Raw genomic sequence first — 140,472 nt, 5'->3', positions numbered from 1 at the left:
AGATTTTTCAAGAGACCCTTAGGTTATCTCGAGGTTGGGTGGCGACACTCTGGCTTGCTTTTAGTTGTTGCACAAACATCCAAAACAAGACTTGCGCCAGTGCTCGGCAAACCTCTTCAGAGTGTTAACGCCCGGACCAGAAAGCGCTTCTCATATAAGTCTATCCAAGGCCAGTTCATCATACTACTAAAAAGTTTGCATGGGGGTTTTAAGCACTTTAGAATAAGCTTCTTCACATGCAGCTCTGAGAGGTTATCATGAAGAAACTTAAGTGGGCTATGACATAGTCTCAAAATTACCAAATAACACCTCTTGTGTATTGGTGGCACATATTATAACAATTCGTGCAACTGAGAGGTTCTTCCAGCATTGCCAGGCTGCGTTACTGAAGAACAAAGGGAGTGGTCGCAAAGTATCTGGGGTGAGCAGAGCACCCCAGGATCGTTGAAGAGAGCCCTCAAACCAGTGGTTCTCTCTTTTTTTTTTTTTTTTTTTTTTTTTCGGAGCTGGGGACCGAACCTTAGGGCCTTATGCGCTTGCTAGGCAAGCGCTCTACACTGAGCTAAATCCCCCAACCCCAAACCAGTGGTTCTCAACCTGTGGGTCATGACCCTGTTGGGGGGAGGGTCATATATCAGATATCCTGAATGTCAGATATTTACGTTGCAATTCATTTTTTAAAAGATTTATTTATTATATATGTGTACACTGTAGCTGTCTTCAGACACACCAGAGGAGGGCATCAGATCTCATTACAGATGGTTATGAGTCACCATGGGGTTGCTGGGAACTGAACTCAGGACCTCTGGAAGAGCAGTCAGTGCTCCTAACCACTGAGCCACCTCTCCAGCCCACGTTGTAATTCATAACCACAGCAAAATTACAGTTATAAAGTACCAACAAAAGCATTTATACAAAAGTTTTATGGTTGGGGGTCACCACAATACGAGCAGCCTGTATTAAAGGGTTGCAACATTAGGGAGGCCGAGAATCGCTGCCTTAAACAGGGGTCTCTGGAACAGAGCTTTGAGGAATTATCTCGGGGGCTAGAGATTCGGCTCAGCAGGCCAAAGCATGTAGTGGTCTTTGAGAGGACCTGACAGCATCTGTAACTCCAGTTCCAAGGAAACCTGTACACGCACATGGCGTGTGCACACACACGTGCACACACACTCACATACATATAATTAAAATTAATAATAATAATAATACTCAAAAGCCAGGCAAGGCGGCACACGCTCTAATTCCAGCACTCTGGAGGCAGAGTTCAGAGAGTCTCTGTGAGTTCCAGGTGGGCCTCATTTACATATCAAGTTCCAGGACAGCCAGGACATACTGACACCCTGTCTCAAAGGAAGTACTAAAATCTTTCGTATTTTTCCACTCTTTTCATTTTCCTTTATGCTTTTTAAATTTTTTCAATTTTCTGTTGTATGCAGAGGTCAGAGGGCAATTTGGTGGCGTTGGATCCCTCCCTCCAGCTTTATGTGGGTTCCACAGAGCCTTTATCTGCTGATTCAACCTTCCAGGCCTGATCCTTTAAACCTTTTTAAGTTTTGTATAAACGCTCATTTCTCTATCTTTCTCTGACGCTGTCTGAGGGACCACTCATGATTGCTTTTCTCAGTCCATCCTCTGTTGCCCATTGACCTATGGGAATGTAATCCACTGAGGACATTTAAATGATATCACGGTGGACTTCATTCCACGGGGATGGCATTTCATGGCAGATATGCGTCTGCTAGCCATCCTAAGCCCATTCAGCGTCATGAAAATGACCTCACACAGCCCGCTTCCCTGCAAGGACCACATGTTTCCCTCTGATCTGCCCCTCTTTTCCGTTCCTACACTTCCCAGTTTCTCTTGATACATATATATATTAATTACCCGGGCACCCTGATTATCTGACAAAGATGTTTTGTGGGTTTTTTCCTTTGTTTGCAGTACTGGGGTGTGGAATCTAGAGCCAGGAACAGGATCTAGAGCTCCAGGTATGTTAGGCAAGCATGCTACAACTGTGTAATTAATAGAGCTAGCCCTTTTAAATTAATGCTTACATTTTCTATTATTTTATGTGTGTAAGAGTTTTGTATATGTGTGTGTCTGTGTATACAGTGCACAGAAGCGAGAAGGGGGCATTGGATCCCCTGGAATAGGAGTTACAAACAGTTGTGAGGTACCGTGTGAGTGCTCTGGAGGAGCAGCCATTTCTCTTAACTGCTGAGCCATCTCCCCAGTCCCAGATCTAGCCTTGTTAAAAATATATTGACTGATTGATTGAGATTATAATTTACATCGTTCCCCACTCTGCCCCCTTTCCTTTCCTCCCCCCAAATCCTCCCATAATCCCCTCCTTGCTCTTTTTCAAGTTCATAACCTTTTAAAAACAATTGTTGTTGCACATATATGTATACACATATATATTACACACATACACACAGAAGTGCAACCTGCTCAGTCTGTATGATGCCACTTGTAAATGTGCTTTTCGGAGCCGACCTTTGGTATTGTATAACCAATAGGTACGCTCCTCCCTGGGGAAGACTGTTGCTGTCATTTTCAGCATTTCTTGGTTGCCTATAGCTGTTTAGGGTTAAAACCTTTTGGGTTTTTCACCTTCATCCACGTTAGCATGTGTTTTGGTATTAACCTTGTCCACCTCACGTTTGAGCAGTAGTGTTGGTGAGAGCTTTTAATATTCCTAGAAGACACTACTTACAACTAATTCTCCGATCTTCTGACCCTTACAATTCCACACACACACACACACACACACACACACACACACACACACACACACACACACACACACTTCTAAAACACTCCCTGAGCCTCAGGGTTTAGGAGTTGTTTTGTGGATGTATCCATTAGGACTCTATCCCATGGGTTGCAAAGAGGCATGGTGAGGACTACATTCCCCAGGTTAGACCTTGGAGAGAGACTCTCGTGAAGTATTTGGTTTTGAGGTGTGATCTCATTCAATTGTTCAGGCCTACCTGGAACTGGAACTGTGGAAGGCCTTGAACCCGTGCTCCTCTTGCTTTGGCCTATGGAGTAGCTGGGATGACAGGTCCGGGTAGCTCCTAGGATCAGGTTTTCATAGAGAGTTTGCTCGCTATACGGGGAGCAGGGAGCTCTTTTTAAAGAAAGGCTCTTACTAGATAGTACAAATTGGCCCCAAACTCACTGTGCCCAGAACTGGCCTCAAACTTGAGCTCCTCCTGTGGGCTAAGAGCTCAACCCTGTGCCACCATGTCTGACTTGTTTACTTGTGTATGTGTGTGTTTCTGTTTCTGCACACAATGACTCAAGGGCATTGGTTGGTTGGTTTTGTATTTGAGACAAAGTCTCAGGAAGTAGTCTTGACTAGCCTGGCATCCAGTCTGTAGACCAGGCTAGACACCAGGTCAATGAGATCAACCTGCCTCTCCCTCCAGAGTGAGGGAACTAAAGGCAGGTGCTGCCACACCCAGCCTGTCCCCTGCTTTCTGTTTCTTTTAAATTCAGACATGTGTTCGTATGCCTGTTTCCTGCAGTGTTTCTCCTCCTCCTCCCCCTCCTTCTCCTCCTCCTCCCCCTCCCCCTCTTCCTCCTCCTCCTCCCTCCCCTCCTCCTCCTCCCCCTCATCCTCTCCTCCTCCTCCTCCCCCTCCTCCTCCTCCTTCTCCTCCTCCTTCTTTGGAAATTTATGTGTTAGTGTACTTCTCTCTGTGTGTGCCTCACGGAGTTACAGGCAGTTGTGAGCTGCCCGATGTGGGGGCATGGGTGCTGAGAAGCAAACCCACATCTTCTAGAAGAGCAGGAAATGCTTTTAACCACTGAGCCCGCTCTCCAGCCCCACGCATGTCTTCGTGGAGGCCTTGCCTGAGCTTTCGTATCCTGAGAGGCATCATCATGTCTCATTAATCATGCTCATGCTCCTTTTTGGTGTGGCTTTCTGTTTTCCTCACTCCGTGACATCATGGGGTCTAGCCATGGATGTCAGCCAGGTCATCTGAGAGTTTCATGTTGGGATCAGGGGAGCATTAGAGAGGGGACCTGGTCATAGCCCCCTTGGAAACAGAGAAAGCATCATCTGAAGCCATCTGCCTCTTCTTTTTCTTAAAAAGATTTCTTAAAAAAATTATTTTATGTGAATGTTTGCCCGAATATATGTGTTTGTACCACATGCATGCCTGCTACCTATTAAGGTCAGAACAGAGAATTGGCTCCCCTGGGGCAGGGTTACAGATGGTTGTGAGCTGTCATGGAGGTGCTGGGAACCAAACTTTGGTTCCCCTGCAGGAGCAGCAAATGCTCTTAACCACTGAGCTAGCCCCCTAGGCCTCTATTTGCCTCTTTGTCAGGCTTACAGAACAGGGAAGGATGTACCCATGTCTATCTAGCTACTGAGTGGATCGACACAGCTTCCCTCTCTGTCCTGTCCTCCCCTGAGACCTCTCCATCTGTTCAACCTCACCCCACCTCCCCATTAGAGCACTGCTTGGGAAAGGAACTTGAAGCCTTTGCTGCCTAACTCCGTGTGACACCCACACCCTTGGTTTATATCAATCTGACTCCCCTTATGTCTGAGACAGGTTTTACTCATGAGTCTGGTTCCCTAGAATCCCTTATGTGTGCTAGCACAAAGAAAACAAATGACCAGCACGTTTTTAAGTTAGGTGTGGTGACACACACGACTCGAATCTCAGCACTGGGGAGGCAGAGGCAAGCAGATCTCTTGTGAGTTCAAGGCCAGCCTGATCTACATAGTGTGTTCCACTCTAACCAGGGGAGATCTTCAAACAAACAAACAAACAAACAAACAAACCCTACAGGGCGGGGCACCATTCCACCCCTTCCCATACTCTCTACCAAACAGGTGAGAAAATCAGGGGTGCCCAGAGCCGTGCCTCTCTTTCTATTACCAAGCTGTTCAGAGGAGATGGGTCAGGAAGGGCCCCTTGAATGTTAGTTTCAGAACAGGTCTGTATCTTTAAGTAGCCATCTGTGTGGTGAATGTGGGAGGGTGAGAGTTAATGATTTACCCGAGGCTCTTCCACTGTTGCCAAGGGTCAGCTTCCCGGGAACATGCCCAGGATCCTCTGGGCTCTCTACTAGACAGCTGACCAGGAAGGCCCCCCAGTGGACTGAAGCATGATCTCCATCACAGAGTGGCAGAGTGAGTGGAATGAATGGCCGGTGGGGGGAGCCTCTGGGGTTAAGGAGGGGGGGTCCCTACTACGGCGAGTGAACATGTGCTCTTCCCAACCTGGTTCTTCTGCCTACAAATGTGACCTCTGGAGCCAGCAGTTGGAAGCTGCTATGTTGGCATCCTCGGAGCAGCAGGGTCAGGGCGAGTGTGACCTCTGCCTTGTAGAGAGGGTGGGGCCAGCCCACACACTTAGGCCACCAGAGGCAAATTCACAAGGCAAGTTGAGCCCATCTGGCCTGTAGTTCTGAGAACTAGGATGCCTTTGCCCATTCAGACATCTCTGTGGCTCTGGGTCTGTATCCTCACCCCAAACATCCCTTCTTTTTCTTTAGGGGACGAGATAGGTGGCAGCCTGGGGAGAGTAGGTCGTCCACAGGGAAGGGAGGGCTGAAGGCTTCGCTGGGTGATTTGCTTAGCCTCTGGACCTATTTTCTCCTCAGCAAACCTATGGTAAGGTTTGCTTTTTGCCAAGCACTGCACCAACACAGAAGGGACTACCAAGAGGAAGGCAGGCGTGCCTTCTAGCAAGGGAAGGCAGGCCATTAACTCGTGTAGAAGGGACTGTGTAGCAGGTTAGATAGCAAGAAGACACCCCCTCCTCCTGAATGAAAGCAAGACAGAGTAAAGGGACCATGGAGTTTGAAGTATGTGCATGTGTGTGTGGGCGCTCAAATCCAGAGGACTACAGGAAGTGAGAAGGTAGGCTGTACAGCTGTCTGCAGAGAGAATGTTCCAGGAAGAGGGAGCGGACAGCACAAAGGTCCTGAGACACTGCATCCGTGGTGTGGTGTGTGAGGTCCAACGAAGAGGCTGATGTGGCTGAAACATTATAGACAGAAAGGAGAGCTTGGGTGAGGAAAGTTCCAGAAAGGGAGCCCATGCTGGACCACTGTAGTAGCCCGTGCTGGACCACTGTGTAGGTGGCAAAGTTTGGAGCATGCTGTGAGAGGTATATTGCATTTGGAAAGCTCACCCTGGCTGCTGGAGGGAAAATAGACTGTAGAGGGTGGAGCAGCAATGGAGAGACCCTGTCAAGGTGAGAGAAGGTGGGGGCAGGGCAGGATATGAGCCATGCAGACACAGGAAGTGGTCCTGTGGGCCTGTTTGGAGGAATTTTCTGGAAGACGGAGTGTGGGATCTGAAGGGATAAAAGTCAGGAATACCTCCCTGGTGCCTGCGAAGTGTCCTGGAAGGTACAGGGAAGTGGGAAAAAGGAGCCAGGTCTGACTAGGCCAGGCGTGCTTGTCTCAGACATCCAGGATAGACTTCAGGCAAGGAGTGGAGGGTAAGGGTCTGAACTCCAAGGGACTTATCTATAAAAAGAAATGTGGGAGTCAGTAACATGTAGATAACTGGTGCTTAAAACCATGAGAGTCCCTAGATCCCAGGGCAAGGCCTCTCAGCCTCCCCAACTCCCTGAGCCCCCTGGGTGCAGATGTTACTGTTAGGGAAGCTGTCCTGGACACTGACATTTCAGCAGTACCTCTCGCCACCCAGCAGGTGACAGCAGTCAACCCTCCGATACCCTGTGACAATCTAAATATCTCCATACGTACCTCACCGAAACTGCTCCCCTGCATCCCCACCATGCCACCGAGGGGTAAAAAGAAAGGACAGCAGAACCTGAGGCAGGGGCATGCTGACGGTGCTACTAAGCTCATTAGCCTTCAAGTGTGATATTACGCTCTTAGAGGCTGCGGCAAGTCCTGTGATGCTTGGTCCTGTGAGAGGGAGAAGGGACAGGCTTCCCCGAGGAGCTGGCATCTAAAGCATGAGCACAGTGTTCCACACAGGAAACCTCATATCCAAAGGTCCCGGGGCAAGAAAGCATACGAGTCAGTGGTAGTGGTGGGATGGAGGATGGGGGGTTCAAGAGAAAGTTTGATAGCCACCCCCCACCCCAGATACAGGATCTGTAAGGCATGTATAGAAAAAGGTCCCTGCTTCATTCTAAGCAGGTGGGGTGAGCAGGATCCCAGCTGGTCACTTTCAGTCCTTGAGCTCTGTGTGGAGGACTGGGGATAGGAGTGGTGGGTGACAAGCAGGAAACAAGAGGCTAACGGAGACTGTGTTGGGGAGGGGACCCAGGAGTGATGTGGCGAGAAGGAAGAAGCATGGCAGCTTTGGATGCTTCTGGAAGCAGCCGCCTGATACCAGATTAGACAGGGTGGGCGGCAGGCGCCTCAAGGGACTTGGCAGCCAGTGGCGGTGGAGATGCTGGAGGCTCAGGATAAAGAGAGAAAGGCTGATCACAGCTTGGGACCGGTGGCGTGCAGAGTGCCAGAGAGAAAGCCAAGCTGGCTGAGCAAGCAGTGGGGTCTCAAGGCATCCTGGGGCGAGAGACAAATGCCGACATTGTCAGCACACGGGCAAGCATTTAAAAACACAGGAAGGTGTGGGAAAACAGAATGCGGGAGATACGGGAGCTGGGCCCAAACTCTGAGTGAGCCAAATCGCAGAAGAAAGAAAGTGGGAGCTGGTAAAGGGGATGGGGGTGGGGAGCTACAGTTAGCTAGAAAGTCAGAAAGTATTCTGGGAGCCAAGAGAAGACATCCCCAACCAGGCAGGGGCCTGCTGCCCGCTGACTGACACCCACTTGGAGATTCCGGTTATTAATGGCCAAAACAGGAACCCTTTCTGCAGAAGCAGAACTGACTGGGTTGGTGAAGGTGACATTTCAGGGTCTCAACTGTATTTAAGACCCCGGCAGGGATCATATCCGATCAGGGTCCAGTTTTGTTTGTGAAGTGGAGTTCACCACAGCCCCTTAGCAGGGGGTTATGTCAGGTTAAGGTGTGAACTGGGAGGGCTGCTGCATGGCTAATAATTGTACGTCACTGCTGTCGCCTCCCTTCCGTCTGGAACAATTCTGTCTGAACATTTGACGGAACACAGAGGGGTACTCAGAGGGGTGTCAGAGCCCCAGCCTGTGGGCAGTGTTCCATGGGTAGCCAAGATGGGGCGTGGAGGACGTTCCTATGGGGTAGAGGAAGGACCCTTGTGATGGACATTCTTGGTTGTCACGTGACTATATCTGGAGTGACCACAATCCAAAATGGAGGGCATACACCTGTGATCCAGATCTTGAGGCTGGGAGGCTCAAGTCTTTAATCTAGACCTTGAGGCACACCTTTAATCTGGGCCATACCTTCTGCTGAAGGTCTATATAAGGACAAGGGAAGAAGGAAGGACTCGTTCACCCTCTGCTTGCACTTGCTTGCCAGCACATCTGTTGGAACCTCCTTCTTTAGGATCCCAGCTTATACAGGAGACCAGCCAAAACACCAAGCCTCGTGGGACAGAGCAAACAGTAGACTCTTGGACTTCCCATTCACACCTGCCCATTGCTGGGTTAGTCAGACCACAGCCTGCAAGCCACTCTATAGATCTAGATTCATTGCATAAGTTCTGTGGCTCCAGAGAATCCTGACTTTTACAGCCCTCATACAGAAGGGCCCAGTATGTCACCTAAAGAGTAAAGATAGCTCATTGGTGGGAGTCAGGCTAGAAGCAAGCACAGGAGGTGCACACGGTAATGTCTGTCAGACAGCTCTGCCTGTGAATTCTGACATGGGAAAGTCTTAGACACAGCAAAAGAAGTGGCCTGAATCTTCAGAAGATCAAGGTCATGTCCAGTTCCGGTTGTGGGAAGTATTCCAGTCAGGCACAGTAAAGATAGCATATGATGATGATGAACTGTGTTCTTTTCCTATAAATGATATTACTAGCACTCATGGGTAAAGTTTGAATGGGGTCTTGGCCAGACAATAGAAATATACAAATATTCGTTTTCTGTTTTGACATCTATAGCTTGCCTATCTCAAGGGTAAGGGAAGGGCAGTCTCAAAAGTTTAGGGGTGACACCCACTCTCAAGTAGATGAAGACAAAGATTCTTAATAGAGTACTTCTAACTTTTGATACGTTTGTAATTGTATAAAGAAAAAAAAAAGGCCATAGGCTGTCTCACACCTGTGCCCCAGATACTTAGAAGGCTGAGGCAGGAGGATCACATGAACTCATGAATTGGAGAAGAGGCACGAGGTACTTGAGAAAGAATTAACATATTACTCCTTACATAGGGTGAGCCAAAGAGACCAATCACATGCTCCAGGTGACAGTGCCCTGAAGCAAAGAAGACAATGGAGCTGGCTCCTCCTCAAGCATTCTGAAAAGCTCTGCACTGGTCACCTGGCTTTGGCCTCTCCCCAACCGCTGCAGGCTGAGGGCTACTTCTGGCAATAGTTTGGGAACTGCAGAACCTAGGGATAGTGGCTGGAGAGTCAGGACTCAGATGACATGCAGCATGGGGAAACCCAAAACTGGGCGTCTGAAGCCAGAGGAGGTCTCTACCCCTTGCTAGGCAGGGCCCTCCCTGGAGCTAGGCCATTCTGAAGCATTTACCTTTCACTCCTTGCTTTCTGCTTTGCAACTTGTGCAGCAGGGGGCGCTGTGACCCCTGTCTGGATCATGAGACCATTACCTACAAGCACATCGTTCCACCCCAAACCTTACAGCCTTCTCTGCCCTGGCTGCTATCCTGAAAGGAACTTCAGGTGCAGCCCCCCTCTTCCTGAATTTGACTGAGTCACGGAACTACAGTAGAAGCAACAGGAGGGGCTCGTTCCGAAGCTGTGTGAGAGAAACCCACTTCCTAATACCTGTCTACGAGCTTTTGTGTGAAACTGAATGCCGGAAGCGACTTTTTAATGTGATCTCTAAAAAGGCCGATCCTAACAGAGGAAAGTGCTGGGATTGCACCAACCTGTGGAGAAGACCACAAAACAAACTGGAAAGTGGTCGTTTAGCAAACCACTGATGTGGGGGTGGGGGCACACACCTGTAATCCTAGGACTGAGGATGCTGAGGCAGGGGGACTCTCCTGAGCTACATAATAACATTAAGTCTCAAAAACATTAAAATAATTATATGTGTGTTTATATATATATGTATATGTATGTGTACATATATAAATATGGACACAGTGATTGATTCATTGGTTTGTTGGTTGTTGGTTTAGGATTTTTGAGATGGAATCTTACTCCATAGCTCAGGCTGGCCCCAGATCTACCATAACTCTCCACCTTTGCCCCCTGAGGCTGGGATCATAGCATGCGCCACCTGGTGTTTTGTTTTGTTTTGTTTTGTTTTGTTTTGAGTCGGGGTTTTGCTCTGGTCTTGAACTCACAATCCTTCTGCCTCAGACTTCTGAGTTCTGGCCTGCAGACACAAACCACCGAGCAGGGCATGGATTCTTGTCTGGCTGTGAGTTGGAATCTTCCATGTATCAGGACCCTCTCCACAAGGAGTTTCCTCACAGTGGTTCTCAGAATCTTGATAGAGAACCAAAGTGGTCCTGGGTGCTTCTGATAACACCAGCACGCATCTTCTGGCCTGCGCAGGGGGCAGTGGGGCCACCGCTGTAGCCACTCCTGGACTCTGCTTTCATGGGGACAGCTCACTGTGTCTAAACCTGGCCTCCTGTCTCAAGTTCCTGTTTCTCTGTGAAAGCGAGCCACAGTGAATCATGGCCTGAGTGGGCGAGCTGGAGAATCACGGCTCTGCTGCCCTCCTCAGAGTGACGTGCAAGAGAATCAGAGAATCTTTGGTTCTTTGCAAAACAAACAAGCAAGCAAGTGAGCAAACAAACAAAACCAAGTCTGTTCAGGACAGGCATACAGACAAATAACAAAACGAAACAAATAGCAAAACCAAGAAAAATGTTCGCACTGTGGCCCCACGTGTAGGGAAGGGTATGTTATGAGATTGGAGCTGTGGTGTATGTTTCCAGGCAAGTGTAAGGAGGTAACAGACTTTTGCTGTTTTGTTGTTATTTTCAGACAGAGTCTCACTATGTAGCCTTGGCTGGCTGGAACTCACTATGTAGACCAGGCTAGCCTGTAACTCACAGAGATCTATCTGCCTCTGCCTCCTGAGTGTTGGAATTAAAGGCATGTGCTAGCTGATGACATATGTTGAAAACATTATATACATTGTTCTATAGTAATTACTTAAAACAGGAATGGAACAGCACACAGTCCCAGCCATGCAGAAAGCTGAAGAGAGAACATTGCAAGTTCAAGGCCAGCCTAGGCTAGAGACCACGACCTGTCTTAGGGGTGGGCGATTGGCTGTAGTACTAGCATAGAACGCTTGTCTAGCACATGGAGTAAGGTCCTCAGTTCAACTCCCACTACTGCAACAAAGCCCAAACATCTTTAACCATTGGAGTTAACTAATGTGGTATACAGTCCTCCGCAGCGCCACCTGCAGGATTCCAGGGGACAGACACCTTGTCTCCAAGGGTAGAAACACCCCTCAACGAGCAAAGCCATTCTAAGGTCCCATGGTGCTGTATTCCGCCCAGCTGTCTTGGATGCTGAGAGGTTTGCTCCAGGCCAGCACCTTTGGGAATGGAAGGAGGAAATAAGCCACGAAGACTTGTCAGAAACCTGAGATTCCACCCCCAAAAACCAAAGCGATAACTCACAGTGTGAAACTACCCCATCTGCTAGCATGGCTGTTACCAAAAACATTAAAAGGGAGACTCGAGAGATGGTTCAACAATTGAGAGTGCTCACTGCTCTTCCAGAGGACCCATGTCCCATCCCTTATGCCAAGAGGCTCATAGCTGCCCGCAGCTCCAGCTCCAGGGTATCTAACTGCCTCTTCTGGCCTCTGCCGGTGTCCACACACAAGGCACACCAATGAAGGCACACAAATACATACATACATACATACATACATACATACATACATACATACACACACACACATAAGTGAAAATGAAAATAAATAATTTTTAAAAAGATTTATTATTTTTATTTAGACCAAGTGCTCTACCTGCATGTACACTTGTGTGCCAGAAGAGGGCATCAGATCCCACTATGGATGATTGTGAGCCACCATGTGGCTGCTGGGGCTTGAATTCATGACCTCTGAAAGAGCAGCCCTCTTAATGGCTAAGCCATCTCTCCAGTCTCCTTTTCTTTTTAATTGGAAATCAAGTGTTGGCAAGAGTGTAGGAGCCTTGTGCCCTGGGGATGGGAGAGTGAAGAAAAGGAGCCAATCTGGAAAACAATACCAAGGCTTCTCAGATATCAGAGAGATCCTTTTGCCGTCCAGCAAAACCCCACTTCTGGATGTAAACTGAAAGACCCGAAAGCAGGATCCATTTGTTGGTTTGTTGCGATGGGTGCTCTGTAGCCTACAGTAGTCCAAAACAGCCAAGGATGACACAAACTCATGACTTTCCCGCCTCCACTCCCCAAGTTCCAGGATTACAGAACATGTGATGCTCACCTTTGAGAGCAAGATCTCAAAGGTTGTAACTTCAAACAGAAGTAACCTTTTAGATTTTATTTTATGTGCCTTGACATTTTTGCCTTGCATGTATGTCTGTGTGAGGGTACCAAGTTCCCTGGAACTGGGGTCGTAGACAGTTGTGAGGTGCCATGTGGATGCTGAGAATTCAACCCAGGTCTTCTGGAAGTGCTCTTGACCACGGAGCCTTCTCTTTAACCCCAGAAGAATCTTTAGAATATTGCGATAGGTGGAGCAAGAGAGCCACAAAGGGCAGATGTTATGTGACTCCATTACTATGAGGTTCCTAGAGTTGGCAAATTCAAATGAAGGGGAAGTGTAGGATGATGTCATACAGGTGAAGGCAGGTACAAGATCGAACGAGGCCTGTCACTGGACGAGAAGGAGGATGGCGGGAGAAAAGTTTTAGAAAGAGGAGGAGACTGGAGCGAGGGGAAGAAGAAGAGTAGAGGGAACATGGAGGCTGATGTTAAGATTCCTCTCTGCACATTTACAGGTTGTTATGAATATTCTTAAGGGATGGATGTATACAGGGCTTTGTATGTCTAGGTGGACAATTATCTCTTATCAGTTGGATCAGAGGTTATTTCATGTGGCGAGTTAAGTACAAGAGAGTATGTGGTGGCTGGAGACACTAGGCCACCATGGAATTAGGATGTGTGTTTCTGGCATGGTGACAACCTGCCTTGGGAACTGGATGGGTAGAGAGATTGCTGCCAGGCTCAGAGAGAAGTCATTGACAGTGTGATATGGGATGGAGTAAAGTAGGTGAGAGGTTTTGCTGACTGAGATGAAGATATCTACCATGTATCTTGGGGCACTGTGGTGCCGAACCTAGTGTGGGGTAAAAGACAATTTTTTTTTTATGATTTTACAGCAACAGGGAAGTCTATAGATTGGTAGGTAAAATCTCAGTTTCGTAAGATGAGTCGTCCTGGATGGAGAGGACGGTGATGGGAGCCCAGTAGCACCAGCACCACGAAGTTCCAGAGGAATGAGCATTAAAAGGTGCTTAGTTTCTCCTCAGGAGTCAAAGCAGGAAGATTATGAATTCAGGTCAGCCTGAGTTACATGGGAGACCCTGTCTCAAAAACACAAACCAAGAAAGGAAGTTAAGATGGTAAGGTGCACATTATATATTTCCAAAATTTGGAATGCAAAGTTTTTAGTGTATTCGTGTGTGTGTGTACGCGCAAACACACACACACACACACACACACACACACACACTCATGCATCTGAGTGTATGTATGGGTATCATGTGCATGCAGTACTTGTGGAAACCAGAAGAGGGCACAAGATTTCCCCCAGAACTGGAGTTAGAGGTGGCTCTCACCATGTGTGTGGCTGAGAATTAACCCCAGGTCCTCTGTAAGAGCAGCCAATGCTCTTAATCTCTGAGCCAACTTCCCAGCCCGGTTTTTAATATTGCTTAAAGAGTGGTCATCTGGGGTTGGGGATTTAGCTCAGTGGTAGAGCGCTTGCCTAGGAAGCGCAAGGCCCTGGGTTCAATCCCCCAGCTCGAAAAAAAGAACAAAAAAAAAAAAAAAAGAGTGGTCATCTGTTGCCTATCACAGTGGCAGAGTCTGATTCACACTTCCAGATGGGATGAGAAGGACTTCAGACTAGAGAACCCACATGTTCTGTGTGCTTTTTTTTCTGGAGGGAATTTTGATCAGAAATGCTCATCAGATGCCCAAAGTATAACCCTTGATCAAGCAAGGTGTTCTGACTGCCCCACGCTTCTGCCTGGTGATCACTGGCTTTGCTAACTCTGGTGGTCTGGATGCCTGTGGGACATTGCTGGTGGGTAGTGGCAGCCCACCCTGTGAGTGAATGACTCTTCTGAGCTGAAGTTCAAAGACACTAGGAAGGTGCCTCGGTCTCTGTTGCAGGATGGGTGAGTAATCTCCTAACCGATAGCCTCCATTTTCCCAGTCACTTATGGTAGGTCAACACTGAGAGCTGAGGAGAGAGAAGAGGGCCGGGAGCCTGTGAGCTAGGTGTGGCCCTGAAGAGCTCAGCTGTAGGAACAGAATAGGCAGGATACCGTGTTCAACAGAGCCCTGACCCTGAAAACAAGGTCCTGCAGGCAGAAGCAGAAGTTGCACTGACAGGATTTGAGGACACAGTATCATGAAGTCTTTCCAGGAGCTCAACAGCTCCTGCCCGTCTTCTGTCCCCTGGGCAGCCATCCCATGGGAGCCCACGCAGGACGCCTGACCTGTGTGGTAGGAAAGTTCAGGCTCTCCTTACCTTTTGCAGAAATTGGCGTGGGCATCACCGGCTTCGGTGTCTTCTTCATCCTCTTTGGGATACTCTTGTACTTCGATTCCGTGCTCTTGGCTTTTGGAAACGTGAGTCCCCCAACACTAGGTACCTCTCCTGGACAGCCAGGAGGGTCAGCCCCAAGTTCATTAGATAGCTGCCATTCAGGGTTAGATGAGAACTTCCGGGGCGGGGGAGGTGGTGTTGGACCAAAGAGCTTGTGGGCATTGAGAGCCCGAGATTATTATACCAAGCTTTGGGTGAGGTCCTGTGGTTCCCATGATGAAGTAGACCCTGTCCCCACCATTGGCTCCCAGCATGTAGAAACACGGACGGATGTGATGGGTACCTACATGGCAACAGGGGCTGTAGAAAGCACTTCCTCATGACACAGAGGCTGAGAGGAAGGAGTGGATAGAAGACAGTTGGGAAGGAAATGGAGGGTAAAGTGCTCACAAATAGTTGTGGAGGTGTGGGTGGGGCATGGAACATACTAGAAGAAAGCCAGAGAGTTCACTTCTACAGAAGCCTGGGCACCCATAAAGGGACCACCAATAGGAACCATGCAGAACCAGGAAGTGGGGGCTTTTGGGGAATTCTGGGTACAACTTCCTGTCTGTAAAGCGGGGGATTCCACCCTGCAGTGACCTCCCTATAACAAAAAGCTTGGAACTGAGGAACTGGGTGGAAAACTAAAGGTCTCCAAGTCCATGTCTCTGCCTCAGGGCATTTCTGTTCCATGCTAGCTAGAGTCATCCCCAGCTCTGCTGGGGGTACCCCTGCCCCCAGCCCCGGGGATGGGGTGTAACTTGTACACTCATCCTCATTTCCCTGGGCCTGCAGCTGCTGTTCCTGACTGGCCTCTCCCTCATCATCGGCCTGAGGAGAACGTTTTCCTTCTTCTTCCAACGGCACAAGCTCAAGGGAACAAGCTTCTTCCTGGGCGGTGTCGCCATTGTGCTGCTGCGCTGGCCCCTGCTGGGCATGCTCCTGGAGGCCTATGGGTTCATTAGCCTCTTCAAGTGAGTACCATTTTCCTCAGTCTCAGTGCACCACAGTTTAGGGAGAAGTAGCTCAGCAGAGGTTCAAATCTCTCCTCTCCTCACTCACCCAAGACACTGGGGTTTCACTTCCCAGTCTGGCTTCCTCCAAGCCCTGTGAAGAATCAGGTATTGATCTCCTGTCCGGCCTAGCCACTTCGAAAGGCAGAGGTAGCCTTGACATGGGGATGCTGAGGCACAAGGCCACGCCCACATGAACACAACCTCTAGCCACTATGCGTGCCAGGAGCTCAGCCATTTGAAGACATTCCCCATCCTACCTAGTAAAGAGAAGGCATCGGGCTAGGATGATGATGATGATGATGATGATGACGACGATGACGATAACAGTAAGTTACAAAATGTGCATCCTTCGAGCTTGGCTTCCTGTGAGGTCCTGTGACATAGGCACAAATACTGCTAGGCAAATTGAAAACTGGCCATGAGTTCTGAGAAGTGAGGGGTGTGTCTAGTGTGTACAGTGTTGGTAAGAGATGGTAAGATACGTGGGCTCTGGCCATGGTTCTCATCCACTTTACTCTGCTGCCCCTTTCCACAGTGCCCAGGGCCCAGTGGCTGCTTTTATAGGAGACCAAGTCTGAGCCTTTGGGTAGGAGTTACTGGACCACTCCCCTCCTAGGCCACCACTGACCCCTGTCCTCTCTTCTATTCCTAGGGGTTTTTTCCCTGTAGTCTTTGGCTTCCTGGGCAATGCATTTAACATCCCCTTCCTGAGCGCAGTAAGTAGGTGGGGCTTGGGCTTAGCAGTGCTATCTGGGGTGGGGGAGCACATGGAGCTGACTAAAGTGCTACTCTAGACGCAGTAGACCCCTCCCCTATATTCTCTGAGGCACACCCACCCCAGGGTCAATCCTCCTCTCCCTCCTCCTTCTCCATTTGATAAGATCAAAAGTCAGGGCTCCGTAGGCTGGAGTGACTGCGGCATGGGCGGAGAGGAGACAGCCATTAACAGCTCCCCAACCAAAGAAATGAAAGGCGACCCGGCCAGTATGTTCCTGAGACTTCTGGCATACCTGGTTAAGTCTGGGCTACAGGCATATATGGCAGCCGTTGACATGGAGAAAAGCAGGGAGCAGAGCCTGTTCTGAGCCCCACACCTCACATGGGCACACTGAGACACCCAGGAAGGGACTGGGGCACACAGCTCAGAGCGCTTGCCAGCTGGTCACACGCCGCCGCCCTCCACGGGTAGTGTAGCATAGGCCCACGTCTCAAGGCCAGCTGGGTAATAGCCTGGATATTGAGTCGGCTTCCCACTCTTTGTCTGGAATAATGACTCTTGTCTCTCACAGCTGTTCCAGAGGCTTCAAGGCTCCTCCAGCTCAATGGTCTGAACTGCCCACCCTGGTGAGCTCCTTGAACTCGGATTGTTGGCGAGGGGGCTGGAAGGGGAACATGGGCTATCTTCATGAGACCCCTCCCCAGCATTGACTTCCTTCCCGTCCGTCACACACGGCTGTCTCCAAGTCCAGAAGAAAGATGGAGCTGAGGGACGGATCTTAAACCCCCAAGTCACCTCAAGAGGCTGTCAGGAGCAGAGATCCCAGTCATAACACCCAGCTAGGGCTGGACGCAACATCCCCACCCTGACTTTATGCAGGAGAGTGAAGATTAAATCCCCAAGCTGTGAATGTAGCTGAGATTTGGAGTTGATGTCTGAGGCCCAGGGTATCCAGGGCAGGCTGCAACACCACCCTCAACCCCGATCCCACAAGATGTTACCAGAAGCTCTAAGCCGGACATAAGAAGTCATATGTCCTTGGTATATTGTTCATGCTGGCATTGAACCCTAAAGTGTTTGTCGTGACTCTAAGCATTAGTGAACATTAGGCAGCTATGAGAACTGGCCCCACATAGCATCAGGAGGAGTAGCCCAGACATGAGGTGGCCACTTCCCCACAGGACACAGCAGATAGAGCTGGTACAGAAACAGTCTTCTGCATGAGGATGGGGGTGGGGGTGGGGGTGGGGGTAGGGGTGGGTGCAACTCAAAGAACCCAGCCTCACAGGAGCTGGTCCTTGTTCTGGGGAAGTCCCTCATCTCATGGTAAAACGTTTTTGTTTTGCTTTGTTTTTTCTGAAACAAGGTCTTGGGTTGGCCTGGAACTCACGGCCACCCTGCCTCGTGTCCTGGATGGTAGGATTATATGTACGATGTAATATACTGGCTTAAAAGGAGTTCGTGCAGACCAAAGAAAGAACGTGGCACACACATTTAATCCCAACGCTTAGGAAGCAGAATCTTCCTCTGAGTTCAAAGCCAGTCAAGACTACATCGAGCCCCTGTCTCAAATCAAATCTAATCAAATCGAATCGAATCAAATCGAATATGAACAAACAACGACAGCAGCAACCTTGAGGGAAGAAAGGAGGGAGGGAAGGAAAGAGCAGAGTCACTGTGAGCATCCACGGAACCCCTTCTTTTTATGCCTAGCAGTGGGGTAGCTGCAGTGTCTCCATCTATACATGATGGGGAGGCCTGCCCCCGCCCTTCAAGCACTGAGAGCTGCCCCATCTCCACATCTGCTTTCCTTTCAAAGCCAGCTCAGTAATAGCAAATGCAAAATAGAAAATAGCCATGCCCTCTCTCCATCTTCCTTCTGTATAATTATAATAATACTTTATTTTTGAGAGAGGATCTCACTATGTAGAACAGCCTGTCCGTAGATCAGAGCTCTGCCTGCCTATACCTCCCAAGGGCTGCGGTTGAAGGAATGCACCGCCATGCCTGCCACTTCTTGATTTGTGGAGACAAGATCTCACTCTGTTACCCATCCCGGTCTGGAACTCTCTGGGTAACCCAGGCTGGCCTAAAGTTACCATCCTCTGTCTCAACCAGCCAGGAGGTAGAACTTCATGTGTGGGCTGCTGTGACCAGCTTTGCCCCCTTCCTAACAACTGCTTATATAACTGTCCAGCACATCTGGCCATGTCACATATCACATGCTTGTCAACCTCCGTGTCATGCAGGTGCTCAGTAATTAGTGGGAAAGGGAGGGGAGGAGAACCCTGGGCTCCACCCCCCCACCGGTCTCAGTTCACAGTCAAGGAGTCAATTCTGGTGGAGGCCAATCTGACCTGGCTTCTTTCTCTCAGAGAGGGCAGCATGTGGGCCTCAAGGATCCTCTAGGTCAGACTGTGCCTCGCTCCTCCTCCTCCAGCCTGTGTCGTCATCAAATTCACTTCAGAGTGTGAGTGTTTGTGTGAGAAAGAGTGTGTGTGTGTGTGGGAGTGTGTGTGTGTGGTGTGTGTGTGTGCGTGTGTGTGCGTGTGTCGTGTGCGTGTGTGTGTGAGTGTTTGTGTGAGAAAGAGTGTGTGTGTGAGTGTGTGTGTGTGAGTGTGTGTGTGTGTGTGAGTGTGTGTGTGTGTGTTGGCAGAGAAAGGCAAGTCATTTCACATATACTCAATATACACACTCCTCAGATACTCTCTCTGCGTTGTTTGGGGTACAATGAGTCTCCAGCTGCGAGGGAGGGGTGTCAAGAGGCTAGAGATGATGGGAGAGCCAGTGAGCTCATGAGAACAGCCTTGGATGGTTTCTGGGGGCGAGCAAGTCGCTGGCTCCAGACTTGAGAGCCCGGAGGCGGGGGCCAGAGGGAGGGAGTGGAGCCCTGAGGAGGGTCCGGGAGGGCAGAGGTGGGATTATGCTGGGAGACGTCACCCATCCAGACTTCATAAAAGGGGCTGTGATCGGGGAGCCAGACAGAGGAAGCCCAGAAGCCAGAGGCTCCCCTCAGTGTGCCCAAGTGGCTCTTCTCCCTCCGGCCCTCAAGCCAGGACCCAGCCAAGGTAGGACACTGCCCACAGGATTTGGGACTGCCCTGACCCAGGGAGGATCTGGAGGAGCAGGCCTCTAACCCAAGGCCAGTTGAAGCATCAAGGGAGAAGGAGGCAAGGAAAGCAGGGATCCAGGAATGCAGGGATGAAGACGTTGCCTTGTGTCTTGTGTGTCGCTGGGTGTTCTCAGAGCCCACTTCTGCTGCGTAAGGAGTGGATGTTGTAAAGAGACTCTTTGTGGGAACTACCTGAAGGGAGCTTGGCAAGCCCTTTGGGTTCATGGGCTCACCAGGGCTTGTCTGAGCCTTTCCTCCAATACAAAACTAACTAACTAACTAACTCACTAACTAACTAACTAACTAACTAACTAACTAAATCTAACTAACTATATATATATATATATATATATATATATATATATATATATGCTTTGAGCAACTTGCTAAGAACTGGGGGGGGGGGATACCGCTGGAAGGAGCCATCTTATGTCAAAAACCTTCTGATCACGCCTAGAATTTCTGTTGTTTACTAGATCTAAAAGCCCCTAGAGTGAAAGGAACCACCATGATTGTTCATGGCAGACCAGATAAACCTCTTCCGGTTTCTTACATACTGAAAGGGGGAGAGGGGGCGGGCATGTTCCTTTTTGTTTTCTAACATTTCAGTTCTCATGCACTGAGCGCTCTCTAGAATAGGCAACTGAGAGTTACTGGGGTCTGGGGTGTCTGTACATGTGGCATGTGTGTTACTTGTGGGATGTGTGTGGTAAGTATGTGAGGTGTTTGTGCTTCATATGTTGTGACATTTGTTTATCATTTATTTTTTCTGCGCATGTGTGTAAGCGCAGAGCACCCAGGGGAGTCAGAGGACAACTTTCGGGAGGTGGTTTTCTCCTTCCGCCATGTGGGTCCAAGGGGTTAAACTGAGATCGTCAAGCACGGTAGCTAGCAAGCACATTTATCTGCAGAGCCATCATCTCACCATGTCGGGTCATTGTATGTAGTGTGTTCATATGTGGTACGTGTGTATACGTGGGGTAAGGGTGTGTCGTGAGCAGGCACAGTTTTCCCGTGGTACACTTGAAAAGTGCTGTCCATGATAGTGCAGAGTACTAGAGGGACGAGAGGCAGAAGTCTGGATCACCTCCTCCCCACCTCCCCTCCCTTCCTCCCTCCCCACCTCCTCTCCCCTTCCTCCCTCACCACCTTCTCTGTTTAGACAAAACACGAGGCACCACTTACAGAGCACGCTGACACATTCCTGCCCTCCTCAGACCCCGTTAGGGTATAACCTGGCATGGCTTCCTCTTCCTATGAAGCGCTAACTTTGTATCCAGCACCTCTACACCCAGCCCTGCCTGCCATCCTGGACCCCCTGGCGTCATCGGTCCTGCAGATCCCCTGAGGTGGCTTCTGAGAGCCCTCTTCATCTGGTGCATGCTGGGGTGCCAGCACCAGCCCGGACCCTTCCGTCAGACTCCCCGGCTGCCATCAGCTGTTAGCATGTGCCTGGTGTCATTTTGGAATGATCTATTTACACAAGCTGCCTGTGAGTCAACTAGACATGAGATCAGGGGGTCCCTGCACCCTCAGCACCTTGAGATCAGGGGGGCCCTGCACCTTCAGCACCCCAGCACGTACACAGTACCACTAGTATTGTCAGTACTTTCCAGCAGTGGCTTCCAAACCCTGGTCCTTGTGATCAAGACTGTCTACTGATTTTGGTTTCCACTGTACTTCTATTCAAGCCTCAGGGCATCTACAGAAAGTGTCTGGCTTTTGGAATGTCGAAGAGTCATAGTCTGCTAGTCTCGGTAACCATCTCATTGAGCAGCTGGGGGCCAGGCTAACCAATGGTGCCTGGAGATGGGTGTGGTCTGCTTATGTCTCATGGGATGAGGCCAGAGCTGGAGCACTGAAACTCAGGATTCATGTGTGAGTCTGGAGTCAGGTGGCAGGGGTAGGACTGGGGACACAGTGACAAGATGCACGGTGCCGAGAGATCACGCCATCATGGCTCACAAGGATATCTGTCCTCACTCCTGTCCTTGGACAGAAGCCCTGGGTTCCGCCTGTTGTGCCTCCAGCCTCCCAGGGCACTTAATGCCATTTGTTGGACAGTTTCAAAGTGCTTGGTGACATTTTCAAAGGGAAATTGGACTTGGGAGCTGGAGACGTGGGGTGGAGTGGGGAGCAGGAGAGGAGAAAGGTGGAGTGGCCAGATGAGGGTCAGGCCACACAGCTCCTACCTCAGCAGTCAAACTGATGAGGCCAATTTAGTTCACAACCTCCCAGAGCCCACGAGAACAGAAGTGACTGACGGGCCGGAGGAGAAAGGCTTTCCCTGCCCTGAATTATAGGCAATAAGACAGTTTGATGATGGTCTCCCAGGTTGCGGAGGGCTTTTAGAATGTGCAAGATGATTGCCTCTTTCTTCCTTTTTCCCTGGAAGAGAGAATAAACTGGGTTTCTATTATATCACGGAGACACAGCTAGATTGAGGAAGGTGGGGTACCGCGTAGGAGAGCAGAGCACAGGACCCAGCACGGGGCTTGGTTCCAGACTCTCAAGAGAATAGTTGAACCTCAGAGCACACTCCTGCCTGACCTCACCAACCTCCCCCTCCCTGACTACTCCTGTGTATGACATTTATTCTTCTTCAACATCCCTGCCCTACAAACCTTCCACCCAGATCCCTACCACGGTCCAACCAAGGCTTCTCAGCACTTCCCACCAAATCATACCCTTCCCATTTTCCCTGCCTTCTTCTGTCCCTCAGTCCTGTTTCCGGTGGCCTTGTTTGGGGCTTATCCTTCTGATCATCTCTGGTCACCGGGCTTTCTCCTCTCCCCCAGGAGCTCTCTTTGACCTAGGTAGGCTCTGATGAATACTAACTCTGGTCTGGTCTTCATTGCCTCTCTCCGTCTCAGCCTCTGGACACCCTGTGGATCTGCCTCTTCCTCCCAGAATGATCTCGCTGGCTTCTTGGCAGCTGCTGCTTCTCCTCTGTGTGGCCTCTTTTGGGGAGCCACTGGCAAAAATGGCACCTGTGGTGAACCCTGAACCCACAGGTACACACCGTCCCGGAAAAGGGGGCAAGAGAGTCAGTGCGCGTGAGACTCGCTGTATTTTTTAGACTGTAGCCAAGCTACTGACACGAGTTCAGTTTCTGCACTTGAGAAATACTCAGGGCTGGCCCAGGCCCTCTGCTGTGAGCACCGGAGGCTCAGTTAGAGTCAAGGGCCTGTCAACCCTAACCCCTTTGTGATTTTTCTCCTGCCGTGCTCTGCTCTACCCCAAGCACTTGCCTTTACAGATGCTGGAAAGGAGCTTCATGTGCAAGTTACTTTTATCTGTGACCTCAGATCCCGAAAGGGGACTTGAAAACAAAACTCAAAAAACGTCAACACGGCCAGGCATGGTGGCACAGGCCTTTAACCCCAGCACTCAGAAGGTAGAAGCAGGTAGATCTCTTGAGTTCGACGTCAGCCTAGTCCAGGACATCCAGGGCTCCGTTACACAGAGAAATTGTCTCAAACAAACAAACAAACAAACAAACAAACCCAATACAGCAACAACCTCATCATCCAGACAGACCTTAATGCCCGTCAAGCTACCTCATGGATTCACGGGGGGGCTTTGAACTGGAGAAACTAAAGCCCAAAGAGGCAAAGTGCTCCCCAGAGGTGCTCGGTACTGACAAATCCCAACAGGTGCCAGGGTACTCCCAAGAGCATCGTGGTTTCTGAGTCAGGGTGTGGGTTTGAACTTTCCTCGGCTGTTCTGTTTCTGTACATATTAGAGCTTGCTTTAGCCTTTCTGGACCTCAGAGCTTAGGCATGGAATGCAGGATACATCCTGCAAATTTGACACCATCGTACATAAGCAAAGCAACGGGAACAGGGGCCCAAACACTCTCCAATAAGGTCACCATCCCCAGATAAGAATAACCCCATCACCGTGCAGAAACACTGGCCTCTGGCCCTTTCCGGCTGCACAGGTTATCCTGATCTGAGGTTCGTGTGTGGAACTGAGATCTTTTCTCCCACACCAGCTACCCAGAGAAGGTAGGAGGGGCCTCCCAGACTATTATTATTAATCTTGGACCACAGCCACACTCATCTCCAGAGTGTGCCAGGGTATGGGGGAGCCAACACCCACTCACACCACCGTTCCTTTTTACTAATCTCTGCCCATAATTGACTAGACGCATTGTGTACTCAGAGCTACTTGCCCTGTTTTACTGGAAAAAGAGAGAGAGAGAGAGACAGAATTTAATGAGCCTTGTCTGTGAAGTGTTTTCAGAGTGAGACTTCTTAGCCTCCAACAAGAAGGGGAGGCCTTGCACCTCGCCTGGGAGAGCTGTACCTGCTAAGGCAATCTAGATAGTGTCTGGCCGTCGCATTGCGTCTTCATACTGTGTATTAGCGATTGCAGTTGTCCTCAGAGACCAGGGTCAGGTCACAGGTGCATAGGGGCACAGCAGCCTTGGCTCCACTTTTTTTTTTTTATTTCTGTTACTCCAAGTTTTTCATTAGCTATTGCTTAATGAGCACACATTGAGGCCATACTATGTGCGGGGGTACTGTTTCAAGCATTCTTAGAGATGGAGAAATGAATCCCCTCTGTCCCCCCGGAGGCTGCTGGGCTGTTCCAACTCCCAACACAGACACTCAACTGAAGGATCAGGCAGAGAGCCCAGAAGAGGGCTAGAGCGAGTTCCCCCTCTATACCCTCCTTTTTTTCTCTTGCATATTGTTTGCGTCTCAGAGGAGGTAGTTTTATAAACGTATTTAGTAGAATTCTGGCGAGCACTTGAAAGTAAAGCTATGGAAGGAGGGAGGAGCAAACAGCCAAGCCACCCGGACTAAGCAGGATCCTGGCTCCACACAGAGGTCAGAGCCGTATTTCTGATCTGAGGTTGAGGACCCAGGGCCAGCATCGGAAGGGGAGGGAAGTCTGAGCTGGTGCCCAAAGCAAGCCTTGCTGTCCCAGCCTCACTCCTCTGTACTCTGTCCTAGGCCAACAGTCCGGACCCCAGGAACTCGTTAATGCCTGGCAAAAGGGCCTGCGGTATGCAGAGAGCAAGCCTGGGGCTGCAGGACTGCGCGCTCGCCGAACATCGCCATGCCCGCCGGTGGAGAACCCCACCGGGCAACAGCGGCCCCCGTGTGCCGCCCGCAGTCGCCTGATCCCTGCGCCCCGCGGATCGGTGCTGGTGCAGCGCGAGAAGGACATGTCAGCCTACAACTGGAACTCCTTTGGCCTGCGCTACGGCAGGAGGCAGGTGGCGCGGGCGGCACGGGGCTGAGTGCAGGGTTGCAGGTGGATTGCAGCCCACCCCATGGCAGAGGCCAAGGCAGGGAGCTTCTAGACTTGTGCAATAAAAGCAATGCTGTCGCCTTACCGTGTGTGAATTTTTCCCCGGAATCTGCGGGCAGTGCAGAGGGGGCAGATCCTCTTCTCCCTTAGTTGCCTCTTATCTGATTTCAAGATGTCTCTGATGCCAAAATCGGTGCTTTTTAAATTACTAGTTAAGGAAGGACCAGCTGTTGCCCCGGCTATTGCAGCTCAATGTTTTAAAATGCAAAATAAAAAATTAAGGGGCTGGAGAAATGGCTCGGCCATTAAGGGTACTCGCAGCTCTTCTAAAGTAAGAACTATCCCCAACACCCAGGGGTACACGGCTAGCTGTAACTCCAGTTCCAGGGGATCCTAAACCCTCTTCTGGATCCTTGGGCACCTACACTGATATGCACACTCCCTCAGACAGACAGACGCACATACACTGATTAAAAATAAAATCTTTACATTGATTTTAAAAAATGAATGGCTGAAAACTTTAGAGCCTAAAGAGGTACCCAAATTGGATGCCACTTGAACAAACACCTCAGCAAGATTGTCTCTTTAAAAAAAATACATATTTATTAGAATGGCAGGGGTGGGTTTTTGTTTGTTTGCTTGTTTGTTTTGAGACAGGGTTTCACTGTGTAACTCTGGCTGGCCTTGTACTAGACCAGGCTGGCTTAGACCAGGCTGGCTTTGAACTCACAGAGATCTGCCTGCCCCTGCTCCTCAAGTTCTGGGATGAAAGTCGTGTTCTGGGGCTGGAGAGATGGCTCAGTGGCTAAGAGCACTGACTGCTCTTCCAGAGGTCCTGAGTTCAAATCCCAGCACCCACAGGGTGGCTCACAACCATCTTAGTGAGATCTGATGCCCTCTTCTGTTGGGTGTGAAGACAGCTACAGTGTATTATAAAAGAAAGAAAGAAATGGTGTTCCACCATTCCCAACCCCAAGGTCAAGTTCTGAAGTGGGCCTCCTACTTCCCAGACTTCCCTCCTTTTCTGGGGGAAGTTTTACTGCACCCTTTGAATGGTAGTGGGGTAGGACACAGACTCACTAAGATCCTTCCCTTCAATCCCCACACATCAGTCAGTGGGGACAGAATGATCTGGAAGATGCTGCCAATTGCTGCCCTGTTCACAGAGAATTAACCTGATTCCTCCTTCCGTAGGGCTGCCTGGCTCCTGGGCAGGGAGGTGCAGGGAGCATCTACATACCCATCTTTCCCAGGGAAGATGGTTACTGCTTTTTGCTTGGAATCATCCCAGACCATGTCTTCTTTCCATCCTTACAGTGCAATGCCAAGGATGTGAAAGATAAATGACTCGAGGGGTTCAAGCCAATGACTGGGCTTAATGGTTCTTCACCCCCAGTCACAGCTGTGCCTTCAAGCCTCTTTAAAGATGACAGGCTTCCAGTCTGAGTCAACCCTGAGGGCCCAATGACTGGGGAGGGAGAATGTGGTAGAGAAAAAAGAAAAGGAAAGCTTGTCATTAGGTAACCCTAGGACATCTACCGTCCTGCCCACAAGATGCCTCAGCCTAAGCTGATAGCCTTAGAGTCCCCTAGTTCACCTCCCCAGGGATGACAAGGTCTCCTCGTTCCTGTGTCATGAATAATCACAGTGTTCTGCCCATCCCAGAAAACGGAGCTACCACGGGATGGAGGCAGAGCTACGTTGCTATGGCAACACAATCAGCTGTCATGGGAATGAGACAACCTGCCTCCATCTTCATCTCTATCCTTGAAGCTGCCCTCCAGGATCTGCTGCGAGCTGGTGTTATAGCACTTTGGGGCAGCAGCGTGACACTCTTGATATCGGAAAGGTCACCCCAATAGCATGCATGCATTGCGGTACCCCCTGGAAAGGAATAGACACACCACCTCCTCCCACGAGTGTCTTCTTCTCACAGATCCCAGAGCCAGTCCTTTCTCTGGTGAAGCCTGTAGGTGAGGAGAGACTATGGGTCTCTGAACGTCTGCCCTCAGCCATACTTTTACAATGCTCCCATGGCTGTTGAGGCAGAGAGGAGGATTTGCCACTTTAGGGGACGGACGCTGGGATGTGTTCTTGGCTACGAGAAGCAGCCCCTCTCTCTGTGTGAAACTGGAGTAAGTGAGAAAAACTGTAGGCAGGCACATGTGCACACACCGGTGTGACCTCGGGTGTGGGGACCACATGTGAGGCCTCACCGGTTCTCATCAGGCCTAGGACAGCACATTTCATCCTCACAATGGCATGCATATGAGATGGGGCAGCACTGCATAGAGTAGGAGACAGACTCAGAGAAGTAGGTGGATTGTGCCCACAAGCTGTTCCTGGAGAGGCGAAGAGGCAAGAGGAAGACAGTCCCACATGCCCACTTTCTACCGGTAAACAAGGTCATCTTCCTGCAGTCCCTCCTTCTCCAGCCCCCAGCCTTTGAAGCAGCGTCCCCAGGCCTCACTCCACTCCTCCACCTAAGGATTTGTCTTAGGATGCAGACCCAGGAGCCAGTGACAACACAGACCTGCCTTTGCCCTGTCTGCCTCCTCTCTCCTACAGCAGCTTGCCTGGGCCCAGCTGTGGTCCCAAGAAGGCTGAGGACATCACGTCCAAAGAGCCAGCGTATTCTTCCCTGCTGCTTCTGTTCTGTCGGATGCCTAGGGTGAGGCTGGCTTCTCTTGTGGGAGGGGAGCCGGTCACGACTAGCAGTCACACAGTCATCTTCTTAGGTTGTGCTTGCTTACGGTTTCTGTGATACAAGTCCAACGCAGTCTGCAACTGTCCCCTTAACAAGTCACCTCTCCAGAGGTGAATAGCAAGACCTTGGAGCCACTTCTGCCTGCTGGCTACTTCGTCCTCACAAAAGTCAACAAAGGAGGAAGCACGAGCCACGTTGCTTGTGCGGTGTTAACCGGTGACAGGGCACACCTGAAGCAACGAGGGTGTGTTTGGCTCATGGTTTGAGATGAGACAGTCCTCAAAGGCTAGGAAGGCACGGTGGCAAGGACATACAGCAGCTGGCCCCGGGCAGCTCACTTCTGTCTTTCAGTCTGGGACCCATGCCACTCACATTCAAAATAAGCCTTAGCTTCTCAGTTAAGACTCTCTGGAAAAGTCCTCATAGACACACAGAATTGTGTTTCCATGGTGATTCAAAATCTGGTCAAGTTGACAATAAAGATTAGTCACCATGGCTCCCAAGGACGGAGAGAAGGTTCAAGAAGAGAAACAAATAATGTGGCTGAATAAACAGAGCCAGCTCAGTGGGCAAAGGCACTCACTGCCAAGTCTAATAACCCGAGTTTGATCCCTGAGACCTACCCACATGGTAGGAAAGAGAGAGCCGACTCCCACGTGCTGACCGCTGACCTCCACAGGCAAGCCACATCATGCTCATGCCCAACCACCACCTCCCGTGACAGCAAATCTGAAAAAGAAGAGACGTGATGCCAAGATGCTGAGGATGGCACTGTGTGGGGCAGGGCAGGGAATGGCAGCACAAAGGAAGCTGCAACCGCAAAACCAACTTGAGCTCCTGACTCACCCTCAGGAGGGAAATGCTGGTCTGGATGAAACTTGGTGCCCAAACAGGAAGACTGACTGAAAACTCCATATTTAGCTGCTAGGCTTCCTGAGTGTAGTACTCTGCCTGCTTACCCCAGCCAACACACCCAGACTGTCCTGCTAGCTAGGTATCCTTCCTGGAAGAGGTGAAGCTTCCTCTCCTGAGGACTGCATGGGAGAGGGAGAAGGGAGAGGGCCTGTCTACGCAGAGATGAGGGACTGTGGAGAAGGACTGTGATGAGTCTTAGGGTGAGGTCTTTTCTTTCTCTGCTCCAGGATGCCAAGCAGGTAGCAAGGTTTCCTTCTGGGACAGGAGATGACAAGACCCGGAGAAAAGATCCTCCAATATTGGAGAGTGCTCCAGAGAAGGCTTCACAGAGCCTACAATGGACACACCCACCTGTGAGCATTGCTGGTGCAGTTTCCAGGCCCCTCTACCTGGCTCTTAACCCTGAGTAGAACAGTAAGGGAGTACGGGAAACCCAAGAAAGACCAAGACGACCAAAGCAGAGAAAATAGATGTTGCAGAAAGTGTAGAGTGTAGAGGTGTGTGTGTGTGTGTGTGTGTGTGTGTGTGTGTGTGTGTGTGTGTGTGTTTTCTGCATAACCCTGGCTTTCCTGGAACTGACTTTGTAGACCAGGTTGGCCTGGACTTGGAGATCTGCCTGTCTCTGCCTCCTGAGTACCCTGGACATTTTTAATGTATAGCTAAAACATGAAATTTACCATGATAACTGTTGGTGAGTGGGCAGCTCAGTAGTATTAAAAATATTTCCATTTCTGTGCAATGAACGTTAACATCTCAAAGACAGTATTTAAAACCATTCTATAATTAATATCTTACTGGGAAGAGATAAGAGGAAAATTTGCATCTACAAAAATATAGAAGATGTGCTAAAATAGGAAGAGGCAGATCAAAAACTTGGGAAGTTAAACACATGATAGCAAAACTAAAAAAAAATAATAAGTTCAAACATACAGTAAAGGAATACTAGACAGATGAACAAAAAGAAACCAGGAGATAAAATATAAAAATCTTAGGAAAGCAGAAGTTGCCAAATCCTTAGTTCTGGGAAGAGAAAGGACAAAGGAAAGACACAACTGACACCAGGAAGACTTCCAGAAGAGACGCTTGTAGATCATCCAGGTCAAGGGTCAGTGTGCTGTTCCAGATCTATTCCCCTTCCCTCGAGGGCATGATCCCTCAGGATCAGACCAGTAGAAGTGAGGCAGGACCTGCTGGGGTGATGGGGTCCTCAGGCAACAAACAGGTGAGTGGGAGGCAGGTTTCATGGAGCTGGAGGAAAACAAAGGCTGTTTAAAACTTTGGGGAGTGGGTATGGAATGAGAGTACATCATTGGTCCAGGCCAGCATGCTGGGGATACCTCATTTGCATAAGGAGGAATTCCAGGTGCTGCTGGACACTGCCTTATAAGGAGAGAGAAAGTTTAACTTGTCTACCGGGCTGCAAAGGTGGGGGCACAGGTCTATGTGTGCTGTGACAAGCAGGCCCAGGGCAGGGAGGGCTGGTGGTGATCCTACCCCTCCCGATCTCAGGAAGAGATTTCCAGGGTTTGGACATGCCTTGACCCCACTCTTGTTCCAAGCCTGCTTCCCACCCCTAGTCCCACAGGCAGGGGATAGCCTTGGCCAGGTGTAAGGAAGGGCAAAGAGAGTCACCAGGGGTGAAAACTATCATAACTAGGAGTCAGACTTTTCTATCAAAACAGACGAGAACATCTTCCGCTTCCAGAAAACAGGCTCCAACCTAGAATTCAGTTTGTGAACAAACTGCTTAGAGGGAGGGCAGTGTGGAGATGCTTGAACCAGGCACTCACGCATGCTCACGAGGGTTTGTCTCCTCAAAACCTGGAGGTTGGAATATGAAAGAAAACCTCTTTTGTGAGAGGTCAATTAAAAATCATGAAAATTGACATTGAGAAGGGGCAGGATGCATATAATAACGCTCAGGAGTACAGATGCTCCGTGATCAACTGGAGCAGAACAGCCAAGGAGTAGCCTGTCTTGGGGCAGCAGTGGTCCTTGGGGAGCAGGGCTGGGAATATGGATAGGACTGGGAAATGCTGGTTTTCATCATAAATGCTTTTTGTTAAAAAAAAGCTTTTTATTGATTCTTTGTGAGTTTCACACCATGCACCCCAGTCCCATTCATCTCCCTGTCCCCTCGTATCCACCCTTCACCTTTATAACCTCATCCCCCAAATAAAAAAACACACAAACCAACCAACCAACCAACCAAACAAACAAACAAACAAACAAACAAAAAAACCCAAAAAAACAAAAAGCAAAGCATAGAAAACATCTCACTGTGGAAGCTGTGGTGGGTCCCACAGTGTATCCCTCCATCCACACATCTTGCAAATGTTTTTTCTAATGAATCATTGGTCTGGTTTGAAGTCTCTGGCTTCTGGGACACTATCAATATTGGATCCTCATCGGAACTCCTCCCAGTTATTCCCGTTGCTGCCCTGTGTCATGGAGATCCCGCAGCTTTGAATTAGCAGGACCAGCCCTTTCATGCATCCCAACTGTTCACAGATGATACAGATTTTGGGATGGACCAGTTCAGAGCCCTGGATCTGGGCCTGGGTGGTAGCTGAGCCCGTCAGCATGCGGACTTTCTCTCATCTGTACCACCAGGGGGAGCTCTCCAGCACTGCTCCAGATAGGCCACCCAGTGCCTCCAGCAGCAGGAAGCGGGATTGGCTCTTCTGCTCTCACGCATCCTCAGACCAGCTCACTCGAACCCCCACCTCCAAAGACAGCTCCTCTGTGCGGCCCAGCAAAAGTGTGGGGGGCCCACTCTTCCAAAGGCTGGATAGCTTGCAAGGGGCGGGGCCAGCTCTATATCTCGCACAGCCTCGGGGCTGGCTCACCCATACCTTCGCCATCAGTGCCAGCTCCACTGTGTCGCCCACGTGAGGGGCAGGGCCTGCTCTGTGAAACGCTACAACCAGTGCCAGGGCAGGGCTAGCCTCTCTCATGTCCTTGGGACCAGCTCTCCCGACTACCTTTCTTGTTTATTCGCTTGTTTATTTTTAATTAGATCAGTCTCTTCTTTACCTAACCGTGCTCCTGCTTGGTGAAGCTCAGCTCACATCCATCCTGCATCACCCATGGCCTCTCGATAGACATTTAGGACTTTCTGTCACATCCTCCTCTGTAAACTGGTCTCCCTAGCTTCTTCAATACCAAACATCCCCAGTGGAGGTTGGGAAGGGTCTATGTTTCTGGTCTCTCAGGTATCGGAGGCAGTGTTGGGCTCCATTACACTGAATGACGCACTTTGTTCCCCCCCCACCCCTATATCTCTTGAGGCCTTTCGAGACTTACCTTCAATTTCTGCTGGTCATTACTTCAAGGTCCCAGTGATCCTTGCACTCCAAGGTCCCCACTGTGAATAGACTGGAACATCTGGTTCTCTCTACCCCCACCTCCATCCCAGCCCCAAGGTTCTGTCCCAATCACAACACCTTGCCTGGGGCTCTGAGTAATCCATCCTTATATCCACCCACACAAGGCAAAGCCCCGGTAGCTATTCAACTCCATTCTGAGCCTTTCTCTCTCAAGGCCTTTGCTCATCTCTGCTGAGTTCAGCATCCCTATATGATTAAAAAATTTCTGAAGAGCCAGCTGGGTCCTCAAAAGGATGGGCGATAGAGCAGGTGGTTGGAGGAGGGGCACAGGGAGGGAGCACAGGGAGGGGACACAGGGAGGGGGCACAAGGAGGAAGCCCTGTACATTTTCCGTCTTTCTTCTGTGTATCCATCTGCTATTTGCGAACAGAAAGAGGGCTAGCCCAGAGACATTTGACTCCCAAGGCTCACACTGTAGTAGGAGTCCCCTCTCCACTACTAACTTCCTGCCTGGGCGGGTGTCATATTACATGCTGACAGTCCAAAGTGAATCTGTGTCCCTTCGAAAACCACAAAGCAGACTTTTGATACCACTTGTCCTTCCCTCCCTGCATTCCAGTGTCTCCAGGCCACCACAGCCCCCATCCAAACATCAGTCTTATTACCACAGAGGTGGATGGGATTGGAACCAGATTAAGAGTCCTGCACTGTCTCTGGAGAGATTCCCTGGCTGTCTAAGCCCCACCCCCAGTCTCAGGCCTCCAGACACAGAGGGGAAGGCAGGGCTCAGCTAGATTTATGCTTCTCCTGCATGGTTCTCACATCCAGTCTGCCCCATGGGCAAAGAGCAGGTCAACAAAATCCTCTCCTCTGCCCCTGATCTGCGAAACTTCCTTGGCCTTGACCTTGAGGTGACGTGATTCAGCTTGGGCCTAGAAATGGCATCACGGGGAGTTTCTATGAGAAGAATTAGACCCCTGTACTAAGGGCCTGGGAGATGACCTGATGGAGTCTTGAACACTCTCTGTCCCATGACCCAGGATGCCAGAAGGTCCAAGGCAAAGAGGGCCTGACTGAACTACCCCCTCCCCGACAGTGGAAATGGCAGAGGTCAAGACAGACAGAATCAACTGGATCCCTGGAAGGCCCTGTGTCAGCTCACTCTCTCTCACCTGGGAAGGCTCCTGGGCTCTGTGCACCAGCCTCAGTGTGACCAGCGAGGGTCCCAGGGTACTCACATGGCTCCAGGCATCCATGTTCCTTCACACAGAACCAAGGCCAGGTGCCTCTCCCCCATTCTTGCCAGGCCTCCACTCTGCCTTGCTGGGCTGCACAAGACCACCTGGCCCGGCTTTCCTTGTCCAAGTCCTGCCAAGGACTTCAGATCCCCTGGAGCTTCTCCCTTGTAGCTTCTCAGGAGGTTTTGATGGTCATCTAGACTTGGTCTCAGGATCGTGTCTCATGTCACTTCTGTATCCTCAGCAGTCTGCTTACGGGTACTCCCCAGTGTCCAATCCAGACGGCGATCATGTCCAGCACTCCACTATCAGCTGCTATGTCAAGGTGGAGATAGAAGGAGCAAAAAAGACATTGTCTAGCTGGAAAGATGGCTCCGCGCTTAAGAGCAATTCCTGCTCTTGCAGAAGACCTGGGTTCAGTTCCCAGCACCCTCACGGTGGTTCGCCGGGCCTTCAGTTCCTGGAGATCCAGAAACTTCTTCGGGCCTCTGGCACTGCATGCCTGTGGCGTACATAGTCACATGCAGGCAAAACACACATACACATAAATTCACCTTTTTTTAATTTAAAAAATAAAAGACTGGCATTGCTGGGCCACTTGCCCATTTGGCAGCTGATGTTGCTCCACGGTTCTCTCTCTCTCTTCCACAGCTGGGAGTGAGCACATGTCGCCTGGCGCCTCTCTCCTGGCGAAACGACTCACACTTTCCATTCACACTCGCAGATGCTGCTGGTCCCAGGGCCGAACGGTGGAGGTGTGCCGTACACACCGGCAAGAGCAAGGCTGAGAGTTCCAGGAATGGGGCTGTGGTGGGGAGAGAGGTCTGCTGCCTGCAGTGGACCCCTGGTCCTGCCTTTACTTTAGAAGAGCCCATGTCTCACCCTAACATAGGTATGACCATTCTCTGATCAGGCTGAACCTGCTGGGAAAATCTTCACCACACATATTGTATCTAATGGCTGTGTAGGCCTGCCCCTGTGTTTCCTATTGTTAATTGCTGTGCAGACAGCACCAAGTGCTGGCAGGATATTTGCTATGGTCATTCCTATGGCCCATCACCTGCTTTCTATATGTAAGTGCATACACTGTACGGATGCCTCTGCATCTTTATTATTAAACCAAAAGCTGGGTCCCTGGAAATCCCCACAGTAGAAGCCCAGCATCCAATTCTTTTGACTCTGTTGGCTTGCCCACACATCCTAACACCCACAGCCACAGGGGACATTACAAGGTAGAACCTTCAGCTTGCCCTCCCCACCCCCCTCTCATGCCCTTCTCCCCTTACCCCTGCCCCTGGCCCTCTTTGCAGCCTCAGCATCCTCATCTGAACAGGGATGGGCTGAGCCTGCTTCATGAGGCTGCTAAGGGGTCAAAGCCTGCTATAGCCCAATCAAGGTGCCTGGTGGGGTCTGTGCCCTGTCAATCTCCAGTGTGCCCCCCCCCCCGCCATGGTCCCTTCCCATTTGTTCTCTCCTCCTCGTGCTTGCTTCCTCTCCTCTAGGGCTTGGGAAGAGCAGAGGGAGAACAAAGGCAGGTGAGCCAACCGCAGCTAACATCCGTAATGGAAAAAGATAGCGTCAGTTTTGAGTCACTGCCCTACATCAGCTATGGAGAGCGAGATTCGGGGGCAGAGCCCTGCTACCTGGGTGACTGCACCCACTGTCTGTGAGTCCGCACGCTGCTTGTCCTTCTGGGTCTTGGCTTCCTCTCATGTCCCTGGGCCACAGGTTCATTTGCCTTCCACGCTGACGTAGCAGACACCAGGAGATGACCTTGGCCTCTAGCCCTGTTTCTCTTCTTGGACCCTCTCCACTTGCTCACGGTGTTGTTCCTGAACTCGCAAGTCTTGCCTGTCATTTATCACTGACTTTGGCTCCCGACTTGCAGACTTCCCCGACCCTGTTCCTTCTGCAGTCCTCCCCAGTGACATCACTAACCACGCAGACGGTGACCTGGCTGTACCCTGGCCTCCTAAGTCTCTGAGTGGCTGATTGTGATGGCTGCAAGCCAGCAGGAAATGCTGAAGCGGCAGAGGCAAGAGAGTCCACAGGTTCAAGGCTGAAACTACACCTTTAAATGAGCGTGGATAATTCAGTGTAGAATTCTCTATCTCCTTGGGCGTCCTGTTCCCAACAGCCTCACCTCTGTTCCTCTCAGCCATCACCCACAACCAAGCCCATATTTATTAGCACCTGACACCGCTCCACCTTCAGTCTAGCCAGGCCCCCCTACCTCACCCCCTATTCTCTTATGACACAGCTGTTCCCTGCCCACCCTCCTCATCAGCCACACCCTCACTGTGCTTAGTTTACTTATCCTGTCCTGTCTCCCATAGTTCTCTTGTCAACAATATTTTGTGTTGAGTGCGGTGACCCTAGCATCGAGAAGCTAAGACAGAAAGTTCATGACTTTGAGGCCAGACTGGGCTATATACTGTGATTCAGTCTCAAACCTCTCCTTTTTTTTTTTTTTTTTTTTCTCGGAGCTGGGGACCGAACCCAGTGCAAGCGCTCTACCACTGAGCTAAATCCCCAACCCCAAACCTCTCCTTTTTAATTTCGCTAAGACCCAACATTCTTTCGTTGCTTATCACCTGGTAGAGCCAGCCATGTGTTTGCTCTGCATCTCTGTCTAAGCAGCTGGTAGCCGTTAAATGATCTTTTTCCTGGGGAGACATGAACAGACATCTGTTCACCCCATGAGATGGCTTGTGTATGCTTGGTCTTGGGAGTGGCACTATTTAGAGGTTATGGCCTTGTTGGAGTAGGTGTGTCACTGTGGGCGTGGGCTTTAAGACCCTTGTCCTAACTGCCTGGAAGTCAGTATTCTGCTAGCAGCCTTCAGGTGAAGATATAGAACTCTTAGCTCTTCCTACGTCATGCCTGCCTGGATGCTGCCATGCTCCCGCCTGGATGATAATGGACTGAACCTCTGAACCTGTAAGCCAGTCCCAGTTAAATGTTGATCTTATAAGGGTTGCCTTGGTTGTGGTGTCTGTTCACAGCAGTAAAACACCCCGGTTAAGCCGCCAACAGGCCAAAGTATGATTCTGTTAAAGCACAGTCTGGTGAACGGATGAATTTAGTAGGCTTACTTACAAACTGTGACGATGCCATCAAAAGGTCTCAACGCAGTACAGATGATGACTTCCCCAGAGCTGCATGGGCAAGCGTCCCCTTCAGTTAGCCTTCAGTGGTCTGTACCTAGCACCTCCAGAGACCTCATAACCACGCGTGGCTTGGGCAGAGTCACCCTACATCTGGGAGGGGGTGAGAGAAGGAGCAGCTGGGATCTCAGGTGAGGGTGATCCCAGGCCCCCCTTCTGTGAAGGATTGGGAACAGGCCCAATCTTGAGGGTTCTTACAAATAGCCACAGCTGCTCTGATAAGATTCTAACAGCAACTGGGATCATAGGACAGCGTTAGACATTAGGCACTAGGGGAGTAGGAACAGGGCAGGCTGGAGAAGAAGGCCTGGGCTCCAGCCACTAAATATCTTCAGCCTCCATAATCCTCTGATTTCCAAGGTCAGCTTCTCCCCTCCTCATAATCAAAGCCTTTGATGTTTTCCTTGGGCCTCCAGTCTCGGCACAACGCCCAGTACATGGAAAGGTTTTTGTCTTCTGTCTGGAGAGCATAACGGCCTCTAGAGCAAGGATGTTCACCTGCTCCCAATACCAAGCAAACCAACTTCTCCCACCCAGCCTTCCTCCTGCTCCTGAGGAGGGTCACTCATTCCCAGGGTCACTCATTCCTGTGCGGAGTAATTAGCCTTGCCTCTTCCTTTCCTCAGGAGAGCAAGCAGGGGTCAGGGCTAGGATAGCTGTAACTGTTATTCCCTCTCCTTCTCATCTTGGTCGTTCGAGTTACTGTTTGAAGTCACTTTAGGGCATGGTGGTGCACACCTTTGGTCCCAGCACTTGGGAGTTCTCAGAGGCAGGTGGGTCTCTGTGAGTTCAAGGCCAACTTCGTCTACCTATGGAGGTTCAGGACAGACAGGGCTACATAGGGAGACCGGGTCTCAAAAAAACCAAAACTACAAAGAAAACATATGTATAGATTTAACAGAATCATATAAGTTATTTTTATCAGTCTGAATGCTGAAGTGGGCGGGGCATTTTCACACCATAGCACCTCTCGTTTCAGCCCATCTCAGTCTGGACTAACACTGCTCTGAATCACGAGAAGCCTCCACCCGAGGCTTAGGAGGGAGCTCAGTAAAACGCTTCACTGCTATTCAGGTGCTAGGAGATGAGTTTGGTCTCCAAAACCCACATTAAAAAGCAAAACAAAACAAAACAAACCAGGCATTGTTGCACAGATCTGGAATTGCAGCACCAAGGAGGCAGAGACAAGCACAGATCTCAAGTCTTGTTGGCCAGCCAGCCTAAATCATAAACTTCAGGCCAATGAAAGACTCTAAAAGCGAGGGGCACAGTGCCTTAAAGCACAACTCCTGGGCTAGAGAGACGTCTCAGCAGTTAAGAGCACTGGCTGCTCTTCTGGAGGTCCTGGGTTCAATTCCTAGTAACCCCCATGGCAGCTCACAAGATCTGGCCTCCTCTCACAGACACATATACAGAAAAAAAAACCACACCAATGCATACAAAATAAAAATAAATAAATATTTAAGAAAAATAAGCACTAGGCGGTGGTGGTGCCTACATTTAATCCCAGCATTCGGGAAGTAGAAGTAGGCAGATTTCTGTGAGCTCAAGGGCAACTTGCTGAGTTCCAGGACAGCCAGGACTACACAATGAATGACAAACCAAAGACTGGGTACCTATCCTGTCACTCCTGTGGCCTCCGCTGCACATGTTCCTCTGGTCTATTGGAGCTGGTGTCCTGGTCTTGCTTTCTCCCGGACTCATTTCATCCACGTCCACGGCAAACGGCGCGTGAACGTTTGCCCAGTCATTTGCCATTACCTCTGGGACTTCTCAAATTAAACTCACGCCCAAGATGCTCTCAACCCATGGCCTCCCCCAACTTCCTTCCCTGCCTCCTGTACAATCACCCAGATCCCAACACTCACTCCCCCATTCTCCATGCCCATGTACTGCTGGGCCTTGCAGATTTTACCACCAAAATTCCCTTCAAATCCTCTAACTTCCAAGCGTACCCACAGACAAGCCCCAGAGCTGTGGTCTTCTTAGTGACAAGGGCCGTGCTACCCTAGGATCCATCCCACGTCCTTGCTAATCCACAAAGCCAGGATATCTTTGCAAAATGTGTAGATTACAGTGTTCCCTTCCCAAATGTCAGAGGCTCCTCGCTGCTCTGTAGGTAAACCTACAACTGCTTGACGTGGTGAACCCCGATTGTTTGACCCTCTACTCAGCCTGGTAATAGGCTTTGGGTTGCTGCTTTATCTCTAGTTTGACTCTGACACATACCACTACTATGACTTTAGGCAAGTTACCTGAACCTGTCACTATCTAATAATGGAACTATCCAAGACCCAAGGCACTGCAGCACTAAATAAACCACTTATAGTAGTGCCTACTATACGTAAGCATTCCAGAAGAGGGCACCTCTCCTCTCTCTCTCCCCCTCCCCAGTCCCCTTCCCACTCCCCCTCCCCCTCCCTCTCTCCACTCTCTTCTGGGCCTTGTCACCACGTCCTCTTCCCTCAGGCTCTTTGCACGTGTTTTCGTCTAGCCTTATTTTCTTTCCCTCTTTGGCTATTTCTTCTGTGTGCAGCTGTCAGGCCACAGCTTGTGGCATTTCCCTCGGGGGAGCCCTCTGGAGGTCCCTGACACATACGAGTCATAGGCACAGCTATATGTGTATTTTCCTGTTTTCATTCCCTTATTATCTTGGTCCTGGGGTTTGGCTATGGTATACATGGGGAGTCCTTCTTTGGGGCTCCCCGATCTGCAAGCACACATTATTTTTGTTAAAGATTTATTTATCTATTTTATGTATATGAGTACAGAGTAGCTGTCTTCAGACACACCAGAAAAAGGCATCAGATCCCATTAGAGATAGTTGTGAGCCACCATGTGGTTGCTGGGAATTGAACTCAGGACCTCTGGAAGAGCAGTCAGTGCTCTTAACCACTGAGCAATCTCCCAGCCCTTATTTTATTTTATTTTGTTTTATCAACTTCATGACTCTAGCACCTAAGCCATGCATGGTAGTGCTAGCCTTTGATCCCTGGTCTTGGGAGGCTGAGGCAGGTGGATCTCTGCGAGTTTGAGGTCAGCCTAGTCTACAGAGTGAGTTCAAAGATAGCCAGGGTTACATAGTGAGACCTTGTGTAAATAAACAAACAAAAAACTCCAGCTGCTGGCCAAGGACCTGCTGTATAACAAATGCTAAGTGAATTCTGGAGAGAGAGGGAAGGGGGGTGGGGGATCCTCTGGAGGTCTAGAGACACGCATAATCAGTGCTTGTTATTCAAAGCATCATCTCCTCTGGGGCATTCTCAAATGTCCTTTCCTGTCTTTAGATATCTGAGAATTCTCAGGGGCCTCACATTGGGGAGGGTGTTGTCTCTGAGGTAAAAACACATTTCTTAACGCACAGCTAGAGACCAAGACCGGTTTCTCTCACTGTCATTGCTGCCCAGAGATGGCGGAAAAGCAGTGAGGACACACACTTAGAATACTGGTGCCTCTGGGTCAGGACTGCCCTTGGGGTCCACTCAGCTGTTTCACAGGGGCCGAGAGAAGGGAAAAGAGGGGTCCAGCCTCGATGGCACACATCGGTAGCACCCAGGGCTCTCCCGTGCTCATTGCCAGTCACCAGTTCTTGCATTTGATAAACAGCACACTCCACTGTGGCCAAGAGGCTCAGGCACGAACATTACTTGGCTGCAAAGGGATGGAGACACACCCTGGAGGTCACACCTCTCACAGGGTGAGAGGCCACAGTAGAAGATCGTCCATGGCCCTCAGGGTCTGCCTTGTGGCATTGGTGGCCCATTTGAAGTGATCCCAGGGGAACAAACAGGGAGAGGAGCAGAGTGGGCACCTTAGGGAGAGTAAGTAGTGCCAGTCTGGGACCTAGGGTTAAGTGCATTTAGGTAGCTCTGCCAGGCTTCTGAGAGGTACAGGGAGGAAGGAAGGGGGCAGAAAAATAGGTCTAGGGAGTGAAGGGCCAATGGGGGGTTGGTGAACTGGAAACCAGTTGTCCTGGAGACCCGGGGTTCTTTGAGAGCTACCCTTCTGTCCACCATCACTAACCCCAGGAAGGCACAGCCCACCCCATTCCCTGATGCCAGAGGTTAGATAGGATCTTACTTTTTCCACTAGGCAGCAGCCAAAAGGAGTCACCCATGATCAAGACGGAAGACTGGGGCAGAGCCTCGGAGGAGCCAGCCAGGGGTAATACAAAGGCTAATATAGAAGATGCAGGCTCAAGGACATAGATGGTGGGGCCTGAGTTGGAAGTGCAAAGCCAGAGTCTATGCTGTCTGTACCCTGACCTCATGCTTGAACCCCACAGTTCCTCATCAGCCTCCGTCGAAGCTAAAGGTTGCAGGGCCAGGCCAAACAGGGACTCCAGCGTCACTGGGTTCGGCCATGTTTCCCACACTCGATTCCTGCCACTCTGCTCCGCTTCCGGCGCCTGCTTATCCCTCACCCACCTAGCTTGGCCTCACGGGCTAGGATTTATGAGGGCTGCCCTGCCATGGACCCTGGGGTAATAAATCAGAGCAGGGCCTGTGGGTGTGTATAAAAGAAGGCTCAGGGGGTCTGGGCTACACGGCTCTCAGAAAGCCTTGGCTGGACCAGATGGGCGGGAGAAGGATGCCTCTCTGGGCACTCTTGTTGCTCTGGACCTCTTGTAGCTTCAGTCTCCCGACAGACACAGCCAGCTTTGGACGGTAACTTGGGCAGAGAAGGGGCGGGAGGGTGCGGGAACCGGCCTCTTACTAACGCTCTCAGCTTTTGATATGTGGGGTCATCCAGTCCTTATATCCAGTCAGCCATGGATGTATCCTCCCACTCTGACAGTCTGAGCAACTAGCCCAAGGCTACACAGCCATAATTAATTAGGTCCGGGAGGGTTCTCTTTGGAGTCGCATCCAGAGGATGGGGAACTCAGACGGTTAGAGCATCCCTGATCCTTAAGCTCACAACGCAGTGACTGAAGGGGGCACGTGCTTGCTAACACTCCTGGGCAAGTTAGTCGTGGCCCCTCTAGAGTTTTGCCGGTTAAATTCTGCTTCACTGGCAGCGGATGAAGCAAAGCAGCAAGTTAGTCTCACCAATCCTCAGTACGCCATCTTGAAACAGGGTGGTAACAGAGCCTGCGTCACGGGCTGCTTGGAAGATCTGATGAAATGGTGCATACAGAGCTGTGGATGCTGTGCCGGGAATGGTGTAAGACACCATGGCCCCAGCGTGGATTGTCACAGAGTGTAGTAAAGGAAAGGCTCCCGGCAGCCCCACGCGGGGAGGATGACACATTCGCTTAGTGCAGTTCCAGGGCCGTGGCAGCAAGGTTTCTTGAGACAGGAGCAGGGAAGAGGCGAGACTAGGAGAGGGCTCATGCGGAAGCCGGAAGCCGGGGTCTGGGGACCGAGGTGAGGAGTTCCTGAAAGATCTGTGGCAGTGAGAGTTGTGACTCTGCTGGGGGCTAGCACTTGGTGGGTTGCTTTCGTCCTAAACCGAGTCTCCAGACCTCAGCACCTATTTTGCAGATGATGGTACCAGGGGGGGCGTCCTCAAGGAAGGTCTGAGGGCCCCCTGGTCTTTGTTTCCAAAGCCCTGCCCCCTTGCTCCCAGGTTTGCAGGGAGCAACTGCTGCAATGCGAGAAGAGGGTTGTACTTCCTTGCACCCCACCCCAGGATGAAGACAGAAGGAAGTAAATGCGTGCGGCAGGGAGCACGAGATCAGTTAGAGCGCAGCGGGCCTCTCTGCTACCTGCTCCGTGTAAAGTATTGTGCAGGCCACCTTGAGGGGCTTTCTTCTCAGGGTCATTGCCTTCCATATACACGATGTCCAGCCTCTGATCTGAAGGCTGGGCTGTGACTGCCGGAGGATGGAGAGGTCAGAGAATGCTCAGCACCACACAGCATCCTCAGCACCGGGCGGCCCATTCCACTGCTACCCCCATAGGCTAGGCTGTGGGAGCACTCAGGGGAACCCATGGGCTGGCTGTGGGGAGCACTCAGGGGAACCCATGGGCTGGCTGTGGGAGCACTCAGGAGAAATGGACCCATGGACTGGGTGTGGGGACCACTCAGGGGAAATGGACCCATGGACTGGCTGTGGGAGCACTAGGGGAAATGGACCCATGGACTGGCTGTGGGAGCACTCAGGGGAAATGGACCCATGGGCTGGCTGTGGGAGCACTCAGGTGAACCCATGGCTGGCTGTGGGAGCACTAGGGGAAATGGACCCATGGACTGGCTGTGGGAGCACGCAGGGGAAATGGACCCATCGACTGGCTGTGGAGCACGCAGGGGAAATGGACCCATGGACTGGCTGTGGGAGCACTAGGGGAAATGGACCCATGGACTGGCTGTGGGAGCACGCAGGGGAAATGGACCCATCGACTGGCTGTGGAGCACGCAGGGGAAATGGACCCATGGACTGGCTGTGGGAGCACTAGGGGAAATGGACCCATGGGCTGGCTGTGGGCGCACTCAGGGGAAATGGACCCATGGGCTGGCTGTGGGAGCACTAGGGGAAATGGACCCATGGGCTGGCTGTGGGCGCACTTAGGGGAAATGGACCCATGGGCTGGCTGTGGGAGCACTGTGGGAGCACTAGGGGAAATGGACCCATGGGCTGACTGTGGGAGCACTCAGGGGAAATGGACCCATGGACTGGCTGTGGGAGCACTAGGGGAAATGGACCCATGGGCTGGCCGTGGGAGCACTAGGGGAAATGGACCCATGGGCTGCTGTGGGCGCACTCAGGGGAAATGGACCCATGGACTGGCTGTGGGAGCACTCAGGGGAAATGGACCCATGGGCTGGCTGTGGGAGCACTAGGGGAAATGGACCCATGGGCTGGCCGTGGGAGCACTAGGGGAAATGGACCCATGGGCTGGCCGTGGGAGCACTCAGGGGAAATGGACCCATGGGCTGGCTGTGAGAGCACTAGGGGAAATGGACCCATGGGCTGGCGCCCTTGCTGAGAGCATCTAGGACTAAAGATCTAGGAGAGGAACAGAACCAGGTTTTATGTTTATCTTCTTTTGGGACAGAGCCTCGCTACGGAGCCCGGAACTCACTCTATAGACCTGGCTGTCCTCAAACTCGCAAAGATCAGCCTTCCTCTGCCTCCTGAAGGCTGAATAAAGGCATGTGCCACCACACCACAGAGGGGTTTTCTAAAGGAGGAAGGGTCCGTAAAGTACAGAAAAGCATGGGTCTTTTCAGGAGATGGTGGGGAATTGACCTTTTTGGATATATATTCACTCTCCTCCTTTGTAAAGTGGGGAAATAAAAAACACCCATCTGATGGAATGGCTGGGGTCAAATAAAACAGGAGTGAAAACACTCATAAGCTGTGATGGAACTGTTTCTGCTAGAGATTGCACAGAGAGGTGTGAAATATAAGTAAAGCAGGGAGGTGAGGGCGTGAAGTGCCAGGAGGAAGGTTAGGGCTCACATTGGAGAACAAAGAAGGCTCTCTGGGTGTCTGGGAAAGCCCTGACCCAGGGCTGGCGACATCTTCCTCCAGATGCAAAACAGTCTCCATGCCTCTCTGTGCCTGGCAGCCCTGGTAGGAAAGACAGACAGACAGAGCATGGACTGTCTCTGCTTGGCATTTCTGAGTCATCTTCAGTCCTATGAACCTGCCATGTCTCGGCTGGAAAACAGGGAGCTAGCTGTCATGTGGTTTGTATGAGGGCGCGTGCCAGGCAGCTGGTCTGCAGCCAGGAGCAGCTCAGCGGGCTGCTGTTCAAAATTAAATCTCTTGAATTTCCCCAGTCAGTGATGATTGGAGGACAACTGATTTGAGGTGAGGGGTCCGGGGGTTCAGGCCCAAGACACATCAATCCCCAGGTGAGGCACACAGGCAATCTACAGACACTGGTCTACCCGAGTCAGGCTGGGTGCAGTGGGTACATACCACCTGGCTCTGTGATACCCTAGGGGGTACCAAGTCCTTGCAGCCTGCTGTGGGCATCTGCTGCCACCTACAGGCCACCCCTGGTACTGCCGCCCTGTCAATCAGAGGCGATAGCAAGAGGCAGTATAGACCTTTATGTTCCTATCCAGAACAGTGAGGCACAGAGTAGGTGTTCAACACATGATGATAATGACGGATGGGTGGGTGGATGGATGGATGGATGGATGGACGGACGGACAGACAGATGGACAAACGGATGGACAAACTGCCTTATTTAACTAAAATACGATCTGGGAATTATTTAGTGCCAGAATAAGTGACTCCAAGAAGCTCGTACCTTCTCCTGCAGAAACCCCAGGGCACAAAAAGTGATTCGTAATTGCATGGGAGAGGGTTAGTGATAGATGTAGCAAAAAAAAAAAAAAAAAAAAAAAGGCAGCCTCTGGGTTCTGCTGACTTTGGAGTACTACAGGACTCTTCTGTTTTTCTTCCTCTATCCTGGAGCAGAATCTTGCTCAAGAAAATGCCCTCGGTCCGGGAAATCCTGGAGGAGCGGGGAGTAGACATGACCAGGATCAGTGCTGAATGGGGTGAATTCATCAAAAAGTCTTCCTTTACCAATGTTACCTCCCCCGTGGTCCTCACCAACTACTTGGACGTGAGTCCTGGTTCATCTGCTATTTCCTTCTCTCTGGGCCGAGCATTCCCCACTCCTTCCACACCATGTCTGACTGAGGCAGGGAGCACCAGAGCACTCTGTAGAACTCCTACGTGCAGCCGAGGAGTCTGGTGGGGAGGGGCTGTGATGAATTGTTATGCTGTTTGTTTGTTTTGTTTTGTTCTTCAGACAGGGTCTCCCTGGGTAGCCCTGGCAAGCCTAGAACTCACTGTACAGACTAGGCTGACTTCGAACTCACAGACTTCTACCCACCTCTGCCTCCCAGGTGCTGGGCTTAAAGGCATGTGACATCATGTCCAACTATTTTAGCTGCTTTTAGTAGGTTATCATGCCCCAGTGAGCCTCCTGTACCCCAGGACAGCAGAGGACAGTACAGAGTCCTCAGCTCACCAAAAAGAAAGCCAACAGCCAAGAAGGGAACCGGGCAAGGCCCCCCAAACCCGAGTCCCCTGAGCTCCATGTCCCTACTTTTCTCTGCCCGCCCCCCACAGACCCAGTACTATGGTGAGATCGGCATTGGTACCCCCTCCCAGACCTTCAAAGTCATCTTTGACACAGGTTCAGCCAACCTCTGGGTGCCCTCCACCAAGTGTGGTCCCCTCTACACTGCCTGTGGTAAGAATCAAGCCTCGTGCCTCTCCCCTGCTCTGCCTGCTGCTCCTATGAACTGCTTTCCCTCAGCTCCACGCCACTGATCCAAGAGAGAGGACGTTTCTCTCATCTTCCTGAATTGGCAACCAAGGTGAATAAGCCAGCCTTGGGAAGTGCCTGGGCACCTGGAAGGCCATTTGCCAGTGTCCCAAGGATTCAGACAGGAACAAATTTGTAAAGCCATTCCAAGTCTTGAAGCTTTCCCAATGATAGCCGTAGTCAATGCCCTTGTGCTGAGGACTTACTCTGTGCCCAGAATCCTCTTTTGCAGTGTATCGGTGTTATCAATGGTTCTAGAATTCTTTGAAACAAATGTCTCAGAAGAATAAACACTTAAGGCAAAACCAAGAAACACCGTCCTCCACTGGTATACATTTTTTTCCAAGCTCAAAAAAATACACACAAACTAACTCTCTCTCTCTCTCTCTCTCTCTCTCTCTCTCTCTCTCTCTCTCTCTCTTTCTCTCTCTCTCTCTCTCTCTCTCTCTCTCTCTCTCTCTCTCTCTCTCTCACACACACACACACACACACACACCTAAGTCTTCTAATCATACTACCCATAGCCATCCCTTGTCCTACCTCTGAGCCTTTTACTTAGATCAAAAACTCATGTGCTGATTGGAGCCTGTGTTCCTCTGCTAGAGATTCACAACCTCTATGACTCCTCGGAATCCTCTAGCTACATGGAGAATGGGACTGAATTCACCATCCACTATGGATCAGGGAAGGTCAAAGGTTTCCTCAGCCAAGATGTGGTAACTGTAAGTAGGACCACCCCTATTTACGCCCATGGGGCCCATGTGGTGTGGGATAGGTGTGCTCCAGCGCCCCCTGGAGCCTGGGAGGTTGAAGTGCAACCTCCTTGGCCGCTTCCAGTAGAGCAAACTGGCCGACACTGATGGACATGGACAAGGCTTTACGTTAACGTACATGTGGGTGTACCTAAAGCCCAGTTTCCTTCCTAGTAACCTGCCAGACCATGCTAGTTGAGGGCAGGCTTGGAGCATTGAAATTAGGAACCAGGGTTTTGTGGCAGGGCAATTTTACTTTCTTTCAGTCAGTGCCTAAGCCTTCGCTGCTCTGGCGTCTCTCAGCCCTGCTGTGCCAGAGGTAGGGAAAGACACATATAGGAGCCCAGAGGAAGTCAGTGCAAGCCCTTCCCTCTCGCCATGCCTGTGGAATCTGAGGAAGGGGCAGAAAGGGAAGCCCTGGTTATAGTGAGGAAACCCTCAGCCTTGGCTGGCAGGGTTAACATGAAAGTGGGCCTCGGGGAAGGTGCAGATCACCTGTCTGGCAGGACCTCTTTCTCAGCCCTTATAGCATTGGCCACCCCCCTCTTTCTGGCCCCCAAGCATAGAGGTGTTGAGACGGTATGTGCACATTTGGTGGGATGGTCTCACCTTCACGGCTGTACAGAACCTGTATCCCTGGGGCCCCTGGTGTGAAAGCCAGAGCAGATCCCAGCCAAGGTTGGGCAGTAACCTCTGTCCCTTATGGTTCTTCTCTCACAGGTGGGTGGAATCATTGTGACACAAACCTTTGGAGAAGTCACCGAGCTGCCCCTGATACCCTTCATGCTGGCCAAGTTTGACGGGGTTCTGGGCATGGGCTTCCCTGCTCAGGCTGTTGATGGGGTCATCCCTGTCTTCGACCACATTCTCTCCCAGAGGGTGCTAAAGGAGGAAGTGTTTTCTGTCTACTACAGCAGGTGGGACTTTGACTCCAAGGTCAGGGCAGGGAGGGGCAGACAGCTGGGAGGACGGCAAAAGTCCAGTCCAGGATTTACATGCTCCTGATTAGGTGGTCCTCAATCCATATCTAGAACCACACTAGCCAATTAAAATGAATGCAAGTCAAACATTCGGTCCTCAGGGACTGGCCACACAGACACAGCCGGCTTCATGTCTTTGCTGGCACCTTTGTTTATCTGTCCTCTCATTGATCCGCTCTGTGCTCTGTTTCCATGCTCTGTGGTGGGTTCCAGGGGGGCACAGTCCACAAGACAATCCCTACCCTCCATCCTCATAGATCTTACTGCCCAGCAGGGGAGATGAGAAATGCAGTACAATGAGTGTCATTCTGAAGCTGCAGATGGTTTTCAATTCTAGGCCAGGATTCTGGGCAGTTCAGCCAACCTTGGAGAAGCTGTGGTCAGTGCCCCAGCGGGGCTGGGATCTGCTGCCACAGGCAGCACAGGTTTAGAAAGATGGTCTGAGGGGTTGGGGATTTAGCTCAGTGGTAGAGCGCTTGCCTAGTGAGCGCAAGGTCCTGGGTTCGGTCCCCAGCTCCGGGGGAAAAAAAAAAAGATGGTCTGAGCTGGAGGTAAAATCATTACTGGTAAGAATAGAGGCCAGGGGTGGTGAGGAAGGGAGGAGTAGACTAGAACAATCTCAGAGGAAGCAGGAATCTCTGGATCCCGGCTCCGGCAGACTTCTGTGCAAAGAGAGGCATTGAGCAAATGACACCACCCGGAGTCTCCTGCCGTCAGTGGTCTTGGGATTGTGCTTCAAAGAGACCGGAAAAACAAAGTGGCTAAGAGTGAAAGTAGATGTCAGAAGGGGGTGGGGGGGAGGGGGGCAAGTCCACAAAATGTGGGCTGCTCTGGAAAATTCAACAAGGAAGGAGATGTGGGGCAGGGTGTGGGGTGAGATCCAGAGAGAAGAAGGAGGGTTGTTCTAAACGCTAGCGGATGCTTGAGTAATGCTGTGGGTAGAAGAGCGCTGGGAAGACTAAAATGTGGAGAGCACATGCATGGGGCTCAGGAGCAGGACCACGGAAGGAATGAGGCTCCAGCACAGGTAGCAAGCAGGCCTGGTAAGCAGGGGCCCTCTTCCCTTCCCTTAGGCTGGGAAGCAGGAAGACCTAGATAAGTCACTGACTCTTGCACAGAACATGCACAACCTACCCCATGTACACATGTGCACATACATGCGTGTATGTTGTGCACATACGTGTGTGTGTGTTGCGAATTCTAAGAAACTCCTTCATATATACACGAGTACCTTAAAAACCAGTCCGAGGCAGGCCTGGGCTGAAGTAGCATGATGCACGTGGAGAGGAAAGTGAGGGCCGTCAGCTTTGACTGAGAACGAGAGTGTGGCCCCAGCCATCGTGTGTCCAGCAGGGTCTCACCATCTGGTGACTCAATTGCCTGGAGGGCAAAAATTAGCCTCTACCTCTAAACAACAGGGTTGCTGAATCTTGCCTAAGAAGAAGGTCTTCCTTCTGGGTCCCTCTTTGCCTCAGCAGAAATCTTAAGGAGGGAGGAGCCCCATGGGGCCCCAAGCTCCACTACTTCCCAGACCCTTACCCCTGAATCATACCCACCCTCCCACACATCCACTCATCAGACCCAGCTCCACTAAAGATCTGCCTTCTTCCCCCTACACACTCTAGTCATGTCTGCCTTCTCCCCAGAGTCTGCCCCACACACCCGAGAAAGGCACAATTTACCGCCGTTTGCATCTACCCAGTGTCCTTGAACTAGATGGTTTTCTGGGGGGCAGCCGGACAGCCCTAGAAATACTTCGGTTACATTAAGGGAGGGGCCAGCATGGGGAGAAGCAACAGGGTCTGTGTGTCTCCTGATGACAGCTTACGACCTTGCCATCTACCCACGGAACCCTTCCTCTGCCCCAAAGCCCGCCTGCACCAGACTGGACTTTCCCCCCATCCCCGAGTCTCCAGTGAGTCTCTAAGCTTCAACGCTCTTTCTTTTAGGGAGTCTCACCTGCTGGGGGGCGAAGTGGTGCTGGGAGGCAGTGACCCTCAACATTACCAGGGCAATTTTCACTACGTGAGCATCAGCAAGGCCGGCTCCTGGCAGATCACCATGAAGGGGTCAGCAGTCGTAACCCTTCCAACCACCCAAACGCATGTCACCGTGTGATCGGGGCGGGATAGGGATGGGACAGGGGGTCCACTCCTTAAGGCACAGCCACCATCTGCTTTCTTTGTGCTCTGTCCAGGATCAGGGCATGAAGATTTGAGGGTGGGACTCGGATGGAGGGGACTCGGGAAAGGAGGTGAAGTCTGGAGGCTACCGTGTTGATGGCAAGGAACAGTCAGTACCTTTCTTTAGTGCCTCAGCCCTCCTCCAGGTCACCACCAGAACACTTATATGGCCTCCCATCACTCCCTAAATTGGGAAAGGCATGCAGCCGGGGGTGGGGATGGAGGTGGGGTCTGTGTGCCTGTCTAACTGTAGCCTCCACAGGGTCTCTGTGGGGCCTGCCACCTTGGTGTGTGAGGAGGGCTGTATGGCAGTGGTGGACACTGGCACATCCTATATCTCGGGCCCTACCAGCTCCCTGCAGTTGATCATGCAAGCCCTGGGAGTCAAAGAGAAGAGAGCAAATAATGTAAGAGAGCTGGGTGGCGTCAAAGGGCAGGCGGCGGTGGTGAGGGGTGGTGGCGACAGCACCATCTGGCTCCAGCCTGCAAACTGTCCAGACCACACTGGGTCCAAAACAAAGCCTTCCCCTCCTCACCTCTCCCACTCCCTGAATGTATGGTATGTCTCCCATAGAAGGTGACCAGGGACTGTGTCCAGGACTCTCAGGCACAGGGCTCTCTAGTCTGCCTAGAGCCTTCCACAGTGACAACACCTCTCTTTACTCCCCCAGTACGTTGTGAACTGTAGCCAGGTACCCACCCTCCCCGACATCTCCTTCTACCTGGGAGGCAGGACCTACACTCTCAGCAACATGGACTACATGCAAAAGGTAAGGCTGTGGGAGGGGTGGGCAGCGGCCACTGAAGGTGGGACAACGTGTAATGTGCAAGTCTCCTAGTAGACTCGGGGCTGACAAATGCGGCTCCTGTCATCAGGAGAGTTTGTAGCAATCCCAGTCAGTACCCAGTCCGCATCCCTCACGTAGCAGATCAGAACTTCCGCAACGGGCACCTAGGTATCGGAGTTTTAAAAACTCCCCAGCAGATTCATTATGAAGCTATGCTGTGACTCGGTGATGGTCCTCCCTCTCCATTCGTGAGCGGCCCTCTTTCCGGCCCTCTGTTCTTTTCATGCTCCCAGGCTTAGAGAAGTTCAGTGACTTGTTTTGGGTCAGAAGCTAAGTAAGCCTGTGAACAAGGAGTAGACACACCTTTTGCCTGATACGTACTGCATTGCCTGCCTGCCCCAGGAAGGCTGAGATTTAAGATGGGTAAAAACGGCTCTGGGAGCATGTAGGAGAGGGGAACCATACACTGAATATAGGTGCTTCACTCCGGTGGTGGGAAGGGGTCGTGTGGCAGGCAATAGAGCAAACTTCCTGCTTCTTGCCAGAATCCCTTCAGGAACGATGACCTGTGCATACTGGCTCTCCAAGGCCTGGACATCCCACCACCCACTGGGCCTGTCTGGGTCCTGGGTGCCACCTTCATCCGCAAGTTCTATACAGAGTTCGACCGGCATAACAATCGCATCGGGTTCGCCTTGGCCCGCTAAGCTCCTCTGTCACTCAGCGACCCTAGTTTTAGGCCAAGCCAAAGCTGGCGTTCCTGGGGGCCATTCTGTCTGGCTCTGCCCCCAACATAGGGACACTGGACACAGAGCCCCTGATGAGTGCTTGTCCCTTTGCCTGCCTGCACTCACCCTTCCCTGCTTTGAGGAAAAACAGAATAAAGACTGCATGTTTACAACCTGTTTCCGATGGGTTCTTTTGAGTTTGGAGGGACAGCTGCATGGTCACGCATGGGGAAGACTATGACTGATGAAGCCTGAGATGTGGTTTTGTTAGTAAAATGCTTGCTTTTCAGGTGTGAGGACCTGAGTTTGATCCCCAGAACCCACAATTTAAAAAAAAAAGTCTGCATGATGGCCATTGTTTTAATCCTGGCAACCAGGGTGACAGAGACAGGTAGGTACAGACAAAAACAAATCCCTGGAGTTTGATACAATTAAAGTTGTCCTTTGGTTAACACACACACACACACACACACACACACACACACACACACACACTCACTCAGAGAGAGAGACAGAGAGACAGAGAGAGACAGAGACAGAGAGAGAGGGAGGGGGCTATACACACACACACATACACACAGAGAGAGAGAGAGAGAGAGAGAGAGAGAGAGAGAGAGACAGACAGACAGACAGAAAGACAGAGAGACAGAGAGACAGAGAGACAGACAGAGAGACAGAGACAGGAGAGAGAGGGAGGGGGCTATATACACACACATACACACACACACACATGGGGGGGGCTACACACACAGAGAGAGACAGAGACAGAGAAAGACAGAAACAGAGAGACAGAGACAAAGACAGAGGCATGGAAAAACACACAGGCAGAGACATAGAGAGAAAGAAACAGAGAGATGGACAGAGGGAGAATGTGACAAAGTAGAGTCCCACACACACACACATACACTGATGTTTTTGTGTGTAAGGTTGATGGCTTCTGTCTACTGTCCACCAGATTCACATAGAAATTTTTCATACAATTTTGGCTGGAAAGTTTACTAAGAGATAGGCCCCATGTCCCTCTAGGCCTTAGGGCTATGGCAGTAGAGTGTTAACAAGTAGTTTAATGTCAATTTGACACAAGCTAAAGTCATCTGAGAGGAAGGCACCTCAATTAAGAAAATGCCTCCAGAAGATGGGCTGTAGAATTAGTGAATCATGGGTAAGGGTCCAGCCCATTGTGGGCCAAAAAGAGCAAGCCAGGAGGCGTCACTCCTCCATGGTCTCTACAGTTCCTGCCTCCAGGTTCCTGCCCTGCTGTTGAGTTCCTGTCTTGACTTCCTTTGCTGATGACCTGTGATGTGGAAGTGTAGGCCAAACAGACCCTTTCCTCGCCAAGTGGGTCATGGCGTTTCATCCCCCAGGCTCCGTGTTGCTGAACAATCCAACCCTATGTAGAATTCCCTGGAAAACTTCTGTCGGCACGCTCCTCTGCACTCTCTGTGTGCCCCTGCCCCATGTGACCATTTACAGAGGCAATCTAAGTCGTCACCGTGCAAGAACACGGAATGTCAGACATCCAACGCTCCTACGTCACACGTGAAAAACACATAGAGATAGAAAGGCTAATTTGCCCAAGATAACTGGGTGAAGAATCGAGCAGGGAAGAATCCTGAAAAGCTATCCTAGAATCCAGCCCAGATGACTCAGCTCCTGGGTGGGGTTGGGGGTGGGGGTGGGAGGGAGGGCGAACTCTCACCTCAATCCCATGTGAGTGGTGCTGGCACAGGGACAGAGCTCCAAACACCTTGCTTGGGGTCAGGTGCCCACACGGGCAGTCTTCCACCTCCAGGAATGAGCTCCGTAGGCTTTGTTCAGCCTGCTTTCTTATCGAACCCAGGACTACCAGCCCAGGGACGGCACCACCCACAATGGGCTGGTAGAGCTTAAGTGGAGGGCTCTTTTCCCACTCACCCTTCAGGCTGCCCATGAAGAGTGCCCAGGAGATGAGAAAGCAGCACCTACATGTGGGTCCTCATCCCTCTTTTGACCAAAAAAATAAAAATAAAATAAAATAATAAAATAAAAAAATAAAGGTACTGAGTGTCCCAACCAAGCCCTGAAGGATTTCACTCTCCCTAGGTTAAGGACCCAGGGCTTCTCTGAGGTGATATTTGTATAACAGGAGCTGCTTGCAGGGTGCTGGTATAGAGCGGAGACTCTCACAGATTATGTTCCCTTGTGCTGCAAGGTTTGCTTTGCTTATTGCAAAAGGAAGAGCTAGAGGCAATGTTCTTTCCAGTTCTGGCATCCCGGGACTTCATGACCTTAAGTAGGTGTTCCCTCCCTGATCATCTGCTACAATGTCCAATACTGAGGCTGCATACGGTTGCTTGTGTGCTTACTAAGATTAAAGTTACACGAAATGTCACACTGACGACATTTCAAGGGCTGAGTAGCCACGAGGGGCTAGTGGCCCCCCGTAAGAGGCACCAGCATAGACCTGTGTGCTGAGAAGCAAGAACCAAAAGGCCTTGTGGTGGAGAGGTTCCTGAATAGGTCAGAAGGACAACTTGGGGACACGGAAACACGTCCATTTTGTAGGCATTTTTCAAGTGGGGCAGTGTGAAGTGGTGAGAAATGACGTCCCTGAGGCAAGCCTAAGTTTCTCTCTCTATGCTAGAGGGCTGGCAGCTAACTGGTTTTGCTCTGGAGGTGACCAGGGGAAACATATGGCTAAGGGAGGGGCTTTCCAAAGACTGGCAGGGCTTCTTTTCCACGGGTCTTCTCTGCGCTGTAAGTCTGCTAGGGCACTTATCCCTTTCCCTAGGATCTGTGCCACTCTACATGCACTTAGGTCCCTAGGTTGTACCACGGCCTTTGATCATCTCTTTGCTCAACAAAGCGCTGGGCTCCAGGCACCTGTGTGACTGACTCTCAGTGCCCAGTCAGCCTCACAGGACAGGGAGGAAGACTTAAGGATTATTTAGTGAGCCAAACTCACTCTTGCTCAAAGTCCTGGCTTACGATGTGCTCGTGTGCTCATAAAGTACCTGGGAATGTTCAATCAGCGTCCAATTTGCCTATGGGACACCACCACCATGTGTGTGTGGTGCTGAATGATGCCTAGAAGACCTTAGAAATGCAGTCCAACCTTTCCCAAGAGTCCAGAAATTTAATGGCAAGCCAAAGCTCACACCATAAGAGCATCCGATCTCCACATTCCAGGATGAGGTTGGGACAAAGACAAGCTCTTCCCGCCTTAGACTCAACCCCTTAGCGTAGACTATCGGGAAGAGCAGGCAAAGGGCTGTGGGCTCCAATGGGAAACTGGTTGACCAGCACTAGGATGCCAGAGCAGGAATCTGGGGCGGGGCCTGAGAGGCTCCGCCCTTTGCGTCATTAAGGCGGGGCATCACCCCCACCCAGAGCTCCAGGTAGCGGCGGACCCAGCCGCGGGAGATGGCGGGCTGCACTCGCCCGGAGGCGGGGGCGGGGCGGGCAAGGGGCGTTACTGCGGCCCATGATGTCACTGTCGCGGCGGACCTTGGCGATCCCGGGCCAGCTGTGCTGCCCGGCTGCGCGCCGGAGATCGGAACAGGCAGCTCGCTCATGAGTCATGGACTTCCCCTGGCCCCTCCTCGACCACTCCCACTCCCTCTCAGGGCCCCCCCGTAGGGGCTAACGCGGGCGCGGCGGCTCCGAGGGGGTGGGGCTGCTGGGGATGGCTGTGCCCCCTTCAGCTCCAGTGCCGTGCTCGCCCTTTTACCTGCGGAGGCAGGAGCCTTGCCCGCAGTGCTCATGGAGCATGGAGGAGAAGGCGGTGGCCAGCGCCAGCTGCTGGGAGCCTCCAGGGCCCCCGAGGGCCGCCGTCCCGTGCTTCGCCATCGCAGTGGACCAGGACGACATCCTCCCCGGTGCCCTGCGCCTTATCCGGGAGCTGCGGCCGCACTGGAAGCCGGAACAAGTTCGGACCAAGGTAGCCAAGAGGGCGCGAGGCCGGGGATGGGGCGCTGCCTGGGCTGCAGAGGGGCTGCGTGGACGCCCGACAGTGCATCCTTCCAAGTGCGGGTTCCAGGATTGTGCGTCTGTTGCGCAGGAGAGATTTTGGACCGTGGTTTGTCTCTGTGTTAGCTCTCCATTTCTCTTTGATCCCTATGCAAAGCTGGGCTCACGCTTTCCTGGACCCTCCCCATTCGCCGGCTCCTGAGGTTCCCAAGCACGCCACCGGAGGTCCACCTGCCCACTGTCAGCTTGCTGCGCGTGCAGCCCCACCCCCTGTCGCTGCGTGCTTGTCCCCTAGTTGCTCAGAAGTGCTACCCAGCCACTCTGAAACTGGAGGAGGCACGAACTTTTAAGGAAACCTCCCCCTACACTCGTGCTGTTCCTTCACCCTAACGTGAAGATCCAAGTCTCAGGGATCTGAGCACTCATTCCCTGTGGCTCCAGGAGTCAGCCCTGTGAAATTCGGAATTCCAGATAAGCACTGAGACCTTCACATAGCTCTGAACAACGCCCCTTTCGCTCCCACCCCATTTTCTTTCCACCTCAGCTGAATATTTTCTCCCACACACATCTGTGGGCAGAGACGCCCACCGTGGCCCCTAGCTCACTCCCTGGCTGTCCTAATTCCCTTAAAAACCTACCCAGCCCTACACCCTGGGCAGCCTACAAAGGGGTTGAGCTCCATGTCACAGGCCTTCTGGATAGAGAAGGGGCAGCTTTGAGGATGGTGTAGCATTTTCAGAAGACCTGGTCAGGAGCAAGGCAGTGAAGGAGCCGACATGAGATTAAATCCAGCGCTAGTGTAATATATGCTAATCCGGGCCTGTTTTCTCACCCAGAATGGGTTCAGGAGGCCTCTGAAGTCCCATCCAGCTTTGCCCCATGGTGCCTGTAAAACTTTAGTTTATGGTTCCTCCCTCCTTATCAGAGTCTGTGTTTCCACTCCTGCTGTCTCCTGTTTCTCCTGGTGTGGAATTCAGAGATTCAAGGATCTCTGGCCACCAAAGCCCTGGGACGATTGCCAACTTCAGTACCCTCCTTGTCTCTCTGCCACTGGATAGAGCAGGAGATACAGCTCTGAGAGCCCTTGCTGCCTTGGTGAGAGGCAACTAGCTGGTCAGGGTGTCTGTCTGGGCAACTTCCAGCTCTCCTTGGCTACATTCTTTCCTGCAGTGGGTTCTTTCAGGGCCAGGATGGAGAAAGAAGGGAGGGCCTTTACCCACTGTCTAGCGTGGACACGTCCACTCTGCCGAATACCATGCCTTGGAGGCATACGTAGGCTGAGTGAGTGTGCCTGGGCTCAATGTGGCTGCTCCCCACCACCCACCACCTTGAGTTTTCCTTTACTCTAAGCTCAGTGTAGTTCTAGTCAGTGTGGGGTTGTGTTCAGCATTCAAATGAACACATTCTGCTTTTGACTGAAGCCCTGGGAAGAGAGCGGAGGATCATACCACACCCTCCCACCCATGTCTGCCCTCTCCCCCTGCTAGCGTTTCAAAGATGGCATCACCAACAAGCTATTGGCCTGCTATGTGGAGGAGGACATGCGGGACTGCGTGCTGGTCCGGGTGTACGGGGAGTGGACAGAGTTGCTGGTGGACCGGGAGAATGAGATCAGAAACTTCCAACTGCTGCGAGCGCACGGCTGCGCCCCCAAACTCTACTGTACCTTTCAGAACGGGCTATGCTACGAGTACATGCAGGGTGTGGCCCTGGGACCAGAGCATATCCGAGAGCCCCATCTCTTCAGGTGAGGAGGGCATGGGGCATTATACATCATTTTCTCTGAGGCTGTGGTTTTGATGCTCTTGGCTGGCTTTTTCAGTGAACGAATGAGGAGTCCTAGGGTCTGCTATTGCATGGAAATGTTGGTTACTATGCTCCACTCAGAGGCTACCATTCCCAACCCATCCCCCATTTCTCAAACCTCTGTCCATTCCGTGTCTGACGTGGAAACGTTCAGAAGCCCTGGGAATGAGATCTGAGCCAAATTCTGAAAGCGCACAGGGTTTCTACCCCCGCCTGTCTTTTCTATTCATTTTATTTTTATTGGAGCCAGAGTCATCCAATAGCAATAACTGTCCTGGAATTCGATGTGTAGACCAGGCTAGCTCCCAACTCTAAGAGACCCACCTGCCTCTGTCTCCCAAATGCTGGGATTAAAGGTGTGCGCCACCTTGACCAGCTTCCCCTCCCATCTTCTGCAAGCACAGACAAGTGTGCAGACAAACGAGCCTACGCAGGATGAACTAAGTCAACTTTAGCAGGAATAGCCTCTCCTCCCTATAGCTCAAGGCCCTATTGGGCCCTTGACAATAAGACCCAGGTTTGGCGTACTGTGAAGGTCTCCATGCAGAAGGCCCACAAGGACTAGGTCCTAGTCCCAGGAAAGCTCAGGATATGTAGGATCTAGGGACTGCATTTTACCTTCAAGCCCTGTGGCTACTATTCTAGAGCAGAGAGTATACCACACTCTCTGCTCCGACTGAAGTAGGGCAAGGGTCAAGCAGTATCTTCGTCTTCCTCCCAGACTCATGTGGGTAAAGGCCACAAGACCATCATAGTAAGGCCTGAGGTTTATTCCTGATGCTGGGGACAGCAGTGCAAGCTCTGCCTAGGGGCTTTGCTTGACATATGCTGTGTCCAACCCAAGAGGAAGGAGACTTTTTCTTCCATACCGAGGGCAGTATTGCCCATCTAAGGGTAAGTCTGGCCTCTTCTGTGCTCCTTATGTGCCCACCAGTAAACCCAAGTTAAGTCCATTTGACTCTCTTTGCATACGTGGCTGGCCCTCCAGCCTTCAGTGCTGCCTTGAAGACTGCTAGGACCTCAGAGCAATGTATTTGAGCTGTGTGCTGGGTAGAGGGGGTGAAGGGCGTGCCCACCTATGCAGGGGTCATTGGAGTTCAATCTGAGAGCACCCAACCTGGAGAAGTGAGGTCAAAGCAGAGTCCAGGGGACCCTGCCCTGCTTCCTCACCCCTCCAACCCCCACTGCTCCTCCCTTAGTCTTGTGTAAATAAGCTCAAATATTGGCAGGTCCCCACCACTCCTAGTCTCTCTCAGCCTCTCTGAACCCCATGCCCTCGCTCACCCTCTTTCTGGAAACAATTACCACTGTCAAGAAACTTGAAGGGGGATTTAGGTGTCATAAGAAGTTGGTGTCTGAGGGAGAGCCAGAAATTGGGGTGAGTGTGGGAGGTAGGCCTTTCCTTGGTGACTTTCCCAGGATGGAGCTGTTCCCATCCTGTCATGGTGACAGGGGAATTTGCAGGAACGCCCCCCCACCCCCACCACGATATCCCTTGAGCCCATCCCCAGCCGGGTCTGCTGAAGCTCTGCAGCTTGAAAGTGCTGAGTACTGAAGTTACTTCTGTTGCTATTCACACCACAGCTCTATTGACATTCAAGAGGCAGCTCAGTTCAGAACCTTCCCAGGGGAGGAAGACTAGGGCGGCGCCTCAGGTCTGTGTCTGCTTTTCCCCAGACCTTTAGTGGGCTCTCACCTCCCCCAAGACCTCTGACCTCCATGGACCTACTCAGCCTCGGACCGCCCTCCACCCTCGACCAAGCGGGAGGCTTGTGGGAGGAGCCTGAGCTCGCTGCTATCCTGATAGTGTCTAGTGTCCCTTCCCAGTGGTCCCTTCCCAGGCCTGGCAAGGGGAGGAGTGTCCTCAGGACAGCTCTGTAACAAGGTTTCAAACAAGCAGCGTCTTTGTTGTCCTTCCCCGGGTTATTATTCCAGCGACAGGCAGAGGCAGGGAAAGCTCAGAAACTTGAATGTTGGAGGTTTGGCAGGCAGAAGGGAGGGCCGGCAGAGCCCAGCTGCGACCCCACCCTCCGCGCTGACCTCGGCACTGGCCTTGGCGCTAGGTTCTTATCAAGGTTCTTCCCCCCTCAGTAGCCAGCCCTCTACTCATCCCTGCTTACTCCCTGCAGACCTCCCTGCTACCCACTCCTCCTCCAGGACAACCACTCATTCTCCTCCAGGAACTTGGATAATGTCTGTGGGAGAACTGGAAAATAGAAGGCTGATTTGTTTTGTGTCCTTGGTGTCCGCCCACCAGCATCAACTCCCAGTGGTGTCAGAAGGGGCTGCCCTTGGGCCAGCCTCCTCACCTTGGCCAGACTGATAAGAGGCTTTTCCTCTTTCCCTAGCATCAACACCCACTGAACTCTTCATGGAAAGGGACCTAGGAGGAGGGGGCGACGTCCAGGGGTGGGGGAGGAAGGCTCCTGCCTTTATGCCTGGCTCAGTCCATATGCCATGTTCTCAGGGGCTGCTACGGGAAGGCTGAGAAGAGCCACACCACTGGCCTGAGGCAAATGGTGCTCTGTTTTTCTCTGGCCCAGCTCTGGGACTAGAAAAGCAGCAATGGCTATCAGTCTTACTGCATTTTCCCGCCTTCTGTGGAAACTGTCTTTGGGAGACCAAAGGCTCGTGGAACCTGTAATGACCCCACATGTGGCCTTCTGGCTAGTATCTAGAAGAACCTTCCAGACCTTTTCTGGTCATGGGGGGCTGAGCAGGAGGAGAAGCCCAGTGCTGACACTCTGTTCCTCCCATTTCTGTTGTAGGTTAATCGCCCTAGAAATGGCAAAGATTCACACCATCCACGCCAATGGCAGTCTGCCTAAGCCCACTCTCTGGCATAAGATGCACCGCTATTTCACGCTGGTCAAGGATGAGATCAGTCCCAGGTACAGAGATCTGAGAGGCTTGCCAGTGTCTCTGCCCCGCCCCCTACTCTTGGCCCCGCCTCTACTCTTGGCCACGCCCACTCTCAGAAGACTTCAGGGAAGCAGTTGCCAGGGAGGGGGAGTTTCTCCTGAGCACCTTGAATCCTGAGTCACAGTGCTAGCAGAGGGAGGCCATTGACTGCATTTCGGCCACAGGGACCAGCAGTTTTGCATACTAGCACCTATTTCTCTTTGAGTTTTCTGACTGTCAGGCAGTAGGATTAGAACAACTCCCCCTTTCTTCCTTAGAAGACACTAGTGTTGCTACAGAAAGTTCTGCTGTCACTGTGAGGCCTTAGGCTTCCGTGTCAGGACTTAGCTCTTCGGAAGCAGTCTTCTGTCTTTGGAACCATGGGCCGGTGGAGCCTCTGGGAACCCGAGGTCCTGAGTTCAGTGGGGTCCTAAGAGAAAACAGCAAGCCTTTGGGATGCCGAGGTCTCCTGATTGCCTGTTCTTCTCTTGTGCCTGTGTAGCTTTGGGAATCATGCTCCCTAGTATGTCCCTAATCACACCCACTGCTTCTTGAAGTACCCTTTCCAGGGACAGGAGTTTCCCAAACCTCCCAACCCCCTCTCCCCGGCTTTTCGAATTAGTGTAGCCCCCTCTGGCCTGGAACTCACTATGTAGACCAAGCTGACATTGAACTCACAGAGATCTGCCTGCCTCTGTCTCCCAAGAGCTGGGATTATACCCAGCAAAAATCGCCTTTTAAAATGTATTTGGATGTCCTTGGTTGACAGATAATTGTACAGCGTGCAGTGATAATATCAGGGTGTCACGTGTCTTCACTTCAGATGGTCGCCACTTATCTGTGCTGGACACTCAAAGTCCTCTCCTAGCAGTTTTTGAAATACGCAGTTAATTTGAACGCCACTTCTGCGGAAGTGTCACAGTAGTGGGGTGGTAAGAGGGAGGTCTGAGAGGAAGCACTCTCACTCCCTCCTCTGAGACGGCCGTCATTAACTCTGACCCCATTTTGTGTCTCTTACACACACCCATGACTTTATACACCCAAAGATTGTTCTGGGGTGCCCAGGATGGCACTAGCCTGCCCTCTGTCTGACGATGTTCACATCCTGGGACAAGGACTTCCATGGGTCTGAAGACCGGAGTGTAGTATGTCCCTCCAGCCAGCACCGTTATCTGACAGATGGAGATGGGACTTGCTGGTCACTAGGTGTGGTCCTGGTACTCACACATGCTTGGTCCCTGTAGCTTCCCTTCACTGCTGTCCCTGTGAGGCTTCGGCGACTAACCTTGTCAGGAAGTGAGAGGTCCTTCATGAAGAGCTGGCCAACACCTTTTGTTCTTGCTCTGCCTTTGGCTTCTGGGAAATGGAGATTTAACTTCCTCGAGCCTGTCTAAGGGATTATCCCCTGGTCTTTAGTCGTGCTCTGCCTGTCCCCCGCAGGTCAGTGCCAAACAGCTATGAAACCTAGATGAGTCATCTTGGGCTCCAGGCATTACCTATTCATTCAGTCGTCAGGTCCCAACTTACTCGGTCCTTCATTTCACAAACATTGATTGACTGGGATTAAAATGTTAGAAAATTGAAGGTGATTGTGACACAGGCCCTGCCCATGAGGAGTTTAGAAGCCGGCTGTATAAACAGAACATGCTTGTACTCGGCACAAAAGAAGGCAGGGTGGGTAAGGCATAAGCAGGGATAGGAAGGGGCAGCAAAAGTCATCGTGGCAGAGTCGGCAGGGCAAGATGAGAGGGGCTGCTCTAGCTCAGAAGACAGGTCTCCCCAAGGCTGCCGAGTAGGTGAACGTGGCTAGAACTGGTGTTCAGGAGGCTGTTCAAGTAGGGAATAGGAGCTCGACGGAAGGGGGCTTGGGTACCAGGCTAAGGAGCCAGGACGGAAGGGAACAAGTGTCAGGAAACAGGAATGTGTGTTTGGTTTTTGTTTGTTTGAGACAGAGTCTCAGGATGTAGCCCACACTGGCCTCAAATTCACTTAGCCCAGGCTAACCTGTCTTGATCCTACTGTCCCGGTCTCCAAAATGCTAGGATTTACATAGGGTGCTCCATGCTATTACAACTATTAGGAAGGTATGGGACCTAGAACTATGGTTTAGGAAGGGACCTTCTGGACATAAGGACACCTCTGGTGAAAGGGTTGGTTGTGTAATTGAGCTCGGGAGATAAGCTGGAGGCAGGTTCTAGGATCATGAGAGCCAAGCTAGGAGAACCAGATCCTCCATATAGGGCTCGCTGAATGCACTTTGCCAGTCCAGGTTGGGGAGGGCTCTTATTGGACCCAGGACGGCATTTGAACGGTCCCTTCGAAGCATGGAACACATAAGGGTAACACTGCTTGGGATAGCTTGACAGGTGGGTGCAAATGGAGGATAGACTATGTCAGAGAGTGCAGAAAATGACTTGGTGGCAGTAGTGGCTGTTTGGCCCTAGGGACACAATGTGGGGGTGGGGGGGCTACTGATCAATGGGCCCATTAGAGGGCGAAGGCAGAAAGCCAGGAGACTGAAGCAGTAGAGAATTGGTCTCTGAGGGGAGAGCAAACTTTTGTTCCTCCACTGGGAACTGGTTGGAGGTGGCCAAGCAAGCAGCAGTCTCTCCCCAGGCAGGAGTCCCAGGCCTTCCAGAGATCCCAGCCCCTCATCCCTTCTGCTGTTTCTGGATGGCAGAGATGGCCACCCCGCTGCCATCAGAGGTGGAGGAGTCTGGTGATGCTTAGGCAGCAAAACTGGCAGAGGGCCACATGTTCAGGGAGGGACACTGCGGTCAAAGGGGCCCCTGGAGATAGGCCTGGATTGTTCTCATAGGAAATGTCACAGTGGCCTTGGTGTGGCAAAGCTAGGGTCAGACTGAGGCCAGAGACTGGGAGCAGGCATCCGGATGTTGCAGCATGATTTTCAGACTGAGACCTGGGCAAGCCAAAGGAAGTCTCCTCAGCCCTTATCTTGAGATAGCCCCAGAGTACGAAGTGAGTCTTAGAGTAGCCGTTCAGGGAGGCTACTGAGGATGGAGGCCTTCCCCTCTGTCTTTGGCTGTGTTCTCAGACACAGAGGGAACAGATCAGAGTACACAGCCCTGGGCGGCGGCTGGGAACCCAGGTGAGCCGAGGTGTTGGGTCTATGTGTGCCCAAGCTGTGTGGCATCTGGGATGATGCCTCTTTTCTCTCTGGAGCCTTCGTTTCCCAGCGGTGCCTCTGGCTTTGGCTGCCCTTTTCTACAGGGGACAAAGGGACATCTTAGTTCTGTCTGGTGGGGAGATGAATCAGGGCCCATCTCATTCTCTTCCCCTGCTACCTCAGGCAGAGAAACAGGAGTGGAGACCAGGCCAGCACCCCTCTCCCATGGATAGTTTTGACTTTGGAAAGACTACGCTGTTTGGCTTTTTCAGTGTACACAGAGCTGTGTGTCCAGAAAGCCGAAGTCCAGAGCCTCTGAGTACAGTGTGTCCTCACCCAACACCCGCATTGATTGACCAAACATGTCATTCCCCAGCATGCTAGGCAGACAGGGCTACTTCGGTGTGACGTGGGGGTGGGTGGATGTAGCCTCATGCATTTTTGCTCAGCTTTTAAGCTGGTCTAGTGGGAGCCAGGGACAGGAAGCACACGTCACACAAGGTGGCAAGAATTAGTTGCTGGGAGTGGCAAGACAGGTCTGTCCTACCAGGTGTGTTGGGGGTGCTTTCTGTTGCTTCTCTGACAGTATAGTTTGTCTTCTTTCGGGTCCGTGAGATGACTGATTAGACCACAGTCTATGACGCTGTCAGACGTTGGGGTATGAGGGGTCACACCAGGGTGCCTTCTGCCATTTCTCCAGCCCATCCTGGGGTTCTGTTATTGAGGAACCTCATCTCGCAGGAGCACAACCTCTCTTAGGGAGTTTCCAGCACCCTGGGCCACTTCTGTTCCCCTTCTCACCATTGATCCTCTTGGAGCCCCCGTGGCCTCTTGATATTTGCTGTCACCTCTCCTACCTTCTCCTAGGTCCCCCTTCCTCACCCTGCCCGTCTCACAACGTAGCAGGGATGCCATTTAGTTGGTGACTTTCATCTTCTGCCAGCCACTTTATGACCAGGTTTTAATCTGCTCCTCAGTGTAACCATGGGAACCAGAAGGACAGGACACACTTACGTGTGACAAAAGCAGGGACTTTGCTGGGCTGGCCTTTTTGTCTGAGGTCTCTATCGCAAAGGAATGATTTGGCCAGACTCTTCGGCCTTCCCTTTTGAGCCAGCCCTCTCCAACCAACATGCAGCCTTTCCCCCACCCCACTGTCCAGCCTTTCTGCAGATGTCCCCAAGGTAGAGGTGTTGGAACAGGAGCTGGCCTGGCTGAAGGAACACCTGTCCCAGTTGGATTCCCCCGTGGTGTTCTGTCACAATGACCTGCTCTGCAAGAATATCATCTATGACAGTGACAAAGGTACGGCCCCTCACGCCCCTCACATGCAGAGGACACGAGCAGTTGGTTGGTCTGCTGACCTCCAGGAGACATGGGTTTGGCTTTCGTTTTTCATGGAGGGCACAGGTATGACTCGTGTCGATCTTAAGTTTGTGAGAAAGAAGAGGAAAAGCACAGGAAAGTCCCACTTAGAAAAACACATCTAACACAGAATCTTAGGCGGGAAGCTATTTAACATCAGGAGGCCCGAGCCATGTGTCCTGGTCTTTTTAAGGCCTTCTGAGGACATCATGTCTTCTCCAAGCCTTGAGCAGTCACGGGAAGTGGGAAACAGAAGAGAAAGGGGAGACTGCCTGCCTTTCACTGTTGCCAAGAATGCAGCTCCCACCCCAGAAGTAAAGGTGCCCCTCATTATATGAGACAGATGGGTTGGGGGACAGCTGAGTGTGCCAACATGCATGTGTGCCCAAGTCTCCTATATAATAGCAGAGTGGAGCTTGGCAGGGAGAGTCTTTGACTACCGTGTGTGAGACCCAGAACCCTGTCCCTCAAGCCCCCAAGAGTAAGTGAAGATAAACACGTAGTATAATATTTGCATTCGACCTCCATAGAGCATCCCCTGGTACCTTCTGGCTACCTGCCATACCCAGTACAGCAGGAAATGAGGTAAACAGGTGTTAAGACATGTTGTCTTGGGGGCTGGAGAGATGGCTCAGCGGTTAAGAGCACTGACTGCTCTTCCAGAGGTCCTGAGTTCAATTCCCAGCAACCACATGGTGGCTCGCAACCATCTGTAATGGGATCCAATGCTCTCTTCTGGTGTGTCTGAAGGCAGTGACAGTGTACTCATATAAATAAAGTAAATAAATGTTTAAAAAAATTAACTGATCTTATATAAAAAAAGACATGTTGTCTTAGGGATGACAAAGGGCATAAGTCTGTACATGTTTAATACATATGAAATTTTTAAAGATGTATTTGTACACTGTAGCTGTCTTCAGACACACCATGGGACTTGAACTCAGGACCTCTGGAAGAGAAGAGAGCCATCTCTCCTGCCCACATATGAGTTTTTAAATTACTATTTTATGTGTATGATTATTTTGCCTGTATGTAAGCACATTAATGCAGTGCCTGACAGAAGAGGATGCTGGGTCCCATGGACCCGTAGTCATTGTGAGCCACCGTGTCAGTGCTGGGGATTAAACTTCAGACCCTCTGCTAGAGTAGCTCACCGAGCCGTGTCTCAGTCCCTCAGATCAAATTCTGAAGGTTTCCAGTCTACAGTTGGTTGAGTCCAGGGACGTGGGACCCTCAGACATGGTGGGCAAGGATGCTTGCTTTACCTCTGATTCTTAGCTATGCTGTGGCCTTTAGATGGGGAACCTGAGGACCCAGCTGAGCTGGAGGGGGCTGGAGCTATGGGGAGGGCAGGTGGGCCGATGGGAGGGGTCTGAAAGGTTGTCCCAGATATCAAGGAAAGTCAGAGGGTGCCCTGTGGAGGTCTGAGAGACGCAGTTCTCATTGTTTCTTCTTCTCTCCCTCACAGGCCACGTGCGCTTCATCGACTATGAATACGCAGGGTACAACTACCAGGCTTTCGACATCGGCAACCATTTCAATGAGTTTGCAGGTAGGGAGGTGTGGCTCTGACCTCAGTGCCCTCCTTACGATGGGCTGCCAGCCCTGTGGGGAGGACCACACTCCTAGGTTCTAGACTTGATGAGAGGTGGGCACAGCCTGCTTTAGAAGAGCAAAGGACCTCACAGAAAGGAACTCCCTGCCAAGAGCCGACCTCTGCCAGCCTGTGGGGGCAATTTTGTACAAATGAGGGAAATGCACTCACTATGGGCTTTCTAAGGGTTACTCAGCCAAATGTGTCAGTTAGGAAAAGACCCCCTTCCAAACCGGGCTCAGGAGCACCGTCCTGTACTCTCAGTTATTTGGGAGTCTGAGGCAGGAGGATCCCAGTTTAAGTAAGGCCTTTCTGGGCTACAGTGTGTGTTCAAGGCCAACCTGGGCAACTTAGTGAGACCCCCATCTTTTTTTTTTTTTAAAGAGATTTATTTTATATATGCGTCTACACTGTCACTGCCTTCAGACACATCAGAAGAGGGCATCGGATCCCATTACAGATGGTTGTGAGCCACCATGTGGTTGCTGGGATTTGAACTCAGGGCCTCTGGAAGAGCAGTCGGTGCTCTTAACCGCTGAGCCATCTCTCCAGCCCGAGACCCCCATCTTAAAGATAGTTACGGATATATCTCCAAGGTAGAACACTTGCCTGCCATTTACAGGCTCTGAATTCAATGTCCAGCACCAGAAATAAAGAAAGAAAGTGGGGGGAGGAGGAAGGGAGAAATGAAGAAAATACCCCTTCCTCAGGCTAAGCACAGCCCCCCACCAACTTGGCTAACATTCTCACATGCCATGTACACCTTGTACAACTGTCCATGAAGGCCCTGGATGTGGATGTGTGACCAAATAACCCGTACAGAGCTGTTTTCATGGTGTCCTAGAGCGAATGATCTAGGTGGATCATTAGAACACTTAGAAGTGTTTCTGCAACTCGATCTCCCAAGTTTCAGTCCTGGTTTTGTTACTAGTGCTGGATCGAGGCCACCGCCTCTGTGGCTGTAAAATGGGGATGGTGTCATACCTATGTCACACCGTTGTGCTAACACACACTCAAGGCTGGGTGTGTGGGGATGCATGCCTTCAATCCAAGCACTCAGGAGGCGGAGAGAGGCGGGCTGATCTGAATAGTAAGTTCCAGAACAGCCAGGACTAGAGAGAGAGACCTTATCTCAGAGAGAAAGAAAAAAGTCTCTCCCCTATCCCCAAGACTTGATAACCATACCATAAATACATGGCAGTCTGGATCCATCCACAGAGGGTAACAGGACAATCTTTTCCAGCTTGAGGGCTTGTTAAAAACAGTTGATAGTACCATAGCCAATGCCTCAATGGCCTTGGACACAGTGGGAGGGCCATGTGCAGGCTGGCACGTGAGCTTGTCAGGGTGACGTGGCTGGCCTCTAGGGCTTAAAGTTGAGGTGCCTTGCCCAATGTGAAGCCATCTTTTGGCCGCTCCCACCCCAACCCACCCCGGGTTGATCGATCGCATCTTTTAGAACCTTAGGGAAACAGGCATTTGCCCAGCTCTCTGGGGCAATCAGAGGGAGGAGGATGGGCCTCAGCTGAGCTGTGATGAGCTGAGGGGGAGGACTGCCCCGACGGGCATATGCCTGGCAGTGCTCAGCCGCCGAGAGGCTGCTGCAGAGGCGTGAGTCCTTAGTCAGTGCACGGGGCAAAGTTCAGCTGGAGCTTCTCCAAAATGGGTAGACTGTATCCCTTAGGAGCTGGTAAGCAGACTCCGGGCAATGGGAAGATACAGGTCCAGCCCAGCCCCGCCTCCAGCTGGCTGTGTGCACTGGGCCTTCTCATCTGCATGGGGATGTACTACCCACAGGCTTGGGACTCGGGAACTCTGTGTGTCTAGGTTGTGTAAGGACCAAGTGGGGAAGGGGTATGGAAGGAAACCGAGAGACCCTGGAGATGGTGGCCCAGCTCTGCTCCCACCCTAAACTATTTCTTTCTTGTTCCTGGCCTTCCCTGTGCAGAGCACATGCCTGGGAAGCAGCTTGAAGACACATAGGACAGGGATGGGTGCAAACAGGGCTGTCAATCATGGGAATCAATGATGGGGGAGAGGGTGAGGGGGGATACTTCCCTGGGAAATGCCAGTGCAAGCAGTGGCATTTGACACTGGTAGCTAAGTTCAGCTCCTTGTCTGGAAAGTGACGACAGAATTAGGTCTCTGAGATGAAAGGGCCGGCTGAGGTCAAGTGGTGCCAAGCCTGAGACTTCCTGCGAAGCATTGCTTTATAGAAGGGCAGGCATATGCGGCACTGCCTTGGGTTTCCCACCACATGCAGGGCAGTACCTGGCCCTTGACCCCCTCAGCCAGACTCCTTCCTCAGCCCTAGGCAAATGCTGCCCAGCCGGGAAGAGGAAACCCCTCCACCAGCTAGGTTATCCTCACACCGTGCCTCTCCAGGCCAGCCCACAGCTCAGCTGAGGAGACTCCTGGTGTCAAGCTTGAGAGGAGCTTTTCTACCAACTTCTGTCTCACCTGCTCCCTAGGTGTGAATGAGGTTGATTACTGCCGGTACCCAGCTCGGGAGATCCAGCTGCAGTGGCTGCGCTATTATCTGGAGGCACAGAAGGGGACAGCTGCGTCCCCCAGGGAGGTGGAGCGGCTTTACGCACAAGTCAACAAATTTGCTCTGGTGAGTGCTGGGACCGCCACAGCCTCCCACCCAGAGCCTAGGGTCATTTGTTCTTAGAGCACCTGTTGCTTTGATGATACACATGACCAAAAGCAACTTGGGTGGGAAAAGGGTTTATTTTGCCATACAGCTTGAAGTCCATTAGCTAGAGAAGTCAAGGTAGGAACCTGGCAGCAAGAACTGATGTAGAAGCTAGGAGGAGCGCTGCTTGCTGGCTTGCTCCCCCATGGCTTGTTCTGCCTGCTCTCATGCCAGCCAGGACCACTAGCCTAGGGAGTAGCACTGCCCACAGTGGACTGGGTTCTCCCAAATCAGTCTTGAAAATGCCTTACAGACCAGCCTACAGGTCAATCGTATTTTCTCAATTTAGATGCCCTCTTCTAAAATGACTCTAGCTTGTGTAAAGCTGGCATAAAACTAGCCACCCCAGTTGGGGATTTTACCCTACCTAGAAAAGGTCAGAAAACAGCCATTAAAGTTATCCCCTTAATGTTCCTGCTGCCCTTGCCAGCCAGCCTGGACACTCACCTCTCTAGAGTAATTCCAAGAAAGACCTCAGTTCCCCCTGCTCAGCAAATCTGTTTGGATGGACAGTTCTCTCTGCTAGCTAACCTTAGCATTTCATGCTGCACTCAGACCCTTCTTGTAACCACTACCTAGCTCATAACTCACCAGCCTTGCCTCCAGACAAGTGTCCACCAGTGTGTGCCTAGGGGATTGCCAACACACAGGGAGACAAAGCCAGTCGCTCCAGTTTCCACAGTTCATCAGACCTTAAAAATCCCTGGTTCACACCAGCCCAAATCCAGCCCTCCCCGTGCCTTGTTACACCCTAAGAACACTTCACCTTTTAAGCAAAAATAACCCCATTCTAGCCGGCTCACCTGTGCCTCACCCCTTCTAAGCCAGGGGAAGTAGAGAGAACCCTTTGTAGCAACTGTGTGACTAGAACTCGGGGTGGAATGGGAGAAGCCCTGAGGGTACACCCCAATGCCTGGGATGCCTGGGACGGGGTTAGTGTTGTAACTTCCAGAAGCAACTGGGAATCATAGTTTTCTGGCTCTTTGAGCCTGGGGTGGAGGGAGGCAGGCTGGGGACTCCACCTTCTGCTGACCTGGGTGCTAGGATCTGGATAGAACTGGCTCTGCTCGCCTTTTACTAGGAGGTAGTAAGTCCCCAAATGCCATCCAGTGGCCCATCCTCCACTTCTCCCCACACCGGCCAGTGTTTAGCTCTGCAAGACCCCCACAGTGGTTGTCTCTCTTGCTGAGGGTTGTGACAAGTATGGCTGACCCTCTCTGGCCTGTCTGCAGGCATCCCATTTCTTCTGGGCACTCTGGGCACTCATACAGAACCAGTATTCCACCATCAACTTTGACTTCCTCAGGTGCGTATGGGGAGCTGTGGGACGATGGGTGTGGGCGGTGAGAAGGGAGAGCCTTGATCGACCAAAGCCAGTCAAAACGAAATGTCAGAGTCCCTCCAGTGTGCAGCAGAGGCTGCCTGGGGAGCCCCACCAAACCTAGTGAAGGCACCCCCATCCTCCACTAAACCTCTACCCGCCGTTCTCAATCTGTGGGTTGTGACCCACTTGGCAAACCTGTCTCCAAAAATACATTACAACTGGTGACAGCAGCAAAATTACAGTTATGAAGTAGCAATGAAAATAGCTTTATGGTTGGGGGGTCACCACAGCCTGAGGAACTGTGTTCAAAGGTTGCAGCCTTGGGAAGGTTGAGAGCCACTGCTCTGAACTGTCCTCCCCAGCATCCGGGCCCACGCCTCACTGGTGCCATCCTAGCCAGAGCCTGAGAAAGGCTCCCCAGCCTGTGTGTGGCATTTGTTGCCCAGTCTGGTGACCTGAGTTTGATCCCCAGACCCCATTTAAAAGTGGGAGGAGGGAACTGAATCCCTAAAGTTGTCCTCTGACCTTTACACTGTGGTATACGCACCCCTGCACTCTTTAAAAGTTAAAGAGGAGCTGCAGTGTGCAAGGGTCTTGCACAGAGACCTGACCCTACTGGAAACCACTGGCATCTACCTCTTCAGAGGCTTAGGGACCGTATCTAAACTCCTACACGGCAGCTGGGGAGCCCATTAAATGAGGCCCCTTAATTCTCCTAGGTGGGGAATCAGTTCCTCCCTTCTGTCCCCATCTACCCTCAGCTAATGGGAATCACCCTGTGCTGGCTCTTGAGAGTCTGGGGCACACATGGGGGGGGGATATGATATAGAACCAGCGAAGGCAGAAAACCAAGAGCATTTGCAAGGATGTGGGGATACTGGAACCCTTGCGTTCTGCTGGTAACGCAAACTGGCCCCCATTCTGGAGAAAAAAGTTCCTTCAAACACTGAAAACTGGAACTCGGGCTTGGCGGTAGTAGTAGCATATTCTTTTAACCTCAGCGCACAGGAGGCAGAGGCAGGGGAATGTCTGTTCACTAGAGGCCAGCCTAGTCTACAGCCTGGTCTCCAGGCCAGCTAGAACAGCTATGTAGAAAAAAATGAAGAGGGGGGAGAGGAGGAGAACAAGAAGAGGAGGAAGAGGAGGACAAGAAGAGGAGAACAAAAGGGGGGGAGGAGAACTGAAGTGGTGGTACCATGCTTAACTTAGAAAAACAGAGGCAGGGGGATCTGACGAATTTGAGGCCAGCCTGGTCTACAGAATGGGTTTCAGGACAGCCAGGGTTATGTAGAGATCCTGTCTCAAGAAGGGGGTGGGGGCAGAGCAGAACGCCGGTGTGATCCAGCAATCTTCCTGCTCCGGCTGGGCCTATGTCCTGAGGAACAGAAGAGGAGCAGGCTCACACCCATGTTTACAGCTCTGGCCGTGGCAGAAGCCAGGTGTTGTCACCTGGTGAATGAATGACACAGGACATTATCTTATCTTTGACAAGAAGGGGATCGGTCACGTGCTATGCAGATGACCCCTGAGGACATGCCAGGTGAAATAATCAACCACAAAGACACATAGATGTCTTATGTTTGTGACAGAGTCGTGCATAGGGACAGAACAGAGCACTCACTAGGCTGGAGACCAGAAGGTGGCGAGAAGTAAGTTTGAAAAGTCCAGGAGGCCCACTGCAAAACAGGGGCCATAACAACACCACAAAATAATAAAACCCAAAACAGTAAGCACCTTGTTTACTGTAGACCAGACTGGAGGGTTGCTCCACTCTGACTGAAGAATCAATAGATTTGGCTGGCTCTGAGTTCGAGCCAGCCTGGTCTACACAGTGAGTTCAAAGACCGTGAGTACAAGAGGTCCGGAGGCTAAATCCCGGAAGAAAAAAAAAAAACACCAAAGACCGTGAGTGAGGACTCTACAGAGAGATCCTGTCTGCAAACAAACAACAGTTGACTTGCCCAGACCTGGAGGAGTTTGAGCTTGGAGGTAGTCCCCAGTAGGCTGTCAGTCTCCCGGCTCACCCACTTCCTTGCCTGACCTCTGCAGGTATGCAGTGATCCGATTCAACCAGTACTTTAAGGTGAAGCCTCAGGTGTCGGCCTTGGAGATGCCAAAGTGACCAGCCTCCTGTTTCTCCATGCCCTCTTGCTGCCAGAATTGCTCCCCGGGGTACCCTTCTGCCTTGGAGTTGGCACCCTGGGACAAGGTGAGCATCTTTGGAGAAGGCCCCCCCAGTGATGCCAACGAAGACCTTGCTTTCCTGTCTGGAGGGGCTGCGGAGCCCCAGCGTTGCGGGGGGGGGGATCCCCTTCACCCTGCCAGGCTTGGAGAGGAAGTGCCTGCAGATGGCTGGGGCCTGCACTGCCACCCTGTGAGAGCACACCGTAGCCAGCCCAGGCTTGCTAGAGCTTGGACTGCTTCAGTCCGTCCTTGACCCTTCCTGGCAGGGGAGGGGAAGGGCTTGTTTCTACCTCTGGTGCCAGCCTCCAGCTGAGCCATGTATGCCCCAGTGAGAGGTGCTGAGCTCCAAGCCAGCAGGAAGCCAATTCGGCTGTCATCTTGGGGGGAGAGGTCCCAGCTGCTCTTGACAGTTCCTCCAGCAGCTGCCTTATCTGAGGCTGCCAACTCCTCCAAGCCAGACGCCATCCAGCCACCCCTTCCCTAGGTCCCCTCCTTGTGCTCCTGCTAGGTCCCTGCAGAGGAGAGGGACAGAGACCTGGGAGTAGGCCTGGCCTTGAGTCATGGGGCAGGTACCAGAGCCAGCAGCATCCTCCACCTCTCCCCCTTCTATTCTGAACTTAACCGAGGTCTTCCCATTGGGGAATGAATGGTGGAAGGCAAGGGGGCAAGGCCTAGGTGCCGTGAGGCCAGCACAGCTGCCTGGGCATGTCCAGATGCTGACGGTGTTGTCAGTTCAGTGTCCACGTCCCAGTCCTTACAGTTCCTGAGGGGGTCCGGTATAGGCCTCCACTGTGATTCATTTGTAGATTATCATGGTTTTCTGCATTAAAATGTTTGTTTCTGGGATGTGGTCTTGGATGCAGTGGCTTGGAGTGCCACTTGGCTTGTTGTATGCACGTGGAGGACCTGGGCCAGACTCGGCCTCCCTTCTGCTATGCCATTGGTGTTCCCTCCTGCTTGAGTTAAGGCACAGCCTGTACACCTCTATGCCATAGAGGAGGAGTTGGGGGAAAAGAAATGCCCAGGCATACAAATGGTGCCAGAGTGGGACGGAGGGGTCCGCACGGTCGGTCACCTGTTGACTCAGGTGGTCGTGGACGAATTATGTAGCCACGCCCACTCTACACTCTTCAGCCACCCTGGAACCAGGGTGGAGTGAGCTCCTGCGCGGGTGGACATGTGTAGTTTGTGTCACCCCCTTGCACACAAGTGCTACAATGAATGGGGAGTGGCGGGGATAGCAGAGGACTCTGTGCTCCTTCACCATCAAGCCTGAGTCCCACCTCCCTCTTGTCACCCTAGGCTCCAGGCCAAGGCCATCTTCCTGGGACTGACCCTGGGCCTGTGCGGAGGTGGGCAGGGGCTAGGTGAGCCTGTGGCTAGCTGCCCAGAACACACTGTCCCTGCTTCTGCCCATCTGCCCTGCCCTGCTTCTCACGGGAAGGGATGAGGTTCCAGTTGGCCAGAGGACTTGGGGTGGCGACAGCACAGCGGCTAGGTGAGGCCTGTGGACAAAGGTACCCGGAATGCCTTTGGTGGTGAGGGCCCAGACCCTCCAGGGTACAACAGGACCAACTGTAGGTTATGGGATCTAATTGTCTGAGTTGAGAGTTTGGAGCGAAGTCAGGGGTTTTGAGTCAAGCAGCTCCCCCTAGTGGCCACTTAACAGGGCCAGGCACAGAAGCCAGGGCAGGTCTCTTTGTTGTTGGCACCTGCGTTAGGGCTGGACAGGGCACCAAACAGTGTGAGGACAGGAAGAAACAGCAGCCAGAGCTCTGAAGGACAGAGCCAGGAGTCAGGACAGTCCCTCATCAACTGGCCCCAGTTCTTGGCAGTGTGTGGTCTAAATCCCGCTTTATCCACTGTCTCACCAGCATGTAAAATTAAGAAACTCCCTTTGGTGGCAAGTCTGCGCCATTAGTTCTTAAGTTCCCTATACTTCCCCACATCTTTGCTGAAGGGTAAGGGTGAGAGAGAGAGAGAGAGAGAGAGAGAGAGAGAGAGAGAGAGAGAGAGAGAGAGAGAGAGAGAGACTGTCTGTCCATCTTGTCTGTCTGTCTGTAGCCAAAATAGTGAACATTGAGACTATCAGCGCTCAGGCTCAACCCCACAACACACAGCGTCCACCTTTGCCAGTCTTTTTCCTCCGGCCCCCTTTGGTGGACTGGATGACCCTGGCCCCTTTTGGCCATTCCTCTAAGGGATCCTCCATCAGGATCCCTCATTCTTAAAGGCTGACTCCGGCCCCCTCCAGATGATGCAGCAGCCTTTCCTAAAGAAGGGGTGTGAACTGGACTGGCACACCTCGGACTGCGCCTGTGAGGAACATGCACCGCCCCATCGCCCCCCTCCTCAGGGACACACGCCGCCTTTGTTAATCTGGCCCATTTCTTTCACAAGCTGTTTGTTTTCTCCCACACCATGCTGATGGTATGAATTTAACCACGACCTGTCTTAGAGAACCCTATTAATTTTGAGGAATTCTGTCCTTTCCTCCAGCCCTGTCTCCAGCGACAATCCTTTCACAACTATGCTTTTGAAATCCCCATTCCAGTGTAAGGTCATGGAGTCCTGAAAGGCAGGGAGCCCACGAGAGAGTTCCTGGGTGTTTGTGTGCGAACCCTCTTGCCGGATGAGCCCGCAGCTCTCACTGGATTCAAGTGGCTTCCTCTCCCAAAGGGGGGGGAGCTGAGCCGGTTCCTCCAGGCTGCTAAAGTGCCTCCCTCAGCAATGTGGCCTTCACAAGCCCCATGTTCTCCCCGCTGCTTGTCAGAGCCATTTCTTTTAGACACTTTGCCTGATACTCCCACATGCTACCACCAGGGGGCAGCAGCGACCGGCTGATGCCAGCCTTGGGAATGTGGTCAGGCCAGCCTCCCAGCAGAGCAAGGGCACATTCTGAAATGGTCGGTCTTTATTACACCATCAGAAAACAAATATGCTGGTTAAGTTATTCATCATTATCTTCTTAGTAACAAAATAAAGCACTATCTATGTTTACAGTCATAAAAAGAAACAGTCTGGAGAGAAATAGGGTCAACAGAGGTGGGGAGGGAGGCGCCCGGCCATGTGGGGTTTGGGATCATTTCCCTGACCCAGGGCAGCTCCAGATCTTTGAAGCTGGGTGCTGATGGTCTTTGATTTTCTTGGTACACAACCAGAAAGCTTATTTATAACGAGTGGAGCCCATTCCCCAGGACGAGGTGGGGGAGGGAAGAACCCACCCTAAGCTCATGAAGAAGGGATGGAGACCAGCTGCCATGGAGTCCCCTCTGCAGGGCTGTCACTGACAAAAGACCCCCATGCCTGGGGACACAGGTTGGGAATTGGGGCAGAGCCCCTTGGAGGCCTAGGCACGCTCTCACGGTCCCAGGAGCTAACCTAAAAATGGCTCCGTGGGAACTGACTGGCAAAGTCAGAAGGGAGGAAAGGGGTCATGGGGTCAGGAAACTGCCAGTCCCAGGGGCAGGCTGGGCCCTACAAACACCCAGAAGATACAGCAGGTGTGGTGGGAGGGAGCAGGGACAGACAGACAGAGAGAAAATGCACATGGGAAGAAAATACACAGAACCTGAGACACCAGACTGACAAAGAGGTAGCATTTTGGGGACAGAGGAACACAGAAGAAGCCCCCAGAGAAGCATTAAGACACACATCACGGATCTCACCAGCACGCCTGGCTCACAGTGACCACCCAGCAAACACCTTCCGCCAAGAGCAGAGGGATGACGACGTGAGCTGCGCACAGACACACAGCGGCCAGAGGCACGTGGACTTGGAAGACAAAGACGGGACAGCCAGACTGCACAGAGTACAGAGTAACCCAGGTGACACAGGGGTGACCTGGGAGCTTCTAGGGCAAACATATTGTCCCACCATGGCTGGTTTGGGCCGAGACAAAATGGAAACAAAGCATGTGACCTTAAGGGGACAGGTATATCCCTGCCATCCCCTCGAGTGGGTGGACATACAGGAGGGTATACACCCAGTGGTCCCAGGCCATTCGCCCCAAGGGCTAAAACCCTCAGCCAGCTTGGCTCACCGCAGCCACGTGAACCCCACCCAGCCAGGCCGTTGGCTCCTCAGATGTGCGGGAGGTGTGATGAGGAGGAGGAGCCCCGCCTGGGGAATGTATCTACAAACGCAGTTTCACCCATTACCTGGGCACGCCCAAAGTCCAAGTACCAACATAGTTCAGGAAGGCTGGCTTGTGCCTGACGGGCTGGGAACAAGGTCTCTCTCCCAGCGGTGACGGGCCAGGCCCAGCTAGCTGAGGATCAGTCTGTGAGTACCACCAGCTCCTCCTCACTCTTCTCGTCACCCTCTGAGTCCTCGTCCTCGCTGTACCGGTACATCTCTCCATCGGCCACCGAGTGCCTGTCATCTGTGCCCTCCCCTTCCTCCCGGAGACTGCAGGTATTGATGATGACAGGCATGTTGGGGTCCAGGCCCTGGGGGTCATAGTGCTCCACCAGTGGACGTGCCAAGGGCATGCCTGCTGCCCGAGGGAACAGGATATCTGAGCTCACCTGTGCCTGGCCAGCCTGCGGGCTGAGAGGCGGAGAAAAGTCGCGATTACAGATGTACCCACGAGCCCTCCCGGCCCTCCCCATTAGCTGTTCTCCAGGCCTCACAGGTACACGGTTCAACCATAGTCCCGACTGGGTAGCCAGCCTAGGCTGGTCCCTGTGTGTGCTTCCTGATGGCCAAACTCACTGTCAGCTATAGCCGGAAGACTCAGGGCCAAGGGTATGTTGGACGGTGGCACGGGAATATTATCTCGTTTTGGTGTCATTGTTTATATCTACAGAACTCCACTCTAGTGCCTGCCGTAGTCAAATAAGGGACCTTCCTACGGGATGACTATCTGTGGTCTGAATCTGCTCTGCCTGTGTCAGGCGGCAGGTACCCCACAGTCTAGGTCTCACACCCAACCCCCAGTCACCACAGTCTCACACACAGTCATTATCCACCAGGGATCACACACATGACACACAGGACACACAAATCGGCACCCATATCCTTGCTGGCAGCCATTCACGAAGACCAGTCACACACACGAACCCAGTCTCTCACAGCGGCCACAAAGCTGCCTCTGGCCACCAGGGAGGGCCTGCTCACGGGATGGCGTAGCTTTGGCGAGCACCCTGGCGCCGTGTCCTCATCAGGGCTTTGTACTCGCCCACTCGCAGCCGCCGGCCCTCCACGACACAGGTGCGTTTAGGCCTTGGCTTGTACTTGTAGTCGGGGTATTTCTCCAGGTGCTGCCGGCTCAGACGGGCCTGCTCCTCGTAGTACGGCTGCTTCTCCTGGTTAGTCATGGACTTCCAGCGAGAACCTGATCCAATACCAGGCAAGAACTAAGGGTTAGACTCTCGGGAGGTCCCCCTAGGTCCCAGGTCCTGGCTAGGAGCCCTGATTGGACCTTGGTCCTCAATTAGGATCAAAGGCGATACAGACAGAAGCACTCATCAAGACACTTCGCTCCCTGGATGCTGGGCCAGGGAATGGATGGGGCTGGCAATGGCAGGTAGTCTGTACCACCTTCATGTCAAACAGCTCAGCACCCCTGAGAGCTCTCGGTCCCAAGGGCATTCATGAAAGAGCAGCCGCTCCAGGCCACCAAGTGACCAGTATCAATCTGAGGTGCGGTTGAGTGGTAGAGCATCATCTGTCTAGCAAGAGCCAGGCCCTAGGCTGCACTGCCAACACGGCAAAGCCGAAACAGAACCTCGGTGCTCCAGACAAGAAACCCCCATGATTCCTGGAGGGGACTCAGCCACTAAAAACACCACCCTTACTCGGTCTTGTTGGCCCTGCCCCCTCCTCAGTCTCAGACACAAAGTCTTTGTACTGATGGTCCAAAATGCCAGTCTCCCATTCACTGGCACAGCACAGGTAAGAGGCAGTGGGTGTTCGGGCTTGTAAGGGACACACAAACTCCTTACAAAGGAAGGACAACTGGAAGAGGCCTGCTCTGGTACAAGGTCCTAGGATCCAGATGCCCAGAACATCTCAACTGCTACACCCTGTAAGACTCTTCCAGGGTTCAGTAAGGCACGCAAGCCCCAAATAGACCCAGCCGGCTCCTGAGACTCAGTCCTACTGTCCCCAGAACTCTGTCCCCTGGACTCAAGTCCCTGAGCTGCAGACCACCCCCCTTACCAAGGATCTTGCTGATGCTGGAGTTATGCATGTCTGGGAAGGCTTGAAGAATTTTCCTCCGCTCATCCTTGGCCCACACCATGAAGGCATTCATGGGTCTCTTGATGTGGCTGCTGTTCCGAGACTCGGAGAAATGGCGAGAGCCTGGAGGATGGGAGGGAGAGTCAGGCAGGCAATAGCCCTGGGGCTGGCAGAGATATCCCTGGCATGGCCACCAGGAGGCACTGATGAGGCTCACACAGAAGTCAGGTCAGGACTAGCAAGGCAGGAGGAAGATGAGGAGGAAGGCAAAAGCCACCAGTAAGCAGAGGACCGCCACAGCCAGGGAGCAGGCACAGAAGCGATCCAGAATTGCAGGGCTCTACAGAGTCGTTACAAGACACCAGAAGGCGTCCCACGGATAGAGACACCAGGGGAAAATGGAGACACATGTTAGGAAGGACCTGAGAAAGGAGGGAGGGAGGGAAGGGATCAGAGACAGAAACAGCCCTTGCGGTGTTAAGTGGTACCCGCCCCACGACAGAGCCCTCACCATCCACGTCACAGCTCAGCATGGCTTCCTCCAGGGGATGCACACAGTTCTCCTCCAGCCGCTCCTTGGCTGGGGAGGAGTCCAGGCTGATGAGGTCCTGCGGGGGACAGAGACAATGTGGTGATCAGCGCTTCCTGTGTCTTCCTCTTCCACCACCTGCCCCTGTCCTCTGGGAAGAGTGGCCCATACCTTTCGGAATGGGGCACTGGGGGAGTTTTCCAAGGCCCCACTGTGGCTGTGTAGCAGTTGCCGAGCATCCTGGATGGCTTTGGTGACAGCGTCCCCTTCCCCAAGGAAGCCTGTTGGGGAGGGAACGAAGTGAAGTGCGGGGCACCTGAGGGCTTTGTCCCAGGAGCAGCCCACACATTCATGCTTCCTGCCACATCGCACCTAGGCGCTCCTTGTGGTGGTGCAGTCCCTGCCCATCCCCACTGCTCCTCCCCCTCCCCCTCCCCGCCCTCCCCCTCCTCCTCCTCTTCATCCTCCTAGCAGGACTGACTGCTGCAGCTTGCCCAAGGGGCTGGGGATGAAGCAACACTCCCAGATGTGCAGCTCAGTGGCCTGACCCTGTGCTGTCTACTCTGATCCTGGAGAAAGAATGGTCAGGGGAAGGAGGCCTCCTCGGCTTTCAGAAATGCTTTCTTAGAGCAGAGGCTGGGGTGGAGCTTGGTGATGGGGTACCTTAGAAATGTTTAAAACCCCAAACTGGAACTGAGAAAGGGAGGGGTCACGCCCGCGGTGGCATCTAACTCAACCACGGTCCTTGTCTTAGTTGAGGACGGGTGGGAAGGCTCACCCAGAGGCAGGCTCGGGGGGCTGGACTGCAGATCCCTTGTGGGAGCCCCGTGGCTGGAGGGGCGAGGCCCACAGCTGTTCATCTTCAGGCTGGGAGAGCTGGAGGTGTTGGGTAGTTCAGAGACCTTGGGCTTGGCTGTGAGGTTCAGTGGTTGTGGGGGCTCCTGCGGACCCAGAAAGACGGGGAATGAGAAACAGACAAGGAGGACCACCCCTATAGCAGGACAGACAGGACTCAAGGAGAGTGAGCCAAGAGGGGCAGTGGCTCGGCAAGGGAGGGGGTCCCGGGCAGCAGTGAGCAGGGGAGTACCTGCAGGGGGTGGTGGGTGGCCACCCCAGGCCTCTTCACCACGGGGGCAGGCGGGCTGTGCAGCAGCTGCAGTGGGTACTCCACTGTGGAAAGGAAATCGGCAAAGGGCGAAGTCCCGAGTGAGCCCAGAATATCAGGGTCCTGAGTGACAGGTCCCCGGACCACATGCAGGTGGGCAGGGCTGGCCCAAGCTGCCTGGGATCATCTATCTATCCCCTCTTCCCTATGTCCTCTGCAGGCTGATGGCCATGCTTGCCCTTCCAACCCACTCTATAGAGCTTCCCGCACAAGGGACGGCACCCTCGGATCTTGTACCCACTGTGTGCAGGGGGTAAAGCTACTGTGTTGGGAGGAGTGCCTCCTGTGCTTTCCCTCTATGATAAAGTGCCTGGTATGTAAGGGGTACTCAAGGCGACTCGTTTTACAGGTGTATTAGTCAGGGTTCTCTACACATCCTAACGGGTGAGGCAAACAGACCTTGTAAACTCAGTGGGCTGCCCACAAACCCATCAAATGGCAGCACCAGTATTTGAACCCAGGTCTAGACTCCATGGCCTATCCCTTGGCCTGTACAGTTCTCTCTCTCCCCCTCTACTTTCTCAGTAGGCTTAGAATGGGGGGGGGTGGTGCAGCAGAGATAAACAGCATGTAAACCACCAGCTGCACGGCAGGAGTCAATAAGGGCTCCGAGGGGGTGTCTCAGGGCACTTTGTTCCAGCCAGGGTGGAGTCGGGGTAGTAAGATGGAGAATACTGTGCTGATGATGAACCCAGGCTGGCAAGCCATGTTGGCTCTGTGGCTGAGAGCCCGTTCTCCATGTCTCAGGCTTGTGGGACAGGGGGGTAGGCTAGAGTAGCCTTCACTGTTACCTATCCCGTTGTGGTGTCAGCATGTCCGCCCTGTCCCAACTCTGTCTGAGGGCACTGTCACCAGAACTCACTGGGATCATCCCATGAGTCACCTTCATTCCCATCCCCCACAGCCAGAGAGAACACACTCCCTGCCCAAGTGTTCCAGCGCAAAACGCACCCACTTCCCAGACCCCATGCTCCAATCCTCCACAGACCCCAAGATCCCTGTCCTTTCCCCTGAGCCTCACGCCCCAGTTCCAGCTTCTCCCTCCCGATCCTACCCCCCTTCTCCAGGACCCAACTGTCAAGCGCCACCCCATCAGGGAGCCTCCCCAACTTCCCTCTCTCCTCAGTCTCTGCTTTGTGGTGCGCTCTTCCTTTCCCAGTCTCCCGCCTGAGTTCAGAAAGGACTTACTCTTCCACGGGACAGACCTCGAACCGTGACCCGGAAAGGCCACAGTGTAAACTAACGTGTGAAGAGTGGCTCTGGGCTCCGTCTCTCATCTCAAGAAAGCTGCCTCTGTGGTGGCCCTTCCCTGTCCCACTCACCTGGCTTGCAGGGAATGGGCTGAATGGGCAAAGCCAGCTGGGAGTCAGGAGTGACAGGCAAAGGCTGGTGACTTGAGGGAAAGGCCGGGATCATGACATAAGGCATGTTAACCTGCTGAAGGCAAAGAGACCCCACCGTGAGTCCACGGGGACCCGAAGAGCTGTCCAGCTGGGTCAGCCCAGGGCTCGGGTGGGGTGGGTACAAAGAGGGCACAAAGTAGGGACAATTTTCCAACGGCTTTGTCTACCATATCTGTGGTAACCATCTCCTTGTCCTTAAGTCTCAACGGGACCAGGGGGAGACACCCTGGGTCACCCTCTAAGAACAGGACAATAGAATCTGAGGGACTTAGAGCAAAAGTATCTTCATCAAGCCTAGGGGGTTGAGGAGGGACATCAACATCCCCAGTCCAGTGCCACCCTCGGCCTGTGGCCCTGCCATCATCACCTGGATCTGCTGCTGGAGGAGGTTGATCTTGTGCTGCTGCTGAATCAGCTGCTGCTGTTGCTTGGCGATCTGGTGAGGCATGGAGTTGACAGGGGAATCAGGGACGGCCCTGGCCCTCCTCGGGTGCCTGTCCCAGCTTACCCCTGACTTCCTCAGGAAGCCAAGTAGAGAGCAAGGGGACAGAGCGGAGTGCCAGGGGACAGAGCAGAGTGCCAGGGACAGATCTGAGCTCCAGGGGGACACAGCCAAGTGCCAGGGGACAGAGCCTGGTGTCAGGGGACAGAGTAGAGCACCAGGGGACAGAGTAGAGCACCAGGGGACAGAGTAGAGCACCAGGGGACAGAGTAGAGCACCAGGAGACAGAGCCTGGTGTCAGGGGACAGAGCAGAGGACAAGGGGACAGGGTAGAGTACCAGGGGACAGAGCCTGGTGTCAGGGGACACAGCCAAGTGCCAGTTCTCAGAACCTGGTCTTCTCTTGTCGGCAGCCACCCTCCCTCACGGAGGACTCCGCAGCCCCCACCCAGGCTCACCTGCTCCTGCTGCTGCCTGGCCAGTTCCATCTGCTGCTGCTGTTTCTCAAACAGCATGGCAGCCATGTTCTTCTGCTCAGAGTGGGCCGTAAGGAGCTGGTCCCGAAGGGCGGAGAGCTGATGGATCATGACCAGAAGTTGGAGCTCCTTCTCAGCCAGGCTCTCTTGGGTCCCTGCTCCACAGAGACGTGCCGCCGTTGGGAGTCCTTGTTAGTTCAACTGCTCTATCCCAGGATCCTGCTAGCCTCTCTGTACTTCAGGGGTTTTTTTTGTTTTTGTTTTTAAATTTATTGATTGCCACAATGACAGTCACGTCATGGGGCTAGTTTGAGGCTGAACGTGCTAATGTGTGGAAATTTGTTTGGCTAGTATCTGGCAATGTTTGCTCATGTCCCTCCCTTCCCTCTCGACCTGGCTGTCTGATGTGGCAGTTTAGTCCCAACAGCTGAACTTGGGACCGTTTATACTCAGGATGTCTCTGGAAAACACTGAGGAAAGCAGCAGCTGGCAGTAGGTCCTGGAAACCTCCACTCCCGACAGTGAGTGCAAACTGTCAGCTCACAAGGCAGATGAAGAGCTGAAAGGCTGGATGCGGAAACTCTAGCCCCTGAATGAGAGCCTAGATCCATCCCAGGGATCCGCTTCCAGCGAGGCCTCCCCAACCTGGGGATGGGCCAAACTACTGCTTAGAGACTACAAGGGGAGGCTTGGGGATTTAGCTCAGTGGTAGAGCGCTTGCCTAGGAAGCGCAAGGCCCTGGGTTCGGTTCCCAGCTCCGGAAAAAAAAAAGAACCAAAAAAAAAAAGAAACTACAAGGGGAGGCATGGTGATGACCCTCAGAACCAGGTGGGAGCAAAGACATGGGGCATGAGGTGCTGCCCTAGCTTCTCAGAATGCATGACTAGACCAGAAGGGAAAGGCTCTGGAATGTTCTCCCTGCCCTCTGCACACAGGCCTGTACACACCTTTGACATCCTTAGCTTCCACAGAGCTTCTTCCCAGAAACCTCTCCTTCCAGTCACTGGACAGCAGCTTCTCAATGGCTGGCACGACTGGAAGAATGGCAGGAAAGAGCAGGGTGAGGGCCCAGCAGAGACCAGCCTAGACCTCACCCCTGACCCGACGGGTATCCTACCTTCCTGTAAGTTGCGGTTGAAGTCCAGCCGCTCCTGGCTTCCCGAAGCAGCCTCGGAAGCTGCTGGTCTCTTGGGGTCTGGGGACCCACTGCTCTCTGGTGAGGCACAGTCCTGTAAGATACACTGAATTATCACTGCCACTCCCAAGAAAGGGGAGCACACGGTACAAGGACTGATCACCACAAAGATGTCCTTTCCGAGGGACCCTGAGGCACTCCAGCCCCTGCTCATAGTACCTGATAAATGACACAGTGACATGAACAGGGACTTGGGGACAACAAAAGACCCAAAAGACCTGCATTTTGCTCCAGGCTGGGTGGCTCACAGGGGGTTGGATCTCACACAAGCCCCTGACAACTCTGAAAGTCAGGCCTGCCTCTGGGATCCATGTACTAAAGTTATCTGAAAGAGGCCGATACGTCGGGAGGGGCCAATGATGGGTCTGGAATCACCATGGAAACACACCGATAGGATTTTCTATGAGGGTGGTTTAACTGACAAGGGGACCTTGTGGCACTGGACACTCACTCTGAATGTAGGACCCTGGACTGTTTTACCTGCCCCCTTCCAGACTACAGACACACCGTGGCCAGTTGCCTCAAGCTCCTGGCCATTAGATCTTCTCCACAACGTATAGCCTCGAACTGTGAGCTAATAAATCCTTCTTTGAGCTCTTCAGACATCTGTCCCAGCACTAGAAAAGGAGCTAATACAGAGCTCACCCTCAGCTGGGTGTTATTACAAACCCACGTGCTTCTCCAGCAGGCTACCTGCTTACAGGCACCCACTGTGCCTTCCCTCAGTGGTCCCGGAGCCTGAGCAATGCCTTAGCAGTTCTTGCAGAGGACCTGAGTTCCCAGCACCCACATCCGGCTCCGGAAGATCCAACACCCTCTTCTGGTCTCTGAGGGCAACTCCACTCAACGTGCACAAACCCCTACACAGATACCAAAAAAACAAACCAAACCAAACCAAAAAATATTCGGGGCCAAAGAGGTAGCTCAGCGATTAAGAAAGAGTATTTGTTGCTCTTGCAGAGAACCCAGCTTCAGTTCCCTGTGCCCACACGGCGGCTCACAACCACTCCATTCCAGGGGATCTGACTCTCTCTTCTGACCTCTGTGGCCCCAGACACGCATGTGGCACACTTAAACACATACAGGCAAAAAAACTCATACATATACATACGTATAAAATAATTAAGTCTGGAAAGTATAAATATAGTTAGTAAATAAAGACAAATCTAAAAGAGAAGCATTCAACCAGACATGGTGGCGCACACCTTTAATCTGCTCAAGGGGCAGAGGCAGGTGAATCTCTGAGAGCTCCTAGCCAGCCTGGTCATAAGAGAGACCCTGTCTCAACAACAACAACAACAACAACAACAACAACAACAACAACAACAACACCAAACCAAAAACAGAAAGAGGAAGAGGAGAAAAGGAGGAGGAAGAGGAGGAGGAGGAAGAGGGAGGGGGGGAGGAGGAGGGGAGGAGGAGGAGGGGTGAGGAGGAGGAGGGTGAGGAGGAGGAGGAGGCCACAGCAGTGGCACCACGGCCACAGTCACTGCAGAAGCAACAGCAAATTTCCACATCTCATCTAACTAGGACCTCAAGCCTCCTGATGCTCAAGGCCCTGAGTCCTCTAGGACGCGTTCCCTCACCATCCCCACTCTTCCAAATTGAGTTCCTCTTTATCGTTATCAAGTTAAATTTTCTGTATGGCAGAAGACCTGCAGAATCCCTACCATCCCCCTGCAGAATCCCTACCATCCATTTCAGTTCCCTTTCCTGTGTGTGTTCCCATGAGTGTGGGCACATGTGTGTGCAGGTAGGTGCACCTCTTTCTCTCTGTGTGTGTGTGTGTGTGTGTGTGTGTGTGTGTGTGTGTGTGTGTGTGTGTGTGTGTGTGTGTGTCTGTGTGTGTGTGTGTGTGTGTGTGTGTGTGTGTGTGTGTGTGTGTGTGTGTGTGTGTGTGTGTGTGTGTGTGTCAGCCCACATTTGACAAAGCACCTGTCACTAATTTACTGAGGCAGGTCTTTCACTGTTCCCGGTCTCTTGTTCCAGGGACTCCCAATCTCTGCCTCCAGGTAGCTGCCACACTTTCCTGGCTTTCACAAGGGTTCTGGGAATCCAAACGTCCATGCTCATGTTTGTGCAGCAAGCACTTTACCCACTGAATCATCTCTCCAACCCTAGCTCCCTCATCTTAAGGAAATCTCAGTCTGAGAGCAGCAATTTTTCTCCAACTTAATGAGACCACCCTTCCCAGGTCCTGTGTATCTTATCTTATCCCCAGCTGGTCACCGGGTACAAGGGCCGTGGCCTCTGAGAACACACAAGGTAGGCAAGAGCACACAGGCGTGTTAGAAAGGGTGGGTTGAGGGTTGGGGATTTAGCTCAATGGTAGGGCACTTGCCTAGCAAGCGCAAGGCCCTGGGTTCGATCCCCAGCTCCGAAAAAAAGAAAAGAAAAAAAAAGAACGGGTGGGTTGGCCTCAGTAGTGAAGCCACAAAGGTAGAGTGGGGACGCTGACCCCGGGGGTCCCTAGAAAGTGCTAGGCACCTGAGGAGGGGCTTTGGAGTTGGTGGCATCCTGAGAGGCCAGGGCTGGGTCTCCAGGCTGGGGCTCCACTGCAGTGGCTGTGCCTTGGGGAGCTTCGTGGCAAGGCTCCTTCTTCTCCTCAGACTTGACGGTGCAGTTCACCATGGTGCTAGCGCTGTCTGGGGCCAGCTGCACAGAGACGGGGCTCCGCACGGACATCCTGAGAAAGGAGGGACAGAAGACACTGAGTGAATGAGGTCTATGGCCCAGTTATAAACCCACCCTGCCCGCCAGGAAGTACCTCCACCCTGTTTCCCCAACCCAAGCACCTCCTGGCACCGCTCAAAGATGCGTACGCCTACACAAGCCTACTTAAGAACCTGCGTTCTCCTTTTTCTGCAGCGCCAGGGCCTCGCGCATGGCAAAGTGAACCCAGCTGAGCTGCACCTTCAGTTCTGTCTACCGAGCTCACGAGCTCACCAGAGGAAGTCAGAGTGGGCTAAGTGGCTGCTTCCGAACCCAAGAGAACTGAGCACTTTATGTGTGTCAACATATGTACTGGATCTAGCTACCACAGGATAAGACCGAGAGTCAGCATTGTAAGAGTCTGAATTTGAAGGCTAGGTGTGGCCCGCGCCATTAATCCCAGCAGTTGGGAAGCAGGCAGATGTGTGTGAGTTGGAGGCCAGCCTGGTCTCCAGGGCGAGTTCCAGGATAGCCAGAGCTACACAGTGAGACCCTATCCCAAATAAGGAGTTTGAACTTCCAGTCCAATGACCAACATGGCTAGAATCAGCAGGAGCCCTTATACACATGGCACAGCTCGCCTTACTTAGTTCCCAACTTGACCGAAAGAAAGCCAAGAACTATCTCCCCAGTACAAGACAGTTTTTTTTTTTTTTAAATAGACTTGAGGATCAAACCTAGGACCCCATGCCAGCTAAGCATCCACTCGACGACAAACCTACAGCCAGCTGCTGCTGCTTCTCATTGCAGGGACAAGTCATAGCGAAATATTTTTATGTTTACCCATATCTGTACATCACATGCCTAATCGTAAAAATACAGACCAATGGCACCCTGTTCTGCTCTCTAGGAGTCTGCCCTGCTGGTACTGACACTCGTAATGCCAGGCTTGTGGATTTGGTGAGGAGTTTTCTTCTTCGTGTTTAAAGATTTATTCTTATTTTTTTTTTAAATTATGTGTTATGTGCCTGGATATGTGCCGGTGGATACCAAGAGAGGCTACAGGAAGGCATCAGCTCTCCTAAAGATGGAGGAGTTAGGGTGGCAGTGAGCCACCATCAGCATGTTAAGACCCCGAGGGACCCTGACCCTGCCCCCGCCGCCCAGTTGGTTCTGACTGGTAAAGAAAGTTGCCAATGGTTGGGCAGGAAGACAGAGGTAGGACTTCAGGATTCCAGGGCGTGGAACTAAGGAAGGAGCAGGGAGATAGCTGCCATGCCAGGGAAGGAGTAGAAGCCATGCTTGAGGTGTGCTGGACAGAGAGCATAGATGTTATGTAGGTGCTGGGGAACTCAGCCCAAGATGGCCGCAGGTCTGGGTCGGGGGCAGCCAAGATGGATACAGGTTTTAAGTAAGTAATAACTCTGGAATGCCGGAGGGAGTGTGTTAGCCACATGGAGGTTGGAAGTGGCCCAACCATTGAGTTGTTTAAGGCATTAGAACATAAGGCTCTGTGTGTGTGTGTGTGTGTGTGTCTGTCTGTCTGTCTGTCTGTCTGTCTGTCTTTTATTCGAGAACTCAAGAACATTGGGGCGGGTAGTGAGGAGCCACCACCAGGACACCTTGAGTAGAGTTGATTGGGAACTGCTACACCAACGGATGTGGGTGCTGGGAACTGACCTCTGGTCCCCGGTAGAGCAGCAAGCACTCTGACTGCTAAGCCATCTCAGCAGTTCCTTAGTTGTATTTTCCTCCAGAAATATTATTTTTTAAATATTTATTTTATATGTATGAGCACTTTGCCTATATGTAAATATGTGTACCACATTCATACCTGGTAACCTCAGAGCCCAGAGCAGGACACTGGACCCCCTAGAACATGAGTTTACGATGGTTGTGAGCCACCTATGGGTGCTGGGAACTTAATCTAGGCCCTCTGAAAGGGCAGCTAGTGCTCCTAACCACCAGGCCATCTTACCAGTCCCTACCGCTTGGGTTTTTACATTTGTCTGCTTTCTAAGACAGGGTCTCGGAGAGCCAGGCTAGTATTGAACTATGTAGCTGAGGATGGCCTTGAACTCAAGTGATAGGATGACAGGCCTGTGCTATACCATGCCCAACTTGCAATGCTCTTAGTAGATTCTCCTGCAAAGTTGCCTCCTCTCCTATCACATGACTGCTTAACATCACCAGAGGACGAGCATCAGCCGAACTTTGCAGACTAGTTTCCTTGACGATGTCAAGCGAAAGGCCAGAGCAGTAGCTGCCCATCCTCCCCAGTCCCCGGGCAAACACTCAGAGGTGTGCTCTGGGCTCCGGTGGCACACAAGGACTTGGCCTCTTGCAAAAATATTGGGAGGTAAGGCATCATTGGAAGTGATTGGTTCAGAAACCCTCTGCCTCACAAATGGATTAATGTCATCACTGGGAGAGGGGTGTTGTGTGTGTGTGTGTGTGTGTGTGTGTGTGTGTGTGTGTGTGTGTGTGTGTGTGTGGGGTTATTGGAAGATTGAGTTGATTAGCTTATTAGCTGACTGGTGTTCCTGTGGCCTCCTGCTGTAGGGTGACACAGCAGTCTCTGCCATGGTAGAAAATAAATGGACTTAGATGCATAGGGATTCAGTTCTCAGGGCAGGCATAGGGCAACCATCAGATGCAGTAGGAGACCCTTAAACAGGAGAGGCTGTGTGACACACTATGGGCACATCCCCCACCCCCACCTCCGGCAGATTCTTATAGCCATGCTACTCCCAGCTTAACAAGTCATTGTCACACCAACGCTGTTCACTTGCAATGAGTTGCAGCAAAAATGGACAAAATCATGGATGGGCTGGAGAGATGGCTCAGCGGTTAAGAGCACTGACTGCTCTTCCAGAGGTCCTGAGTTCAATTCCCAGCAACCACATGGTGGCTCACAACCATCTGTAGTGGGATCTGATGCCCTCTTCTGGTGTGTTTGAAGAGAGAGACGGTGCACTCACACATATTAAATAAATAAATATAATTTTTTTTTACAAAAATGACAAAATCCTTTTCCTTTTTCATGATCCCACAGTCAATGTCTTCTCATTGCTTTTTTGTTTTTTTGTTTTTCCAGAGCTGGGGACCGAACCCAGGGCCTTGCGCTTGCTAGGCAAGCACTCTACCACTGAGCTAAATCCCCAACCCCCTTCTCATTGGGTTTTATCAACTTTAGCAAACAATTCTTCCCTCTGTCTGTGCACATGCATGTGCCCGTGCAAGCCAGAGAAGGCATCAGATACCCTTAAGTGGAGCTACAGGAGGTATGAGCCACCATGTAGGTGCTGAGAACCGAACCCGGATCCTCTGCAAGACAAATAAGTGTTCTTAATTCATGAGCCATCGCTGTAGCCTCACCTTTCACCTGTCCAGTCAGGTGCTGGGATGCTAGCATTCCTGACACTGCAGGCTGGGGCCGCTGTTGAGTGAGCCAGGAGTAGACTGAACACAGGGGCTACACTAGCACCACCAGCTACAACAGCTGATCAAGGGGATGCCGCTAGGACAGTGTGGATACATTGGATCAAGGATGATCCACAGCCCAGAAGGTTCCAGACTTCATCATGCTACTGAGACTGTATGCTCATGCTGTTTAAAATTCTACATCGATGGAGTGTAATTCGGGGGTAGAGTGTTTGCCTAGCACGTACAAAGTTATAGACTCCATCCCAGCACTGGGTGTGCCAAAACCAAATATGAGCTGGGTGATGGCACACGGCTTTAATCCCAGCACTTCTGAGGCAGGTTTCTGAGTTCAAGGCCAGCCTGGTCTACAGAGTGAGTTCCAGTAGAGCCAGGGCTACACAGAGACACTGTATCTCAATAAACAACCACAAAAACTGGATATGGTGGTACACATCTGTGGTCCTCTGAAGGTCGAGAGGCAGGAGGGTCACAAGTTTGAGGCCATCCTTCTTGGCTACAGAACAAGTTAAGGGAAAGCCTGGGCCTAGAGAGACTGTTTTAAAAACTCCAAAACTAGGCCAACGAGAAGACTCAGTAGGTAAAGGCGCTTGCCGCCCAACAGTGCAAGCCTCGTAAGCCGGTAAGAACCACTCCGGAACTGTCAATCTGACTGCCATACACGCCACACACAAATACCTCCTCCTCCCTCTCACACGCACAATAAACACATTTAAAGCGAGACGACGGCAACGACCAAAAAAACCCCGTTATGAATTATTTACGTCTAAAACTTCCCATCTAATACTTTCAGATCGCAGTGGATTGAAAATAAAGGGACTACTGCATTTGTATATCGCATCAATCCCGTACAGGGTATACTGCAGTCTATAGATTACACCAACCACGCTGGCACTGTGTATTGAATCATACAATGTTACAGCTTTGTATACGACAGAACACATACGGTGTTTTAAGAATAGTTACAGGAATATTATAATTGGCGCCTGTGTATTTAATTTGATTGTATCCTACAGACTGGACCTCAGCAGACTCCCCCCACCCACTTTCTGAGAGCGAGGTGCCAGGAGAGACTGCAGGCTAGTGGATCCTCATTGGTCCCCGTCTCACCTGGAGAGAAAAAGAGACCCCAGTCCAGCTTGGCCCATGGGTCCTGGGGGTGCCAGAAGAACCTGCAGAAAGCAGGCAGCAAAGCCCATCCGGCTGGGGAGGGGCTGGGAGCCAGGCCCCGCAGGGGGCAGGAGTGGGGGCGGGGTATTATCCTGGAGCTGAGGGCAGCAATTACATAACAAACAAACCCGGGCTCAAGCTGTGAATTAATCAAACCACTGAAAATAAAACCTTCCTCTCAGGAACTTCAGACAAAAGAAATGAAAACAACCAGGCTGGCTGGAAAATAAAAGGCAGTGGTGCTGAAAGCTGGGACAAAAGGAAACCAGACAATAGGGTGTTGGACAAAAGCAATAAAGCCAGAGGAAGTGTGACAGGCGCACAATGAAGGCCTGTGGGCTTCTGATCCCTCGGCTCTCAGCCACCTCTGTCCCACACCCACTGGCTGCCACCAGGTCGCCTCCTCTGGCCAGCCTTGGGTCCCAAGGGTTTTTCTTCTTCATTAGGCCCAGCCTCTGGGCTTCCAACTCCTACCTCAGCCCAAGCAATCACGGCCACGGCTGCCAGAGAGCACGCTCAGATGAACGCCCGAGGCCAAATGCTGTCCCACTGGATGCGCTGCCCATCCATCCACCCCACTGAGGGGAGAGGCAGAAGAGTCCACTGCCTGTCCTGACTGCCCAGAACCAGTCGCACTGGGGCTACATTTGGCTACTGAGCCCTGGCAATGCAGCCAGTGTGGGTAGTAGGAATGTGCCATGTCGAACACACCAAGGGTCCCAAAATTTGGCTCGCAGGTGCACTGGCCTGTTCATAATCCGGTTATGGGTCCAAACCGATGGGTTAGGTTAGATAAGACGTTCTCTCTTCTTGTTCCTCTTTTACATCTTTTAAAGGTCTATTTTATTTTTAATTACATGTGCCCCGTATGTGTGCGTGCGCTCATAAATGCACACGCAGAAAGAAGGCAGAGGCGTCGGATTCCCCTGGAGCTGGAATTCTAAGTGGTTGTAAGCCACCTGCTTGCTTGTCCTCTGCAAGAGCAGTAACCACGCTTAATCTCTGAGCCATTTTCCTACCACTAGACAAGACATGACATTCATTTCACCTTTTTTTTTTTTTTTTTTTTTTTTTAAATCTTTCCCTGAGACAGGGCCTAACTGTAGGCCAGGCTGAACTTAAGATCCACCTGCCTCAGCACCCAAGAGTCATCTGATTGCTTTTATCATTTTGTTTGTTTGGGGTTTCCATGGAGGGTGTACCCAGGACCTCACCAGGCTAGTGCGTACTCTACCACGGAGCAGCACAGCCGATCTTTATCTGTCTGTCCGTCCACCATTCATCTATCCATCTATCTACTAAGAGACACAACACCATGTACATGGGTCCCGGCATTCCCCTCAGGCCTTCTCCTACCGCTGATGCCCTTTTCCAGTTCTCCCATGCCCACCCAGTACCTTCAGCCAATACTGGGGGTTATCTGATATGAGGAAGTGGCATCTTGGGACTCCCAGCAAGGCACTGGTAAACTAAGGAAATGTCTCCTAGTGACATCAGGCAGGTTTGGTTGGAGTTGTGAGCCCTGCCATCTCAACCTGGTGTCCTCAGGTAAACCTACCAGATCCTCTTGCCCATATCAGGGCACATCCATGCTCACAGGCACCTGACTCACCACAGGTAGGGGCAGGGCTCGTGGTTGGTCTGAGCTTGAGGGCCTAGGAGACAGACAGACCATGGGGGCACCTCCCCGGGCTGTACCTCTGGGAAACAGAGTCCTGGACCACCTACCTACTTTACGGTCTACTCATCACTGCCTTGCCTTGAAAGAAGCAAGGTTCCCTACCTGCCCTGGTGAAAAGGGAGGTGTCCCAAGCACGGCATCGGGGCTAGCCTTTAGAGTCTGTCATTTTTGTCTGATCTCGGCTGACCTGTGTGAACGTGACCTCTCTGCCTGTCTCCTCTCCTGCAGACGGGACAGTTACCCACACCACACAGAGTCTGTGCGGGTGAAATAACACAGGCCTAGCATCCTGTACCTGTATGTAAACAGCTCCGTGTGCTGAGTCAGGCGGATGGCAGAAATGTCTCTGAGTCACACAGACCTGGTGTATCTGTGCTCGAATTCTGGATAGCAACTGCTGTGCCATCGTCTTGGGCAAATAACTTCCTCGAGCCTGCTTCCCCTTCAGCACAACGGGAGTAAGAGAACCCAGGATGGAGTGGTAACCTTTCGAATGTGCCCGTTTTACACTCTCGGGGCACCTTGAACGTGGTCTTCAAAGGACCAATCACAGCTGGCGGCGATGGCTTGGAGTGCCTGATGTTTCTGACTCCCACCACAGCCTGGGAACCCAACCAAGACTGGGTAGAAATACACCTGCTGCACTTATCCTTGTAGCCTCAGGTCCTACCACAGTGCCTGGAGCCCAAGAGACTGATGCTGGTCCCCTGTTCATCCCCTGCGTGAAGAACACCCACCAGCAGCAGAGCGAGCTCTCTCACTCCTTTTGCTTTCTCCCCTGCGGCAATAAATGCTTTCTTAAAGACCTGGTAGGTAAGAGCCTCCTCTAAGCCCCTTCTTTTCCAGGGGCTAAAGACCCCATCGCTTTCTTAACTCCCTCCTTGCAAGTGCAAGGCACACTTTCTCAGGGGGATTTTCCTCTTTCCATCTGCCCCAAAGCCCAAAGCGCACCAGAGACAACTACCCTAACCCCAAGTCCTAGTCAGGAGCCAACCAGAGGCTGGCTCATCAAGAAGTTCTCCTGTGTTATCTGTGGCCTTCCCTCTTGTCCAGCATACTTTTTTTTTTTTTTTTTTAAATAAGTGGAGATACCGAGGCCTAGAGATGTCAAGTTTCTGTGCTTGTTGGGATCGCCCTACTTCAGAACTGCAGTCAGACCTTCCACTAACAAGAAGGTGAAACGTACGCCTCCTCTACACCCTCTTCTCTCTTAGGGAGCCCTACTCACGGGTCTTCCACACTCCTTCTCTTTAACTTTATTTCACTCAGCATCCTTTAAGGGTGCCATCCCCGAAGAGGAGGGGGCTTCAGCTACCTTCCCCCCTTGAACTGGTGCCTGGGACTTTGAATCCAGTGTCTGGATAAAGGGGTGGAGAAGCCCCTCCAAGATGACAAAGGGCAGAGCGCCACCTGTATGCCCCCATGCTCCCCTCAAGCAGGTTTCCCCACCCCTACTCCCACCCTCTGCCAACGACTTTGTACCCCAAACGGACCATCAGCTACTTCCTTCCCGACAGATCCAGCTAAATGGAATCAAAGAAAAATCTTCACTCTCAGCCCTTCCTCCTTCCAGAACCATAGTTCCCATCCCCTCCACACATCTAGATGCATAGAGAGAGATTCATGTTATCATCGCATGACTGTGACTCAGACCCAGGGCACAGGAAGACAGATGCCAACAGCAGGGCAGACCCTCCGAGGAGGGCCGCTGGGCATAGCAAACTTCCTTGGCTGCCCTTCCCCCCAACTTGTCAAGAGTGGCTGGTGCCAAGGGCATCGCCAGGGAAAGAGGCCCCTGTAACACGGGTGGGGCAGGCCCTGGTCCCAAAGGGAATGTCACTTCCTCTGAAACCCCAGAGAGTTGAGAGCCTCAGGCTGCCCTGAACAATAGTCCCAAGGCGTGGGTGCCCAGAATGGTGCCCCGTGCCACATCCTGCCATTCTTCCCACAGGCCGCACCCTGCCACGAACCTTCCTGGCTCCACCCGATCCTATCTCTGTGTTTACTCAGGGCTGGGAGCTGGGCTGGCTGCAGGCTGAGGGCAGCCCTTTCCTGATGGTCCCCTTCTTGTAGCAGACCTGTGGTGGCTGGGATCCAGCTGTGGCTGCTTTAAGTCTTTCAGCTGCCTAAGAACAGCCAATACTCCAGCCTCAGGACTGACAGATCCCACTGGCTGGCCAAGGGGTATCTATCCACATCGGCTGATGGAGGCTCAGTGGGAATGCTAGCTGCCCTGAGCCTGGGAAAGGTGGTGGCCACCCAGTGAGTGCCTCTGGCTCAGAACCCAACTTTGCTCTGGGCTTTCTTAGCCCTCCACGGCGGAGAGGAATGGCAGAACCTGAGATGGCCACATGGTCTTCCAGCCACGGAGGCACCAGTGCATTTGTCAATACAGAGGAAGACTCGAGAGAGAGGGGACATCTCTGAGGTGCTGCTGGGGTTGACACTGTGATTGTCCCCAGGAGATCTTGTCTGGAGAGTGGATGGCATCTCCAGGAATGCTTCATTCCAACGGAACCAAGAATATGACTGGGCCATCCTTGTCTCTCAGGAAGGGAAGAATTCTAGACCTTTCCAGCAGGGACTCGTCAAACTTATCAAAAGCTCACTAGGAACAGGTCTGGGCATTAGCCCAAGGAAGGAGAAACAAAATCCGAGCGGTTACAGTACGATTTAGCCACAGGCACTACAGGATGCTGCAGTCTCTTTCTCCAAAGAACACTACAGAAGCCGGGGGCTGGGACATCCTACCTGGCAGAGGTGGTCTGAAGTCACTCATTAACACCAAGCCTACATCTTGCATCCTCTGGTTGGTGCCCAGTCATTCTCCCACTACCCCGATGTTTTAGCCCAATAAAGACAAACTGACCGCTATGTTCAAGGTTCACAAGGTCAGTTCTTGACTGAGTTTTGGATGAGGAAAAAGTATTCAAAAGAAACTGGGTTCAGAAGACCTGGGTTCAATTCCCAGCACCCACGTGGCAGTTTACAACTATCTGTACCTCCAGTTCCAGGGGATCTGACACCCTAACACCAATGCACATAAAATAAAATTAAATCACGAAACAAACAAACCAAGACATTGGGGAAGGGGGGGAATTGGTGACACACAAAGCAGAGGCAGGTGGATGTCCATGAGTTCAAAGATAGCCTGATCTGCAGAGCAAGTTCCTGGACAGCCAGGACTGCATAAACTCTCTTTGAGGAGGAAGGGGGGAGGGGAGACTGTTTCAACAGAACACTTTGGAGGTGAAGCTGAAGGATTGGAAGTACCAGGGTACCCTGGGCTATAAGAAATCGCCTTTTAAAACAACAAAAACCCCCTCTGCTCCTTCCTGTATACAAAGTATCGAATACCTGCTTTGTGGTTACAACGGTAATACACGCTTCAAGAATCTAGCCACACACATGGTTGGGGACCGGGGAGTAAGAGAAGCAAGAAGGGCTCCCTAGACCTTTCCTGAAATAGTGAGGGGAATAATTGGTCTTTCAGACTCCAGGCACATGACTCCTAAGACCCCTGCACTCTCCCAAGTGATGCGCTATAGGGTGCTAGCTCTCGGGAATGCTCCCTCTCACTGGTAGAGCACTGGCCCTGCAGGTGTGAGGTTCCAGTCCCGATATTGCAGGAAAATGAAAAAGATAAAGAGAACAAATACAGCTCGAGCCACCGTGACAGCTCTCCAGGCTGACTGGGATGGGCTTTCCAAACACAAACAATGACTCTGCTCCCTGAACCTGCATCGCTATCCTTAGACGGTCAGACAAGCAAAGATACAAGTCTGCCTTCACCGAGAAGATATCCATCCTTTGGTTCTCTCTCACACCCTTACTCAAGATGACTTCCGTTGGTGTGTCCATCCCCCCATATCCCCCCCCACACACACCCAGCCAAGGATGGAACCCAGGGTTTAATGCATGCTTGTCAAGAGCTCCGTTAGTCAGCTACAGCACCTCAGCCTCTAATTTTTTTGAGTTCAGGTTTGCATTATTTTTGTAATTTTTTTCTTTTTTTTTTAAACTGAAAAGAGACTGTTTCATACAACATATTCTAATCGATTTGCCCTCCTCCTAGATCTTCCCCTGCCTTCCCACCCACCCAAACCCACCCCTCTCTTTCTCATTAGAAGACAGGCATCTAAAATAAATAATAAAATTAAAAAAAAAACTATAATAGGACAAAACTTGTTTAGCAGAAAACAAGGAGCCAAAAATTAAAAAAAACACTCCAAAAAAATACCAGTAAGCTCATTTCGTGTGGGCCATCTACTACTGGACATGAGGCCTACCCTTAGGGGGGTACTTTGTACACTCAGTAGGACTAATTTGAAGAGGACTAATTTTTCCTTCACCAGCAGTTTATCACCTAGAGACAGCTTCTGGCTGAGGGATGGGGTCTTGTGTCTACTTCCCTCTCAGCGCTGGGCCCCCATCTGGTACGGACCTGTGCAGAGCCCTGTATGTGCCAGGCTTTGAGTTCATACGTGCATCAGTCCTGCTGCGTCTAGAAGGCCTTGCTTCCTTGGGGGTCGGTCTTCCGTTCCCACTGGCTCTTACGCTCTCTGCCTCCTCGTCTGCAGACTTCGCTGAACCCCGAGGGGAGAGAATCTGATGGAGACATCCCATTTAGGACTGAGTGTTCCGAGGGCTCTCACTCTTTGCACACTGGGCAGTTGTGGGTCTCTGTATCTTGCGTCTACTGCAGGAAGAAGCTTCCCGGATGATGTCAGCCAAAGCGCTGACTGGCGAGTGTAGCGGTGTCCTTACCAGTCTTTTCTTGCTGTGTTCCTTTAGCAGAATAGCAGTGCTTGACTCCCCGTGGCCCTACTAAGCCTCAGGTTCTGTGCCACCCAAGCAGCGTGGAGCATGGATTCTAATCAGACAGTTGGTTACTCCCACACACTTGTGTGTCTACGGCAGCAGTGTATCTTATGGGCAGGTCGCCATTGTCGATTAAGGGTTTGTCCCTGCACGGGTGTTTACCTTTCTCCTCTGATAGCGTGCAGAGTACCGTTCAGTTCTGTGAACATGAGTCAGTAGGGTGATGGCTCTAGGCAGGCGCCAGCCCTGCTTCCCTGTGGCCAGTGGGTTGTGTAGGGGTTGTCTTCAGCAACTGTGCTTCACCTCTGTGGGCAACAGCCAGCGGCCTGGGCAGTAGTCTGGGTTGTCTGGGTGCTTCCATGGTGCCTCTTTGGCCAGCAACTCAACTCAACTAGATATAACCCACTGCTGACCCTGGAGGTTTCATTTGGTGGCAAGAGATTTCTAGTTGGGGCTTTGTCTCTCCATTACTTGGTGATTCCACTTAGATGTGTGTGTGTGTGTGTGTGTGTGTGTGTGTGTGTGTGTGTGTGTGTGTGTGTGTGTATGATTTACTTATTTTATGTATATGCATACACCATAGCTATCTTCAGACACACCAGAAGAGGGCATCAGATCCCATTACAGATGGTTATAAACTACCATGTGATTGCAGGAATTGAACTCAGGACCTCTGGAAGAGCAGCCAGTGTGTGTGTGTTTTGTGTGTGTGTGTGTGTGTGTGTGTGTGTGTGTGTGTGTATTAAGACGCTTCTACTGTAGTGTCTTCCATACTACTCCTCAAATGTCCCTTAATTTTAGCTTTTCCTTCCTATACTCCCTCTCTCTGTTTACTCTTCCTGTTCTCGTCAGAGCTCTTGATATTTCTGAGATAGGATCTCAGACTGGCCTTGATCCTCCTGCCTCCGTGGTAGCTGTTACAGGTGTGCCCACAGAACTGGTGCCCTACATGTCCTTTTGGTATCCCCAACAACCTGACGTCTCTCTGACAAGTACTCCAAGCCATCTGATGGATACCCACGGTGGGGACAGGCAGGATACAGACTCGTGAAGGAAGCCCACGTGAACAGAAGGCCCTGCTTATCTGAACCAACCACCACACCGGACATGAACTACTGCATCTTCTCTGTCTGGGGTAACACATCTTGTCAGAACTCACCAGCTCCTCAGAAAACATCGCTTGCCTCTGGTGCTCACCAGTGTGAAACACCATTCCATTAACCCAGGCAGTGACATGCCAAGCCCAAGAACAAAGGGAACACGGAGACAAAAGGATGGCCACAGAGGGGAATGATCGAGACGATCCCCAGTGAACTGTGTTTACCCATCATGCAAGAGGAATTCCACCTTTGCTACACAGACCTTCTACCATGTCGGGGCTGGGCAGCACATGGCTTCGTCTTAGCGACACTTGTCAAGAGTGGCCGGCGCCAAGGGAAAGAGATCCCTGTAACCCAGATCAGACTCTGCAGACTGAGCTCTAGGTCTTCTTTCAAACTACCAGGTGGTGTCAGGTGAAACAGTGAGCTTGCAGTCGTGCAAAGTGGGCTGAAACCCCAGGGTCCTCCCCTTTAACTTTTGCCTGGATGTCTGTCTGTCTGTCGCATGTGTGTGCCTGACACTCAAAGAGGCCAGAAGAGGGTGCCTAGTGCCCTGAGACTAGAGTTACAGCAGAGCACAGTAAAAAGCTGGGAATCGAATCAGGGTCCTCTGAAAAAGCAACAGACGCTCTTACGCCCTGGGCCTTCCCTTCTCTTCTCTCCTCCATTTTTTTTCCTATTCTGTTTAATGTGTTCTTTTAGCTTTATCTTATCTATCACTAATAGGATGGGCGCCGTGGAGAAAATACAGATGTGGTAGAAAGTCCTCCTAGACACTGTGGCAACAGCTCTTACTATAAACGGCCCCTCCCCTTGTCAACAGGGCCTCCCTAGCAGTCTGGAACTCACTATATAGACCAGGCTGGCCTCAAAAATCACAGATATCTGCCTGCTTCTCCACCCCAGCCCCCCATTTTCAAATGCATTCTAAATAATCACACCCTGGTCAGTCTGTATGATGTCACCTGCACGTGTGCTCGTCCTGGGGAAGGTGATTTCTCCTGCTCTCAGCATTCTTTGGTTGCCTGGAGTCCTTTGAGTGGGGTTGAGGCCTCGAGAGCTTTTGCCCTTCCACATTAGCAAGTCTATCTGTGTCATCCCTATTCAGCTCGCATCAGGCAGCCGTGTTGGTGAGAGACTTCGTGGGTGTGGTTTCTGACATCTCCAGGAGACACAGCCTTACAGTACATTTCCTATTCTTCCGGCTCTCCCAATCTTCCCAGTCCCTCTTCTGCAATGACCCCCGAACCCTAGGTTCAGGAGCTGTAAATGTATCATCTATCCACTGGGTCTGGGCTTCACAAGCCTGCATTCTGAGCAATTGTAGTTTTCTTTAAAGAAACGGAGAGAAGTTTCCTTGATAAAGGAACACTGTCTGGGAGTGTGAGGATCAATATTTAGAACGGGGTTAGGGATTATGCTGGTGTAGTTGTGGTTGGAGGTTCTCCTTTCAAAATCCATGACTTCACTAGCCCCCAGTAGTCATCTAGATTTCTAGTACAGTCATGATTTCTCTCTTACTGAGCCATCTTAAATCTCAGTAAAGAGCCGTTGGTTACCACCAAGGGACGTTTGCCACTACTGCACCTGAAGTTATGCTGGGGTGCGCCGGCAGCATAGCTGGATAGGACTGTTTCGACGGTGCCCTCCTACTACCATGAAGTCTCCAGGAAGGAAGCTTTCCGGTTACATCCAGCTCCTCTGGGTCTTGTATCCAAAGCCAAACCCTCTTCTTCTTTTTTTTTTTTTTAAAGATTTATTATGCACACTGTAGCTGTCTTCAGACACACCAGAAGAGGAAATCTGATCCCATTACAGATGGTTGTGAGCCACCATGTGGTTGCTGGGAATTGAACTCAGGACCTCTGGAAGAACAGTCTGTGCTCTTAACCACTGAGCCATGTCTCCAGCCCTGTTTGTTTTCAAAGGCTCGGGGAAGCAAGGAGGAGGCAGCCATCTTATCACCGAGGTTCCATCTAGAAGCATTCAACAAGCAGCCCCAAAGTGGCCAGCGTTCCCTGCCGTCTGCCCTGCCCCAGGTGAGGCTTCAACCACCGACACTCTGTGGAAACTGAGGCCAAGGGGTAAGATGACTGGTGAGCAAGGGGAGGGATCTTGAGGCAGCACCAAGAAGACACTTGCAGTGCTGACATCCAAAACATTTTTTTAAACCATGAGTATTAGGCAATCAGGCAAGTTTGCAGACGGCAGCTATAGAGAGAGGTTGAGTCACCCTGGTATGTGTGGCTGAGGACCTCCAACTACAGCTAACTTTTCTTGAGTGTTTACTTCATGCCCGGCATTATTCAAATGGTTTTTACTCCTGTTAACTTCAGAGGAATTGTTGGAGGTGGGCACCAGTGGTTAAGGAGAAACGGGCACTGAGGAGATCTAAGCCCAGGCAGCCTGTCAACCAGGAAACAGGAACTGACTAACAATGTGGAGTGTCAGCTTCAGCTCTGCCGTGTCATTCATCAGCCCTGTGAAACAGTTCCTATCAATCACCTCTCCTACCGATGAGGACACAAGATAGGAGGAGGAGGAGGCAAAAGTCACAGCCAACGGCAACTAAGAGGCTGAACCCAGACACTGGCGGACAGACGAAACCCTTCTCTAAAGCTCACTGCGGCCAAGGAGAGCTAGCACGTGGAGCTCCAAACAGCCCCACTCCTGTGTCCCCAGCTTAGGGAGGCTCACAGCAAGCCTGGCAGACAGGGTCCCCAGGCCATGGAGCCCAGCTGAGAACAGGTGAGGAGTTCTGTGACCTGCTGACAGCTCCTGCAGGGTCCGGAGACAAACCCCGACTCTATCTACACTATCTTCCTGTCAAATGAGGGGCACAGGACTGCTCTGGCCCCCATCTTGAAATAGGCTGGCAGCCAAGCAAACACCAGGAATGGTGTCTCCACACTGTCCACCCACCCAGACCTGGGGTTACGGACACGCGCAACAACCCAGGGCATGTTTTAAAGGGCATGGGAACTTGAAATCAAGTCGTCGCGCTAGCGCAGCAAGCACCTTTACCCACTGAGGCCTCTCCTCAGTCCCCAAAGGACGCTTTTTGTTTCGTTTTGTTTTCAAGATGGAAATGAGTATCAGCTAGGACGGGGAAGATAAAGTGAGGTTGTTTTGGAAACTAGCATGGTGGCCCCTCAGAATCCCCACACGATCCGGCAACCCCTTCCAGGTATATACAGCCCCAAGGACTGAAAGCAAGCTCTTCCTCTAGAGCAAAACAGACAACCAAAAAGCGGAAGCAAACCAACAATACGTCGCTTACAGATACAGCGGATTCCTGGCCTTAGGAAGGAAGGAAGTGACACACTGCAGCCTGAATGAACCATGAAACACGCTAAGTGAGAAGAGCCACACATGTAAAGGACCATCTCTGTGTGCTGTCACCTGTGAGGGACTCAGAATGCAGGGGCCACAGGGACAGGGAGGAGCGTGACGGAGAATTCCACGACTGGCCAGTTTCGGGGTAACATGACTGGCCAGTTTCAGGGTAAATAACCTGTGCAGGGGAGGGGTGGCGGGGTCGGTGACTGTCGTATGACAACGTGAAGGCAGAAAACACCCTTGAACTACAATGGTTGGCTCTGACGCATGCATATTTTAACATACTTTTTATGCTTTGTAGAGACGAGGCCTTAATCTATAGTCCAGACTGGCGCCATGTTAATGTTAATCCTCCTACCTGAGCTTCTTGAGTGCTGGGTGGGATTGCTCCCCCCCCCCTTTTCATAGCATGTGTCAAGGCCGGGGGTTCCATACCTAGTACCCCCCATATACACACACGTGTGCTCCCACACAACAACCAGTAAGAAACTGTTAAACAAACTGAACTCCACACCCCCTTAATCCACATATAGACAAGAGCTCCCAGCTCCGCTGACTGGTGACTAGCCTCTGAGACCGAGTCCGGAGGGCAGCAGGCTGCTCAGAAGGCCATAATTAAAGTCACTAACTGAAGAGTCTAGAAATTGCCAGAGCCAGACAATGTGTGCCCAGCTCTGCCATTGTAGTCTCTCCCTGCTGCCTCTCCCTGTATCATAGACACGACACGGGTGAGCTTAGCTTCTCTAGCTGGGGAGCAGGAGGCTGCCTTTCCTGGAAACCCCTTCTTCACCGGTCCCTCTAGGGCGACCTTTTGGAAGCCAGACCCCTAATTTCCAGAACAGCTCCGTTGTGGGTTCGCCGCACACGCTGGGCTATGAAATAAGGTCACCTCTGCGTGCCCCGCTGTCTACAGAGGACACAGGACGGTGAAGTGACACCGCAGCTGCCCTGTGCAGAGGAGTCACTGGGGACCAGACGGCCACTGTCCCAATTTTCAGGGGGATAATCCACTTGAGGTCAACAACACCAGCTTCCTTCAGCCACCTTTTCCTCCTCAAGAAATCGCAAGCTGGCTCCGAAGTCCCGCCAGACCTAAGGGCCATCTGAAGCTTCATTTTCTGATTTTTTTTCTTTAATCTAGTGTTTTACAGACAAAACCAATGCTCATTCCCTCCTGGCTGAGAACATATCTAAGGGCTTGCTGTATCCCCAGAGCAGCCTGTATTCTGTAGCCTGATTAAAGCGTGCGGGCCCTTCCGATGGCAGCCTACCCCAACGACCCTAGGGACTTTCTATGCTGACTGGAAAGCCACCAGCATCTTCATCCACCCCTGTTTGATGAAAGAGAGAGGAGGCAACCCTGGGGCATTTCTTATCCATCAGAGCGGCTGAAGTTCCTTCTGTGGCTTCCCTCCCCCAACAGTCTGCAGACCTGACCCAGGGGAGGGCAGGGGGTCAGTGATGGGGTCACTGGAAAAGCCAGGCTCTGCACTCAGGAAGAATTTAACCCTCTTCCTCCCGGCTCGGGACTATCCACCCTAAGAGCCCTGACTACACGGAACTGCAGGAGTGCGAGAAGGGTAGAGTGAGCGTTCTGAGTGTTTAGAGAGGGCCTGCCCAGAGGTGACCCCCCTCCGGATGCAATTCTGGCCTTACCTCTTAACGTCCTCAAGCCTCCGCTTTCCCCTCCGTACAAAAGTAGTCAAAAGACCCTTCCCTGCTTGAGACAGGGTGGGGGAGGGGCTCAGCACGCTCATTTTCCGTCCAAGTACTTGATTTACACAGCCCTGTGCACTCCCAGTCATCTGGACACCTTCAGTTCACAGAAGGGTCTGGCCCCACATCACCCAGACATTTGCACAAAGAGTCAGTTATTACTTCTCCCAATGATTAACTTGCAGGTGAGGGGCTCCTGCCTTTGATGAAAGGCGGGGAAGGGGTGGGTGAAGACGTATGCTAATGCTAAGGCCCCAACTTCCAGCAGGAGCAGGGCAGGCCACATGGGAAAGGACTCAGCACTGAACAGGCACAGTCATCTACTGGGTGATCGCAAAGGGCTCGTGCTCACCATCTTAGCGCTGTGCTGTCATCTACAGAACCACACAAGCAATTCACAAAAACATGGCAACGACATCCGAGTCGTTTTCAGTAAGTTTACGATTTTGTGTCTGTTCCCATTCACAGCCATCCTCAGTGGCATGCATCCCTTTACTTGGACATCTCTGGAATCTTTAACAGGGCTGACTTGCGAGCCAGACACACTTCGAACGCAAGGGAATGGAGACTAAGAGGTGGGGGATCAGGATGTGATCCCCACACCAGCTTGACTCCAAATCCCAAACCACAGACCAGGACCTCTTCGAAGAGGCCACGTCTCATGGACTCTCCAAGCCCTGGTGAATGCTTGCCATGTGTGGAACCCGCACGTAGCAGGGACAGTGACCGGGCAAGACTTCTCCCTGCCACCATAACCTGAGGAGGAAGGGGTCTCTTGCAGTGTCCAGCATCAGGGTCCAAAGGTTAGCTACAGGCTGTTGAGCATTAAAAATGATTAAAACACACAGCCCAGCTTCCAGCATTGTGTATGAGCTTCCACTGGCTTCTACCTGGGGAGAACTAAAGAAGACTGGATGTCAGGCAATGTCCTGAGTCCAGCTGTTATTTTTTTTATTTTTGTCACACCTACCGTGTGAGTTTATTCTTTCAGGGTCCTCACCCCAGCCTGTCTGGAGATGCTCAGAACCGCAGGTCTCATTGGTTGCTTTGGGTGAAATGGTCATTGATAACACTGTGGGCACAGCAGCCAGCCTGGATGAGATCCCTCCAGACCAGGCTCCACGGTGGGCACTTATCGCATACAACTGTTGATGAACAGGGTGGCTGGCACTTGAAAGAGAACATGGCCGGGGTGTACAGTGTATCTGCTTCCTGCATCCAAAGGAAGAAGGCTGCGGGAAGCTGAAGAAGGCACTGTGGATGCAACGTCTGTGCCCACCATCCCTGGAGAGGTACTCCTCTCTCACTACATCTTCCAGACAGCATGACCTGGGTACCGGATGGCATCCTGTCAGGGCCCAGGATAGTTCTATCTCTGCCCAGGACAAGCCTCAGTGGCTGGCCCGCTCCATCATCGCCACAGAAGAAGAGCGAGTACACAGGTATCCCTTCTCTGAATCCTTTTATCTTTTGTCACTCCTTTTTCCACTGTGAGAAAACTCTGCTCTAAGGAAAACAGCCTCCGAGCCTCGTTAAGTCTGCCTGCTCCTCTGAATCACTCACAAAAGTGTTAGCAATCTCCTTTTCTTCCGTCTCTGTTGTAAGCAAGATTTCTCTGGTTCTTTGGGGTTCTTTATTTTTTTTTCCTCTAAAGCCGCCCTCCCTGCCGTGTGTTTGCTTGGCCGGCATGTGGCTAGCTGACCTCCATGATGGCTCAACTCAAGTCCCAAGGCACTTCCCCTTCCCTCCTCCATTCTCCTCTTCTGAGCGGCTGCTGAGAGTCACGGCTTACCTGCCAAGGCGTTTTCCCTTTAAAATCTAATAAATGTATCGAGAGAGAGAGAGAGAGAGAGAGAGAGACAGACAGACAGACAGACAGACAGACAGATCCATTCCGATACTTGCCAGAAATCATAGTTCAGGCATCTCACTCTGTCTCACCATCCAGCGACAGAGGGATGGGGAATAGGCCTGCCTGTTGTTCCTCCCCCCACAATCCCCAACTTCATTAGGTCCCACAGAAGTCTCCAGAGAGAGCTTGGCTGCCTCATTTCCCACCACACTCAATCATTCTCACACAATGAGGTCAAAATATACATCCAACCAGGCAGGGCATGATAGCACCTGTTAGGCACGCACTGGAGAGGTAGAGGCGGGAGGGTCAGCAGTTCGTGGTCATCCTCAACCACACAGCTCAAAAGCCGTCTGGGTTACCCGAGACCCTGCCTCAAAAAATGCTGACCACCAAATCATTGCCTTCTAAAACGGACACGGAGAGATTGGCCTGAAATATCACCTGCCCATTCGTCAGAAAGCCTGAACATGCGGGCGTCTTAGACGAGGTGGTGACACCCAAAAGCCTTGGGCACCATGGGTTGGGTAGAGCAACGTGGCCCCACAGCTGCTAGCCTGAGCCCACACCCTTGAGCCTTGGCAAGTAAAGGCAAGGTCCTCAGTCACCAGTCATTCAGCACAATGGGACGGCAGCAACAATGGCTTCAAATGGGAAGGAAGAGAACAGAGGCTGCTGGGAATTTTCCTAGGACAATAAGAGACACTTCAGCCTGAATGGACCAGCCACCCATTCTCAAAGTTCTCTGAAACACCCTCTGTTTCCCCATTGTTAACAAAGTCCCGGCATTGTGGCCTGGGCCCAACGTTTGAGCCGGGTGGGCTCTGTCTAACTTCTACTGTTCTGCCTGGTTTCTGCCTGCTCCTCCTTCTCACCCATCAGGGCTCCCTCCTGAGTCTCTGGGGAGGTCCTCATTTTAACTGGCAGAACAGTATCCCACATCATGCTGACATGAATGAAGGACACCAGGAATGCTATATGGAACCTGGGTGCTGTGAGCTGAGTCTGTCTTTTTGTGAGCCCCTGACAGGATCCTTGAGCTCTGAGAAAGATGATTCTCAGTCCAGAGAAGACAGGGCAAGCAACTGGCCTCAGAGGCCACCAGCTGTCCCTAGGAACAACAGCGGGCCAAGCCTCCCAGGTAGAAAGCATGGCCAGGCTCCTGCTGCCTAACGCATACTGTGTTTACCAAAAAGCAAACCTGACTTTCAACAACCATCGAGCGGGACCGTGCATGGGGTACAGCTGACACGCAAGCGGTCACCACTCTCCCAAACCAAAGCGGTAAGCGGCCCTTGGGATCAGGGTCCACCTTTCTTTCCTGAGCTGAGGTTCCCCACCGTGAGTATGGCTTCCAGGAGTGAGCTTGAATAAAATGAGGGGATTGCCTGTAGTCAGTGACAAACATGTGGGAGAACAACAGGGAAATGTGGGGGAAAGTTGGCTTACCTGGGAGAGAAGTGGGGGACTTGCCTCCAGGAGTAGAGGTCTGTTATGCGTCCTGGGAACCATGGAGAGCAGCTGGGAAGGAGGGGTACCCTGGATGCCAGCCCTGCTTGCTCCATCCTGGACCCCCACATGACAGTCTGCACAACACACAGCCCCGGAGCCCACAGACCTCTATCTGCAGCCCGATCTTGCAGCCACCAGTGAAATTCCACCAGCTCAGCACATTGCAAAAAGGGGGTGTTTTGCTCGTGCGCCATTCTTTCCACGGGGGCGGCCATCTTGCCTGCTCCCCCTCTTCTTTTGTTCTCTTACATGATCACCCTCCTTTTCCTTATAGGGGTCTTTCCAGAGTGCTCAAGAAACACTTCAGGTCTGGTCAACATCACTGCCCAAACTCCATTTGACAAACAGAAAGCTAGCCGTCCAAGGCCCCTCAGGCATGGTGCAGGGCGGGAGCTGCCCACCCTGCTTCCCAGCCACGTGTGCATCTATCTCCCGACACGGGCCAGGCTCGAGCTAGCCTGTGGTGAAACTGGCGCCTCCTTCGTAGCCCAAGACACCATCGTCAATCACAACTGTTGATATCCCTTCCTCCTTCCTGTCTAGCCCTGCCATGGCCAAGTGTCTTCCCCCAACACTGGGGAACAGAATGTGCTTGGCTGGAGACCCGGATGCAATAAATTGCTATTAACAGACTCAGTCTGAAAAACAAAACCGTAGGCCTCTTCCTTTCTGCTCCTCTCAAGCTCAACACTAGTCCCTGTGAGGCCAGGGAGAGAAAGGCTCCCTTAGGCCAGTCACTTCCAGAGAAACCGGTTCCTGCTGGCTCTCCTCTGCCTCTGCCTCTCCCTTCTAGAGCTACCCCTCACCACGAAGCCTTCGGGAACACAGGACCCTTGAACATTTTCTCCTTATTCTGCTTTATGCCCCATGTATCGAGTACCTGTTGAGTACCCGACCCCAGCACAGAGGTGGTTGTTTGCAGGGTGAGAGGCTGGGCACCTGCCCTCTGTAATGGGGACGGAGTGGAGAGCAAGAGTGAAAGACACAGGCATGACCAAAAACCAGAAGCACCCACCTTGGGGAAAACAGTGAGAGATACAACCCAAGTGATTGGACACAGGCTGTAAACTTGAGTTCTGTGTACTGTCTGGACTCAGATTACATTAAATATGGACACGGTCCTGTGGAAAGACCAGGGGTCTGCTCCTTCCTTTCTCTTGCCTGCCTGTGCAGAGTTCCTACAAAGCCGTCTTCACCACCTGGCTGTGTGAACCCAGGGCAGTATCCCAGCCCTATTTCCCAGCATTCCCTCTGTTCACCTTGGGGACACCTAAGAAACATGACTCAGGGGAAGAAGTGAAAGGGGCCATATATTCACACTGGACACAGCCATGGTGACAAGTGACAAAAGCATGGAAAGGAGCAGTGGCCTGTGCTGGGCACATGTCCTTCCAGATGTCTGGGAAGAGCGTGGTCTGTGGCTGTTAGGACACAGCCATGACCCAAAGGGCCTGTCACCCAGACAGAATGGATGATGGATGGCCTGCCCCAGTGGATGGGCAACTTTAAGGTCTCAGGCCCTGCCTGGGTCTGTTGCAGGGGCTGCTATGGACCTTTCCCACTGGGGTGGAGCCCATGGAGCCCAGAAGGTTCTAAATATTCCCTCTAAGAGACCAGGCGACAGGACTAAGACACACATGCCCACAAACACCAGGGTGTCCACAGTCCCATACCCCAGCCCCAATACATACAACTATCAGGAGATGCCGGAGGGCTCCTCCCTACTAAGAAAGGCACAGGAACAGCTCTAGGCAGCCCCAAGCAGAGCCGGATGCCTGGTGATGCCCACTCATGAGTGTGGGCCTCCCTGTTCAGTCCTGCATAATGGCAGAGTCCTCAACAAAGCCAGGGGTCCTGGACCTCCCAGCCTCACCCATGCACGAAGGCCATGGACAGACTGACCATCAGCTCCATAGAGTCAAAGAAAAGGTTTGTGCTGCAAGCATATCTTAGGGAGCACCCTCACCCATTGGGCACTTTATACCAGTCCATGTTCCCTCCCGGTCCTCACACAAACCCTGTGTGGGAAATGCCACCACCACCCCGTGTTGTAGACAAGGAAGACAACTAAGAAAGACAAACAAAACAACAACGAACTGGGTAAACAGCCCATAAACAACTCTGAAAACCTAGGGGTCTAAAATGTCCTGACTCCCACACCAGGCTATCCCGCTTCTCTGTAAACTCCACACCAGGCTACCCTGCTTCTCTGTAAAATGAACACTGACTCAGAGAGAGCAATGGAGCTACCACGGCGGAGCTGGAGGACAAAGGATGCTGAGAGGGCAGAAACTGGTACCTGACCTGGAGGAGCCGAGCCTAGGGTGCGCCCTGACCACTCACATGCCTTTAGGAGGGCCCGGGCCACCCTTTGGACTCCCAACGCTGCACTGCAGGTACATCATGAACTCACACCTCTGCGCTCGCCTACAGTCCTGAGCATCGAATGTCCACACTTCACTCAAAACCCCTTCTAAGTGCCCCCACACCCATCGCTTTACAAGCCCTTCCCAGCATTCCTATAGGAGAGGCACAAACATCCACAAGAGGCATCCTATAGGCAGACCTTGGCATTCCCGCTCTCTAGGACTTACCTGAGTTGTGATTACCTGTTCCCTGACTCATTCTCAGACTCCTGCAGAAACTCTCCCAAGTACAAAGACAGCAGTAGGTCTCTCCTACCATATACCAGGCCGTGTCAGGCCTCTCCACAGGTGAGCCGACAGAGCACGAGACAGGCAGTACAGTACTGTTATCACCCCATTTTACAGATTAGGAAATAAGACTTAGTCTGGCTGCAGAGGCTTCCTGACTGTCCCCTGGCACTGTCCCCAGCCCCTACAACAGAGCCAGATGTAAAGGTCTCTCATGGAGGATTATGAAGGTGGGTTTTTTGCTACTCAAGTCCTAAGGCCCCTCCCGGAACCCCATGGATTCCTTGGGATCCCCCACTCCTGCACTCACTATACCAAGCTCTCTTCTCTTTCCCCTATTCCTCTTGGGCTCACTGCCCCAACTGGGCAAACTCAGAACCATAGAGACTATGGGTTATAGGCTTATGCCTTCCTCCTGGGATGTACCTGCAAGATCTGTTCTAAGCAAGCATAAACACAGGCCGAGAGACAGCACCTTAGTTGACCTGGTCATTGGACTCTGGGCAGGCGAGGGAGGGAGGGAGGGGGTGGGGTGCCCCCCTGAAATGGGAAGATGGAACAAGAGGCCCTTTGTGTAGGCAGCTCCTGAGACACCTGTTCTCCTCTCCTGCCTTCAGTGGCCTCCCTCCCCCAGCCTCTGAGCAGCCTTGTTTATCCTGCTGGCACTGGTGGCTTGACTCCTGCATGGGGCTCCACAGCCCCTGCCAGCACCTGCCTGGTCCTGGCAGCCCAGAGGCTCCAGTCAAACACGGATTACCTGCGTTGACACTGTCGTCGGGTTTGGGGAGGGTAGCAAAGGGTGGGCAAGCAGCACAAGCATTTCACGGAGGCTTGGTAAGCAATGCTGTCTGTCCCTGTGCTGCCTGAGAGAGTGGACTAGGCATCCAGTCACCTGGTGCCCACCCTCTGCTAGAAAGGAAGGAGGCTCCTCCAGCCCCTATGCAGAGCACACACAGTAAGAGGCAGCCCCAGCCCAGTCTTAGTCCCCTTTAACATCACTCTTTGGATTAGCGAGGCCCCAGATGGCGTCCAGCTTAAGGCCTTAGGTGTAACCTTTAAAGCTACCACCACCCCATGTGCCTGGACTGATTCTATCTGACCAGACGGCCACCTCCAGAGCCATAGCACAGTGGCTCTGTCCCCAGGAATGGGTGAAGACAGGAGGGCTCTGGTGCGGAGACCAGGCAGGCAAGCAAGTCCCCTTACTTCCCATTCTCTTTCCAGTGGGTCTGGCCACCCTTCCAAACACTCCTAGCCAATCAAGCCTTGACTCGGGCACCAGGACTCTACTCCTGCGACGACGGCGACCACTCAGCCAGGAGTCCACAGCCCCTCTCTAAACTGCCCAGGATATACCACACTTGAACACAAGCCCTCCCCTCCCGTCAACTCTGCTCTCCCACAATTTCACACCAGTGCCAGGGAAAGAGGAATACAGACAGCTACAATCAGTCTGTGCATGGTGGTGCAGTCTTAAGTCCCAGCACTCAGGAGGCAGAGGCAGGTCCATCTGTGAGTTCGAGGCCAGCCTGGTCCACATACAGGGTGAGTTCCAGGGCAGTCAGGACTACACAGAGAAACCCTGTCTCAACAAAACAAAACGAAGTAAAACAAACAAAAAGCCAAATAACCAAAATCGCTCTCCAATTTGAGGAGTCACACTGAAGAACACTGATCCAAAACTAGACAAACCTAAGGCCAAGCAGAGGCTCAGCAGGAAAGGAGGCTTCCTGGCAAGCCTGATAACCCGAGTCCAATCCCTAGATCCATCATGGTGGACGGATCATGGCGGAAAGAACGGACTCCTGAAAGCTGTCCTCAAACACGGACGTGTGCACACAAGAAAAGGGAAGGTATGATATGAAAGCCACAGTGCTGGAGAGATGGCTCAGAGGTTAACAGCACTAACCATTCTTCCAGAGGTCCTGAGTTCAATTCCCAGCAACCACAAGGTGGCTCACAACCATCTGTAATGGGTTCTGATGCCCTCTCCTGGTGTGTCTGAAAATGGTGACAGTGTATTCACATATATAGAATATATATTTAGTAAAAAAGAAAGCCATTTGGAAACTGCTGTGTGCGACACATCCAGACTCAGCCTCAACTGGTTGAGCCAGTCCGTCAGCGGGGGCTGCTGGCGGAAGACAAAAGCCTACAAGGTCTTTGCTTCAAGCTGTCAGGCTTTGGGGGAAGAAGCTGGCCATACTGAAGTTCACTATCTTTACCATCTAGCCACGGCGCCCCTTCTCATCTGCCTGCCAGGGAGTCTAACGCCTCGCCTAGATAGGGCCCGGAGGCAGCCAGTTGCAACATGGTCAAGTGTACAGTAGGGCAGGCTAGACCCTGCAAAACCCCAAGCACCAAGCACGGCTCACCTCGAGTTAGACACTCATTTCAACAATCCTCTGGCAATCCATGTCTTGTCTCGAGAAAGCACTTCTGCTATTTCCTACTGCAAACCAAGATCTGACACAGAGCCCTTTCCTCTGTTCTGTCTCCTGGGCCCCACAGAGGTGAGCCGTAGTCACAGGCCCTATGAATATATATAAAACTCCCTACTTTACTCCACTCCACTCAGGGGGGGGCACCCCCTGATGCTTTCAAGGCACCCTAGCCCTGTCCCACCCAACACCTCGAATGCTCCCAGAGCCCCACTACTGTACCTGCACACAGGCTTCCTGCCAGCCTTTTATCCTTCCTTCCCCACCCCACCCCTCAAGACAAAGGCTGAGAACCCAAGCCTCCCTGGGTTGGTAGAAGACTTCAAACTCCTTCAGTAGAGCTCGGAGGTGGAAGGGGCGATTTGGAGGTGGAAGGCCAGATACCTCTGGTCCGGCCAAATTGCACCCCAGCCAAAGCTATGGGGCTGGCAAATCCTTAACTACACCTCAGTCGGTGCTGTTGAGTGTTTCAAGAGCCCCTGGGCTGTTACAAAATAGTCTGGCCCAGCCTCACAGATCCCTTGTTCTGTGATGGTCACCTGCCTGGCAGGAAGCCCCTTTCGGCACCCAGCTCCTCGGGGTCTCCTGTGGAATCGTCGTCCATTCCTTTCTCTGTCTCACCGGCAAATCAAGATGTATCTTAAATCCTTTTATTCTGATAAAAAAAAAAAAAAAACAACTACACTTCTAATACTACTTTTAGACACTAGAAATGACAGGGTATGTAGCTCAGTGCTATGTCTAGCACGGTCAAGCAAGGCACTGGGGTCCTTCCCCAGCACAGAAAAAAATTAAAAATGAACCACAACTTTAAAAAAAAAAGTCAGCAATGGTCGCTGGCCTCTGAAGGGCCACCGGGATATTGGGGCTGCCTGCTCTCCCTGCGGTGTCCCGGGCCTATGAGGCAAAGGGAGCCCCCATGTCAGCTGTTCCTTCCATTTGTCACACCTGGACTCCAAGGCACCTGCCTCGACCCAACTCCGCGCAGGCGCCGACCCCTCGTCCTTTCGAGGGGCGGGGCGGCCCACAGGAACCGCTTCTCCGCCCGGCCGGTTCCGCAGGCAGGAGGCGGGGTGCTAGGAGGACAGGCCAGCCGCCTTGGGGCGGGTCCCCAGGGAGCCAGGCCTGGCGGGGACTCCAGACCCAAACACCAGGGGCCGGGCGCCAGCGGAGCGCCCTGGACTGCCCCTTCCTTTCTTCTTTCAGGCCAGAACACTGAAACCTTACCTAGGACCTGTCCCCACAAAGCGTGGGGGAGGAGCAACGTAGAGGGAGAAACTAATGCTCCTCCCCATCCCCACGGACAGTTTACCCGGCTTGCTGCTAAGGCCAGTAGGAGTGGGATGTGGGTTTCTATCTGTGGAACCGAATTCCAGGTTTGCAGCTTCCCGAGGACCGGAAGGGCCTAGCTAGATAATGTTACTTAGGAAAAAGGCAGCCTCTGGAGATACTGTCCCCACTTCTTCCTAGTCTTGTAACTCATAATAAGCCTCTGTCCCTTCCGTATCTGGAGCTCCTCTTCTAGTTGGTCTGGTCCCAGGTGTACCGGTGGGTGCCAGGCCACACGCTACACTGCTTGAGCTGTGGCTAGCTCTTGGATGGAATCAGGGAAACCAGCCACTTGCTACCCTCGCAGCCTATAGGTCTGATCACCATCTAGTAACTTCTCAGCCTGCCAGTCCTAGAGGCCCCCAAACCAACCCCAAGCCATAGAAGCAGTGGAGTCTCAAAGCTGGGAAAGACTCCTACCAAGCTTGGGTCATGAGGCCCAGAATTCTGGAGGAGCAGGGTCTCATTGGCACAAAACAGGACCGTGTAGGATGCATCAGCGCTTTAAGGAAGCATGATGGTATACTTCTCCTTCAGGGACAGTGACAGAGAGTGGTGGAGGTGGCCCTGCCCAAATGGCAAATAATGAGTCTCTAAGGTAGGTCTTCAGAAGCACAGAGAAGGACCAGCATTCGGACCGTGTCTGCTGTCTTTGCATCAGGGAGACCTTAGGTTCTAGTTCTTGGTCTGGTGACAGAAATTCTGACAGCAACCCCACTGCAGGCATTTTCGTGTTTCAGGAAGGGGACTAGCAAGGGTAGGAATGGCAGCAAGTTCAGGCAGAAGCAGGCCCTCCTAAGCAAACAGGAAAATAACTAGCATTCAAGGGGGCAGCCCTCCCTGCACAGAGGCCTTTGCAAACACTGAGCTTCACCCATCAGTGTCCTGAGCGGAGGGGTGCAGGACGGGAGTGTGGAATCCTTACCAAGTCCTGAGCTTCTCGAAAGCATACCTATGGTAGCCCAAGAAAGGCCACCCCAAACCTCCAGAGAAAACGCAGCTAGTGAGCCAGCATGAGCCCTCGAGGGCAAGAACCACAGGTCTCTAAGAGGGTCAGGTGCAGCTTACCAACACCAACCTAGCAGCCTCACGGGGCCTCAGCAGCTCTGAGACAGGTCTTCTCTGGGCCACTGTTTCACCTCATGGACCAGAAACAGGGTCTACCTTTAAGTTCTTCTCGTTCCCAAATCTGTTAAGTTCTTTTTAAGCAAAAGACCATGGTGTGCTACTTCCCATCTGGAAGGAAGGCTGCAAGGTGGACCTGAGGTTGGAAAAGTCTCTTCATGATTCCTGGGCCTGGCACTTCTGGATATCTCTCTCTCTCTCTCTCTCTCTCTCTCTCTCTCTCTCTCTCTCTCTCTCTCACACACACACACACACACACACACACACACACACACACCTACTACCTCCCCTCTGGTTTCTCCTGAACCCCACCTGTTCCAAGCTTCCCTTACTATAAGTAGGTCTCCACATGGACATACAGACTTTTTTAAAAGTGGGAGCCATCTCTTTCTTTTACCTCCACACAAATGCAGTGGCCCACAGGTTCCTACCACCAACACACAAACACCAAATAATTAAGCGTAATTAAATTAAAATAAAACCCTACATGCATACATCCAGTTATCTGCACCAAGTTGTATCATACATGTATCAGTGTGTGTGCATAGATCAACTTTATTCTTACTTTCTCTGGGCTCTAAGATGTTCTGTTAAAAGTATTGGGGGGTAGTTGATTATGTATGCATGTGTACTAAATTTACAAAGGACAAAGTAAACTACCACAAAAAAAAAACACAAGCTTTCCTCCCTCGGCCATCACTTCCTGCCCTGGGGCAATCAGGATCAGTTTCTCCAGTATCAAATCATCTTTAAAAATCATAAACCACTCTAATATTCCAATGGCTTCCTGTGGAGCTGACAGTAAAATGCAGCCAACCCCACCTCCACCCCTCCCCCAGCCCCTCTACCAGGTGCCACAAGCCAGGCTCTGACCCTCCTGATCCTGCAGGCTCCCTTTTCCAACCACAAAGCTGCATACTTGCTTCTGACCTGGGAGTAGGAGAGCATTTGCTGGTGCCTCAGCCTGGAATGTTCCTCTTCCCAGCTGTGTGCAGCTGGATCCTTCTGTCTTCAGGCCTGGGCTGAGTTCTTCCCAGCCAGGGCAGTCTTCACTGCCTCCCAACATCCCCACTGCCCTATGCTCTATCTCCCCACAAGGGGTATTTCTTCTCATGGTCTGGTACTGTCTTTCCCGGACCCCCATTAGGCAGGCAACCCACCTGTCCACCTACTACCACACTGCCTAGCACAGGCCTCTCAGGTAATCGGCAGATCCCTTCCACGAGCTTCCATTAAGGAATGAAGCATATGTTTTCTGTGCTGGTTTTCGTCTGCAAACTGCCTACCTGCAGGACCTTCCCAACACCAAGTTTTTCCTCACTGGTCACCCTCCCCCGCATACCTGGTAAGGGTCAGGAAGTCAGGGAAGGAGGAAAAGGGGAGCCTCTGGATCTCCCCTCCCTGTGTTATGCAGCAATAAAGACAAGAACTTGTGTCTACTCTAAATTTCCAGAAGCCACTCCAACTGCCACTGTGGAGTTGAACGTGACGGCTCTGTCTCTCATTTATCTCAGCCTCAGATGCGGCTCTCAAGTGAGCCCCAGCACAGGAAACAGATACTACCTGGGGAACAGAAGCCTCTAGGGCAGGCAGTCTGCCCGTCCCACCTGACTTCCCCTGAGCCCCAGACACCTGGGATCCTCTTAGTGGGAATCCATCCAGCCCCAGAGACACAAATGCACATCCAATCCTGAGTCTGCAGCACGGACCAGGTGCCTAGGGGATACCCTTTTCAAGACATTTCCTTTCTGGGGCTGTTTCCAGGGAGAATGCTACATGTTGCGAAGATTAATTTTTAAGAGGAAAGGAGGGGGCCTTGCTCAAATAGTGTGGGGGAAGGGAAAGGGAAGAAGGAAATAAGAAATACTCCTCAAGAAGGTCGAAGCAGATGAGTAGCAAGAAGGTAAGTTTGGTCAGGATCGAAATACAGATGAGGTAGGAAGGAGAGTGAGGTCCCTTCCTCCCATAAGTGATAATTACTAGAACTGATCAAATGGATACAATCCCAAGGAGTTCTTCTGTGCGAGGTCATTTAAACTATAATGACTCAGGTTGGAGATGCAGCTCAGCGGTAGTCACTTCTCCAGCATGAGCTAGGCCCTGGACTAATAATACTGTTATTACAATAATGACAACAGTTAGCTGGGCAGGTCGTGCATGCCTTTAATCCCAGCACTCAGGAGACAGAGGCAGAAGAATCTGAGTTCAAGGCCATCCTGATCTACAGAACAAATACCAGAGCAGCCAGAGAAAAACAAACTAATAATGACAATAAATGCAAATATAGTTACTAATAATAAACAGCTAACTTCCCAAATGCACATACTGAATATATAATACGTAGGATTTCCTGCACGTTGAGCTAGTGCTCTTCCACTAAGTTACATTCCAATTCCTACCGCTAACAGTTGCCGAGCATTTACTGTGTGCAGTACAGCAGTTGAGATTGCATTCAGTCTTTTCATCCTTAAAACCACCCCCACGAGGTGGATACTGTCAGAATTTAACCTCATTTTACAGATAAGTAACCTGAGCAAGAGAGTTGGGTTCAACTGCCCATGGAGGCACCATCAGTGGCTGCACTGGTACAACTCCAGCTTCCTGGTTCTAACTACAAGGCTACCTAGCGTTCTGTGGTACAGGCCTTCCAAACCAGTATCCTTCAAATCATCAACATACGCCAGTTTCAAAGATAGATGCACAAATCCGCCTTTTCTTTAATCGGAGAAAGTATGGACGATGTTTGGACATCGCCAAGACCAAGCGGCCAGGAACAAGACCCAAAGAGGGACTTCCAAACCCACCAAGAGGTTGGAGACGGTCTCTGGGAACCTTGCACGGAGTGGAAGCATCTCGGACTGCCTTAGGTCAGACCCCTTCGCCAGCGCCAGCGCGGAGGCGCCGGGCCCGGAAATTCCCACAGAGCTAAAGCAAACTTCCCAGGAAAACTCCTCGGTTTCCTCTAAGCCCTTGTCACAGAGATGCTGCCAAGAGCGCCAGCTGCTGGGGACCCTCCCAGGCGGGAGCCGACGCTCCAGCGCCCGGGGTCCTCCCGGAAAGATCCAGGGCTGAAGTTCAAAATTCACGCCCAACTCAGGCCGGACCCCCCCGGCCTTGCCAAGGACGCTGGGGCAGCTCCCACTCTCCGGTCCCTCTCCACCCCACCCCCAAGCTTCAAGTAATGGGGCACCTCCTGCCAGGATATGTAGGTTGGCTGCGGGAAGATCCCGAGGGCGACCCTAGAGCTCCTGGGGAATCTGAGCAGCCGCAGCCGGCGCGTGCACACACACGCACACACAAACACACTCGCGTGAGTGTGTGTTTACGTACCGAACGTGGGGGGGGAAAACAATGGCGAACCGCTGGGACTACGCGACCACCCCCCCCATCCCATCAGCCCTGTGCTCAATTTATTTCTACCGTGAAAAGGAGGGGTGAAAGGCGCTCCTCCGACACTCCACCGTGGGACGTAGAGGTGGCAAAGGGCAGGCTGGAGTGGAGAAGAGACAAGAGCAGCAACGGCTGAAAAACGGGAGGCGTCGCCCGGCTGGTCCGCGGGGAATGAACCGGAGCCGTGGGAAGGGCGCGCGCTGGACCCCAGCGGCCCATGGCCGGAGCTCCGCGTTGCGGGTACCCGAGCCCCACGTGGGGCTCGCACGCGGATACCTAAGCTCGGGCTGGGAGTGCTTAAACTGGGCGCGATGGTCGGGCTGGGGAGAAAGACCTAGGACCGGCGGGTCGCAAAGGGCCGGCGGGTAGAGGACCCCCGAAGCCCGGCTCGCGTGGCGCGCGCACGCCACCCCCAACGGCCTGCGGCCACTGCCCTCCAAAGGGACGCGAGATCAGCGCGGCGCCACCGGCAGGCATTGTGAGGGGTCCGGTAGGATCGGCGCCGCCTGGCAAAACTTTGCCCAAGATGGAAAGTCGCGCGGAAGAGAGCCAGCGTGTCCCTTGGAACGCGGGGCGCGCGTGTCAAACTTCGCGAGGCTAGGGTGATGGGCGCGCGGCGCGGAGGGGCGTACTTACTAATCGGTCGGGCGCTAGCCCGGGGTCGCAACTCCGTGGTCCGGCTCCTGTTCAGTGCGTCCCGGCGGCCAGCAGCCTGGCCTTCCCGCTCACATGCCCAGGCAACGCGGCGGGCAGCGGGCCGGGGCGGCGCGGCCGGGCGGAGGCACGCCCCCCACCGTGGGCTGGAAGCGCTCAGGATCCGCGGCCCGCCAGGCTCCGCTGGCCACCGTCGCGGGCGCCGAGCTGAGGACGGGTCGGGCGGCGCCCTCCGCCGAGCCAGGCCGCTCGGCACTCTGCCCTCTGCCCTCGGCTGGCCGCCGCCGTGCTCCCTTCCGCAGTCCGGCTCCGGGACTCCCGGCCGCTGCGCCGGCCAGGCCGGCGGGCAGTGCGCTCTGTCCCTCCGCGCAGTTCCGAGCCCGCTCGGTCCAAAGCCAGGGCCTCCGAAGCTGAGCGCGCCGCCCCGGCCTTCGACCTCCGCCGGCCGCTCAGGAGCTCGGCTTCCAGGAGCCGCGCTCGTACACTTCAGTTCCCAGGCGGGACTGGAGCAGGGCGCTCGCCGCTCGCTTCTGCGAAAGCCACTCCGACAGCCTCCGAGGAGAAAGAGGGAGGGAGGGCGCGAGCGGGCGGGGGAGGAGGGAGGGTGTGGAGATGGAGGAGGGAGGGACAGAGCTTCCTCCTCCTCCTCCCAGCAGCTGGTCCAGCCAGGCCTCAACAGCTGGAAACCTGTGCTGGGAAGCGGACAGCAGAGGTTCTCCAACTGGGTAAAGAAAATAGGAGGAAAAAGATGAATTCTGCCCACTCCCTCGATATAGGTTTGAGAGTTGCTACAGAGAATCTTAATTTCTTTTAACAAGCCCTAAGAAGGTGTTTGTCCAGTTCACAGCCTCCTCCAAACAGAAACCCTGGATTGAACTTTATTTTTCTCACTGGTAAATCAGGTTGGCCTCGAACTCACAGAAACCTGTTTGGCTCTCCCTCCAGGACGCTAGGATTAAAGGCATGCTCCACCTGGGTCAGTGTTGGACTGAGTTTTTAAAAAAAAATTGTACTTGAGAGCTACACTTGGAACTGGGAGTGTCTCGTGCCTGTAATACCAATACCAGGAAAGCTGAAGCAGGAGAATCTCAATTTGAAATCAGCCTGAGGGGGGAGGAAAGACCTGCTTTAACCTGTTCTAATCTCTGACAGCTTCGTAAAGTCTCCAACCACTCCCTAGCCCTATCCTTTTCAGAATCTCCAATAAGTCCTTCATTTCCTCCTGCCCCGTTTAGGAGGAAGGCATGTTTGAAGAACGGACTCCCCTTAATCAGCCCATCTATTGAATGTCTACACCAGACCTGTCCCAAGCAGATGCCAGGGATCACCAAGATGGATGACACGGTGGCAGCCATGGATTCCCGTGTGAAGGAATGGGTCAACTCCAGTTCTAGAAAGTGCTAGAGCCATAGGGTCTACCAAGGATGCTAAAGGACTGGTGTCTGCGTCTCCTTTAGAGAGGCCACAGTTTGAATCGGGTCTTGGGGACCTGTGGGAGCAGGGCTGGTTGAAGGAATGCCAATTGTCTGGAGAGGTGGCCAGCCAGGAAGATTCCACAGGATGGGAACATTTCGTCAGTCCCTGCTTCCCTGCTTGGATGACAACTCCTTTTTTATAGTCTTCTATCTTTTGGGTCTCAGTCTGATATCAACTTCTCAGGAAATCTTTCCTGAGTTTCAAATCATGGCCAGGAGCTCCATCCATGGGCTCTGAGAACCCGCAGAGGTCATTTGCCTGTCTACAACATGAGACGCTAAACTCTTCGGGACAGGAAGGATACACCTCTTGTTCACGGTTAGATCCCTTGTGTCTAGATGGGACTTGGCAAAGAGCAGGCCCTTAATACATTCTTGTTTATCAGTTGGCTGATTAAAGAGAAAGTGATTCTAAGCAGGGCTCTGATGAAATCAGTCTAGCCGAGGTATGGAGGTAGGCCAGTGAGGAACTTCAGAAGGATGAAGGCCTGAGCTAAGATGGGGCTACGGGGGGGTGGGAAAAGTCAGCATTAACTATTAAGGATATGGTTTTAGAGTGACTGGATGGGATCATCTCAGAAGCCAGTAAAAAAAATCATCTAAGTTCTACTACCCTCTTTCCCTCCTCCCAGACAACATGTCTGTGCATCCATACCTTGTGGCTTCCCTCTGGCCTCTGGTCAGCTTCTTTATGGGCCCCTCCCTGTCCCTGCCATTAGCTACAGCAGATAGAGACAGGCAAAGACGGAGTTTGAACTGGGTGTGGAGTTACTCTCCTTTAACCCCAGCTCCAGGAAGCAGAGGCAGGTAGATCTCTGTGAGTTGGAAGCAGCCTGGTCTACACGGTGAGACACTGTCATCATCGTCACCATCATTATCAACGTCATCATGTAAGTTAAGACAAAGTAAAAAAAAAAAAGCCCTAGCGTCAGGGAGCTGAGAGGTATGTTCTCATCTCTCTCGCACTCACTGCCAGAGAGCTCATTTCCTTACGTCCCTCCCAGTCACTGTCACCAAATTAAGCTGAAATGCTGACATGGCGCTGTTTCCCCCATAAAATGTCTGCTGCCACCTTACTGACTCTGTGGCACCAGTATCCTTGGCACCATTCTGGGGGGAGGAGGGGGGGATGAAGTTCAAGTTAGAGACAGTAAGTGGAGGGAGGAAACTAACAGAAGATGCTAGGTCTTTCCTTTGACCACAGCGCCAGACGTATGCCTTTAACTCAATCCTTGTAATACTCATTCTGCATCACCACCCCACCCATTCCAGAATAGTCTCCAACCTGGAAGCTTGTTCTCTCTCAGCCTCCCTTGTTTGTGCCCTTCCTCTGCACTTCGTCCAGGGGCCGGGTCTTCCGAGATGCTCTTCCATGCCTCGCTTTCCTGCTTGTCTACCTTCTATCCTAAGACAGGAAAAAAATTATTTTGAGACAAGGGCTCATATAGCCCAGGTTATCCCCAAACTCTGTAGGCTGAACTTCAATTTCAGGTCCTCCTGAGATTACAGGAGCGCACAGCATGAGGCCGGGGATGGAAACTAGGATTCTCATGCGTACGAGGACACCACCCTACCAACTGAGCCGCATCTCCAGTCCCCCAAGATGAAATCTTATCTGTTTTCAAAATGTTGCTGCGTACTGTTAAGGGGTCTAAACACCAACCCAGATGACAAAAAGGTAATCAAGCCGACTAGGGAGCTGAATTGTGACCACGAGCTACAATGTTACAGAGCTTTTAAGCCTGAAAAGCACAAACACCTGAGCCAAGTTACAGTTACATTTTTCCACCAATCAGGATTTAGGAATGGGACTTTCTCTTTGTGGGTTGGTCTATGTCAACCGATACAGAATGTAGGTTTTACAGTCCAACCAATAAAATCTATTTGTTCTTTTGTGGCGAGGAGCAATCATTATGTTTGGGGGAGCAAAAGGTGAATAATGGAAACTGGTCAGCTATTAGGAGGTCCTGAGCTCCTCTAGAGCCTGGGACCTTGAACTTAGTTTCACTCTATGATGAAAGTGGAGTCTGAAAACAAAATGGTGGCACTTAAGACAAATTTCTTTGATTCATTCCCAGTGGTACTATGGACCAATGACTCACCTACCCTCTCCTTCCATCTGTGATTAAACCATCTAGGAGCTCTTGTATGCTGGACAAGCAAAAGCTGCCCTTACTTAAGCTATATTCCCAGCCCCTTCCTTCTTTGTATTTGTTTTTAATTTTGAGACAGAGTCACATTAAGTTACCAAGGCTGGCCTTGAACTCATGACTATTTTCCCTCACAACCAGAGTAACTAGGATTACTAACTCCTTCTCCTAGGCAAATCACACACTCTTCCCCCTTGCCCCGCCCCGACCCCACAGGCCTAACTTTTGTTTTCTTCTATCCCAACTGTATTAGGGTTCTCTAGAGTCACAGAAGTTATGGAATGGCTCTATATACTAAGGAAAATTATTAGAATGACTTACAGGCTTCAAGGTCAGCTGTGAATGGTAAGTCCAAGAATCAAGAAGTTGATATTCTCACCATAAAGAAATAAAGGCTTTACTGTTAAAAAAAAAAAAAAAAAAAGAATCTAGAAGTTGTTCAGTCACGAGAAGCTGGGTGTTTCAGCTGGTCTTCTGTATAAGCTGGAATCCTGTAGAAGTAGGTTCCAACAGATGTGCTGGCAAGCAAGTACAAGCAGGCAAAGAAAAATGGGCTCTTCCTTTTTTTATTGTCCTTATATAGGCCCCCAGCAGAAGATATGGCCCAGATTAAAGGTGTGTACCATCACACTTGGATTTGGAAGTTGCTCTGTCCCACGCTGACCTTGAACTTAGATTTCCTTGCCTCAGTCTCCTGGGAATAAAGGCATGTACTATCTTGCCTGAGTCTAAGCTTTTCACGGCCACTATGCCTCACGATCAGGATCAAAAGTGAGTGTCATTGCACGTCAAGATCCGAATCAAAAGCCTGTGTCTTCCAGCCTCCGTTTGTGCCCGTTTCTGGATTGCAGTTCATTCCAGATGTAGTCAAGTTGACAACCAGGAATAAACATCACACCAACTAATGGTACCACAGCCCACCCAGTGATTCAAGGCACATATCTAACCACCATCCTTCCTTCTTTCCATCTAACAGATTTAGTGAGCATCAGCATTCTTCCTCCAAAACTATCCCAGACCATCCATTTCTCTGTCGTCACCTTCCCGCTCTAACCAGGATAGACCAGCAGTCTCCCTGCTTCTGAGGTCATCTGCTCACCTCCACAGGACTTTGATATTTGTCCCTGAAGGATAACACTTAAAAACAGTAAATAACTTCATTATTTGTTTTTGAAAATAATTGACCCGAAAATAGACTTATAAGCAGTCACCTTTTCTGATAATTGTTTTACCAGGAAAACCGACTTATTTACTTGTTTGTATTTTATGATTCTCCCCCCATAATACCTTCCATTCCTTATCTATCTATCTATCTATCTATCTATCTATCTATCTATCTATTTAGACATTCTTCTCACCAGAGCTTCCCCAGACTTCATTCTTTGTCCGCAGGCTTCTTGTCATCATCTAATGCAACTGCAAGCTTCGTCACCCTCCCCCAACTTCCCTGAAATAACGACTCTGAGACTGAATTATTGTAAATAATTGCCTGGGCCAAAACTAGAGCTGCTCTCTGCCTAGCTTATACCTTGATTACCCATTTATTCTATCCTATGAGTGCCATGTGGTTGGTGACTGTTTCTTCCAATGTTCTCAAGCAAATTTTCATGCCTGACTATTTCCCCAAATTCTATCTCTCTCTGTCAGATGTCCCACCTCCTAATCCTGCCTCAGCTCATTGGCCATAACTTTCTTATTGACAGGTGAATCTTTCATGCATTGCACAAGAGATTTTCTGGGCACCTCACCATTAGTCTAATGAAAGGCTCTCTTTCTTACATTTTTGGTGGCACTGCTAGGATGGCATCCCATGTTGGGCGTCAAATATTGTAGGATTATTGGGGGGAGGGTCCTTTGCTCTCAAATATCCGCAGGGAGTTTCTGCTCCACTCTAGCCTGTTTGGCTCTCAAATAAACAACACAGAAACATCAGATTAACAAGCGTTTGCCACTATGTTAGGCAGGTTCTGAGCTATTCTAACACGGCTAGGCTACTAATAATCAGATAAATGCCTCATTACTTGCAATCTAACTATGGTTCTGTTTCCTTTGTATCCTCAGGGGAAGCTTCTTTTGTCCACTTGCTCATGGTCCATTCCTATGGTTCATCCTCAGTATCCATCCTGCCTCATGGCGACCTCCTGCTTCCTCCCTTCTGTCCTTCTTTATATGTTCCATACATGAGATCCCCTCACTTGACCTGAAGTCCCCCCTTCTAATCTCCCCTGCCCAGTTACAGGCTCTAGCTTTTTATTCACCAGTCAAAGATTATTGGGGTACACCTTGGTCAATACAATGCCAATGTCCAAACTGCAACCTGATCTCGGGGCACAGGACTCAGCATCTTAAAACACATTGCAAAAACCAATCCCAACAATCTGATGTGAACGAGACGTCCCTAGAGGTCGTCCATAATGGGCACTTACTTTGTCTGTTTCTGGTTTTTGTTTTTGTCTTTTCTGCTCTCATTCAAACTGTAAGCTCTGTGAAGGACGACCTGGTCTGCCCTCTGCCTCATTTAATTCCTAGAGTCTACAGTAGATGCTCAAATAAATAATTACCCAGGGGGGGCTGGAGAGATGGCTCAGTGATTAGGAGCACTGGCTGCTCTTGCAGTAAACCTGGGCTCCGTTCCCAGCACCCACATGGTGGTTCCCGTCCATCTACAACTCAAGAGTTCCAAGAGACCTGGCACTTACTTCTAGCTTCCATGGGCACTGTGTGTGAAACATGCAGTGTGTGTATTTTATATGTATCAGTTTATACATAAAATAAATAAAATTTCAAAGTAAGTAAGTACTCAGTCTGGAAAGATGCCTTGACAGTTAAAAGTACTGACTGTTCTTACCAGAAGAGACCCACATCCGTGGCGGCAAGGGATCCCCATCCCCTTCTGTCCTCTGTGGGCACCTGCCTATGCAGGCATAAATAAAACAAAACAACTCTTTTTAAAAGTAGTCATTATCCAGGAGCTAAAGTTGATTGGAGAGTATGGGCTCCGGAACAAACGTGAGGTGTGGAGGGTCAAATTTACCCTGGCGAAGATTCGTAAGGCTGCCCGGGAGCTGTTGACGCTGGACGAGAAGGATCCTCGGCGTCTGTTTGAAGGCAACGCTCTGCTGAGACGACTTGTTCGGATTGGGGTGCTGGATGAAGGCAAGATGAAGCTGGATTACATTCTGGGCCTGAAGATTGAGGATTTCTTGGAGAGAAGGCTGCAGACCCAGGTCTTTAAGCTGGGCCTGGCCAAATCTATTCACCATGCCCGTGTGCTCATCCGCCAACGTCACATCAGGGTCCGCAAGCAGGTGATGAACATTCCATCTTTCATTGTTCGCCTGGACTCTCAGAAGCACATTGACTTCTCCCCCCGTTCTCCTTATGGTGGTGGCCGCCCAGGCAGAGTGAAGAGGAAGAATGCCAAGAAAGGCCAGGGTGGTGCTGGAGCTGGTGATGGTGAGGAAGAGGATTAATTAATTAATATCTTGTTGCACTGGAGGATTGTCTAGTTTTCCAGTTAACAAATAAAACAGAATTGATACTTAAAAAAAAAAAGTAGTCATTATTCACGGGTTGATTTACGTTGGCATCAGGGCGCACCTCTCTGCCGTGGTTTGTTTTGTTTTTGTTTTGCTCGTTTGGTTTAGGGTTCTGAGACAGCATGTCTTACTGTAGTTTAGACTGGTCTAGAACTTACTGTGTAGCCCAGGTTAGTCTCACACTCGAGGTGACCCTTCCCCCTCAGCCTCTCGAGAGCCAGAATTTGAATCGTGCATCAAACTCTCTTCTAATGTGTTCGTATGTTTGGTGTATTTGATTTTGTTTTTGAAACACGGTTTCTTGTGGCCTAGACTGGCCTCAAATTCTCTGTGCAGCTAAAAATGGCCTTGAACTCCTGATTCCCTTAAGACAGACAAGTATAGGGCACGGTTTAATAACCTAGAACTCCATTTGGTAAACAATCCACTTGGCAACCTTGGATCTCCACCTGCGTGGACTATGCACACGTGCCCTTTCTTGACAATATATTTAACAACCTGCATTGAGCGGCTCTCTGAACATGCTTCTCTGCTCCTGACAACCACTGAGGACTCTCCTAATGTTGATCCCAAAAAAATGCAAGGAGAAAGACCCCTGACACAAATCCTCATGGCTAAATTAGTTAAAGCAAGCTTTTTCATTCATGTACACCGGCTGCTTCCCCCTAAGGCGGGGTTTATAGCTCAGTGGTAGGGGGTTCCAAACGGGGGATTTGGGAGGCAAAAATAGATGGGGTTACAGCATCAGAACAGCAGGGTGGTCACAACAAGGTAGTCATAACAACAGGTGGCTGTAATAACATCTTGAAACAAAGGTAGGATTGCAGATGGTCATAACAACCTTTTGAAACAAAGGCACGGTTGCTTTTTCCTGGAACAGGTATTGCAGAACCATTTGTAGTTAAGGTTACAGGTGGGGTATAGCCCAATCCTTGAGAAACAGATTTAATCATAAATAAGAAGGAACCTAGATTGTCTTTACTATAAGATGCTATAAGATGACTTTCTAGCCTAAAAGGGAGGCAGGCTGGTTCATCGCTTTAGTATATTCTTTCTATTTCAATATATCAGTAGTAAGAGGCTAATCCGGCCTGGACTGGTTTGGGATGTATGCACAAGGCAAACTGAACTTTTAGTGAACTTTTAGGAAGAATCTCCTGCTCACCATTTTACTCATGCATAACAGGTATCAGATGATCTTTAAAAATTAAGTATTCATATGGTTAAAGAGATGCATTTTGGGAATAGACATATGCTGTCAATCATAAAGAAACTTGCCCTACTATGTTCCATAGCAACTAAGTCTCTCCTTCCCTAAGAGCCTCCTAAAAGAAGCCCCAAGTAGTAACTTCAGTCCCGGGATGGTCTCTTGCTCTGGTAACCTGAGTGACTGCCATAGCTTAGCTGTCTGTACTATCCTTTTACTCTTTTTTTTTTTTTTTTGGTTCTTTTTTTTTTTTTTTTCGGAGCTGGGGACCGAACCCAGGGCCTTGCGCTTCCTAGGTAAGCGCTCTACCACTGAGCTAAATCCCCAGCCCCTCCTTTTACTCTTGGATAGTTTCCTTAATACTTTGCCATCTGTGTTTGCCTTTTTAAATTTTTTTATTCCAGTTTTACTGTATGTGCAAAGCACTCACCTTTATTTCAATTATTTGAACAAGATGCCAAGATACTGGAAACACCCAATCCAGAGCCTCCTGACCATTGTTGACACTCCAGCCTCTACCTCCCAATTTCTGGGATTACAGGAGTGACCACCGCCACTTCCATTTCCAGTGTGCTTTGCCTGCAGCTCGATCCTAAAATGTTGGAGGAGTTGGACCGCCCAGCTATGCAAAGCTCCCGATGGATGCTCTCTTTAACTTCTGAGGTTGGTGGTGTCACAAGCCAGCAGCTCTGCTGGAAGGCATGAAAGGGTTAAAGGCAGAGAAAGTCTGGATGGCTTTCCTTAGCCAGGGGCAGTTTCCTGAGAAAGTGCTGGAACAGAAAGCAAAGGGAGAAACAGAAAGGGGAGAAAGGAAGGGACTTTTGTCTGGTTTTGCCCGCCAGTTTCCAGCACCTATCCTGTCCTCCCCTGTCTGAAGATTAGAGGGAGCCATCAAGCAGGTTGGGTTAGATTGGGCAGGCCCACCTAGTGGGGCTTATCTGACCGTATTGGGTCTATGAATACTGACCAAACAAATACTCTCCTGGAGGTGAGAGTTACAGGTGCTCTGTTATCTGTTTTACAAGTATTGGAACCACTGCCACCCTTCGCTTGGGTCTGTGCTGGTGTCTAAGAGGCGACCTTTTGATCCCAGGAGGTCAGGATTTCTAACTTGAGCTAAGGACACCATACCCAACACACTTCCCCATGCTTCAGACCACATAAAGGCCCCAAAACCTATCCTCAGGGAGACATATTTGAGACTTGAAAGCTACTACCTCTTGTGTGACTGCTTGCAAAACAGTGATTGGTACAGGTACGGTGAACAAAACAGGCCTCACTGAAGAACTCAATATAGGATCTGAACCCATAAAAACCAGCTCTGAAGTGTTAGTGATACCCACATCTTATTCTGGACCCTAGGAAAACAAACAGCTCTCTGCTTTCCACATGACAGCTCTGTCTTCTAGTGGAAAGACCCAACACATACATACAGCTAACACAGTATACATGGGCACTCGAGCACTCGTGCCCACTTCTAAAATGCTTCCACTCTACCCTTCACATCTCAGTCACCATGAGGAAGTGAGGGCTGATCATTCTTACTCTAGAGCCCAGCCTGTGTATGTGTTTGCTCTCTCTCTCTCTCTCCCTCTCTCTCTCTCTCTCTCTCTCTCTCTCTCTCTCCCACCCACAGCCGAAACACAACTCTGTACATTTTTAAATCACATTTATCACGTACGTGTATGTATGTGTTTTAATGAATATTTTGCCTGCATGTGTGTGCACCACATGTATGCCTGGAGCCCACAAAGGCGTCAGATTCCCTGGAACCAGACTTGCAAATGTTTGTGAGCATGAGTGCTGGGACTTGAACTTGGGTCCTCTGCAAGAGCAGCAAATGCTCTTGACGATTGTGCCATCTCTCCAGCTACTTGCCTCCCGATTTCATGCTGGGGTAATCAGCAGGCTGTGTATGTCTTCCTGCCTCACTTGGAAGGGCCACATGCCTCTGAGAGGACACCCATAAACACCCACTTGCATGCACTCAGGATGGATTGACTTTTTTTCCTCTCCCACCTCTTCCTAGCCACCTGAGAAGGCAGATGAGGTTAAGGGGGGGAGGACGGGGAAAAAAGCCTTCCCCTCTCAGAATCCTGAGCACTACAGAAAAAGCTTGCCTCTGCCCGCTTCAGGGGCCCTTCACTTTCACACCAGTCAAACTTAGCGTGCCCCACCCCCATCACCTAACTTTTTAAAACCCCTCTTTCCTGTATAGAGGAAGCCTAGATCCCCATACTGGGAGGGACTGGCAACAATTAACAAAGGCACCATGGAGTAAAGACAATTAACAATCCAGAAAAGAGGGGAAAGAGAGGCTTTGTTCCGGTCTCCATGACAACGGGGGGGGGTGGCAAGGGAGGAGGAGGAGGAGTAGGGGCCATCCAGAGAGGCCAATCCTTTCACTTTTCTTTTAGTCTCTCCACTTTGGGTTTCTGCCAGGACGACCAGGGAGATCCTAAAGGGAGCAGGGCTGTGACTGGCCAAGTCTCAAGAGAATCGATTTGAGGAGAGTGGCTCCAAGGTTGGATCCCTAAGAGCCGGCTGGGGAATTAAGGGAAGGCCAAATCAGAGGCATCCGAGCTCTTCCTCTGAAGGCCTTACTTTGTCCTAAGAACTGTACCCAAAGAGCTCCTGATCAAAGCCAGCTTGACCACTGTAGGCGGGGCACTGAATTCCTTCTTCCTTCTCCAGACTTGTCATAGGCTGAGGCTGGAGAGGGAACCAGCTCTGTGCTTGTAGGGGCCAGAGTAAAATGAAGTGTGGAGTCCCCAGGTCAAGAATTATGAGGAGCTTTACATGGTGACAGCAGACTATTAAATCAAAGCCGAAGGTTTCCTAGTGGCAAAGCCAACTCTCCAGGAAGCAGCCTGGGGCCTGCACTCTGTTGGCCTAGTTAGTCTGAGTGAGGGGTATAAATGGGACACTACTTTTGGGGCAAGTCTTTTCTCCATTGATTGACCTCGAGCATGGCGATCTTCCTGCTTCCGTTTCTAGAGTGCCAGGAGTTACAGGTGTGAGCCACCACTCCAAGTTGGCTGCCTGGAATTTTGTTTCCTCAGCCACTGGGAAGATTGAAGTGCGCGGTCTTTGGGAGAGCTCCTTCAGGATTTGATTCTGTGCTTCCGTTCCAAGGCGAAAAGAAGTTTTTACTTCTGTTCCTGTGCTGCTGTGGTCTGAATTTTTGTGCTCCCCTCAACCCCTCCATACACAAATTCACATGCCAAAAGCTGCAAGGCATTAGCTGGCCGAGGTGTCGACTTGGGAAGCTGGCTGTGTTGTGTGGGCTGAGGCTTCCCGGTCAGAACACTCAGACGATGCCATCTTTGAGGAACAAACCCTTACCTGCTGATTCCTACATTGCTGGTACTTGGATGTTGGACTTCTTCTCATCCTTTAGAGACAGGGTTTCTCTGTGTAGCTGGGGCTGTCCTGGAACTTGCTCTGTAGACCAGGCTGGTCTTGAACTCAAGGATTTTTGTTGGGAACTTTGTTCAGCATTCCCACACAAATTGGCATGTCTGCTTTGGAACAAGAGAAAAAGAAACTTTCTTCTTTTTTTTTTTCTTTTTTTCTTTGTTGTTGTTGTTGTTGTTGTTTCATTGTTTGGCTTTCTTGAGCTAGGGTTTCTCTGGGTAGCCCTGGCTGGCCTCAAACTCACGGAGATCCCGTGAGATAAAAGGCATACGCCACCGTGCCAGGCAGGGATAGGGTCTCTACGGGAGAGGTTTAGGTAGAACGTGGTCATTACAGCAAGCCCCACTTCAGTTTGACTGATGTCTTTATGGAACCAGGATACCTAGACCCAGAACCATATATGAGGCTGATACCATGTAAAAGTCGTAGGCCATCTGCAAGTGATAGTGAGAAGCCTGAGACACATCCTCCCTCAGAGCTTCCCTCACTCTCCGCTGGACCATGATCGCCAGCCTCCAGGGCTGCAGCTAACTTCTGTCATGTAAGCTCCTCCTTCCGTGGTGCCTGGGCAGTTGTTACAGATGCTCAGAAGCTAGGGTCTGTATAAACAGGCTTCCTTGACTCAGGCTTTGCCCCCCCCCCGCCCCCCGGGAGCCTGGGCGTTTTACTTGGGTTGCAGCTTTGCGTTACTTTGAAAGGAAATTGTCTATTACCCTGTTACCCTCCCTCCCCGACAGCCTAGTTTTTTTTTTAACATGCACGCATACATGGACGTGTCTACATTTTTTCTTACTTTTTTTTTTTTTTTTTTTTTTTTTGGAGCTGAGGACCAAAACCCAGGGCCTTGCATTTGCTAGGCAAGCGCTCTACCACTGAGCTAAATCCCCAACCTTTCTTACTTTTTTTTTGAGACAGCACCTCTCATGGTCAGTTTAGCCTGGGGCTCTTCTGCTACTGAAGATGACCATGAACTCCTTGTCTTCTTGCCTCGTCTCCCAGTAGATGTGGGGCCATCACACCTGCTGGGGCTTTTGCTGCTCCAGACTTTTGATTCATTTTATTGTTTTCATCTCTTTAGTCTTTTATTATTCGAGTTTTAATGATTTTACTTATCTCTGTCATTTTTAATCTGTTGTGTCTCCCTTCTAGCTATTGCACATTATTTCCTTTTATCTCCTCTTATCGTCAGATTTATTGTTATTATATTATCTCTTTTTTCACTGTCTTTTATTTCTAACCCTCGCCTTATCGTGTCTTTGTTCTATCTTTTAATTTCTTTTTAGTCTATTTGGCTTATTTTTAGTTCCTACTCTATTGCCTGCTGTCCCCTCTCCCCTTTAACTGTTTTTAACCATCTCTTTATTTCTTTTTAGTTTATCTTTTTATTGTCTGCTGTATTATCTGCCTTAAAAAAAAACTGTTTTCAACTCTCTCAGTTTATTAAATGTGGAGGACGGAAACACAGCCCTCAGGAGAAGCTTCGAGGCTAGCCCAGATGCCCGGGGAGGAGACTGCTCGCCCTCTGCTTTCCCAGCAGAAACCCCTAATGCCTCTTTGGCCTCAAAGCTGCCTCTCCCACCTGTGGTGCAGGACACTAAAGGATAAAATTCCCTCGGGAAGATAGGAGGGTTGTTTATAGAACAGCACAGTAGGACTGCTACCCATGCTATGATCACCTTGGGAAAAAAGAGGCAGAAGGATCAGCTCTAGACCAGCCTCAGCTGACACATTGTCTCAAGCTCACACAGATAAAACCCCAACACCTGAGAGGCTGAGACAGGATGAAGATGACAGTGAACCAGAGGCTAGCCTGCTCTCCGTAATGTGGGTCAGCTCAGACTACACAGACAGATCCTGTTTCAAAGCTAAACAAAGAACCATTAAATTGGCCTAGCTCTCCCATATTACACACCATCAAGTGGTTGGTATCTGACGGGCTACACTGTGGCTCTGTGGTGGAACACTTGCCTGACATGTGTGAGACCCTGGGCTCTGCTCCGGGTGTGAAAAATAACAAAGTTTCAGTGTAGCAAAAGTTTATGTACCTGGCAAGATTGCGGGATTCTTGTGTAAACTACTGCCTTTGTCTCCCCAATATCAGTTTTTTCCCTTCTTAGCTAATACAAGTTTAGCTGAGAAAATGACTACCAATAAAAAGGTTGCATTTCTCAGCCGCTGGCTGTTGAGGATGGGCAAGTGCCTGGAGTCTGCCCTAGGCAGACCTTACATACAGCTTCCTGGTTCTGCCCAGTAAAGCTAAGAGATACATACTTCCTGGTTATGCCCTGCAGGACCTGCGCAGAAAAAGGCCTGCAACTTCCTGGTCGTGTCTCACACAGGAAAGTGGGGTACTCTCCCCTCTCCTTTTCCTGTCACTGGCTACAATGTATGCCTGGCGGCAGGAGCTGCCTTCCTTTTCCCAGGCCACGAGATAAAAGAAGAGTATTGAACATCAGTGAGGAGACTGGCGGGGGCCCTGCTACCGGAGCCCTCATAAAGGCCTGCAATGCTCATTCCTCAACAACCACAGGACAATAAACTGGTGTTGTGTAAGCCTGAGTGACAGGAGCCTTTGTTCCAGCAGCAGAATCAATTCTCTCAGACACAGGTTCTCTCCCTAAAAACGTCTTAAAATTTTAAGAGCTAAAGAGTGGCCATCCTGGAGTCATATCACTTGGACAACTTTTAGAAAATAATTAGCTCTGTCCCTCCTGGGTTACTGTAAGCAAGCAGAGCCCTCTGTGGTCATCCGGGTGCCTGATGGGGGATGATCTGACCACTGTGTGACTGGGCCTCTGAATCCGTGCAAACCTGCTCTGTTCCTCATGTCTTGCTCTCTGGAGTCTGGGCAGGCAAGCAGGGTCTTCACCTTTGCTCATTTATTTATTTACTTTGAGACAGGGTTTCACAATGTAGTCATAGTTGACCTGGAACTTGATACATAGACCAGGCTGGCCTTGAATTTACAGAGATCCACCCGCTCTTGCCTCTAGAACACTGGGATAAAGGGTGTGGGCCACTACACCCAGCTTAGCTTCTGGATTCATTCATACTTTTCTTTCTTTCTTTCTGCCCTGTTTTTTGTTTTGTTTTCTGAGTCAGGTGTGTGTGTGTGTGTGTGTGTGTGTGTGTGTGTGTAGCCTTGGTTGTCCTGGAACCAGCTCTGTAGATCAGGCTGACCTTGAACTCATAGAGTTCGTCCAGCCTTTGTTTCTGGAGTGCTGGGACTAAAGGCTTAAGCCACTATTACTTCAACCAGATTCTTAAAAGCTGTAGTCAGTCTATGAGAATATTGTGGCAGTAAGACTCGAGTGATTCCCCATCCCTTGACGCTCACAAAGCGCTCAAGAACAATCTCTTCAGTGAGTGCGAGTTGGTCTAATGACTTATTTCTAATACCTAGAACAGACAGAAGTTACAATGTACAACAGATAAGACTCCATAAATGGAGGATGGCAGTTGAATCACCTGCTGTGTCAGACAGTCCAGTGGAAAGACTGAAGCTACCTGCCCACGGTGAGCGTGGAGTCCAATCCAGTCAAGGACTGGAGTCCCAGGGAAAGACCTTACAGAGTCTGAGTAAGTAAAGGCCACTCTGCATGAAGGGGACTATGGTCCACACAGGCTCTTTTATTGACTCAGGGTCTCCTGCATTCCAGGCTGGCCTAAAGCTCACTTTCCTGCTGAAGATGACTTTGAGTATCTTATCCTCCAGCCCCCATCTCCTAAGTGCTGGGATTGCAGGAATGTTTCAGAGGCAGTTTAGACAACACTGGGGATGGAACCAGGCTTCTTGCATGCTAAACAAGGACTCTACCAACTATGCTCCATCTGTAGCTCTTACTGAGATAGTCTCACATAGTCCAAGCTGGCTTCGAACTCCCGATCCTCCTTGCCTCTGCTTCCCAGGGGCTAGGACTGCAGAGGTATACCACCACAGCCCACTGGTAAATCTACTCCAAATGTCTTCTCCGAAGTGCCTTGACCATCCCTCATCCCATCCTCATCTTCATCCTCATCCACAGCAGTCGCCGGATTTTCCGATGCCCTCCCCAGAGCTCTCATGTTACCTCGAGAAGACTGTTCTGGGGCCTGTGTGGGGTTGAGAACTTCCTGTCTTCCTCAGTAAACTGGAACGTGGTTTTGTTTTTGTTTGTTTGATCATTTTGTTTTTTACTGGAATGATTTTGAAAGCAAAGAGAGTGATTTGTACATCTTCTCCCCTGCCTAGAAGACAGCCTCTGGTGCACAGTATAAACTCCCAAAATAGATCTTACATGTTTTCCTGCAAGAATCCATCAGTAAAGGACGAATGAGAAGATGGCTAAGGGCCTGAACAATACTGATTTCCACCTCTAGATTTGTGTTCTCCTATAAAACAGAGAGGATGCCCAGAACTATGTCTGAGCTGATTTTTCACGCCGACTCTTGGTGATTTATAACTGGAGATGGCAGTGCAAGCTGGTCCCCTTCCAGGTCCTCCCCAAGGCAATGCTGGAAGAAAAGAAGAGAAATCACTGAAAAAAGAAACAGACTAAAAATAAAGGGAATCAATGAGCCCAAGGCTGGTTTCTTGAGAAGATCGATTAGATCAATAATCCTCTAGCCAGACCGATTGACAATTCAAAAAGCGACACAAACTTTCAGTATCAGCAATAAAAAGACAGGGTGCCATGACTTCAGATCCTACAGGAGTGTTGAGGCTAGAGGTGGAGCTCAGTTCTTAGAGTGTTTGCCCGGAATTTGTGAAGTTCTAGGTTTTGAGCACCAGCATGGTAGTGAATATTTGTAATTCCAGCACTTGAGATGTAGAGGCAGAAAGATTTGAAATTCAAGGTCATCTTTGTCTACAAAGCCAATCTTAGGACAGCCTGGGTTACATAAGACCCGGTCTCAGAACACCCTAAACCCCAAGCCAAGCTAAAACAATGAAAAAGTCTTATTAGCAATGTTGTGGAATAAACTTGTCAACTTAGATGAAATGAACCAACTATTTGAGACACACATATTATCAAAACTAGTCCCAGAAAAACAATAGAAAATTTAAATAACTCTCTACCTATAAGGTTTGTTCTCACAATAAGAATGTGGCTGGGCCCGGTGACACATGCCTATAACCACAACCAGGTTACCATGAGTTTGAAGCCAGACTGGGCTACACAATGAATTCTAGACCAGCCCAACCTACACACAGAGGCCCTGTCTCACTGTCCCTCACAAGAACCAGCAACAACAAAGCAGTACACAATCCTATCAAACAGTTTAAGTTGGAAATAATTTCAATCACACAGCATTTCAAAACAGAGAGAAGAAACATTCCTCCTCATTCTATGAGACAGTACCCTAAAAGGAAGTCAGTGACATAAGGAAGCATACCGCAGACTAGCATCTCCCATGAGCACAGACACAAAGCTTTAACTATTTTTTAATTGAATTCAAAAATATATAAAAAAAAGAATAAAATGTTAGGATCAAGTGGAAATAATCCAGGAAGGCAGGGCTCAAAAATAATTATGCCTGTTTGTTTGTTATGTGGTGTGTGCATGTGAGAGAGAGATGTATTCACATATATGTGCATATATGTGCGTGTGGGGGTACATCTGTGTACATATTCATGAAGTCCAGAGAGGACGTTGTGTACCTTACTCTACTGGTCTCTATTTTATTCATTTGATACAGGGCCTCTCACTGAACCTGATGTACATTCTTGTTTTGTTTTGTGCTGAGGATTGAGTTTAGTATCTCCCTCATACTAATCAGGCTTTCTAGAAGTTATAAATAGGCTCAACTAGGAAACAGTAAAACAAAGAAACTGACTGTTTTTATCATTTTATTAAATTTGTTTATAGTTGATATAATACATATGGGAAACCCTAAGAATTTTTCAACAAATTTTGAGACCCAGTAAGTGACTCAAGTAGGTTATAGAATATAAGGTCACTGTACAATAATCAATTGTAAGAGGATGGGGATGTGGCTCCTATCCCATCCCAGTGGTAGAGTACTTGCCTAGCATTCATAAGTTCTCAGTTTTGACATTACATACACATGTATAAACATGAGTTATATACATTGAAAAATGAAATAAGGTGCTATTTATAGTAGCATTATCAAATGTGAACAATTTAGAGATAAATTTAATAAACAAATCATAAGACATTTACACTGACAACTATAAAATATTTCTCAAAGAAATTAAAAGTCTGCCAAGTCCTGCTTGGCCAGATGCAAGGGATGGCATGATGTGGTTCCTGCCCCTGGAGCAAAGCCAGCAGGGTGTGGGTCTCCACAAGTTTTGATGGTCACTGTGGACTTAAGGTGTGTTTGGATATATCTTTTACTTCATGTTCCTCCTTTGAGGAATGTCCTCTTTGCCAAGGTTAATGATTCCATGATAATCAAAGAATGCTGTGACCTTCAGGACAGCTCTTAAGGCTGTGGGAAAGAACACCGAAAACATGAGTTCAAAATATTCAATTTTTCAACTATGCAAATTATAAGATGCAATATGAATTGTATAACAAGCTTCATGGAAGTAAAAGAAAAGAGGCAGCTGAACTATGAGCTATATTGTCAGAAAGGTACTAAGGAAGGAGATAAAGAGATTTAGAGAGTGGTGATCACAGGTCAAGATCCCACCCAGCTAAGTTTTTTGTTTATGCTTACAAAGGTGGAAGATTCTGGAGTTTAAAGTCAGCCTGGGGGGTTGGGGATTTAGCTCAGCGGTAGAGCGCTTGCCTAGCGAGTGCAAGGCCCTGGGTTAGGTCCCCAGCTCCGGGAAAAAAAGAACCAAAAAAAAAAAAAAAAAAAAGTCAGCCTGGGACAGAGGGAGTTTAGGTCCAGGACCAGGTGTGATAGGAATGGTAATTTCAGGATGAGATTTCACCCAGCTATCTTATTACTTGTGCTTGCACTTGCTGTCTCTTTCTAAGAGTCAAGGGGCTGGGAACATGGGATGTTGATTCATGGGATAATCAAAAGGGAACCTGGGGTAATAACTGAATTGATATGTAAGTAAGACTGGGCTTTTGATCCCGAGTATTTGTTTTAGAATAGCAGAACACAGAGCAGAGGGCTATTTAGAAAGCTGTCTCGAGCAGAACATAGACCATCAGTTTGAACCCATGATTTGACTTTGAGTTGTTTGTTTTCCCCAACTCCCAGACACCTCTTCTCTCAGGAGCCCCCCTCCAAGCTGAGGCAGGTCCTTGACAAAAATCTAAATATATGAAGAGATACACCATATTCATGGATGAGAGTCTAAGCAGACAGAGTATATTGTTGACCTGAGCATGGCCAACATCAAGGACTCTAATGCCTCAGACCCATGGGTGTGGCTCTAGTACTTATGTTAACAGTGTGTGGTAAGGGTGTCAACCACAGCTTCCTTCTCTGGACGGCTTTTTCAGGAACTGTAGCCCCACAGAGACTCCCCTACCAAGACTGGCTAGCTTGCCTCCTCATTCAGCTTATGTAACAAATACACTGAATTTCCTGATGACCTCTGCATATCCATCCGAGTGTGCAGCCTAACAGACCTTGGTTTCTCTGGATGTGTATCTGTTGTTTCTCAATTCCTTGTTGTTTTAGTCTCAAGTCCAAAACAATGCAGGAGTCCATATGTATGTATATGTGTATGTGTATATACATGCATATTTTTAAAAAAAATAAAGTCTCACAGTCACTCTGGCCTGGTACTTACTAAGTAGAACCAGCTGGCCTTAAACTCACAAAATCAGCCTGCCTCTGCCTCCAGAAAGCCACCATGAGCCCAAACCTTCTGACCTATCCTCTCCACAAAACGTAAAAATAAAAATAAGAATAAAAGGGTTGGGGATTTAGCTCCGTGGTAGGGCGCTTGCCTAGGTAAGCGCAAGGCCCTGGGTTCGGTCCCCAGCCCCGAAAAAAAAAAAAAAAAAAAAAAAAAAAAAAAAAAGAATAAAAAAACAGAGAACTATAAGTAAATAAGCCCAATTTGTGTTATCTATATTCTCACTGGAGCGTGGCCAAACTCGGCGGCCTGACCCTTAATAGAACGGAGTATGTCTCCTCCTGATGCCCATCAGAAACCATCAATTGGGGACAGCTACACTTCAGCAACCCCATCATACTTGTCTGTGTTTTCTTTGATGGCTTCTTGTCTATGCTGTTACTATGGGGAGGGCTGGTAAGGATTCTCACAGAAGCCTTCCATGTCCCTTCCTCTCAACTGTGCAGCCGCAGGCATCAATGTCACAGCAAAAGTAGCCTCCTTGCTCTCCACAGTCAGTGGGAGCACGGTTTCTGGGTATATTGCAGACCACAAATACTGTCCCAGCGTGCAGTAAGGATCATGGACTCAGAGAAGACCCTTAGAGGCAACCCAGACCATGGACATCAACATGGGTTTAGGCTGCAGTATAGACCACGGACATCTGAATAGGGTATCTGTTCTCCTGAGCTGAATTACAAGGTGGTTGTGACATGGGTTCCGAGAACTGAATGCATGTCCTCTGGAAGAGCAGCAAGTGCTCTTAACCCCTAGGCCATCTTTCCAGCCCCAATATATTTTTTGAAATCATATGCACATGTGTGTAGGGTACACACATCAATTCCCTTCCATCTCCCCAAGCTCTGGAGTTATAGGCAGTTGTGAGCTGTTAGGCATCAAACTTTGGTCCTTTGCAAGAGCAGAACATATTCTTAACTGCTGAGTTTTCTGTCCAGCCCCAGAAGAGTCAGTATTGCTGAGATGTTCATTCTCAGGCTGAAGAACTGACTCAGCAGTTTAGAGCTCTTGTTGCACTTGCAGAGGACCCAGGTTCGATTCCCACCACCTACATGGAGGCAGACAACCTTCTGGAACTCCAGTTCTGGAGGAACTAATACCTTTTTCTGACCTTGACAGTCACCCGGTATGTACTTGGTGCACTTACATACATACAAGCCAAATACTCATATACGTATTTTTAAAAAAATAAGTCTTTTTTAAAAAGACGTTAACTCTCCTAAACTTGTACTCTGGATGCAGTGCAAAAAACAATCACTCAGTAATTTTTTTTGCAAAAGATGACACGCTAAGTCTAAAATTGGCAAATCGGAAACTCAAAGGACCTAGAATATCTAAAGCTATCTCGAGAAAGAAAAGCAAAATAGCTTTCACATCACCTTGCTGTGAAGCTCTGTCATCAACACCGTAGCCAGAGGAGGGTTCCTCTACAGAACATGTAGCGAGAGAGTCTGGAAATAGACCTACATGTCTTCCCGATGCTTTTTCTTTATTCTTTATCCCTGTTTTTGTTTGCTTGCTTGCTTGTTTTGCTCTGCTTTTGAGACATAACCTTAAGTAGTTGGAGTTGGCTTCAAACTCACTAAATAGCCAAGGAGGACCTTGAATTCCTGACTCTTTTGTGTCACCTCCCAAGGGCTGGCATTTTACAACCATGCCCACTTCAAGCGATCTCACAATAAACACAAGAACAAAGGAGAAATGAATCATAGACCTAATCATATAAAAAAAATGATATGGTTCTTGTCAGGTTTGGTTACACAAAACTGTAATCCCAGTACTTGGGAGGTGGAAGCTAGAAAGAAGAGGAATTCAAGGCAACCCTCAGTTTAAATCGAGTTTGAAACCAGCCTAGGATACATGAGAGAGAGAGAGAGAGAGAGAGAGAGAGAGAGGGTGTCAGGGTCTACACAGGCAATGTGAAGGCAGTCTTGAACTCACCTTTGGACTCTCTCTCTCTCTCTCTCTCTCTCTCTCTCTCTCTCTCTCTCTCACACACACACACACACACACACACACACACACACATGTTTTGTTTGTCTTTAACCCCAGAGCCATCCACATCTGGGCTCCTTTCCCTGTGTAAAGTTCTTAGCCTGCCCTGCTGCCCCAAGCTAAGACCTTTCCTCTCCTGCCTCCAGGAGCCTCTAATAGACTACGGCTCCACTTCAGCTCCACAGCTGGCTTCAGGATGCAATACCTCGGGGCTGGGGGCCAAGCCGTGCACGGTGCATTGTGTTGGGCCTCAGTCAGACACACCAGCTTCCTCTGCTGCTTCAGGCCTTGGCAGAGGGGAGGACTGCACACAGCGTCTCTGGCACATTCGCCTCAGCCCTCAACACTTCCCTAAGGGCCTCTGGCACAGCCTTTCCTAGACGGCACATATGTTTCCACAGACCTGGCTGTGCTTTCTGGTTTCCTCAACACAATCTCATCCTCTTTTAGACCCAAGTTCATGCTGTCCCAAGCCCTCGCCTAAGCCTTAAAGTGTCACTCCATAAGCATATCCCAAAAGGAGATGCTGAAAAGAAAAAGTCAGCCATGGTGTGGACATGCCTATAATCCCAGCACTCAAGAGATAGATTCAGTACAGAGTATTTAAGTGAGTCTGAGCTGTGTATCAGGAGACCCTGTCTCAATAAAACTATGCTTGCTAAACACTGTGTGCCTGTACGTTTAATCCCAGCACTTGGGAGGCAGGTGCATTTCTGTGGGTTCAAGGCC

At 51.1% G+C, this 140,472-nt stretch overlaps 5 protein-coding genes across 8 annotated transcripts; 4 read left to right on the top strand and 1 right to left on the bottom strand.

Annotated features, from left to right (window-relative positions):
• Nucleotides 1-5,032: 5,032 nt before the first annotated feature.
• Nucleotides 5,033-24,729, top strand: Golt1a (golgi transport 1A). Of its 4 annotated transcripts, none has more exons than XM_032915442.1 (6): nucleotides 5,033-5,160; nucleotides 14,780-14,871; nucleotides 15,626-15,804; nucleotides 16,499-16,562; nucleotides 17,136-17,190; nucleotides 24,641-24,729. In XM_032915442.1, exons 1-5 carry the CDS (start codon nucleotides 5,136-5,138, stop codon nucleotides 17,175-17,177), a joined length of 402 nt encoding a protein of 133 aa, XP_032771333.1. In that variant the 5' UTR covers nucleotides 5,033-5,135; the 3' UTR covers nucleotides 17,178-17,190; nucleotides 24,641-24,729. The 4 variants fall into 4 exon arrangements, with proteins under 4 accessions (XP_032771333.1, XP_032771334.1, XP_032771332.1 ...); XM_032915443.1 differs by lacking the exon at nucleotides 24,641-24,729 and adding an exon at nucleotides 22,550-22,574; XM_032915441.1 differs by lacking the exon at nucleotides 24,641-24,729 and adding an exon at nucleotides 17,316-17,478.
• Kiss1 (KiSS-1 metastasis suppressor) lies at nucleotides 22,550-25,025 on the top strand. The gene is made up of 2 exons (XM_032915444.1): nucleotides 22,550-22,690; nucleotides 24,641-25,025. The coding sequence occupies exons 1-2, from the start codon at nucleotides 22,588-22,590 to the stop codon at nucleotides 24,928-24,930; spliced, it is 393 nt and encodes a 130-aa protein (XP_032771335.1). The 5' UTR covers nucleotides 22,550-22,587; the 3' UTR covers nucleotides 24,931-25,025.
• A 15,795-nt stretch (nucleotides 25,026-40,820) lies between these two features.
• On the top strand, nucleotides 40,821-51,147 carry Ren (renin). Its single transcript, XM_032915146.1, has 9 exons — nucleotides 40,821-40,964; nucleotides 44,678-44,828; nucleotides 45,341-45,464; nucleotides 46,143-46,261; nucleotides 47,012-47,208; nucleotides 49,221-49,340; nucleotides 49,717-49,861; nucleotides 50,126-50,224; nucleotides 50,788-51,147. The coding sequence occupies exons 1-9, from the start codon at nucleotides 40,873-40,875 to the stop codon at nucleotides 50,947-50,949; spliced, it is 1,209 nt and encodes a 402-aa protein (XP_032771037.1). The 5' UTR covers nucleotides 40,821-40,872; the 3' UTR covers nucleotides 50,950-51,147.
• Nucleotides 51,148-54,232: 3,085 nt separating this feature from the next.
• Etnk2 (ethanolamine kinase 2) lies at nucleotides 54,233-72,763 on the top strand. Its single transcript, XM_032915548.1, has 8 exons — nucleotides 54,233-54,889; nucleotides 56,406-56,665; nucleotides 59,493-59,615; nucleotides 63,915-64,057; nucleotides 65,586-65,669; nucleotides 68,183-68,328; nucleotides 69,642-69,715; nucleotides 71,783-72,763. The coding sequence occupies exons 1-8, from the start codon at nucleotides 54,635-54,637 to the stop codon at nucleotides 71,853-71,855; spliced, it is 1,158 nt and encodes a 385-aa protein (XP_032771439.1). The 5' UTR covers nucleotides 54,233-54,634; the 3' UTR covers nucleotides 71,856-72,763.
• Nucleotides 72,764-74,813: 2,050 nt separating this feature from the next.
• On the bottom strand, nucleotides 74,814-118,745 carry Sox13 (SRY-box transcription factor 13). The gene is made up of 14 exons (XM_032915200.1): nucleotides 118,175-118,745; nucleotides 85,800-85,998; nucleotides 83,235-83,346; nucleotides 83,065-83,151; nucleotides 82,100-82,272; nucleotides 81,568-81,636; nucleotides 81,120-81,234; nucleotides 79,720-79,802; nucleotides 79,411-79,573; nucleotides 78,804-78,913; nucleotides 78,615-78,711; nucleotides 78,083-78,226; nucleotides 77,039-77,255; nucleotides 74,814-76,468 (listed from the first exon to the last, which is right to left on the bottom strand). Exons 2-14 carry the CDS (start codon nucleotides 85,995-85,997, stop codon nucleotides 76,195-76,197), a joined length of 1,842 nt encoding a protein of 613 aa, XP_032771091.1. The 5' UTR covers nucleotide 85,998; nucleotides 118,175-118,745; the 3' UTR covers nucleotides 74,814-76,194.
• Nucleotides 118,746-140,472: the final 21,727 nt, after the last annotated feature.

This window comes from Rattus rattus, chromosome 10 (assembly GCF_011064425.1).
Source record: "Rattus rattus isolate New Zealand chromosome 10, Rrattus_CSIRO_v1, whole genome shotgun sequence".
Classification (NCBI taxonomy): domain Eukaryota; kingdom Metazoa; phylum Chordata; class Mammalia; order Rodentia; family Muridae; genus Rattus; species Rattus rattus.
Note: the sequence above shows the minus strand (reverse complement) of the source record. Positions and strands in the feature narration are given on the sequence as shown.

Bases quoted from the DNA above. Each gene is read 5' to 3' on its own strand.
- Etnk2 (XM_032915548.1), top strand. From the start codon at position 54,635: ATGGCTGTGCCCCCTTCAGCTCCAGTGCCGTGCTCGCCCTTTTACCTG. The intron at 54,890-56,405 runs GTAGCCAAGAGG...TCCCCCTGCTAG, and splicing joins CGGAACAAGTTCGGACCAAG to CGTTTCAAAGATGGCATCAC. The intron at 68,329-69,641 runs GTGAGTGCTGGG...GCCTGTCTGCAG, and splicing joins AAGTCAACAAATTTGCTCTG to GCATCCCATTTCTTCTGGGC.
- Golt1a (XM_032915442.1), top strand. From the start codon at position 5,136: ATGATCTCCATCACAGAGTGGCAGA. The intron at 5,161-14,779 runs GTGAGTGGAATG...TACCTTTTGCAG, and splicing joins CTCCATCACAGAGTGGCAGA to AAATTGGCGTGGGCATCACC. The intron at 15,805-16,498 runs GTGAGTACCATT...TTCTATTCCTAG, and splicing joins GGGTTCATTAGCCTCTTCAA to GGGTTTTTTCCCTGTAGTCT.
- Sox13 (XM_032915200.1), bottom strand. From the start codon at position 85,997: ATGTCCGTGCGGAGCCCCGTCTCTGTGCAGCTGGCCCCAGACAGCGCT. The intron at 82,273-83,064 runs GTGTGTACAGGC...TCTGTGGAGCAG, and splicing joins GGAAGCTAAGGATGTCAAAG to GGACCCAAGAGAGCCTGGCT. The intron at 81,637-82,099 runs GTGAGCCTGGGT...ATGCCTCACCAG, and splicing joins CCAGGCAGCAGCAGGAGCAG to ATCGCCAAGCAACAGCAGCA.
- Ren (XM_032915146.1), top strand. From the start codon at position 40,873: ATGGGCGGGAGAAGGATGCCTCTCTGGGCACTCTTGTTGCTCTGGACC. The intron at 46,262-47,011 runs GTAAGTAGGACC...CTTCTCTCACAG, and splicing joins TCAGCCAAGATGTGGTAACT to GTGGGTGGAATCATTGTGAC. The intron at 49,862-50,125 runs GTAAGAGAGCTG...TTACTCCCCCAG, and splicing joins AAGAGAAGAGAGCAAATAAT to TACGTTGTGAACTGTAGCCA.
- Kiss1 (XM_032915444.1), top strand. From the start codon at position 22,588: ATGATCTCGCTGGCTTCTTGGCAGCTGCTGCTTCTCCTCTGTGTGGCC. The intron at 22,691-24,640 runs GTACACACCGTC...ACTCTGTCCTAG, and splicing joins GGTGAACCCTGAACCCACAG to GCCAACAGTCCGGACCCCAG.